This window comes from Canis lupus, chromosome 15, assembly GCF_048164855.1.
Source record: "Canis lupus baileyi chromosome 15, mCanLup2.hap1, whole genome shotgun sequence".
In the NCBI taxonomy this organism is placed as follows: domain Eukaryota; kingdom Metazoa; phylum Chordata; class Mammalia; order Carnivora; family Canidae; genus Canis; species Canis lupus.
The window spans coordinates 39,086,622-39,189,490 of NC_132852.1; the positions used below are offsets into that span (position 1 = coordinate 39,086,622).

General features: G+C 41.8%; 2 protein-coding genes and 1 non-coding gene across 12 annotated transcripts; 1 reads left to right on the plus strand and 2 right to left on the minus strand.

Annotated features, from left to right (window-relative positions):
- Positions 1-8,581: 8,581 nt before the first annotated feature.
- Positions 8,582-51,474, plus strand: HGSNAT (heparan-alpha-glucosaminide N-acetyltransferase). 2 transcript variants are annotated; one of them, XM_072776715.1, is made up of 18 exons: positions 8,582-8,762; positions 23,149-23,264; positions 31,053-31,189; positions 31,710-31,831; positions 34,116-34,185; positions 36,224-36,293; positions 36,958-37,067; positions 38,896-38,972; positions 39,702-39,732; positions 41,405-41,565; positions 42,725-42,840; positions 44,056-44,177; positions 44,549-44,675; positions 45,778-45,864; positions 47,613-47,690; positions 48,287-48,357; positions 48,455-48,567; positions 49,597-51,474. In XM_072776715.1, the coding sequence occupies exons 1-18, from the start codon at positions 8,636-8,638 to the stop codon at positions 49,776-49,778; spliced, it is 1,917 nt and encodes a 638-aa protein (XP_072632816.1). In that variant the 5' UTR covers positions 8,582-8,635; the 3' UTR covers positions 49,779-51,474. The 2 variants fall into 2 exon arrangements, with proteins under 2 accessions (XP_072632816.1, XP_072632817.1); XM_072776716.1 differs by lacking the exons at positions 31,710-31,831; positions 34,116-34,185 and having other exon boundaries at positions 8,611-8,762.
- LOC140605561 (U6 spliceosomal RNA) lies at positions 40,283-40,390 on the minus strand. Its single transcript, XR_012008202.1, has one exon. It is a non-coding gene; the product is annotated as a U6 spliceosomal RNA (small nuclear RNA).
- Positions 51,475-55,881: 4,407 nt separating the features above from the next.
- INTS10 (integrator complex subunit 10) lies at positions 55,882-85,433 on the minus strand. Of its 9 annotated transcripts, none has more exons than XM_072776708.1 (18): positions 85,215-85,432; positions 84,608-84,675; positions 83,326-83,429; positions 82,515-82,654; positions 80,221-80,302; positions 79,578-79,718; positions 78,993-79,164; positions 78,410-78,579; positions 77,351-77,484; positions 73,016-73,172; positions 71,930-72,012; positions 70,540-70,692; positions 67,577-67,685; positions 63,506-63,585; positions 62,268-62,430; positions 61,313-61,406; positions 58,375-58,452; positions 55,882-56,292 (listed from the first exon to the last, which is right to left on the minus strand). In XM_072776708.1, the coding sequence occupies exons 1-18, from the start codon at positions 85,341-85,343 to the stop codon at positions 56,136-56,138; spliced, it is 2,214 nt and encodes a 737-aa protein (XP_072632809.1). In that variant the 5' UTR covers positions 85,344-85,432; the 3' UTR covers positions 55,882-56,135. The 9 variants fall into 9 exon arrangements, 7 of the variants coding, with proteins under 7 accessions (XP_072632809.1, XP_072632810.1, XP_072632813.1 ...); XM_072776709.1 differs by having other exon boundaries at positions 73,016-73,169; positions 85,215-85,431; XM_072776712.1 differs by lacking the exon at positions 85,215-85,432 and adding an exon at positions 84,846-84,909.
- Positions 85,434-102,869: the final 17,436 nt, after the last annotated feature.

Genomic DNA, 102,869 nt, shown 5'->3' on the forward strand with positions numbered 1-102,869 from the left:
TCTTCCAGGATGGTTCACCCCTCCTTTTTTGTAGTAAAATATACATAATATTTATCATTTTAACTTTTTAAAAATGTGTAGTCTTATGGAACTAAATACATTCACATTCCTGTTCAACCATCACCACCATCCATCTTCAGAACTTTTTCATCTTCCTTAACTCTGCCTCAACAAAAACTAAGCCATTCGCCACCATGATTCCATGCACCAACATAATATTATTATAAATATGAGTGTACAGATATTTTTTGAGTCCCTGCTTTTATTTCTTTTGCATTTTATCCAAAAATGAAATTATGGATAGTATAGTAATTCTGTGTTTAGTTTATTTAGGACTGCCATACTATATTCCATAGAGCTATTCCATCTTACATCTCTACTAGCAATACACACAAGGATTTTAATCTCTTCACATTTTCATCAATACTTGTTATTTCCTGGGCTTTTTATTGTTCTTTTTTTAAATTTTTAAAAAAAGATTTTATTTACTTATTCATGAAAGACATAGAGAGAGAGGCAGAGACACAGGCAGAGGGAGAAGCAGGCTCCTCGCAAGGAGCCTGATGCGGGACTCAATCCCGGGACCCCGGGACCACGACTTGAGCCAAAGGCAGACACTCCACCATCGAGCCTCCCAGGTGTCCCTTTTTGTTGTTCTTCTTATTTGTTTTATTAGCCACCATAATGGATATGAAGTGATATCTTGTGGTTTTCATTTGCATTTCCCTAATGATTAGTGATGTTGAAGATCTTTTATGTGCTTATTGGCTATGTGTATGTCTTCTTTGGAGAAGTGCCTATTCGAGTTCTTAGCCCATTTTATTTTATTTTATTTTATTTTTTCCTTTTTTAAAAATTTTTATTTATTTATGATAGTCACAGAGAGAAAGAGAGAGAGGCAGAGATATAGGCAGAGGGAGAAGCAGGCTCCATGCACCAGGAGCCCGACGTGGGATTCGATCCCGGGTCTCCAGGATCACGCCCTGGGCCAAAGGCAGGCACTAAACCGCTGCGCCACCCAGGGATCCCTTAGCCTATTTTAAAATTGGATTGCTTGTTTTGTTGTTGTTGAGTTGTAGGAGTTATTTATATATACTGGGTATCAATCCCTTATCAGACATATGATTTGCAAATATTTTCTTCTATTCCATGGTTGCCTTTTCACTACTGATCATGTCCTTTTGTGCACGAAAGTTTTTGATTTTTGATAAAGTCCAATTTATCTTTTTTTGTCGTTGTCTTTGTTCTTGGTGTCTTATCTAAGAACTCATTGCTAAATTTAATATCATGAAACTATTCCCCTATATTTTCTTCTAAGAATTTTAGTTTTAGCTCTTACATTTAGGTCTTGGATCCATTTTGAGTTAACTTTTGTAGAAAGCGTAAGACAGGTCTAATTGCTAGGTTTTTTTTTGCATGCAGATATCCCATTTTCCCAACATCATTCGTTGAAAATTTTGTTCTTTCTCATGTTGAAAATTATTTGACAATATATGTTAGTTGATTCTGGATTTCCTATTCCATTTGATTGGTCTATATCTCTGTCTTTATGCCAGTACCACACTGCTTTGATTACCACAGCTCTGTAGTTTTGAAATCCAGAAATGTGAAACTGCCAACTTTGTTCTTGTATTCAAGATTATTCTGGCTATTTGATGTCCCTTATGATTCCATCTAAAGTTTAGATGGCCTTTACTATTTCTGCAAAAAAATGCTATTGGGATTTTGATAGATATTGTGTTGAATCTGTAAATGGCTTTGGGTAGCATTGACACCTTAAAAATATTGCCTTCCAATCTATAAACAGGGCTCATTGTGGCTTTGGTTTGCATTTTCCGGATGATTAATGATATTGAGCATTTTTTTTCCTGTGCTTACTGGCTATTTGTGTACCTTTCCAGGAAAGGTGTCTAGTTAGACCCTTTCTCCCATTTTTTTTCTTTGCCCACTTTAAATTCAGGTTGTGTTGTTGTTGAGTTGTAGTTTCTTATATATTTGGACACAAGTCCCTTATCAGATATATTATTTGCAAATATTTTTTCACATTTGATGGGTCATCTTTTTACTTTCTTGAAAGCATCCTTTTTTTTTTTTAAGATTTCATTTTTTTATTTGAGAGAGAGTGCAAGTAAGCATGAGCAGGGGAGGGGAGGGGGAAGAGGGAGAGGAAGAAGCAGACTCCCTGCTGAGGAGGGAGCCTGCCGTGGGGCTGGATCCCAGGATCATGACCTGAGCTGAAGGCAGATGCTTCACTGACTGAGCCACCCAGGTGCCCTGAAAGTGTCTTTTGAAACACAAAAGCTTTAAATTTTGACGAAGTCCAAATTATCTGTATTTTTCTTTTGTTGCTCATGCTTTTGAATCCACTTAAGAATCAATTATCAAATCCAAGTTTATATTATCCTTATGTTTTCTTCTAAAAATTTTATAATATTTGGTCTATCAAGAACCTTGATCCATTTTTGTTTAATTTTTGTATATGGTGTACAGTAAGGATCCAACTCATTCTTTTGCATTTGGTTATCTAGTTGTCCCAGTTCCGTTTTATTGAAATGTCTATACTTTATATTTCTTTGACACCTCTGCTCTTGTGGTCTGATCTTTGCTGCTACTACTCCCCTGATACTGCTTTTACTAGGTCACTAGTGACCTGGTAGCTAAACTGAGTAGATAATTTTCAGTCCTTTCCTTCCTTTTTTTTTTTTTTAAAGATTTATTTATTCATGAGAGACAGAGAGAGAGAGAGAGAGAGAGAGAGAGATGCACAGACACAGGCAGAGGGAGAAGCAGGCCCCATTCCATTCAGGGAGCCTGACGCAAGACTCAATCCTGGGTCTCCAGAACCACACCTTGGGCCAAAGGCAGCCCTAAACTGCTGAGCCACCACGCTGCCCCCCTTGAAATATCTCTTGACTTCTGTGATATCACACCCTCCCAGACTTCTTCCTACCATTCTTCCTTTTTTTTCTTAGTCTCTGCCCATCCCAAGTGATCCCGAAGGCTCTATTCTTAGCCGAACACACATTATCTGGGTGATCTTATCCTCTTCCATGACTTCACTTGCCATCTCTGTACTGATTTTTTCTGAATACTTAATTCTTCTGATCTTTATATCGATTTCATTTGCAAATCATGTATCTGAAAAGGGAAGATTAATCCAGTATATATAAAGAACTCCTATAACTCAACAATAACAATACAACCATCCAATTTAAAAATGAGACATGGATATACATTTCTCCAAAGAACATCTCAAACTCAACATTTCTTAAATAACTTTTTTCTCCAAATCTGCTTCTTCAGTATTTCTTACGTCTATAAATGGCATACTATCCATCTGATTTCCCAAGACAGAAATCTGGTTTATATATAGTAAAATGTAACTCACTGTACATCTCAGTGAGTTTTTAAAAGATTTTATTTATTTATTTGAAAGTGAGCCCTCGCATGTGTGGGGTGGGGGAGAAGAGGGAGAAGGAGAAATAGACTCCCCACTGAGCAGGAAGCCCAATGCGGGGCTCAATCCCAGGACCCTGGGACCATGACCTGAGCCAAAGGCAGACATTTAACTGACTGAGCCACCCAGATGCCCCTTTTGCCCATTTTAAAGTAGTCACTTGCTTATTACAGAATTATAAAAGTTCATTAATTAAGAATCTCTTATTAAATATGTTTTCTAAATCTTTTCTCACAGTGACTTTCCTTTTTATTTTTTAAAAGATTTTATTTATTTATTTGAGAAGCAGAGAGAGACAGCACAAGCAGGGGGGAAGGGCAGAGGGAGAAAGTGAAACAGATTCCCTGCTGAGCAGGGAACCCAATGTGGGACTCGATGCAGGGGCTCCATCCCAGGACTTGAGCTGAAAGCAGACACGTAACCCACTGAACCACCCAGGTGCCCCCAAAGTCTTTAATTTTTAAAAAATGGTTTATGTACTATTTAAGAAATCTTTTTTTAAAGATTTTTAATTTATTTATTCATGAGAGACAGAGAGAGAGAGAGGCAGAGACACAGGCAGAGGGAGAAGCAGGCTCCATTCAGGGAGCCCGATGTGGGACTCGATCCCAGGTCTCTAGGATCACACCCCGGGCTGCAGGCAGCGCTAAACCGCTGTGCCACCGGGGCTGCCCTATTTAAGAAATCTTTTACCCAACACCTAATGGATTTTTTTTTTTTTAATAAACACTATCTAGAGGGGAGAAAAAGAAAAAAAAAAAAGAAATCTTTGCTCAATTCATGGTCATAAATATTTTCTCCTATATTTTCTTTCACAAGTTTTATAGTTTTAGCCTTTTTTAAAACAATCTTTTTAAATTTTATTTTATTTTCTTATTTGGGAGAAAGCATGTGAGAGAGAGATCATGAGGAGAGTGGGGGTAGAGGGAGAAGCAGATTCCCCACTGAGCAGGGAGCAAGATGCAGGACTCGATCCCAGGACTCTGGGTGACCTGCGCTAAAGGCAGACACTTAACTGACTGAGCCACCCAGGCACCCCTATAGTTTCAGATTTTATGTTTAGGTCTTTAATCTATTTTTTTGTCTGTTTGTTTTGTGGTTTTGTTTTGTCTTGTTGGGTATGTGGTATAAGGTAAGGGTCAAATTTCATTTTTTTCCCATGTGAATCATTTAATTGTGGCATCATTTGTTGAAAAGAATATCCTTTCCCCTATTAAATTCCTTTGGCAACATGGTGAAAACCCAGTTGCATGTGTTTATTTCTAAGTTCTCTATGCTACTCCACTGATCTGTATTATTCTTCTACCAAAAACACACTATCCTGATTGCTATAGCTTTATAATAAATCTTGAAATCAGATAATGCAATTCCTGCAACTTTGTTCTTTTTCAGAATAATTCTGGCAATTCTAGGCCCTTTAGAATTCCATATAAATTTTGGAATCATTTGTCAGTTTCTTCACACAGGCAAACAAAAAACAAAAAACAACAAAAAAAAGCAAAACCTGCTGGAATTTTTCACTTGAGAGAGAAAGAGTGAGAGTGAGCACAAGCAGGAGGGAGGAACAGGCTCCCCACTGAGCAGAGCGTCTTATGTGGGGCTCGATCCTGGGATATGACCTGAGACCCTGAGACGAAGGCAGATGCTTAACTGAGCGAGCCACCCAGGCGCCCCACCTGCTGGAATTTTTTTTTTTAAGATTTTATTTATTTATTCATAGAGACACCGGCGGGGGTGGGGGGACAGAGGCACAGGCACAGGCAGAGGGAGAAACAGGCTTCATGCAGGGAGCCCGACATGGGACTCGATCCAGGGTCCCAAGGATCAAACCCCAGGCTTCAGGCGGCACTAAACCGCTGGGCCACCGGGGCTGCCCCCCTGCTGGAATTTTTATTGGGATTGATCAATTTGGGGAGAATTGACATTTTAACAGTTGTGATTCTTTTAATGTATGAAGATGGTATTTCTCTCCAACTAGTTAGATCTTCTTTAACTTTCCTCATCAATGTTTTATAGTTTTCTTTTTTTTTTTTTAAAGATTTTATTTATTTATTCATGAGAGACACACAGAGAGAGAAGCAGAGACACAGGCAGAGAGAGAAGCAGGCTCCCTGAGGGAAGCCCGATGTGGGACTTGATCCCAGGACCTGGGATCACAACCTGAGCTAAAGGCAGACGTTCAGTCACTGAGCCATCCAGAGGTCCCTGTTTTGTAGTTTTTCAGTGTTCAAGTTTTGTTAAACTTATGCTACATGTTCATTTAAAAAACTCTATTGTTAATGCTATTTGAAAATATCAAATTCCAATTGTTTATGTCTCTGATATAAAAATAGTTTTGTATGTTGACCTTGAGTTCTGTGACCTTGCTAAATTCACTTAGGATTTCTAGTAGCTTTTTTTTGGTAGATTCCTTAAGATTTTCCACATATACAATCATGCCACCTCTGAATAAATACAACTTGTAAGCTTTTAATTTCTTTTTCTTGCCTTATTGCACTGATAAGGACCTCCAGTACAATGTCAAGGAGACATGGTGTGGGCAGATAATCTTGCCTTGTTCCTGATCCTAGGAGGAAAGCATTCAGTCCTCCAAGTGTCATGTTAGCTCTAAGTTTTTCAGAGATGCCCTTTATCAGATTGAGGAAATTCCCTTCTATTCCTAGTTGGCTGAGAGTTGAATAGGTATTGAATTTCATCCAGTGTTGTTATTGTTTTTTTTTTCTGTACATGTTCATTATGTGTGACCCTTGACTTGCTTTGGACTGTAAAATGTGAATGCAAGCCACAGGTATCTCTTTAGGGAAGGAGCTTTAAGAGCCAGCGTGGGATTTGCTACGTTATCTTCCCACTGCTACAGTCCTGGTGGAAGCTCCTGTTGGGATGAAGCATTGAGCATAAATGTGAGCAAGAAATGAACTTCTGTTGAGATAAGCCAAGAGATTTGGGGGGCTGTTCACTAGTGCATCATGGTTTAACAGAGAAGGCTCTTGCCCTCAGGACAAACTTATTGACCTCATGGAGCTTACATTCTTACATTTACATTCTTACATTCTAGCTTACATTTAACATTCTAGTGTAAAAGAAACAAATAAATATACATTATAATGTCAAGTAGAGATGAGCACCAGGAAGAAAACAAAGCAGATACAGTGAGATACAGGGATAGAGAAAGTTTTAGCTTTAGATAAGGGTAATGGGGAAGGCCTCCTTGAAAACATAACAGTTGGGCTAAGACCTGAATGACGTGAGGGTGGGAGCCGTGAGGGATCTGGTGGAAGGATGTTCAGGCAGACAGCCATACACTACTCTAGGACAGGAACTCTAGACTCTCCAGGCCATGGAGGATTAGGACAAAGCTGAAAGAGCTGTCCTCAAGGAAAGAAGAGAGAAGAGTACATCTACTCATGGCCTCTGTGGCCCATTCTGGGTCTGCAGGGACCAGAAGCAGCTGCCGGACAACGGAAAGCTTGTTGGCGGTGGTCTCACCAGACTGCTGACACACCACTGTCCCTTGAGTCTTGACATTTTGCCTAGTAGGGTAAAGAAGAAAAAGGGAGTAACTGACCTTTTTCCTGACATTCAGGCAAAGAGGCTTGTTTTATCTGAGAAAAATAAAGTGGGCTTCATGAGACAGTTCATGACCATTATTTTCTTGAAAGTTATTCTCTACTTTGAAACTCATCAACAGCTTGCTACGGTCCTGAGGAAAGAGCCCAAACTCGACTCTATTGACTAGCTGTGTCACAGGATTCTGCTTCAGTCACACTGGGTTCCTGCATCAGGCCCTCCTTTCTGAGCCTTTGCAAAGGCTGTTCCTTCCTTTGGGAACACTCTTCCTCCCTTGTCGGGGCTAACCTCCATCAAACTCGGTTTAAGTGTCAGTGGTCTCACTGGAAGTGTTCCCAGACTAGCTTAGGTTCTTCCATCAAAAGCTATCTTAGCATCTTGTTCTTCTTGTACCAACCTAGCATTCATCATACTGTACTGTAGTCTTAAAGATTTGTCAAGTAATTCAGACATTCAAAGAAGTATAAAAAATAATATAGGGATCACCCATAGGCCTATCACCTCAGTTAAACAATGAAACATTGCAGCTGAAGCCCACTATGATGACATGTTGCTCCCAACCAATACCTGAGTTTGGTGTTCATCTTTCCATATACGTCTGTATACTAATTATTATATACGCATATATACCTAAACAACATATATTCTTGACTTCACATTTTACATCTAAGTTATTACAAAGGTATTTCTGCAACTTGCATTTTGCCCTTATTTTTGTGGTTCATCCATGTTGATACAAGTCACCCTAGATCATTTCTACAGCTGTATATATTATGCCACAATCTACCCCTTTTCTTCACTGATCGACTAAATTTAGAGTTCTGCAAGTTTTTGGAATTTCTAAGCGCTCTGCTCCCTGCATTCTGAACGTGTCGCCTGACACGCAGATGACGGTTTCTCCGGGTGTGCAGCTGGCAGTGCGACCGCGGATTCCTCGTGCCCGCGCGCCTCTGACTTTGCATCCAACACTGACAGAGCTCTTCGGGGTGGTGGTACCCGCCGAGGCCCTGGAGGTGCGTGTCCCCGGCGGACGGTGGCCGCCCTGGGCGCTGGGACCCTGCGTGTCTCGCTCCCCACGGCCTTTGCAGAACTGTGGGCCGAGGACGCGAACACCCGTGTGCAAGGTGAACGACCGGACCCAGGAATGGGGCAGAATGCTGCTCAGGCAGTGGCCGGAGGCCGGGGAGCGGGGGTCGTGGCTGCGGGCGGCGTCTGTCCGCTGGACCGAGAGCTCGGCGGGCTGGGGGTGACGCTCCGCTCCTCTCCGGCCTCCAGCGCGCGGAGCTAGCGCGCGGGCACCCCCGCCCCCGTCCCGCCAGCCGCCCGGCCCCGCCCCCTGCCGCTGGCGGCCCCGCCCCCCGGCTCCGGCCCCGCCCCCCGCCCTTGCGCTAGCGGCCCCGCCCCGCCCCGCCCTTGCGCTAGCGGCCCCGCCCCGCCCCGCCCCGCCCCCGCGGGTGAGTCAGGCTGCGGGGACGCCGCGGGAGGGAGGCGATGACGGGCGCGCGTCCGTGCGGCGCGGAGCAGCGCAGGGGCCGGGAGCGCGGCGGCGGCGGGGACGGGGACGGCGGCGGGGACGGCGGAGGAGGACCGGCGGCGGCGGCGGCGGGCGGCATGAGCGGGGCGCGGGGCGCGGGCCCGGCGCTGGTCGCGCTGCTGCTGGCGGCGTCGGTGCTGAGCGCCGCGCTGCTGGCCCCCGGCGACTCCCCGGAGCGCGGTGCCGAGGCCGCCCCGCCGCGAGGTGAGTGCCGACCGCGCCCCCCGCCCGCTCCGCTGGGCCCGACTGCCCGCCTCTCCCCGCCGCGGTCGCGCCGCCCCGGCCGGCCGGGCCTCGTTCGGGAGAAGCCCGTGTCCGGAACTAGTTGTGCGGGCGCCGCGCCAGAGCGAGCGGCGGCGGGGAGCGGGCGCGGGCGCGGGCGCTGGGCCCGGGGGCTGGGCCCGGGGGCGAGGGCGGCGGCGGGCACGGCCTCTGGCGGCCGGACTCCAGGGTCCCGGGCCACTGTCCGAATGGAAGAACGTCTAGGACGGGAGACCCGTTACTCCCCGCGGACGCGCCAGCTGCACGGGGGGCTGCCCGGCCGAGGAAGGGCCGTGTGTGCCGGCGTCCCGCCCTCGCTGGCCGCCTGTGTGCCGGGGCGAGCGCACGAGGAGTCCGCGCGGCGAGCGGGACGGAGGGTCTGCGCGGGGCCTGCTGCGCGGGGAGGGGTGCGGGCCTGTCCCGGGGAGAAGCCGTCCGTCACTCGGAGCCCACGGCCGACCCGGAATGAACGCTCAGCTGGCGGCGGCGCGGGGAGGGCGCTGGCCGCGGGAGCCGGCGCTCTACGCTCCAAGCCCGTCTCGGCGCCCTTGGGCAGACGGCCCGGCCCGGCCCGGCCCGGCGCGGCGGCGGGAGGTGGGAGGTGGGAGGGCCGGCCGAGGCCTGGGTCAGCCCGGGCCCTGCGCGGGGCGGGGAGGCCGCAGCACCCGGCTCCTGGCCTGGAGGGGCGGGTGCTTTTGCTGGGGGCGAGTCTCCCGCGCGCCTGGCGCTGTCGGCACTCGGCCCTCCAGTGCTTTCCTAAGTCGCCTTGTCTCCGAACTCCCGGGGGAACGGGGACCCCTCCAGACCCCAGAAACGAGAGTCCCAGGGCCCTGGGAGAGGACAGTCCCCAGCTCCTTCCAAGGGACGCTTAGTTCAGGATCCTGGGATCGGTCCTGCTGGGTCAGGGCTTGGGGAAGTCAGCCCACCACCTGCCTCTTCCCCTCCTCCCAGGCCCTTTTCCTGTAGCAGAATAGGGGGGTTTGGAGTCAGTCCGCGTGGTCCAGACTGCCCCTCCTCCACAATCAGAATCCTTTTTTTTTTTTAAGATTTTATTTATTTATTTATTCATGAGAGACACACAGAGAGAGAGAGAGCAAGGCAGAAGAGACACAGGCAGAGGGAGAAGCAGGCTCCATGTAGGGGGCCTGATGTGAGACTCGATCCAGGGTCTCCAGGATCACGCCCTGGGCTGCAAGCGGCGGTAAACCGCTGCGCCACTGGGGCTGCCCCACAATCAGAATCCTATAGGACAAAGACAGTGAATTTTGAAAAGCCATCTTGGCTGATTACATTTTGTACTACTGCCTCCCCCACCTCCTCCCTGACTCTGTGTCCTCCACCCCCCTTTTATTTTGGAGGAAACAGACCCTAAGAGGTTATGTAATCAGGCCAATCATAAATTGTCAGGGACAGATACCCTGCGATGTTATTTCTTTGTACTTTAGCACCAATTAATGGTGATAATTATTTTAGGAAAAAGGTGGTTTGTAAATATTAATACTGGGGGGTGAGGGAGAACATATTAATATTCCTCAGTGATCCACTCCAGAACCTTCATGAAACTGTGTTGAGAGGACACCAAGGCTTTTCGTGTCACCTTGGGTTAAGTTTGGGCTGGACAACTTCCTACTAAACTCCATTTTGTATGGTTAGAGGACTCAAGTTTAGTTAGGAACAAAACATAATAAATAGACTGTATCTTTAAAAATTTGCCTAGCAAAGATACTCATGAACAGAGAGCTAGAACCAGAAATTAAATATTTGGAAACAAAAGTCTAATATACAAACAGCACAGTTCCTTGGGCCCTATTGAGAGGTTTATCTTTATCTGGTTTACGTCCTCACAAAGACGGGGAGGAACTTGTTCTTTTGGCTATCATGCTCCTTGAGTGGTGTCATAGTATTTCTAAGTATTTCAGAAGTTGGCAGCTTTTTCTTGAAACTGAGCGTCCAATTCAACTTAGGTGTCATGGTGGATGGCTTGGGAGTTGAATCCCTATGATGACTATCAAGACTTGAATACATAAGGAAATTGAAGATAAAACAAGAGCCTTGCTCTACCCACTAGTAAAGGCTCAGGAATATGAATAAAAGCATTAGTTTTTCCAACTATGAAGGGATGATGATCTGTAAAACAATTACAAATGAAAAGGCCAATGGATAGTATAATTTTTAAAGTGAAAACTATCAAAACTGAATAAAGGAAACTAAAAACTATTTGAAAATGGTATAACGTTTATTGATGACAGCTATGACAAAGGATTTAACATCTGTACTATGTAAAGAAATGACACAAATCCTAAGAAGAGCTCTAAGATGGAAGGGTGTTAAATAGCAAAAACTCAACTGGGTAAATTTAAAGATCACATTGGCTCTATTCAATAATTCATGAATTGGCCGGTATCCCATCTAGCAAATAGAAAGGAGCTCCTTTGAGCTGCAGAAAAGGAAAGGTTTTTAAAGGCAGAGAGGGAGAGGAGAAAAGGAAATTATTAGCAAATAATGCATTTTAGGCCAGGATGCCCCCCTAGCGGTAATGAAGGGTCTATCAGTAAGTAGATTACCTTCTGGTACTGGCCAGAAAGTCCCAGGTTGGCTGGTTAAAGGTCATTCTGGGACATGAAGGTGCGATTAGGTATTAAGTCTTGGTGGGGTGTAGCATAAGTGACTCAATTTTGGGCCTCCTGTCTCCTTTTTAACCATCTCCACCTTTTGATCAGATTCTCAGTGCAACTGAGAGGTGTGATCAAAGTATGAGGCTCTAACACCACTCTCAGCTCTGCAGTTCTCAGAACTTTGTATGAAATTTTGTTGATCATCTTTTGATCAGATTCTCAGTGCAACTGAGAGGTGTGATCAAAGTATGAGGCTCTAACACCACTCTCAGCTCTGCAGTTCTCAGAACTTTGTATGAAATTTTGTTGATCATCTGTGTGGAATCCATAGGTCATGTTGTTTTAAAGATTTTATTTATTTATTCATGAAAGACACACAGAAGCAGAAGTGTTCCCTGTGGGGACACCGATGCAGGACTCAATCCCAGGACCCCAAGGATCACCACCTGAGGTGAAGGCAGATGCTCAACCACTGAGCCTCCCAGGTGCCCCAGTTTTGTTTTCATCTCTGAGATTCATGGGCTACAATTTCTAGGTTTATGGTCTTCAAGTTGGCCATCTCCTCGTTCCTTTCTGATGTTCCTGTATTAAGGGGATCATCTATGTGGTGGTTAGTGGCTGCAAACTAACCACCTTGAGCTCTTGAGAGACTATAACACACTGGGGAGATTACTATGATTGTTATAAGCAGGATAATTCCTAATGTCTGGAGTGCATTTCAGAGCCACTTTGGCCCTCAAGACCCAAACCAATCAAAATCACTTAAGTCCAAGAATAACCCTGTTGAAGGAATCACCTGTGGAAGCCATGTGGCCTGCTCAAGGATCTCGTGCATGAGTTTCAGCTTCCCCAGAGGTGTTAATTCAGGTGCCACAGGTGGTTTTGGTCATAGTGCAGACATCTCCTTTTTTGGCTAAAATATAACCAGCCTGGGAGATAGATGTGATGGCATTATCTTTCTAGGCTGGTACCAGAGTAAAGGACAGAAGAGGTGGAAGAGAGTTTCATGATTAGTTCAAATATAAAGTTTTGATCTAGCATCTGAAGAAGCACCCTGCTTTGGTGTCAGCCCTTTCTCTTCCTATTGGATTTAGTTTGGAAGTCCCCAGTGCTTGTGTAGGACCGACCGCATGTCAGATGGAGTCTTCTTCAGGATTGAGATGCCTATCCAAGGCTTAAGTCCTGAAGTCCCCCTGCCTTCTGGATGGCGAAGAGGGAGATTCAAGGACAGTCTTTGTTCTTGGTGATTTCCAAATCAGAAGAGTGGGAGAAAATTGGAAACATTAGTTTGGAGAGTTGGAGCCATGTTTTTGAGGAAACTAGAGTAATTCAGGATCCAGTCCAATTTATAACAGAATATCAAAGACAATTAGCAGGATTAGAACCTAATATAGACAATATATCTAATATAGACAAAGATGTACACATTTCTTGTCTCAACAATTACCCTCATTTTTTATAGTAAAACTAATTTGTTGGCATTAACCTTTGCCTGATTATTTTCTTAAGTGCAGTAACAATAGTGATTGACCATATAAACTTTTTTTTTTTAAAGTTGGTTATAGTTTTTTCTTTAAAAAAAAAAACTTATTTTTAAGTAAACACTGTGTCCAACGTGAGTCTTGAGCTCACAACACCAGGATCAAAAGTCCACATGCTCGGCCAGCTGAGCCAGCCAGGTGCTTTCCGTTTTTTTTTTTTTTTTTTTAATGTTTTTTAAAGATTTAGTTATAAGGGGGGGAGGGGCAGAGAGAGTCCCAAGTAGACTCTGTGCTGATTGTGGAGCCCAGCAAGGGGCCTGATGCTCAGAGATCACAATCCAAGCTGAAACCAAGAGTCGGATGCTCAACTGACCGTGCCATCCAGGTACCTCTCCCTCTTTTAAAAAAATTTTATTTTTTGACCATATAGGCTGTTTTATAAAAAAATTAAAAAATTTATTTTTTAAGTAGGTTTCACACCCAGTATGGAGCCCACTGTGGGGCTTGAACTCAGGATCCTGAGATCAAGACCTGAGCTGAGATCATGGGTCCTATGCTTAACTCCCTGAGCCACTCAAGTGCCTCAATATAAGCTCTTTTTAATACTACTGTTCTGGAACCTTGTAAGCAAGGTGTTATGTCAGTTTTTCCAGGAGGCTTTATTGGCTCTGCAAAGTCAACCTTGATGTGGAGAACAAAGGCAAAAGAAATATAGGGAAAAAAATTAGACTTCCTTACCACTTACAGCCCATTGACAAGTACTTGGGGCAGCCAGAGTGACCTTACTCTAGGAACTCAACTGCCTTAATGTTAATACTTGGCTAGAGGCAAAAGGCAACCTTAGCTCCACCTTACCCATCCTACAGGATCCTTAAGTCTTTAACATATAGAAAATCCCTTTGGCAACTTCCTTTATCTCTACCTGTCCACCCGCCCCTAAATGTATGTTACCAATAGTCCTCCACCCATATGGCCCACTGATACAACTGAAGGGTCTCATGATTAAGGGTTTACTAGACAGTAGCAGATGACCTTATCCTACTAATAGCTAGCCTTTGAAGGTCCTGGAAACCTTGCTTCCAAACTCCATAGGGACTTGCATGGTTCCCTAACCCCCCTGAGCTTGAAAGGATATAATCGATCACTCCTCACAACCCCAGTGAAGCTCTTTCTACCCATGGGTCTTGTCCCCATGCTTTAATAAAAACCACTCTTTTTGCATGAAGATGTCTCGAGAATTCTTTCTTGACTGTTTAGTCCTGGATCCCAACATTTCCCATCAATCTTAGTTCTTTAATGCTGATCATATCTGAGTCTATGCATATTTCTCTCAAATAGGACATGCTGGTCAAAGCTTTAGGAGTACAGCCAAGGTTTCCAATGGTGTCTGGTTATAAGGATCAGACTCAATGAATCTCTGCAAATAACTATTGCCATGAAAAGAATACCCAAGAGCTTTCCAATCCTGGAGGAATTAAGTAGGGAGAAAAATTAACATTTCATCTTTGTTCACAAAGGTATATCTTATCAGTTTGTTGATACCTTAAGAGAACAGAAAAGGTTTCTTACAATCTGGAAAAGCAAAATGTTAGAGAACCAGTGGTATTTTAAACCAGAAGTCATAAAAATTATAATTATCCTCCTTGGTTCATTTAGTCCCATGTTATTCATGTCCTACTTGAATATTGTTTTTCTAGTTCTGAAAATTCTTTTTTTAGATTTATTTATTTATTTTAGAGAGAGTGTGCAAGAGTAGGGGGAGGGGCAGAGGGAGAGGGAGGGAATTCCAAATAGGTTCCCCACTGAGCATGGAGCCTGATGCAGGGTTTGATCTCATGACCCTGAGATCTTGAAAACCCTCAGACCTCAGACCCTGAGCCAAAACCAAGAGTTGAATGTTCAACCAACAGCCACCCAGGTGGTCCCCCTTTTTTTATTTTTTAAAGATTTATTGACTTATTCATGAGAAACAGAGGCAAAGACACAGGCAGAGGGAAAAGCAGGCTCTTTGCAGGAGCCCAATGTGGGACTCGATCCTAGATCCCAGGATCATGACCTGAGCCGAAGGTAGCTGCCCAACCGCTGAGCCACCTGGGTGTCCCAAGGCCCTTCCCCCCTTTTTTAAAGATTTATTTATTTTTTATTTTTTTAATTTTTATTTATTTATGATAGTCACACAGAGAGAGAGAGGCAGAGACACAGGCAGAGGGAGAAGCAGGCTCCATGCACCGGGAGCCTGATGTGGGATTTGATCCCGGGTCTCCAGGATCGCGCCCTGGGCCAAAGGCAGGCGCCAAACCGCTGCACCACCCAGGGATCCCAAAGATTTTTTTATATATTTGAGAGAGAGTGAGAGTGCACTCATGTACAGGTGAGTTGGGCGAGGGGCAGAGGGAAGGACTCTCAAGCAGACTCCTTGCTTAGCGCAGAGCCAGAAAAGGGGCTTGCTTAGTCCCATGATCCGTGAAGTCATGACCTGAACTGAGCTGAAACCAAGAGTCTGACGCTCAACTGACTGAGCAACCCAGGTGCCCCATGGTTCTGGAAATTTTTACCCAGTTCAGTTGCATGATCTGAAAGTTATCAGAAACCTGTATTCTAGAGTACTTGTCAGATTCCTTTCCATGAATTTCTCTGAAGATGAAGCACATTTGGGAAGTTTTCATAAAAGCATCTGAATAAAATAACTCTCTGTAAATGACAAAAAATGCCTATTCTTAAAGATGTGATGAAAGGCCATTACAATGGAATTGACAAGGAAATTTGATTATTTTTGTGAGCGCATTCATTTTAAGATAATAACTAGAATTACAGCTGTTAAAAGTGTCAGTACCTATTCGATCTTCAGGAATTTCATACAGTTTCTGGAACACTTATATTAATAACACACATCCATGCAAATATAATCTAAGAAGGCTTAGCATCATCTGTTTGACTAGAGTCCCATGTAATTTAACATACCAGATAAGCCTATTTAGTATAACATCTTCCATTTTATAAAGAGAACAAATCCTTTGAGATGTTCCAGGGACTATCTGGAAAACCCAAAGTTAGTTCAAGGTCAGAAAGACTTCATTTAGAATTTGATTTTGGGCAAGTTTGTTAAAATATCAAAAGGTTTGGATACTTAAATAGGATCATATGTCATTATGAAACAATACTTCTCCATTTCACCAGGTAACAAAAACTTCATAGGCAGGTACAGAAAATCAAATAGTTGTACAGAGCCATAGCTATTTTAATATTGAAAGGACAAATTTTTTTTAACTAATCAAAGACCTGATAGAGATAAAACAATTTTTGTTTTTCTAGGCAGATTACATGAAAGATGAAGAAAAACTTTTGTTTATAATCTATTAAGAGCAGACCAATAACCTGAAAGAACTTTGTCCTTTTAATGGAGAGAAAAACCAAATTCTAATTTTGCACCAGTGTACTTTTGATATTTAAGCTCATTTTTAGGGGCCCCTGGCTGGCTTAGTGGAGCATGTGACTCTTGATATCAGGGTCACGAGCTGGGGCCCTATGTTGGACATAGAGATTACTTTAAAAAAAAAAAAAACCTTTTAAAACAGATTCATTTTAATCTTAGCCACCCTGACTATACATTAAAAGTTCCTTTTCAAAGATTCCTTTTCCACAAATCTTCAACAACTTTCTTTTTTATTGTCAGAATTTGTCCTGTGTATTCCCTCTGTAACTAATCACTCTGATTTTAGGACAGAATTCCTTTTTTTTTTTTCCCCTTAAAGATACATTTCCATTCCTCATACCTTCTTTACCTGCAAGCGCACATCCTACTTTTCTTGCATATGGCGATATTTCCCTTATTATATCTTGTAGCTTTAATCCTGCCTACTAATTAGAATTTTTAACCCTTAGGAATTTTAAGAAGTAAATAATTGTGAACCATCTTTCATATTAGCAGCTGTGAGTTGGTGTATAACTGGGGTATCCCAGAGAGACCTGGCTTGGCCACTCGCTGCCAACAGAATCTGCAGGCAGAGATGAGTGGTGTTGAAACAAGAAAGGGATTTATGTCAGTGAGGCCGATGCTGGTGTCTCAAAGACTGTCTCCAAAGTGCCCAAGATACTTCCAGGTTTATATAAGGAAAATATGGGGGAAAGGTCAGTGGGTGCATGGGCTGTGCAGTGAAGGTCAGGTTGACCCTTGTCTTAGAGTCAGTCAGGGGTGGTGTCTTGCTGTGCCATCCTCACTGTTTGAGGGGGACGTTGCTGAGGATGCTTTGCCCTCAGGGTCTTCCCCCCCTGAGCCAAGAGACAAGCTGGAAAGAAGAACCCAAAAGAAAGTTTGAGGTCAAAATGGAGGCAGCTGAGGTCCTCTTTCAGGCAGACTTACAGAGTTATGACTTCTAGAAATACATGCTTTTTTTATAGAAAATTTCTCAGGGTGGCACAATGCATGTTTACTAATAGACTCATATCTTCAGCTCTTCTGTAAAAGGAAGCAAAAAGTGGTTAAGCCTATTTTCAGCAATGAATGTTCCAGCATTTTATCTTATTTGGAAATAATCTGTATATTCATTGAATTCAAGTTAATTTAGCAAAATTTTAAGGTTTCAGGTTACCAAAAGGATTTAGGGAAACTATTTAAAAAATTCACATAAAAAACTTTTTACCCACTTATATCTATTGAATTTACTTGTTCTTAACAATTATTGGTTAGATTACCCACAAAAACATCATGACTCAAATATGATATTAGACAATCAGCCATTGTCTCTTATTGACAAATAAGTAACCAGTAATAGTAACATGTAATATTTAGTAACCAGTAATATGAACCTATTTGATTAGTAAATCTAGCTAGGATAAGAGCATTATATTTAATGTGACAACTTTAAAGACATATTAATTAAACCAACCAACAAACTATCTTTAATATCGAATGTCTTCCCAGGTCATATGAACCTGAAAAACATTTGAGTTAGTTTGTATTATATTTCTGAGATTTAGAAATGCCTAATTTATAAGCCAATTAAATAGACTTCTTTACAAGTTACTTTTAGCAGCTTAGCAATTTTCCAGAGGTAGAAAATGCCACCCTTCTACACATACACACATAGATAGATGTTAACGAATAAGCAGAAACCTGGTAGTTGTTATTTTAAAATTTTAACCGTAAGATAGATATGATAATACAGAACTCATTGTTTACAAAATAACAGTTGGATTCTAACTATTTCTGGCAGATGAAATAAGTTAAGGTTACCGGCTCAGATGGCTATTTTTTCTACTAAAATTTGTGGAGAAGACACATGAATTTTCATTTATCTAAATTTCAGAAGACTTTTACTCCTTTCATTCTACTCATAAGAATTACCTCACTGAGGTTTGTACTTTTATTTTTTCACCTCAAAGTCACAGGGAAAGAATGTAAGTTCCTTCGAAAAGGACTTTGATTTTTCTAAGGACAATACTTTACAAGCCTTTGGAGATAAACAGGAGAGGTTTAGAGATGGGTGAAAGGGATAGGTTAACTTTGAATTGCCTCTCCACATGCATTTCTAGTTTTGTAAAGATTTTTAAGATAAGGACAGTTGCTTTTAATTCCTCAAAGATTTGGGTTATATCCTAGATGAGCAATGACTGACCTATCCATCCACCTGTGTGGGAATGCTTCTCTGTCCCACATTCAGCTTAGAGAAGGACTTAGCTTCTCTCAGTTTTTTCAAGATCCCATCTGTAGGCTGTGAACTGGGTTTAAAGTAGAGTTCATAGCTCTGAAATTTACTGGAATTTGGGAAGGTTTTCTATTTTGTGGGTTTTTGTTTGTTTGTTTGTTTGTTTTTGAGAGAGTGAGCAAGTGAGTGTGGGTAAGAAAAAAGAGGGAGAGGGAAAGAATCTTAAGCAGCCTCCACACCCACGAATAGCTCCATCCCAGGACCCTGGGGTCATGATCTGAGCCAAAGGCAGATGCTTAACTGACTGAGCCACCCAGGCACTCCTAGGCTTTGGTCTTAGGTACTTGTTCTGTCTTTAATTTTATGTTAGTCTTTTATTTATTTTTTTTTAAGATTTTATTTGTTTATATGACCTGAGCTGAAGACACTGAGCCACCCAGGCCCCTACATTAGTCTTTTATAATAGATATTTCAATGCAGCTATTTTGTAGTTTAGAAACCTCTTGGAGGCTTATGCACACCAATTAAAATCACATATCACATTCTGTTTAATTTGGTAATCCTTCTTTTTAACTGCGCTTCTTAAATGAGCTGATCTAATTGGAACATTACTTATAATGGCCACTGTAATTCTAGCTTGTCTTTGGTAAGATTTTGCCAGTTCTGTAGATATTTATAGCTTTTGAGACCACAGTTCTTAGGCATAAAATAAGCAAATGTGCCAGATGGTGGCACACTTCACTCTTTAGAATTAAGGATCCTATCTTTACTATTATTTATTATTTATTTTGTAGCTTAGTCTGAGTTCCTCAGAGCCAGATTAACACCCAGGAGAGATGTGCTGTGGGGTTGGGGTTGTGTGGTGTTTCATGGTGTGCCTCACTGCACAGAATTTTTCTTGAGGTTGGCAGGTGACCTAGTGACAGTCTAACTGGTTCTGTGCTCCCCCTCCCCCATCTTAACACAGGTGTCTTAGGGCTAAGTGGTGAGCACTGTAACAGCTCTTAATGCTTGACTCATGCTTACCAATTTTTGTGGCTTTTTGGGCCCCCACCACTCCCATTAGCAGTTAACTTTTTTTTTTTTAAGATTTTATTTATTTATTCATGAGAGTCAGAGAGAGAGAGAGAGAGAGAGAGAGAGGCAGAGACACAGGCAGAGGAAGAAGCAAGCTCCATGCAGGGATCCTGATGTGGGACTCGATCCCAGGACTCCAGGATCACGCCCTGGGCTGAAGGCAGGTGCTTAACCGTTGAGCCACCCAGGGATCCCCTAGCAGTTAACTTTCACATCATGTGCACATTCACAGAAACTAGTATCTGAGGAATTAGAGCTATGGACTTCAGCAGTGACTAAAGAACTGGGGAGAGGGGAAAGTGTTGATCCAGCAAACCTCAAAGAACAGAGACTGTGGACTGACTACAAACAAATGGGGAACTGCAGCTGCTCCCCACGTGGAATCTGGAGAAGGGTTCCAAACAAACTGAGAACTGCGGATGGAAATGCCAACAGTTCCCCCTGTGGAATCTGAGAATGGAACCAAAATCTGGGGTTTGGAAGTTTCTGTGGAATGGCCAGTAGAAGGCCCTGTGTGCACACCAGCAATCCTTGTGGAGCCTCGGCCTGGGGAGAGGGTTGGGCCAGCGGGCTGCAACACATGGAATGGCAGACAGGGGCTCCGCATGCTGTGGAACTTTGCATTGCTACCAGCAGTTCCCACGCAGATCTTGGGGCAGGATTAAGGGCTGTGGTTTTCCACTCAAAAAGCCAGTTAAATCAAGAGCTTGATGCAGAGGGCAGAACACAGAACCAAGAGAGAACTCACCTACGGCTCGGATGTGGTGGGAAAGATGGTGAACTCCCATGTGTTTGGGGCTACCATGCCTGTGTTCCTCATTTTCCCTGAAGCCCTCAGAAGTCTCCTTCAGTCCTACCGCTGCCACCAAATCTGCTAAATAACAATAAGACAATGGAGTAAATGTAAATATCAAGTTGGCTTTATTAATGAATTGGGCAGCATCCCATCTAGCAAATAATGTAGAAAGGAACCTCATTGAGCTGCAAAAAAAAAAGGAAAGGGTTTTAAAGGCAGAGAGGGAGAGGAAAGGAAAAATATTCACAAAAAATGCTTTGTTTTAGGCAAAGTGACCCTCCAAAGGGGAATAGAAGGGGTCTATCAGCAGATTATCTCCTGATGCTCACTGGGAAGTTTCACATTGCCTGCTTGGAGGTCACATTTCTGGCAGAAGCTGAAGTTGCGCTGAGGCTAGGTATTAAGTCTGGGTGGGGTTTAACATAAGTGACTCCATTCTGAGCTGCTGCCTCCTTTTTAGCAAGCGTTCATTGGCTAAATAAATGAACATTCCAACAATTCATGTGAAAGGAAAGTACTGATGGTAAATATTTGGAAAATATTTTCAAACTTGCCAATCATTGTTTCAAAACTAAAATAATAAGGAAGTGAAAAAAATAAATAAATAAAATAATAAGGAAGTGCTATTTTCTATACATCAGGCTAAAAACTCAGGGGAAAAGAATGAAAAGACTAAAAACCACTGGCCCAGCTTCTAGGGAACAGATGTGTTTGCCCTCAGGAGACTGGTGACTGAGGTCAGGTGCTGGTCAGGCTGGCCACAGCTTATGTCCTGCTGGCTGGTGGGTGACTTGAGCAGCAGGCCTCCGACCCCCCATCCAGAAACTGGAGACACCAGTAGCTACTTCCCAGGGCTGCTGGGGCCTGTGCGTGGTGAAGGGTATGCTTTGTATCCCCTGGAGCTCACGGTCACCTCAGTTGTCATTATAAATCAGCCCAACTAAATGGGAGAGGAATTTGGTAATCCATATCAAAAGCTATTTAAAAAGCTATAAAACTTCACTCCTAGAAGTGCAGGAACCATGTCAAAAGGAGAACGTGTTCATTTTCAGACGTATTATAGCATCATTCTTATAATAGGAAGAAAGAGGAACTGAGAAGAAATTGGAAATGAAGTTACATGAAAACAGAGGAAACAACTGTGAAAAATACATAACCATATATTCCTAACCCTAAGGAAGCTCTGCTTTTGTTTGATGTGGCCTGGACATTATAATCATCACCAGCTCAATAGTTAACTTCGTTTCAGATTCTGTGCCAGACCCATTACGTGTATTATCAACTCTAGTCTTCCCAACAGTCCTATGAAGTACACACTGTTAAGACTTGTGATAACTGTGATTATATTAAGAAATAGGTATTTGGTCTTCATCCCCATTTCTTGCACAGGATTTACTAACCCCTTGGAATTTCCTCAGTGAGGGTTTTGTCTTTACCTTACTTATAAGGGTAAATTCAGATAAACTTTAAAATGAGGGATTTAGACTGCCTACAGGGAAGAATTTCCTGAATTAATGAACTGACTGTTCACACGGGTTTCCAGGGAGCCCTGAAGCAAGCTTTCATATTGCAAAATAAAAGTTTAGATCATTACCTTTCTCATTGTTTTATTAAATATTTGCTCGCTTGCTCTCTTTTTTGGCCTGGAGGCTAGAGGGCAAATTAATTTCTCATAATAGTATAAATGGGGAGATTGGTCTAAATGAAACATTTTGCTTTCACTTTAGCCAGTAGTAGGTCTCTTTGTCCACCAAATCGGCAGGTGTAAATTTAGAATGGTCGTGGTCATGGTCTTTAGGTCATCCTAAGAGCACTTAGTAACGTGGTGAGCGCTAAGCCTAGGGAATGTGGAGCAGCGGCTCTTTGTCCCTTTGGACTGCTGAGGCTCATCCTCTCTTCTTCACATCTGTTGTGGAAACCAGAAGGAGACTCAGAAGTCAAACCAAAGTGATGGAAGGCAGAGCTGCTCAATTGGAAAGGGTGTGCAGATCCCCACAGCGCCCTGCTGACTGGGCGTCCTGACATCTCCCGAGCTGCATTCAGAGTGAAGTAACACGGTCCAGGAAAATTCAGGCTCTGGTGTCACACAGACTGGGGTTCACACAGGGATTTGGCAGAAGAACTCTGGTCAGGTGCAATTCAAATCCTTGTGAGCCTTAATTTCATCATCTGCAAAATGGAGAAAATACCAGCTCATGACATCAGCATATTGTCAAATGATATGTGAAAAGATATGTGACACTAGTAAATTCAATGCCCGTCACACCTTAGCACGTGATGAATGGAAGGTCCTGCATGGTCTGTTTATACACAGGACGTGAATGGTGGTAACCGAAGCCTTGTTTGTAGTAGAGACATGCGTACAGAAGGGCACCTGTGAGTGTGCAAAGTGAAGCTTGAGAAATCTCAGGGACACATGGGTGGCTCAGTGATAGAGCGTCTGCCTTCAGCTCAGGGTGTGATCCCAGGGTCCTGGGATCCAGTCCCACATTGGGCTCCCTGCATGGAGCCTGCTTCTCCCTCTGCCTGTGTCTCTGCCTATCTCTCTCTCTCTGTATCTCTCATGAATAAATAAATTTAAAAAAAAATCTCAGAGCCCATGAGTGTAGGCATTCGAGAAGCACCCCTCTTTACACAGGTGCACTTTGTCTTTAACATGTCTTTCAGATGCTTTGTTTTTCCGTTTTCTTAACTTCTTTTTCTAATTCTTACCAGACTTAGATAAAAAAAAGCATGTAGAGCTGAAGATGGACCAGGCTTTGCTGCTCATCCATAATGAACTACACGGAACAAACATGACTGTCTACTGGAATTCTGAACGTTGTTATCATGTAGGTATTACATTCAGGCTCACAATTTTGTTTGCTTTGGGGCTGTGTGAGATGGTCCTTAATGCTCTCATACCTGAAGTCCTTCACATGTTCACTTCAGTTTTATAGGTAAGGAATCAGATAGGCTGTAGAAGGAATCAGAAGACATATAATCAGGGAGCATGCCTAGCAGTGAGCCACATCAATCTCTTTATCTTTTCCTCTACCCATCTTTTAAAAACTTATTTCTTGTTGATGAGCAAAAGCGACAGACCACATTTTATTTTACTTCTCTGCCTGCTGCGTAATCCCATTGCTGGACCAGAGAAGGAACGAGTGACACCTGGGTGTTCTCCAAGGGCAAAGGTACTGAGGACAATGGGAGGCTCAGGTTGAGGCATGGCACGTATTCTGGGGATCTGCCCTTCTGATAATAAAGGATTTATTTATTAAGTTTTAAATTTTAATTCCAGTACAGTTAGCATACAGTGTTATTATTAGCTTCAGGTGTACAGTGTGGTGATTTAACAATTCTATATGTTACTCAGGGCTCATTAAGTGTACTCTTAATCCCTATCACCTTTTCCTCCACCCCCATCCACCTCCCTTCTTATAACCAGCAGCGTGTTCTCTATAGTTAAGAGTCTGTTTCTTGGTTTGTCTCTCTCTCCTTCTTTTTTTTTTTCCTTTGCTTGTTGCTGATAAAGGATTTGTTTTATCTGAAGGTGCAACACCTAGATCTTGTTGCTTTTTTTGTTTTTAAGATTTTATTTATTTATTCATGAGAGACACACAGAGAGAGGCAAAGACACAGGCAGAGGAAGAAGCAGGCTCCCTGTGGGGAGCCCGATGTGGGACTCGATCCTAGGACCCCGGGATCACAACTGAGCCGAAGGCAGACACTCAATCACTGAGCCACCCAGGTGCCCCTAGACCTTGTTGCTTTTTAAGTACAAGGCTACTGTTCTGTGTAAAAGAAAATTTTCTCTATTTCCAAATTGAGCATTTAAATGTACTGCTTTCAGAGGAGGAATTTTTTATTTTATTTATTTAAAAATTTTTATTCCTTTAATTTTTTTTTAGTTAGTGGGGAGAGGGGCAGAGAGAGAATCTTAAGCTGATTAAGGAGCCAGAGGCAGGGCTTGACCTCACAACCCTGAGATTATGACCCAAGCCTAAGTCAAGAGTCTGACGTCAAACTGACTGCGCCACCTAGGTGCCCCCAGGGGAGGAATTTTAATATATAGATTTTCCTCCAGTGGGTTGTATCCCACTGTAAGTTGAAAATACTGTGAGATGAAAATGCATTTAATACACCTAACCTACTGAGCATCATAGCTTAGTCTAGCCTACCTTAAATGTGCTCAACATCTACACTAGCCTATGGCCTCTCAGTCATTAACCCTCAGAATTGCATGACTGACTGGGAGCTTTGGCTTACTGCTGCTGCCCACTGTCACGAAAGAGGATCCTACTGTGTATGTCAGCTCAGGAAAAGATGGAAATTCAAAATTCTAAGTATATTTCTACTGAATGCATATTCCTTCCCTACAGTCTAATCTGAAATGCATATCACTTTCATAGGGTCATAATGTTGAAAAACCATAAGCTGAATCCCTGTCAAGGACTCTCTGTATAGGGACCTGTTTACTGTAAATAGCTTTAAAAAGCAAACAAAGAATCCCCAGTATGGGTACCAACCGAAGAGGTGACAATACATGGTCCCTCCTCTATTTGATTGAACCTATTGAGAGCTCTACAAAGTAACATGAAGCAAAGAAAATCTATAATGTTAAGAAGAATAGCAAAGACAAGATTTACCAGCCTATGAGAAGGACCTAAAAGAAACCTGAAAAAAAAAAATCAACAATACCTGAATTTCAAAGCCACAGGTAATTCAGAGAATGAACAAAATGTCTTCTAAAATGACAGTATGGCCTAAAATTTATAGAAAAACAAGTTGAGGGGAAAAAAAAAGTACATTGCCAGGCTATTAGCCAGAAGGCAAGTAAAGCATCTTCAGAATTAAAAAAAGTAGAATCATTGGTACAAAACAGTGATGCTGGTGACAAATCAGAGAATGAAAAAACAGAAGAATTAGCTACATGTGACTAGTACAGGAAAAATATTGCTAATTCATTTTTTAATTTTTAAAAATTTAAAAAAGATTTTACTTATTTATTCATGAGAGAGGTAGAGACACAGGCAGAGTGAGAAGCAGTCTTCCTGCAGGGAGCTTGATGCAGGACTCAATCCCAAGACCCTGGGATCACAACCTGAGCCAAAGGCAGAAGCTCAACCACTGAGCCACCCAGGATTCCCTATTGCTAATTTATTTAAAAGAGCATGTGGGTCCCTGGGTGGCTCTGTTGGGTAAGTGTTGGACTCTTGATTTTGACTCAAGTCATGATCTCAGGGTCATGAAATTGAGCCCCACGTTGGGCTTCCCACGTACTTGAGGCATCTGCTTGAAATTCTTTCCCTCTACCCTTCCCTACTGCATGCATGTACTCTCTCTCAAATTAAATCTTTACAAAAAAGTAAAAGGGCATGGAGATAATTATGTTTTAGGAAAATGTTTGCACTTAAACATAGTTGTAGGAGATGTCCCATAATTGCAGAAAAGACCTTAGCTGAAAATTGGAAAGACACTTGGAGCCTGTAAAGATTTAACAACCAGAAAATGCTATCAAGACATAACCTTTTAAAAATTCTGAACATTGGGACGCCTGGGTGGCTTATCAGTTGAGCATCTGCCTTTGGCTCAGGGCATGATCCCTGGATTCCAGGATCAAGTCCCACATCGGGCTTCCTGCATGGAGCCTGCTTCTCCCTCTGCCAATGTCTCTGTCTCTCTCTCTGTGTCTCTCAAGAATAAATAAATAAAATCTTTTTAAAAAAATTCTGAACATTATTGATATTTTTAAAACCTTTAAGCAAATATAGAGATAGACATTCAAGGGAATGCAAATTATAATAATTTATATTTGTAAACTAGATAATAAATACCTGGGAATGATGGATTTACAGGTGAAGGAAATCAGTTATCTGGTTGAGACTTTCTTTTCCTCTTTGCCTCTCTTCCCTTAAAGTAAAAGCACTTAAGAGACATACACATTGAAAAACAAATAAACATTGAATAAATGTGTACATTTCATAGCTCAAGGACAACTAAAGATACCTATAATGTGTCAGCAGGTGCTTTTGAAAAGAGAACAAAAACTGGAGGAAGGTTAGTGTTGTAATGTTAACTATGAGTTATTAGTATAACTGACTAAATAAAAGTAAGATGTAAATGAGAAAAAAAGAAAAGAAAAAGAAATGCCTTTTTAGTATCCTAAACAATATTCCTCAGGGGAACCTGGAGGCGGTGAGAAGGTTGGAGAAGCAGTGAATGGGAGACAGAAATCCTGGGCTTTAATTGCATTGATGATATCTAAATGATGATCTGTTACTTTTGATTATTATTTTCAGACATAAATTAGAATAAACAAGGCCGTTTCTTTTTTTTAAGTAGACATGTTCTGAGTATAATAAATATAATAGTTAATGTTACTGTATCCTTAAAATATTAAAAAAGAGTATACAATATGGAAAATAGAAATGACAAAAGACAGTAAAAGTAGAGGAAAGAATTCAGGGTGAGCAAGTCTAGACTAATGGCAACAAATACAAATGGATTAACTTGTATAAAAATAACTCATTTATATTAAAATATTGTGAATAATTTCGAAGTTCTTTTGGAAAAAGGGAAGTTATACATAAATACATTGACTAATAACAAAGACTAAAATATAAGAGTGTTGTGTTTAAAAAGAATACATCAAAAACAAAAAGACATTTGCACTGTACTTTCATGAGGTAGATGTGCAAATAAAGGGGGTCAGTCAGGCTTTAGCATTTGCATGAATGATAAAAGAAATGTTAATACTAAAATAGAAGCACACCACATAAAAAGCCTCGGAATTTAGATGGGCCCCCTACAACACATGGAAAATAACAGTAGGGGGTGCCTGCGTGGTGCAGCCCTTTGAGCATCTGACTCTGGGTTTGGACTCACGTCCGGATCTGAGGGTCTGAGATCATGACCTGCATGGGGCTCGCTGCTTAGCTGATGAGTTGGTTATAAGAGTCTCTCTCCCTTTTCCTTTGCCCTTCCCACTTATGCTCTCTCAAATAAATTAATAAAGGGTGACTGGGTGGCTCAGTTAAGTGGCCAGCTCTTGATTTTGGCTCAGGTCATGATCTCAGGGTTCTGAGATTGAGCCTCACATCGGGCTCCCTGCTCGGCTGGGGAGTCTGTTTGTAGATTGTCTCACTCCTCTCCTTCTGTCCCTCCCTGTGCATGCGCTCTCTCTCTCTCTCTGTGCCTAAAATAAATAAATAAATCTTTAAAATAAATCTTTTTTAAAAAAATGGTACAAATTATAGAATAGAACTGTGGTGAGAATTAAGCATTCACTGTTATCAGACTGTGATAGGTCAAGCTCTTAGAGTTTAAGAATTAAACTGGTGAACTTCTGAATCAGACCACAAAGTGGTAGAGTGGAGTAGTTTAGAGCATGGATTCTGCTGCCTGAGTGCCTGGTTTGAATCCTGCCACTGTCACTTACTGACTAAAAATGAGAGAAAAATTAAAATGAGTCAAGAATGATTTTGTTTGGTTTTCTTTTCCGAAGTGGGCTCCATGCCTAGTGTCGAGCCCAGTACAAGGGCTTGAACTCATGACCCTGAGATTAAGACCTGAGCTGAGATTGAGTTAAATACTTAACTGACTGAGCCGCCCACGTGCCCTGAGAGATGATTTTTTTTTTTTTAAGAGAGGGAGAGAGTGCGAGTGGAGAAGCAGCAGAGGGGCAGAGGGAGAGAGAGAATCTTCAGCAGGCTCCACACCCAACACAGAGTCCAGTTCAGGGCTGTCTCACAACCCTAAGATCATGACCTGAGCAGAAATCAAAAAGAGTTGAATGCTTAACTGACTGAGCCACCCAGGCACCCCAAGAGATTTTTTTTTAATATTTTATTTATTTATTCATGAGAGACACAGAGAGAGAAGCAGAGACACAGGCAGAAGGAGAAGCAGGCTCCATTCAGGGAGCTGGATGTGGGACTCAATCCTGGAACTTCAGGATCACACCCTGGGCTGAGGGCAGACACTGTGCTACCCAGGCCCTCAAGAGATGATTAAAAAAAATAATAATAAAAGTTGCACGATTGATAAATTGATTAATAAAATTTAATAAAATTAGAAATTAAGATATGCATAACCCACTGTAATTAAAATAATTATGGTCAAATGAACAGTTTATAAGCTGATAAATTTGAAATTCAAAACTTGATTTCTAGGGTGCCTGGATGGTTCAGTTGGTTGAACATCTGCCTTCTTGTCGGGTCATGATCATGGGTCCTGGGATTGAGCCCCCACATCAGGCTCCCTGCTCAGTGGGGTGCTTGCATCTCCCTTTCTCTCTGCCTGTAGCTCCCCCGCTTGTGCTCTCTCTCTGTGTCAAATAAGGAAATAAAATCCTAAACAAAGTGCAGCCCCGGTGGTGCAGCGGTTTAGTGCTGCCTGCAGCCCAGGGTGTGATCCTGGAGACTCAGGATCGAGTCCCACATTGGGCTCCCTGTGTGGAGCCTGCTTCTCCCTCTGCCTGTGTCTCTGCCTCTTTCTGTATCTGTATATATCTCTCATGCATAAATAAATAAAATCTTTAAAAAAAAACTTAAAAAAAAAGAAAAATTGATTTTCTTTAAAAATATGATATGAAGATTGATTAAAGAAATTGAGAACATAAATAGATCAACAATTAAGAAATCCAGAAAGTTACAGTGAGTTTCTCCTCCTAGAAATATATAATTTTTTCTACATTTTCAAATAATAAAGAATTATCTGTTTATATAAAGTAACCTATATATAAGCTTCCCTCCCACAAAACTGATGGCTTGATATCTGATTTATTCTGCAGTATAGATAGGGTGTTAATCTTAAAATCTGGCAAAGACAAGAAAAGACATTCAGGTCATACTTTTTTAATCAATGTAGGTGCAACAATCTTAAATTCTATCAAGTAGAGTAAGTTAGCATATTGAAAGATTTATTTATGATGACTTATGTTTTTATCCTTGAGGAATCAATAGAGTTCATACATAAAGACGATGATGAAATTTTAGGGTGAAAATACAGGTTAAATGGAGAGATAGCCAATACATTCCGATATGAAGACTAAACATAGAAAAAATGGCGGTATTTCTTAAATTAACACATACTTTTAACACAGTTACTTGTTAATATATCATGGCTCCTTTATAGAATCTATGTAAGTCATTCCCACATTAATAGGAAAAATGAAATGAACAAGAGGATCAAAGGATGGCCCAAGAGAACAGGTAAAATGGAGACGTGCTGTACCAGATAAGATGTATTAGCACGTCACAGCCACTTGTGTAGCTGAAAAGAGGAAGTAAGGCTCGTGGACCAAGTAAATATAAGAAGGAGAATCTAATTTACATGAGAATTTAACATAACATATTACAACTGAAACCATGGGGAAGGTATCTGGACTTATTATATATCATCTGTCAAAGACTCCAGGCAGATTCAAGTTAAAGTAACCTCTCCACAAATGTAAAAAAAATACTAAAAAAGATAATATATTTTTAAACTAATAAATAGAAGAAATGGCAACCCAGATTAGTATGACTGTACAAGGCATTAAAAACTTGTAATTAAAAATTAGAGAATATAACACGATGAAAAGGAAAGCACTAGAATGGGGAGATATTTGAGTTAGTTAAAAGTTTAATATTGCGGTATGTGAAGATGTAGTTCTAAGATGATGTTCAAGGAGATTTTAAGAGATGGTTCATAGCATAAGAAATATAAAAAAAAAAAGAAATATAAACAAAAGAATATTGTTTAATCTGATAATTTAAAATAATTACTCTTAAGATTACTCTTAAAGCTGTGATATCATAAATATTTAGCACATGAACAAAAAGAAGAATGATTTCTAAATCCTAGTAAGGCAAAGGAGAAATAAGTATACTGTAATTTTTCTTATTTGAATACTGTTTGGACATATAACAAGGACCATTAAAATGATTTTTTATAAAAGATTTATTTATTTATTTGGTGAGGGAAGAGACAGAGGGAGAGAGAGCCCCAACAGGGCTCCATCCCACCACCCTGAGATCATGACCTGACCCAAAACCAAGAGTCAGATGCTTCACTGACTGTGCTCCCCAGGCACCCTGAAAATGGTAATTTTTTATCCAGTAACCTCATTTTTGGAAATTTATTTTAGGGAAGAATTTAAAGGAATAAGAATGTCATGTGTAGATCTTTGAAAACCAGATAATTTATGTAAATTAATATAAATTATATATACTATATCTTTAAAAACATAACTTACATAAATTATACACAAAAAGATAAAAGCTTTGAAAGCAGCCTAAATACTAACAACTTTAGTATTTAATGAACTATAATGCAACCATTAAAAAATTTAAATATGCAGATTGTGGGGCATCATGGAAATTTACTTGTATGTGATATGTAAACAACGAAATGCAAAATAATATATGCTGTATTTGTTAATTATGTGAAAATTTTACCTATGAATAAAGATTGTACAGTTCCATGGGCACACATAGTTATATGGACAAATTTTATCTAAGTTTTTGGAATTTAAGTTTTTTTATAAGTATAAAGGAAAAGTCATCTCAGGATTTCAGGTGGATATTCATGTGCACCAAGAACCAGTGGCCTTTCAAATGCCTCTAAGAGTTGCTTGTGTTTCTGTTCTACAGTGCTTGTTTCAGATTCTGGTAAATGTTTCCTGGAGTGGGAAACCCGGGAAGCCTAGCATTGCCGCAGTGGCGTTGAGCACCCAGCATGGATCTCTCCTGCAACTCAATGACACCTTGGAAGAGAAAGAAATTTGTAGGTTTGTACCTGCTTTGATGTGACCTACTGACACCCAGGTTTTTTTTCTTTTCTTTTCTTTTTTTTTTTTAAGATTTTATTCATTTGAGAGGGTGTCTCTCCCTCCTTTCTCTCTCTTTCTTTTTCTCTTTCTCTCTCTCTTTTAAGATTTATTTATTTATTTATTTATTTTTGAGAGAGGGAGAGAGAACATATGAGCAGGAGGGGCAGAGGGAGAGGGAGAAGCAGACTCCCCGCTGAACAGGGAGTCCCAATGTGGAGCTCCATCCCAGGACCCTGAGATCATGACCCAGCTGAAGGCAGACACTTAACAGACAACCACCCAGGCGCCCCTGACACCTGCATTTCCTGTCTATTTTTTTTCACTGCATGGGTTTTAGTTTTTCATTCCTTCAAAAATTTTCTTTTGTCTTTCCTGATCTGTACTCAGGAATGCCTGTCACTCTGCCTTGATGACATTGCAATAATCTAACTCATTTCCTAATCTAACCATTTTTCTTTATTTTACCACATCTTTGTAGGCTGGAATACAAATTTGGAGAATTTGGAAACTATTCACTCTTAGTAAAGCATGTCCATAATGGAGTCAATGAAATTGCTTGTGACATAGTTGTCAACAAGAATCCAATTGATAGTAACCTTCGTACGTATGTGCTCTTTGTTGCTTTTTAAAAATGTGTGTTTTAAGGATTTTAGTTTTTAAGTACCATTTGCAACACTTTGTGTACTTTAAAACCTGGATTACTGGTTATCTAATTTAGTTATGGTATATATATTGATTGTGTCATTGGTGTGTAAATAAGAAAATTATGTGATACATAAGAAAATTATATGATCAACATATCCTCATAGATGTTGTTTAATTATGAAGCATAAATAAGCCAAAAAAAGTTAATGCAATAGCAAGAAACTAGAAATAGGGCAAATGACTGTCAAGTGTCTTTCCTTGATTTAGGGATATGGGCACAGTATTCCCTGTATGTGTCTTACATGGACAGTCCTGAAATTCTTAGATTAAGGAGGGACTGTGCATTCTCTCATAACTCCACTGAAGAAAATTTGTCAGTCCGAGCCCCCATTAGATAATATAATATATCCCTGTGGCATTACTAAGTCCTGTTCACAGTGAAGTTTTTGAAGACCATAGGTTCATGTCAGAAGAATGGAAGAGCCAACATGAAAGGGCCAACATGGGCCAGTTTAAGTATTGAAAAGAATAATGAACATAATTGATGGAAATACACTGAATATACAAAAATCAATGAGATCCTTATGAAACTAAAAGGAACAGAGCCCCTTCCCTAAGCAAAAATAGTACTTTGGCTGCCTTTGGAGGTAACAAGGACACCTGATGTTAACTGGAGTGACTTAGAATTGTCAATTGAAAAGAAGGATCTAAGCATTTTTCTTGCCTTTCCTGTTTTCTTGCCTCAGTAGTCTGAGATGATGAGAGTGAATTCTTTAAGGCTAATCCTGGCTGGTACGTGTGGCAGAATAGTTCGTAGCCCCCAGGGAAGGAGTGGGGATAGGCAGGAGTCAGAGTGGGTGGCCGGGGAGGGGCAGGCTGTCCCCCGCAGGACACGGGCGTTGGGCGCGGGGCCAGTCGCCAGCAGGTGCTCTTGGTCAACGCTGGGAGAGGACACAGCACCGGCTGTGAAGCATTCTTGCCAAAAAAAGCTAACCTTTTTTAGTGAAATCTCTATAGTTAATTGCCCATGTGCCGAACATTTGGAGGATAGGATGAGTTAGGTGCCAACATGAGGAAGCACAGTTACTGCTCTAGAACAGGAGGTGTCCTAATAGACAACTTGTTTTAAACAAGTCAATGGCTGCTTACATCAGAATTGCCTAAAGAGACATGACGAACAAATACAAAATGTGAACCTTGTTTTTATCCTGATCTGAACAAGCTAACTACAAAAAACATTTCTGAGATAACTAGAAAAATTGGAATATGGACTCACTGTTAGCCAGGGGATTGTTAATGACATTGTGATTATTTACATTTTTAAGAAACTTTTAATTTTGAAATAATTTTGGATAATTTTGAAATAAGTTTAGACTTACAAGAAAATTTTGAAATGATTTTAAACTTACAAGAAACGTTGCAAGAAAAAGTTTCCATATACCCTTCTGCCAGCTTCCCCTAAACCCTTAAACTATATAATCATAGTATAGCTACTCCTATATGATGACCAAAACCAGGATGTTAACGTTAGTACGGTGCTGTTAACTGATGTTTAGGCTTTCCGGATTTCTCCTATTGTCCCTTCTAAGGCCTGTTCTTTGGTCCAGGATGCAGTTCCAGAGATCCCATAGCCCATTTAGCTGTCAGGTTTCTGCAGCCTTTCTTTGTCTTTCATGACCTTGATACTTTTGAAGAGAACTGGCCAGTTACTTTATTATTTGCACTTGCTGTCTGTTTTCTCATGGCTAGGTAGAGGGCATGCATTTTTGGTAGATGACATAGAAGCCTTCTCAGTGGGCCACATCAGGGATTACACGATGTCAACACATCTTTTGTGAGGCCTGTGCTTTAGAGATACATAATGAAGGTGGACAGAGGAAATGACATGATGTCTGGGATTTGCTTAAAAATGCTTCAGGCAAAAAAGCAGAGGCAGAGTAGCAATAGGTGAAGCAAGGGTGACACTATCTTGATAATTCTAGAATCTGGGTGATGACTATAAGTGGTTCATTATGCAAATCTCTGTTCTTTTGTGTATGTTTGGTATTTTTCATAATGAAAATTAGCACTCCCCAATGGTGAGTGTTCTCAGTTGTTTATATGGAAGTTAGCAGACGGATATAGGCTTTTCCCTCACTTGTTTTGTTTGCATTTTTCATTTACAGATTACATGTAGTGACATGACAGCTGTGCTGCTTATGACATTTTGGTGATACAGTGTTTTCTTTGATTTTTATAGCTGTGTGTATTGCGTTCCTTGTTGGTGTGGCGCTCATCATTGCAGTATCCCTTCTAAGGTTCTTGTTGAGGTAAGCAGATGTTAGGACACGATTGAGGTGAAGTAGAATATAGAAAAAATATATTCAGGAAGGCTAGTTTGACCCTTTCAATGACTGTTATTCTTTGATTAAATGAATACTTACTGCATCCACCATGCCCAGTCCAGCTTGCAGAATTAGGGATCCATATAGAATAAGAAATGGTCCCTGATTTCAGGGAAATGATAACCTAGTTCAGGTGATCTTTGCCTTCAATCCTCCCAAACCGCTGAAAACAGAGAAGAAGATGCTTGAGATGTCATTATTTCCTGAAAGGATCTCACAGCCTGCTTTTGTGGTGAGCAGGAGTGGCCTGGGCTGATCTCAGGAGGCAGCTGCTGCACTGTACTCCTCTCCCTCCTGTCTGGCTCTGAGCCCTGAGGCCACCCATACAGTCCAGCTTTCCAGGTCCTGCCAGGCGGCCCACCGGCGGCAGGGACAGAGGATGGGGTGTCAGACTTCTGGACCTCAGTGTGGACTTGCTTGTTCCTGGTTGGGACTGGCAGCTTGGCGAGGGGATTCCTTCTCCTCTGTCTGCCTGGGTAACAGCAAGTCTGGTGAGATTGAATGAGTAGATTGGAAAGAAAAAAAAAAAAGTCACAAAGATCCAGGCCTGGCAGATCACCTTTCAAAGGAAAGTTCTTTCATGTTTTTAAAAAAGTAAAACTGATGGATTTTCACATGCTTGGCCTGTTAGGGTTGGGAAGGATCACAAGATTTTGTGAGTGAGCCACATCCAAACTGGAAGGAGTAAAACCTAGTTTTTAAGTCTGCCCCCTTGAGGAAACCTAGCAACTGTGGGGAGTTCTTGCACTCTGACTCCCTCCCTCTGTGCATCTTAAAAATACAAAGGTCTGTAAGGATAAAAAGGATTATTTCTTGTTCAGAAGCAGATTTTTAACCCAACTGTCTTTTAGGGGCAGAGTATAATTTCAGCAGAAGAGTTTGTTTGATTTTTTTTGTTTGTGTATTTATTATTGGAGTTCAATTTGCCAACACCCAGTGCTCATCCCGTCAAGTGCCCCCCTCAGTGCTCGTCACCCAGTCACCCCAACCCCCCGCCCACCTCCCTTTCCACCACCCCTTGTTCACTTCCCAGAGTTTGGAGTCTCATGTTCTGTCACCCTCTCTGATATTTCCCACTCATTTTCTCTCCTTTCCCCTATAATCTCTTTCACTATTTTTTTTTTAGAAGAGTTTGTTTGAATTAAGATATTACCTTGTAATCTTTTGATAAGATGCAAATACTTCTCCAGTTTATTACAGTATTTTCACCTGGTCCTTTGACTGTGAATGGATCTGTGGCATCACTTCTTAAAGTAATTCATAGCTGATCTCCAGCTCTTGCAAAGGGAGGAAGCCCCACCTTATCCACTGGGGAACTGAAGCTCTTCATAACGTGTGGTTCTGCCTCTGTAGCCGTGGAGGCAGGATGCTGGTCCCTTGTCCCTCGCCCCATCACTCTCCAGTGTGCCCCAATGTCCAGGGATGTTCATGTATGTCAGAACCAGGAAAGAACCTGAGGCAGGAGTAAGAATACAGGATCTCTCTCTTTTTGCCAGGAGGACAAGCATATACAAGAAAATTAAAATTCTTTTTAAAATTTAAATTAAAATTCATTTTAAAAACTCTCATTTTTAAGTATCTTACCTTCTCCTTTTGCCCTGCCTTAGATCTTGATTTTAATATTTTTTATATAACGGTCATGTTACCAGTGCTGAATAAAGTAGAAATAGGATTTTTTAAAAAAGGAGATCTTTTATCTTTTAGAGCTACACACTACAGTGTTGATGGATTAAATGATACCATGTCTGGGATTCTTTAAAATAGTCTAACACAGGCAAGGGGTAGTGAGTGCAAGTGTTGGATGAACTAAGACCCACTACACTTAAAGACACTTTAAAATGTTTAACTCTTTGACTCATAGAGAATATGAACTTCAAATTAATTTTCTTTCAATGCAGTATCCAGGCATTTTGAAAATTTTGCCAAATAAAATAAATAAACTGAGCTTTTTATTTATTTACAGTTTGGATGACTTTCATAATTGGATTTCTAAAGCAATAAATTCTCGGGAAACTGATCGCCTCATCAATTCTGTAAGTTATTAAAATGCATCGTGTGGTCTGGGTGGTTTTCTAGATTTGGAATTTATAATTCCCTATTTAATCTTTATTATCTGATATAATTAATCTTATTGTGGAAGGCCAGGTTGGTCATGTGTTCTGTATCCTTAATAAAAAACAAGCAGCCTTGTCTTCAGGTCTGGTGAAGGACACTGTCCCCTTCTCTTTCCTGATGAGGTTGGAACTTTGGGTTGCAATATATGCATGGTGTAGAGACATTTTTCACTCTGCACTCAGCACTAGTTGAATTAATCCAGTTAAGTAGAGGATGTCAAGATAAAAACAAAAGAGTAAGAGCCATCAATATGAAATCTACAGCTCTATGGCTTCCTATGGTGATAAAACGTATTACTTGTGTTAATAAATTCATCATGGATATATGTATGTCCGTTTATGGACATATTTGCTTGTATCCTTGCACCAGATGCACTTATGGACTGCAAGCTCAGCAGATGGCACAAAAATCAAATAATGTGCAAAACTAAACCTTTGAGTGGGATCTTTACAAAAGCCAATTAAAGGATTGTTCAGGACAGCGATATGTAGTTCTCTATTAATTTCTCCCCTAAACCCAGAAAACTGAAATTTACTCATTAGCATTATCAACTGGTATATTTCTCTCCCCATTTTCCTGAAGGAGCTGGGGTCTCCAGGCCGGGCAGGCTCCATTGGTGGCGAGGCTCAACAAGAAGCATGGCATCCACCCAGCGCACTACCACGCCTCCGCTCTATAGACACATTTAGAGGGTATGTGTGGCTCTCTTGGTTCATTGAGGGCACAGGTAGTCTAGGTTTACATGTGTACACATGAACACGCTTTTAACTTAAGGAATTTTACATAGCTTTACTTTTAGTGTAGGCAGGACTTCTTTCTGTAAAAATAAATCAGTGGCCTCTCCTTACTCGAAAACTGTCACAATAGTAGATATAAAGTTGCTAGAGAGGAGTCAAGGGACGAGTTCAGAACCAGTTTCCACTGGTGTGTAGATTCCACTGAGCTGAGGTCATGTGGGCAGACAGCAGCTTGCGGGGCCTCCATGTCCATCCGCACCCCTGTACCGTCAGTAGTTTGACAGATGAAGCGCCAGTGTGGGCCAGCCCTGGCCCTTCCCCACTGGAGCCCTCTAGGAAGCAGGTGCAGAGTCCTACGAGTTGTTATTTTAGAGTTCAGGTGGAAGACAGGGCCAGGACCCAACTCTGAAAATAAAGTATAAAACCACAGAGATGAAAATAAACGTCTAGGTGTTGAGCCTTCCATTTTTGCCCTCAGCGGGGCTTTTAAACTCCAGTGACAATTATAATTCTGTACCAGCCTCCCCAGAAGCCAAGGGTTCCTGGGGTGCGTATTTGAAGCCAGACAAGAATAATAACCATCGTTAATGATTTTTGAATTCTCACCCTGTGGAAGGCACTGTTCTCACTTGTAAGTTTATTCAGTCTCTTCATAATCCTATGAGGCATATACTTTTAATTTGCCTGTTGTACAGATGAAGAGACTGGGCCGCAGAGTAACTAGCCTGAGGTCACTCTGGGACAAAGTGGGATGGACAGCTGGGATTTGATTACAGGCCGTTGGGCTCCGTTTGGCTCCAGATAATTGCAGTGACACACTAAAGTCTTCATTCTTCAGTATCCTGCAGAATTAGTGTCAAATAGTAGCATATTCAGTCTCTTTCATCGTATTTCTCTTCCCCCCCCCTTTTTTTTTTTCCAAGAAATGGAGGTGGGTAGGGATGGCAGGAGACAGTCTTAGGCAGGCTCCATGCTGCCAGTGGAGCCCCATGTGGGGCTCGATCCCACGACCCTGAGATCATGACCTGAGCCGAAATCAAGAGTCAGTTGCATAACTGACTGAGCCACCCAGGCACCCCATTCCTTTCTTTTTGATTCTCATTGCCACTTTTGGAGATTTGATGCTTGTAGGTAGAAAGGAACTAACATTTACCAAGTGCCTGAAGTGTGCCCAGGGCTGGTTGGGCACTATGATAGATAATCTGTTCCTCAGTGGTCCCAGGGGTCTCTGTGGGTGTGTCTGATTGTTTTACAGAGAAGCACACTGAGGTCACTGATGAGAGTTCTTCCCTAATAAGATCTGAGGGTCCATGATATGAGCCCTCAGCTCTTATGAATTTGTGCCTTCTACTCTAGTTATAAAGAACTATAACCCAAGACATCTAAGTAATTAGCACAGAACTGAGTGATGGGAAGTGTTTTGCTTTGTTTTCAAGTTAAACAGTTTATGTCAGTGTAAATTTCTCTTAATAAATCATGTTAGAGGGGCCCCTGGGTGGCTCTGTTGGGTGAATGTCTGACTCTTGATCTCCGCTCAAGTCTTGATCTCTGGGTGGTGAGTTCAAGCCCTACATGGGGCTCCTCATTGGGTTGGGGGGTCTACTTAAACAAAAAGAAATCATGTTGGAAATGTTGGCAACAGAAGGGCTTTGTGTAGGGCCCTGATTGTAGTGATTAGAGACGATCGTTTCCTGCTCTGTAAGTGACTGCTCTTGTGAGTGTAAGTGGGCCATCCCTCATCACATGTGCAAGTCCTGGAAGTGTGCTCTTTGCTACTTTACAGGCTAGCGCTCATCCTCATGGTCTTCGTAAATTATGGAGGAGGAAAATATTGGTACTTCAAACACTCAAGTTGGAATGGTAAGAGGTTTCCTAAAAACAGTATGGCTTGTGTAGGACCCCTCAGAGAAGTGTGGACCGGAGAGCCTCTCAGCATCCCCTCAGGAGCTCAGAGATGAGGCCCCACCAGCCTCCTTGGAGCGCTGAGTTCCTGTCCCCACAGAATGACCTCTACTAACCCTTTTGCTATGTTCTTGTTTTTGTGTGCTGTGGCCTTGTAATGCTTCACTGTGATAACACATAGTAGATGCCCAGGTCTCTGTTGTGGGACTGTGGGACTCTGCAGAAGCTGTTAGGAATTTAGTTGTAAGTGACTCTTGCCGTATTCTAGATATGCCTTTTATTACAGCCACTTGGGGCTTCTGCCTTCTGAGACTCATGGTCCTCCTTGGGGTGCCATTGAGCTCAGATTGGTCTGAGTGGTGCTGAATCGTGGCCGTGAATCTGGCTCAGTAGTTGGTATAGGAATGGGGTTTGAATCATGCTGCTTGAAGACAACAGACTTGTCCACAGACTTCTACTTTGGCTCTCCCGTGCCCAGTTACATTCTTAGGAAAGGCCCCAGGCCTACCGACTGGTTGCAGAGTCCCCAGAGAGTGTCTGTGTGTATTACTTCAGAGTTTTCCCGAGAATTCTCTGTGTGAGTTAACTTTCTATATATATCAGTATATAATGGAGCCATTCTAGATTTAGGAAGTGTTTGTATTCTAGAGTCATTTACCTGACTCTTGTGTCTGTGTTATTCTCCAGGACTGACGGTGGCTGACCTCGTATTCCCATGGTGAGTTGCACTCTACCACCAGTATTGCCCTACAATCATCTATGGTTTTTTTTTAGCTGCTGCTGGAGCCTTTCTCCAAGACCATCCTTGACTTCTGAGCCACAGGCCTGTGTTGCTGACAGGTCTCTGGCTTTATGAGCTCCTTCTAAAAATTGTGATACTGCATAGTTCTTATACTTGGTATGGGACTTATCTAAGACCTGAATATAAAAGATAAGTGATTGCACAGAGAACCTTTTGTTCATTTGTAGATATGGGATACAAGGTCCTGGGATCTTGTAGGAAATCATAAATTCGGATTATGTAGTTAAATCCCACTAATGCTGAAAATAAGTATAAAAGTCATTTCCTAAAAGAAATGTAGTATATTGGCATCAGGAAATTCCGATAAGTATGTAACAGGGTAATACACTAAAATTTAATGTAACAGAGGAGCAAACCACTCTGTCTCTGATCATCTGTGGGTTGTTCACCTTGTTACAGGACCCCAACTTCCTCTACAGTGTGGACCTTTTGTCTTTGCTGATGATGTGCTGAGTGACTTTGTCCCATCTTCAGGAGGTAGCATTAAGCTATTGGGTGTCATCCTTGCGCAGGGGCCATGCTAATCTTCTCTGTATCATTCCAGTTTTAGTATATGTACTGCTGAAGTGAGCACAGCACTAGCTATAGGTTTACTGCCCTGGTCCCTTGTGTTTCATCACTAGTATGAACTCAGGGTTTCTTGCAGGAGAGCTGGGGTTCTTTTTTGAGATGGTTTGGGTAGGAGGAAGTTTTATATGCCTGAAGACCTAGTAAGCCAGGTCTTCATGTACATGTACATGTACATTCTTTTTGAAAAAAATGATTTTATTTATTTGACAGAACACAAGCAGAATGAGTGGCAGGCAGAGGGAGAAGCAGGCTCCCCACAGAGCAGGGAGCCCCACGTGGGGCTCAATCCCAGGACCCTGGGATTATGACCTGAGCCAAAGGCAGATGCTTAACTAACTGAGCCAGCTAGGCATCCCATTTATGTACATTCTCTAGGAGGTTCCCTACAGGAAATGTGTTCCCATTTTTGTTACTGGACACTTTTATCCAATTAGATGACCCCAAGAAAGGAAGCCAGGGGACACCAAGTAATGCAGTAAGAGCAAACTCTCATCTCTGATAACCTCACGCTCAATAACTGGAAAGATTGCTATTCTGACTTTTTTTCTTAAGGGTTAATTTAGTGTAGTAAAAGCAAAGGAAAGAGGTGTGTGGTTCAGACAAAATTAGAAAAAGAAATAAAGCTTTCATTTTTCTTTCTGGAGAAAGAGTGAATTTAGAAATGATTGACATCTGTTTGTTTCTCAAGGACTTTGAGGATGTGCTCATGAATGTCCTGTTGTTTTGATTGTAGCATCTTTATCATTGTTTCACTTTGATAATGAATGGGGAGACTTGTCCTTGGAAATTTCGCTCAGCCCTGAAGAATTTTCCTTCTGGGATGGGACTTGAAGTTGCACAAACCTTAGAGTCCACCAGCGCTACATTCTGATTCTTCCTCCGGTGTTATTTCACTAATTGGCTATATTAGAAAATCATGTGTTGCTTCTTTCATGTAGTAGATTATAAAATATTGATGATACACAGACAAAACGCCACCCTAGAAATGGCCACCTCTTAATAGCAGTCCTTTTTTTAGGTTTGTATTTATTATGGGATCTTCGATTTTTCTGTCGATGACTTCCATGCTGCAGCGAGGATGTTCAAAATTCAGATTGCTGGGGAAAATTGCATGGAGGAGTTTCCTGTTATTCTGTATAGGCGTGGTCATTGTGAATCCCAATTATTGCCTTGGCCCCTGTAAGTATTTTTCCCCTCTGTGAGTGTATATTCCGGTTGAAATATGGAAGCTACATGTCATAATTTAAAAGAAATATAATGTCTCCATCACAGGTGCCTGCAAAAAGAACAGATATTAGAAAAGCATATACATGTTTGTATAACTTGGGGCATTATTACTACTATCTTGGGACTTCAGACCTGGGAGGGGCTTCTAAGACCACTCAGACCCTCCTGCTGTTCAAAGGAAGACTGAGTCCTGGAGAGATGAAGTGCTTTCTGTGGCTCTTCTAAGTGTAAGGGACAGAGAAGGGCCAGATCAGGTCACCTGGTTCTTGGCCCTGCCCCCTGCCACTTTGTATTCATCCACTTGCATAATAAGGTGATTGTATGATAGTTCAGGAATCAATCCACCTTTGTCAGCACCTGTATGCCCACTGGTTTGTGGGCAAGGAGTATCTTCATTGTTGTTTTTGTGGTGTGAGCAGGACAGGGAGGCCAAGGGAAGGACACACACCCATGCCTGGGACCTGCATTGGAGTCGAGGAAGGCAGTAGTTGCTGTACTTGAGGGGCTTCCAGTGTCATTAGCAAAACAGGACACAGTTATCTGGACAAGAGCCACAGGGTTCCCTCAGACAGGCTGACTGAGAGTCAGCATCAGGAGGAGGTACAGGTCACCTTCCAGATGGCATCAGGAGGAAAGGTGTCACATAGGGTTGATTGATGGATCTCCAAAAAGTGGGCCTCTCCTCCCAGGAGAATACACCATAGGGTTCATCACATGGTCACACTCTTCCAGGGGTGGTCATGCAGCCTGTAGGACTGGGAGAGTCTGTTGGTGGCCTGTGCTAGCTCTGCAGGTTGGTGGTGGATTGAGAGCTGATTGAAACTGTACCCAGAAAGACAAAGTGCTGGGCGGGAGCCTCAGGGCCCAGGCAGCCCTTGCTTTGCCTCACACCCAGGGGACCCGTGTTCTTACCTCTGTGTCCCAGGCCAATTACTGTTGCGGGTTTGAGGCAAGTCCTATATGTGTCTCTATCTCCAAGAGCAGAGAAAGCCTACTTAAGGGCAGGAGAGGTTTATTCCCCCACTCTTCCCCCACCGAGAGAACAGTAACATTGTCTTGGGCAGGAGGAGGGATGCTGGCTAACGCTTCACCTAACCTGTGCCTTCTGCAGTGTCTTGGGATAAGGTGCGGATCCCTGGTGTGCTCCAGAGGCTGGGGGTCACCTACTTTGTGGTTGCTGTGTTAGAGCTCATCTTTGCCAAACCTGTGCCCGAAAGTTGTGCCTCGGTGAGAAATCCTGCTCTTAAACACGGGAGTGGGGGAGGTGGGGAGGGGGGGTCACTGTATGTTGTTTTTTTTAAAAGATTTTATTTATTCATGAGAGGCAAAGAGAGAGGCAGAGACACAGGCACAGGGAGAAGCAGGCTTCATGCAGGGAGCCCGATGTGGGACTCAATCCCAGAACTCCGGGATCATAACCTCAGCCAAAGGCAAATGCTCAACCACTGAGCCCCCTTGGTGCCCTGACTCTGGGTTTTCTTGAAGTGAAGTGAGACTAGACCTGAACGTGGGCTTGGTCAGTCACGTGAGACCCAAGGTCCGTGGAGGCTCGTCCAGGGCCTCCATGATGGAGTGAGGGGGCTGGGTGGGACACCAAGCACTAGGTGGGTTCTACTCCTTCTTTCAATCAGGACAGCTCCAAAATATAAATTTTGTTTTCCTTTCTTAAAAATGTATTTTTAAAATTGCCTTTTCAATGCAGCTTTATAGAGATGTATTTCACATACCATAAAACTCACAAGCTGGAAGCCTGCCATTCAGTGATAGTTTATTCACAGAGTTGTGCAGTCATCACCACTACCTAACTCTAGAACATTTTCATCACCCCACAGGAGACCCTATACTCCTCACCAGCCACTTACTATTGTCCATTAACCCCCAGCACCAGGCAACCCCCTCATCTACTTCTATCTCTGTAGATTTCCCTGTTTGGGACATTTCGTATAAATGGAATGATACAGTATGTGTCCCTTTTTCTTAGTTTCTTTCACTTAGCATATTTTTCAAGGTTCATATGTGTTGTGCCATGTATTGGTGCTTCATCCCTTTTTACTGCTGAATAATATACTCCATTTTATGACTGCCATTTTTTTTGGATACATTCATCAGTTGATGGGCATTTGACTTATTTCCATTCTTTGGGTGGTATGAATAAAGATTCTATGTATATATGTGCACAAGTTTTTGTGTGAACATCTGTTTTTAATTCCTGTGAGTATCAGAGTAGAATTGTCCAGTAATTTCTTTTTAACTAATATTTTACTATGATATTTCATGGAGAGGGGCAGCTAGACCTCATAATACATATAAAACAAAACAAGCATCTGTTTTTGTATTAGTATCATAAATCACCAGGAATTTCCCAAATACATTTACTGCCTATTTTTTCTTCTTCTGCTCACATGCAGTTTGTACATGTTTTTTTCTAATAACCTCACTCAGGAGAGAAGATGCTTTTCCCTTCGAGACATCATCCTCAGCTGGCCCCAGTGGCTCTTCATTCTGCTGCTGGAAAGCATCTGGCTGGGCTTGACATTCTTCTTGCCTGTTCCTGGATGTCCGACGTAAGTGAGCCCATGTAGGTAATCCATATTTGCCAAGTCAGAGCTTCTGGGGTGATAGCTTGCAAGTTTCCTGAGTGAGAGGAATTCTCTTTCGTTTTGTCTTCTCCTTGGAGGCATAGTGTGTATTGGGAGAGGAGCTTGCTTTACGTCCAGAGGAATGTCTCCGTGAGGCTTTTTCAGGGTCTGTGTGCAGGGCAGTTGGGCTGCCCACCTTCACATGTGGGGAGCAGTTAAGTCAAAAGGGCATCGGTGAAGAGTGCATAGCACCCCGGTGTCTCCGTGTGTGAGACACCTTGTTGGGCTGCAGCAATTGCCAGTGTAACCCTTAGTCCCACTGAAGTCCTATGAAGTACGTATTTTCACTTTTCCAGTGGTTATCTCGGCCCTGGCGGCATTGGAGATTTGGGGAAGTATCCAAATTGCACCGGAGGAGCTGCTGGCTACATTGACCGCCTGCTGCTGGGAGATGACCACATTTACCAGCATCCCTCTTCGGCCGTGAGTGAGCCTAGCTTGTACTTACAGCAGGGCACTTGGGAGCTCTGACGTGAAGGAAAACAGAAGGGGCTGGCTAACTGGAAACTCTGTCCATTTAACAAATTATGACAAGAACTAGTTTTTTTTGAGAAGTTGGCTGATTTAGGAAATTTAATGTTTAGTATGGGGCTGTGTGTATCCATTACTTTGAATTTGAAAGTGCAGATGCACGGAATCAAGCTGTGGCAGCATGCTGTCCTCTGGCTCAGGTCAGACTTCCTGGCAGCAAACTCTGAGGCTGAGACTCCTTATCCAGCCGTCCTTTGGGGATCAGCAGATGCTGATCCTGGGGGGATCCAAGGAAGCAGCAACAGGCAGAAGGGGTAGTTGGACTGCTTGGTAGTCACACAGGGCCTCACCTAATCCCCTGGGGGGCTGGACTGGTGTGTTGGAGTGAGGGGGTTGACCATTGGATGCAGGCTACCCCCAGCAGGGAAGTGTGACTCCTTCAGTCAAGGACCCATCCAGAAAAGGGACTTGGCTGAGAGCTTCTGGCCATTGGTGCTTCTACCTATTTGGGGGATGAAGGCTTTAGTCTGGAGAGGGCGGTGGGGGGGGGGTGCAATATCTGGGTGTTGTGCTGTGGCATCCACTATGCTCTGTGTTTCCAAATTTCTGCAGTTTCGACAATTACATTTGTTTTATAATTAGATAACAGATAGAGCTTTACATGTGATTCACCATAAAAGAAGTTAGGAAGGGGCATCTTTCTGATGTTACAATAGGGTTGACAGAGGGAATAAACCTGACAATTATGACGGTATTATGCGCAGTGTTGGAAGCAGTCAAGGATGCAGCCTGTGCCTAGGTCCCCAAGGTTGAAGTGGCTGCTCTGGACCATGGCTCATCTCTGGGCTCTGTGCTCCCTTCTGCGATCACACCCCCACACTTTGTTGATCAGAAGTATTCTGTCTATAATCCCAGCAAGTTGGCTGTGAATTTCTGCGGCAAAAACAAAACACATTGAATTCTGGAGTGTATTCAGATTTGTATTTGATCTCTGAAGTTGTTTGTGTGCATTTCACGGTCAGTGAGTCTTGCCGCCTTTTTCTGTTTTGTTTAGGTGCTTTATCACACCAAGGTGCCCTACGATCCAGAGGGAATTTTAGGGACCATCAGCTCCATTGTGATGGCATTTTTAGGAATTCAGGTATTCGTTCATTTCATTAGGGTACATTTTTCTGACAGTTCGTGATTATTGATTCAACACTAATTCAAAAACTATTTCATTAAAACAAGTAACTGGAAACATATCTTCTATGGTCTAATAAGTTCTGTTTATATGTGACAGATTGTCAAAACTAGAAGTCGTTAAAATGCAGCACAATGAAATAATTCCTCTATATAAGGTATAATTCCTGTGTCCCCCCCCCCCGTCCCCCCATCATTTATGTTTTATCTTAGCAGCGGAGGCACAGAGTTTCTGGGTAGTGGGTAGTTTCAGAAGTGTGCAGAATGTTTGGTGTTGGCAGTGTGGGGAAGCCCCTGTGTCACTTGTCACATTTTGTGTACACTCTGTATGGTTTCAGTTTATGCATATTTTATGCCAGAACCAATACAGGTTGTTCTTGGTTTATCTCACATGCAAAGTTTGTTAAAATTCTGAACAGTCTAGATTTTTTTCCCCCTTAAATTCTCCTTATTGGCGTTTGAAACTATTATTTGAGCAGAGAGAGCTAACTGGGGGAGGGCAAAGCATGTAAAGCAGCACTAATGGGATGCTCTGCGGTGATGAAAATATTCGTGTCCATATGGCTGTTGAGTACTAGAAATGTGGCTGGTATCACTGAAGAACTGAATTTTGAATTTCATTTCATTTTAATTAATTCAAATTTAATTTCAAATAGTCTCCTGTGGCTACTGGCTGCCATATTGGATAGTGCAGGTCTTCATGTTTTGATGATTTCATGTTTAGCAATACTGCTCTGTACTCACCTCTGTAGCACTTTATAGTTCACTGTGGGTGCTTTCACATATGTTCATTTAACCCCTGCATCTGCAGGGGTGAATCTGCACCTCAGGAGCAGCCTAGGGTAGGGTTAAGAGCATGGACCTGGTGCCACAGTGGGATTGAACGCTGCCCTACCACTCTCTAGCCAGGTAGACTCAGGCATGTTCACCCTCTGTGCTCCAGCAGCACCTACTTCATGAAGGTGTTGAAAGGACTGAGGAAATTAATTCATGTAAAATTCTAAGAACTGAGACCTAGAGAGCATTCATGAATTTTAACTTTAATTACAAATTATTATGAACATTTTCTTATCCCTTGCTATTTTCAGAAATCAAGTCCTAATTTCAGGGGATATTTAGTCAAAGTCCAGACTGTACTGTTTCTAAAACATTTCTCTACCTTTATGCCCACCTGCCCCTGTCCCTCTGTACTGCAGGCCAGTCTGAGCTGGCTCCTTGTTACTGGTTTTTGGGGTGGGGGAGACAGGACTTTGATCAGCTCCCCATCACATACGGGAGAAAAAAGCCCTGCGTCCCCAATGAGACTCGCAAGCCTACCTGCCTTCCACCTTCCCGCAACTTCCCAGCCCCCTGGCCTTTCTCTGTTACCCACAGTGGCTCAGGGCTGCAGGTTCTTTCATCATTTGATGAGCTCCTGTGCGGCTGTTCCAGCCCACACGCACTTCCTGCTCTGCACATGTAGCCTCAGCTGGACAGCATTTCCTCTCTGGCATCTCTCTCATCCTCCAGACAGTGATCCCTCCCCCTGCAGAGCCTCAGTGCCCAGTCAAGGGCAGAGTGACATCCCTTCCTCTTCTCTGTGATCCCCACTGCTAGCAGCGTGCCTGGCAGATGAGTCTGTGTGTTGAGTGATTAGGACGCTGGATGAACATGAAACACGATGGTATCTCAAGGAGTTTGCTAGGTCACCTGTGTTTTCTTCTCCAGGCAGGAAAAATACTCTTGTATTACAAGGATCAGACCAAAGACATTCTGATCAGATTCACTGCCTGGTGCTGTTTTCTGGTAAGTAGCTGACATTGCTCACTACAGTCCTGTCCATACATGTTTCAAAGAACTGGAATGTTCAGCCCTGGAAAGCAGCTGTCCCCACATCACAGGAGTTGCATTCTTCTCTAGAACAGCAGAGAGGAACACATCTTTACACCTGAACTCTCAGGTTTACTTTCTTAGGCAAATGTCTTTATAAATGAGAGTGTTTGCTGTGGAACAGCCAACAGGAGTCTCGTGAAGAAATAGTGTGGGTCCCGGTCGGAGCCAGGCCGGGAAGAGCAGGGCAGCGGCTGCCAGAGGTCGGCTCCCAGATCTCCAGGTGACGGAGAGTTGAAAGTCGGGTTGTTCATTTTATCTCTCATGCTTCCTTTTATAATTTAGTTATTAGTTTACCGTCAACTCAGAACAATGCTCTAGAGATTTTGATTTTGGTTTTGAGAATATTTTTAGCTATGCATCCTGAAAATAGTTTTCTAGTTAAAAGAATAAAATAGAAGACATAATTTGCAACCCTTACTAAGTAATGAAGTAACATATTTTCCAGTTTTGAAACACAGTCGTTTTTTGAGATAACATAAAAAAACTAACATCTTTCTCCCCTATTGTAGGGGCTTATTTCTGTTGCTTTGACGAAAATTTCTGAAAATGAAGGCTTTATCCCAATAAACAAAAATCTGTGGTAGGTATAGAAAACAATGTCATTTTAATGCTGGGCTGATCTTGCTGATGCTGGATGTGCTCCACAGGAGCCCTGAAACACCTCATTTGCCTTGTAGGTCCATTTCATATGTCACCACACTGAGCTCCTTTGCCTTCTTCATCCTGCTTATTCTGTACCCCATTGTGGATGTGAAAGGACTGTGGACGGGAACCCCATTCTTCTACCCAGGTAAACCTCTAAGCCTGGAGTCGCTGGTGGTGACCAAGTGGGCCAGCCCAGAGACAGCTGAGCAGGCCTAGTACTGCGACCTCGGGCCATGCCCTGGTGGCAGGTTTCTAAGACGCTGGCTGAGGGAGAAAGCAGCTGGAACCACGCTGTCCCAGGCCACGTGCAGGACATGCCTGGCCTCTTCCAAAACAGTGCACCCATTTTGTCTGTTTAGATTGTGAGGTCACAACCAAGCTCTACTTTTTTCTTTAGGCAATCTTGAGTTGTGGAGCATCAGAAACGATCCAGGGCCTGGTATCTAGCCATATGGGGCCATGTCTTCTTTCTGAATATAAATGTCTGAATATAAATGTATAAACTGCCTTATAGATTATGTATAAGAAATATCAAGAGACAGTACCAAGAGATCAATGTAATGGTTTCAGCACAATTCTACCCAAAGACTGAGAGATAGACCTAATCCCTGGTCTTTTTTTTTTTTTTTTTTTTCTAAGATTTATGTATTTATTTTAGAGAAGGAAAGAGCATACATGCACAGGGTTGGGAGGGGCAGAGGGAGAGAGAGAGAGACTCAAGTAGAGTCCATGCTGAGCGCAGATCCTGCCGCGGGGCTCAGTCCTGGGACCCCGAGATCATGATCTTGGTTGAAACCAAGAGTCAAACACTTAACCGACTGAGCCACCCTGGTGCCCCAGACCTTATCATTTCCATGACTCACTTCAACCCTACGATTCTAATGACAGTTAATTTTCTGATCTCAAGTTTTCAATGTAAAAAATGTAAGTTCATGGTTTTGGCAACTCTTGCAGATTTAGTATTCAAGAATTATATTGTTACAGATATTATCTAATTTTTGTTCTAGCTTGCACTTAAGTATTTAAGATATGCATTACTTATTTTTGGCAGTAGCCAATAATATAAATGTGTGCTTTATTTTTTTTTCATTGAACTGAAATCAAATTTCACGAACTAAATAGATGATCAGATGTGACTCAGGTTTTCCTATTATTTTCTGTATCTCTCCTCCAGGAATGAATTCCATTCTGGTGTATGTTGGCCACGAGGTGTTTGAGAACTATTTCCCCTTTCAGTGGAAGCTGGAGGACAACCAGTCCCACAAGGAGCATCTAACTCAGAACATAGTCGCCACTGCTCTTTGGGTGCTCATTGCCTACATTCTCTATAAAAAGAAGGTTTTTTGGAAAATCTGACAGCTCCAACTGGGTCTGGGGGGAGTCTGGAAGCAGCCTTTATTAAAGGGAACCATTACTTATAAAACTGCTGGGATGTGTCTTTCCAGATGATTGGGGAAGATGCTGATGTGCTCTGGCTGGTTTACTGGGACATGGCTGTTCATCAGAACTCTGTATATTTGAGACTTGTATGTTTGGAATATAATTGTCTTTTTTCTCCATCTTCTATGTAAATGGATGTATTTAGAACTTCATTTTAAGGATTTCTCATTTAACTTTTCAAAAGGAAATTGCCAGGGCCATTTTGCTTCTGTGACGGATAAAACAATCTGAAGTCTACTTTTTATTGATGTTTTCCTGCAGTTGTGCACACGTGCCAGCCAGGAACACCATCATTTCTATTGCGGCTGACTATGAGACTTATGAACGTGATGTGTAGTACTACAGCCCCATATTTTTTGGTTAAGTGCAGTTTAATACTTCAAGAAAAAGTAATTTCCTTTTCAGATCTGCAGGGCGTTGGTAGGTCCAGAAAATGCCTTCTAGTAGGTGTTCCCTCCTTTTTCCTCGCTTGAAAAAGACAGTAATACAGGTGTGCCGTTCCCAGCCACTCCTGCTCATAGTTGTGATACTTACATACCTATTTGCTTCTCTGTCCACCCGCCTGTCTGTTGTTCTCACTGTGCGCTGGCGTGCTGGATGGCAGCTGGCGCCCAGGGCTGTCCTGTGGCAGAGAGGAAAGCACACTGTCCTCTCTGTGGTGCCAGCTCTGCCATTCTGGCCATATGAGATGCCAGCAGGTCCCTTGGCCTCCCTGGGCTTTGGTTCCCTCATCTGGGAAGTGTGGGAGACCGTGATGTTCCTTCCAGCTCTTAGGCTCCCTGAAGTGGGATACATGAGTGACTTCTCTGAAATCCTTAGGAAGATAATTTTATTACAGAAAACTCTTCAGCATAAATGATAATGAAAAGGTTAAAAAAAAACTCTCATTGGAGTTAAATCTTTTTGGAACGACCCTCCACAGTGGAGGCGCCTTTTCTGTGTGGGATCCCAAAACCGAAGAGTTTCCTAGGAATGAAGTCAGGAGAACACGTGAGGAGAAACTGCGCTTTTCATATGATGCATCATCATGCTTACGAATTTTCTGTGAGAATTCCATGCAGAAGAAAGTCGCTCTCCACCCTCCTGTGGTGGTGCACGGCCACCTCCGCAATGCTGCTGCTGTCACCACAGCACGGACGAGCTGGCCTGCGCCTGCTCCGAACTGCCCGCCGGACCCCTGCCTTCCCGCCCTCCTTCCCTGGTCAGACCCTCCCCGTGGGGCAGCCCAGGCCCGTGAAGGCCTCCTGTGCCTCCAGCCGCCCCCCAGCCGCCTGCCAGGTGCTGCCCTGGCAGGGCCCACACCTTGGCTTCCGACTCTGCCTGGGGCCTCCTGGTTTAATATTCTCCTGTGTACACCTGACCTTTGGAGCCCCTGCTTCTGAGGCACCTTCTTTGACCTCACGTTCTCCTCCCAAAGCCCTGTGTTCTTCCCCTGGTGACGCCGTGCTGGGGTCGGCCTGCTGTGACAGGTCCTGTGTCCACGCCTCATTCCACACACTAGCCGTGGGCTGGCCACGGGCAAGGATTATGCCTCTTCACCTGTACGTTACTCACCATGCAAACCTAGAGCCTCGTACTCAGCAGGTGTTAAATAAATGCATAGCAGAGCGAAGCAGTGGTGGCTTCTGTTTTCAGTACTGAAGTGCTGATGAGATGAGTATGTCTGGAGCACTCCACAGAGACGTCCCTGTCGCTAACATGTGCGGGCCACGCAGCACGGAGACTGCCGCCACCCTCCCCTTGCAGGGAGTGCTCGAGTGGTGGCGCCATGTCATCCCCTGAGTTGGGCGTCCCTGGAGGAGTTATCCAGAAGCATTTCTTGACCTGGGAAGTAAATGTGTATATCAGGTAGGTAGGGTGTACCGAACCCTAGGGACCAGGGCATCCTGATTCAGCTGCGTTTTAAGGAAAACGTGGCTTGTGTAAGAAGGCCCAAGGTGGGCCGACAGCCATGCACAGGGACCGTGGTACCCCCCCAGAAGGAGAGGCACCCCCTCTGTGCATCTCATGACTTAATGAGGCCGATCACCCTCCCAGAAACCTCTCAGCAGCCTTTGTCATGTGTCTCATGAGTGACCAGCCTCTTGTCCGACTCATGAAACCAGCAGTGATGGGCCCTGGTGCTACACAGAGGGCCTGCTTCTGGAGGGGACCAGTGTGTCCAACTGAGTGTCCCAGGCCGGAGAGGGGTTCCTAGAGTGACCAGGCCCAAAGTACTGTTCTATAGTGGGGATGTAATGGTTGCACATTTATTTTTTGTGCTTATATCACTCATTCCTATTTATAATTATGTGAATAAATTGTTGCTCTGACACTTTTTTTACTCAGGCGACTATAAAACAATCACTGGGTGTCAGCGTAAATGAAATTGCAACATAATAGTTTTTATGTTTCCTTTAATGTGATTCTATTTTCCAAATAAATGGGGAGACAGGTGGACTTTTGAGAAGTTCCATCAAACTGCCTTTCAGATAGGGATCTCTGTCAGCTGTAGACCCTGACTGGGGGTTGGTCTTTAAAAAACAGTAAGCAACACACGGTAGGATCCATGACCCTATTAAGGCTTGAGATTTTTTTTTTTAAGATTTTATTTATTTATGAGAGACACAGAGAGAGGCAGAGACACCGGCAGAGGGAGAGAAGCAGGCTCCCTGATGTGCATGCAGGGAGTCTGATGTGAGACTCGATCCCAGGACCCCGGGATCACGCCCTGGGCTGAAGGCAGGCACTAAACAGCCGAGTCACCCAGGCCAGGGATCCCTAGTGTTCAAGATTTTTAATACTCCTTTTGTTTGAACTTTGAACTGATGTGGGAAAACACATTGCAGCGTTTGTCTTGTTGCCTACTTGTATAATCTGTTTTCACCAGGGTGTACTGAGCCAACATTTTTCTCTTGGTAATCAGTATTTGTTGGGCTTTAGGTTGAAAACATTGTGTTTTCATGCTACGTACATTGCCAGAGTTGCTGGAAATGCTAGATGCTTGCCTTAAGTCAAAAGGACTCATAAACCCTTCATCCACTTGTGTATATGTCAAAAGACAGCTATTGACAAAAGATGCCATCATCTCGCTGGCTTTCCTTTGCCCGATTCCATCCGAAGTGCCAGCGGTGAGGACAGCTAGGCCTTGCTGCCTGCAGGGCTGAGCACGTGACTTCCCCCATGTCTGTTACCATTTTGGGCTCTGGTGCAATTCTGTCCTGATGACTGCAGCTTTCTGCACAGAAAATCAGGTTTTTTGTGGCGGTTTGTTCTTGTATTTGATAGTTCATAGTCCCGTTCTTCTACTTCAATCCAGGGTAGTTTTCCCGCTAATGTTATACTCCAAGGGGGTTTAGGTTGTAAACTGGTACCTCCGTATAGCCAAATCCTGCCTGTGATGGCCTGCCCCGGAGACAGCTTGTGTAACATCTTAGGTGACGCCTGTCCCATGTCAAAGAAACAAAGCCACACTGATGGCGTGCTGAGGGCAGACCTGACTGCACTAAGGGGTCCAATGTGAACTAAACCAGTTTCCTGGAAAAGAAGGCTGGAGACTTTAATTTTTTAAAAAATTTTGAGAGAGAACCTGAGCAGAAATGGGGGGGCAGAGGGAGAGGGAGCAGACTCCCTACTGAGCAGGGAGCCTAATGTGGGGGCTCAATCCTAGGACCCCGGGTCCATGACCTGAGCCGAAGGCAGACACTTAACCGACTGAGCCACCCAGGTGCCCCAGCTGGAGACTTTATTTAAAGGCTGGGTGTGATGGGATTGGTCTGTGTGACAGGCCCTGGATTTGAGTTGGCGCTTCTCCTATCTTTATGTCGGGAGGTCGTGGGGCAGGTTGAAGCAACCTAAATTAGGCCCTTACCCTCCTGGATATTTACATTTCAGAGGCAGCTCTGGTTCTTAGGTTCTGGTGGTAGTGTTACATCTCAAAGGGCAGTGGGAGGACTTGTAATTGCCAGCTTTCTAAAAATAACTGCTCTAAGGGGGTTCAGTGACCTACCTACTCATGCCCATGTTCTTGTTGGATTGAATAAATTTGTGTTCATGTAGCTTTCTCTGATGGGTATTTTAAAGGGGTCCAGGGTCATCCTGGGTACACGGCCTTAAGCTGCTGGAAGCGGTGCTGGAGTTTGGTCACATCGCTGCAAGAGGTGAGGAGGGGGCCCTCCTGTGCCAGTCTGCAGGCCCTGCCCTGCCTCACCCTGTCCATGGACTTGGTTTGATTTCCCACTTTATTCTATGGCCTTTCCCCTGCAATTCTGCACACACAAGTGACACCACTCAGCTACAAAAAAATTAAAAAGAGGGACACCTGGGTGGCTTAGCCGTTGGGCATCTGTCTTCAGCTCAGGGCGATTCTGGAGGGATCGAGTCCCGTGTCAGGCTCCCTGCATGGAGCCTGCTTCTCCCTCTGCCTGTGTCTCTGCCTCTGTCTCTCATGAGTAAATAAATAAATAACATCTTTAAGAAAAAAATTAAAACAATGATTGGTTCTTTTTCATCTGGTGCCTACACATTTGGGTATCCAAATGTCTTGTTTTGAGGTATGCTGCCCCCACACACTGATCTGAAGAAGGTATAAAACCAAAAGGTGTTTAATTTGAAAGCGGTTAGGGACTAGCATGCTCCTCAGTCAAAACAATAGGATGGTTTATTTGGAATCAACTCATACTAAACATAGAAAATTGATAAAACACTAAAATGAACTAAGGTGGAATATTTTCTGACATGTCTATTACTTAAAGCACTTTATTGATTTTAATACCCTTGAACACCCTTGAACAGATTTGAAAGGAACGGGTCCATTTATACAGATTTTTCACAGTATGGTACTATATATGCATTTTTCTTAAGATTTTAACATTTTCTTTTCTCTAGCTTACTTTATATAGGGGCACCTGGGTGACTCAGTGGTTGAGTGTCTGCCTTCAGCTCAGGTCGTGATCCTGGAGCCCTGGGATCGAGTTCCACATTGGGCTCCCTGCGTGGAGCTGCTTCTCCCTCTGCCTGTGTCTCTGCCTGTGTGTCTCTCATGGATAAACAAATCTTAAAAAAAAAAAAAATTGTATATAAATCCTATAATATACAAAATACATGTTAAGGCTTCCATTTAACAGTAGGCTGTATTAGGTAAGATTTTGGGGAATCAAGTTATGTGGATTTTCAACTGTGCATTTGGTAGACTGGTGGGGGGCATGCTGGTGCCCCCCAGGAACCCCCACGTTCAAGGGTTGACTAGATCTGAAACTTTTCATGCAAAATGACTAACTTCTTAGCCTCATTTAAATTTTTTTTTTTTAATTTGAGAGGGAGAAAATGAGAGAGAAAGAGCATAAGCCGGGGGAGGAGGAGGCAGAGGGAGAAGCAAGCCCTCCGATGAGCAAGGAGTCCATGGAGTTCAATCCCAGGACCCTTGGGTCAGGATCTGAGCTGAAGGCAGACGACTTCACCCACTGAGCCACCCAGGCGCCCCAGCCGTCTTATTCTTAAGTAGCCCCTAGAAACAAATATTTGATGTTTACCTGATGTATTTCGGGACAAGAAAAGAAGAAAATAAACCTGAGAAAACAAACCAGCTAACACTGACCCAGCTGGACCCGCGAGGCATTTTTCCACAGACCTCAGGTGAGGGAACACTTAAGTCTTCACAGCCTGCAAGGGGAGTGCTGACGTCTCTGTGTTTCAAGGCCAAACCTGAGGCACTGGGAGCTAACCTGTCCCAGTCCAAGGCACTGAGGGGCCAGGCAGGCTGCGGCTGGAGCCAGGCCACAGGGCTGGGCAGGAGGGAGCGGGTGCCGGCTTCCCGCCCCTTCTACAGCCTCCCACCCACAGCTCCTTCCCTGCAGGTTCACGTCAGTTCATTTGCGTAAAGGTCTGTGCTATTAAAATTTCCTGAATGAAAAGGTCTGTAAGTATGTTGATATGTGATACCTAGCAAAGCCTAAGTATGGAAAATAACACCTTGAAATCATGAATAAGACTCCTGTTAAGTGAAAGCACACTCTTGTTCAGAAACTCACAAGAACTGAAATACATTTTAAAAAGACCCAAACTTAGGATGATTTTTATTTACAAAAGAGATTGTTTTGTTTTACAAAAATTACAAAAAACAACTCTTAAAAATAGAAATAGCTTCTCAGACTCTTGGGAACTACTCTGAAGCCACTAAGGAATTAGAACTCAGAGGTTTTCTTCTAAGCATCATAAGGGCATCTATGGATGCTGTATGTCTTCATAAAGAGGTGCCAGGGCCCTGGGCCTTTCCTCTGGTGGCAAGGGCTCCGGTCAGGCCAGCGTCTGCAGGAGCAGGATCTTCTCGTTGATGCAGAACCTGTGCAGGACCACCATCAAGTTCTCACCACAGCGGGACACCTGGCGCTCCATGGCCAGGCGGAAGTCCTCCTTCACGCCTTTGGTGATGCCCCGAGTGACTGTGTGGTGCCTGAGGGCAGCGACAGGGAAAGAGACGCATACCACACTGAGTGCCAGCATCACCGTTCGGTGTTTCTGGGGCAGAAGTAGTAACATGTGTCTGAGCATTAAGCACAAGTAAAAAAATTCAAAAAGGAAGAAAAGCCCTAGCCAAACAATCCCCCTGCTCATTCCTTCTCAGAGAGACATAGAACTAGAGCGACATTTCCCCTACTCAATAAAAGGCCAAACATCTAAACATCCGGTAAATGCCAGCCGCTCTGCTTCTGAACTCCTGCAGCCCTGACACCAGGCAGCCCTGTGCTGACCTGTGCACAGCTCTGTTCACTGTGGGCCAGCGGGGTCCAGGCCACAGGGCCACACAGGTCATGTCCAGACAGGCCAGCCGAGTGCAGAGGTGGGAGCAGGGAGGGGAACCAGGAGCCACCACACTGAGCTGGGGCCTGGGGCCTATGTGCAGCCTCTGGGGTTGCAAGTGCATCTGTCTCCTGGCAATACCAAGAACAGGACAGCTCTGCCAAGTGCTGAGCCCATCCAGACTCACGTCTGTTGGGGAAGCAGCAGGAGGAGTTGGCCGTCCCAAGACAAGAGCCTGGCAGGGGGGGGGGAGAGAAGCAGACTCGCTGAAAAGCAGCCAGTGCCCTGCAAGAGCCTGCTAGAGACCAGATCTGGTTCACGTGATCAGGAGACGTGCACGTCTGTGGGAGGGTCAATGGGAGCCCAAGAAGAGGCTCTAGCTACACCTGAAAGCTGTGAAGAGGAGACCACAAAAGAAATCCCAGAAAACCAAAGACATCAAAATGAAGAAAAGAAAAATATAGCGAAACTCAGTGGGTCGTTAAAAGGAAAGGAGCTCTAACTACCAGGTCAGTACTTTAGATCAGTAGTAGACACCTCCATTCCCCATTTTGATTGCCTAACTTCCCTCAGACGCGGTAACAGAGATTTAAAATTAGATATTTACATGTTAGCCAAAACAAAACTGTTGAAACCACTCTAAAACGTTCCTGGTGTTGTTGTTTTAAACTTGTGTATCATCATATAAAACAAATACAACAGAAGTAAAAAAGTTGCAATGCAACAGAAGGAAAAACAAAAGGCTGTGTGAGGGTAGTAGAGATTACGGGACAGCCTAATGATGCCCACGGGCATTTGAAAGAACTGCGCGACCAAACAGCAGCAGACCTGCGCAGAAACACAGTTCCTTGTCAACATTCCGGTGTCAGTGAGGCTGAGGCCATGACTCCGTCCCACTGGCAATAGGCACAGACCTATTAAGCTGTCCTGAGACTCTGTTCTTCTGGGTCCTGGACGGCAACCCCATGGGAGCCAACCCTCAAGCACCCGAAAGTTACTATTTGCAGGCAGCGAGCTAACAGGCTTTGAAAAGTCAAAGCAAACTCTCCCCTTTGTGCTAGTAAACCTAGAATACAATGTCTGTCCTATTGATCATGGTTCAATGGTACTGCTTCTATACATTAAGGCAGTACAATTCCACTGTACTTGTCTCATTCCTATCCAGTCTCTATGCCTCTGGGGAGTCTGGATGAAGAAGACTATTAATTATTCTGTCGTTCACAGGCAGGAGACATTGGCTGGCACATGCAAGATACCAAATATTTTCAGTTTCAGAAAACTCAGTGTCAGTGGTAGGAAAATGCTGTGCTAAGGCCTGGTTAGACCACAACATCAACACTGGTCCCTAATTAAAAAATCCATGATGAAAATTTACTTCAGATGGGCTTCGGCATTCTTCAGTCTGTAAGACTGAATGCCTTGTGTTTTACCAAATAAATCGAAGTCTAGGGGCCTGACCCTAATGGGCACTTCACCTAGCACAGTTTTAGATCTTTGTTTTCCAGATCCATAATGATTTTTAAATCGAACACAAAAAACACTGGCAACTTATGGAAAAAAAATAAGAAATGTGACAATATTACAACCAGATGGTTTTGCCAAGGAATGCAGAACAAATTAAAGAAATAAAAAAAGCATGAAAAAGAGCGCTGAGGAACGAAGAGCTGAAGACCATGGGCGGCACAACATGTTGACAAAACGGCACACTATGAGCAGGTGTGTTTCCACTTGGTACCTGTCAGCAGTCTGTATGCTGGGCTGAAGCACAGGTAAGAATTCCTGCTGCAGTAACCCCATGGGAGGGCTAGAAGGCCTTTAAAAAACAGCAAACAGCAGCATTCAAACACCCACACCGACTCACCCTGCACTGCAAAAACAACACGCCAGAGAAAATGCACAAGACCAAACAGACTATACAGAGAGTCCCTCGAACCTCCACGCCCCCGCCCCCCTGCCTCCCAGGCTACGGCAGAGTCTTTGCGGGGGGGGGGGGGGGGGGGGGTTGAGGGTGGGTGGCTGAGGGAGAAGCCAGCGGCCCTCTCCCTGCACCTGCCACTGGGGAACATCCAGAGCATCTTGATCCTGGGCCCTGAGCTCAGCCCACTTGAGATCTGGTGTGAAAACAATCAGCTGTGCCCCTGCCAGTCCCAGAGATAAACCTGGGGACTTCTGGCATCCATCTCTGCCATGATGGAAGCCCCAAATTGAAGAGGCCCTTCTGAGAGGACTCAGAGGGGCTTGGCAATATTTTTGATAAAGAATGGTTGAGTTGGAAGTTCAAAAAGTATTGAGAAAAGGAGCAGATGGGGAAAAAAAGAGTCTGGGGCCCACAGCTTTGCAGAATTTGTAACAATGATTTAGTGCACAGGACACGGTTTTTCCATTTTCATCCAGCCTAATGCAACTCAGGTACCGCAAATACCAGCAGAGAAATAGTTCTCTATTTTAAAACGTATGAGAAAACATCTCTGTTTCAGGGTCAGTCGGCGGGTGCGCTAGTAGTTGGTACTGACCCGCCAGCATCCGAACAGACCAGGACGCACTCACAAGCTGACCCAAGAGGAGGGCTGTACACTGCTCACAACACCCTGGCCTCTCAGCTGGAGGCACCACCCACAAGGGCTTCGATGGCTTCAAAGAATTTGTTTCGAGCCCAAAGGGAAAAGGAATATAGTTTTACTCAAGATTTGGATCCTAGCCCCCTCAGGAAAAGCTCTGTGGCTTATGCAGCTTGCTTCTCCTGCTGGTTTAGGCCTAAGTAATTTGAAATGCAGGTGTCAAAGGAACTTTGAGACTCGCATAGGGAAGAATGGGCAAATGTCTACAAGGCTAGCTCACTCACTAACTATCCCTATTATTGCTTCCAAATGGATGGGTTAGCAGGTTTCCCAAGGTGCCTACTGGTCTTCTACAGGCAGTCAGAAGCAATTAAAGTTTATATTGCCCAGGGTGGGAGAGCATGGAATTCTCCTTCGAAGCCCAGAAATGCATGCTACGCATCCTCACCTCGCCCTAAACAACCCTTCAGAGTGACACTATCTGCGTGTCCAGGACAGTGCCTGCTTTCATTCCTTATCCTTGGGGTTGTCTGCATTGCATGTAACCAGGTCGTTGTTCAGCCCAGTACAAACTGGCTACACCTCTAGAGGAAAGGTTCCATATGATGAAGCCTGAGATGCAACTGTTGATTTTCTAACAGTCCACTCACTCACATTTTCACAGTTAAGCACTATCTGAAGTGAAGTATCATCTATAAGTTTAAAATGTGGTTGATTTTAAGGCTGTTCCTATGTTATGATAATTTGTAAAGTGAGTGTTAATGTGAATTAACTGAAAAGCTATTAATATTAGGTGTGTTTTATATATCCAGCCTCAAAACCTAGAAATCTTATTTTTAAGCCCACAAAAGGGGATACCTAAGCTCCCATATCAACAAGTCATCATTGTTCTCGAACACTGTCAGGAATATTTTAACCATGCAATTCTTCTCCCCAGAGTTCACTTGCAGTCTTAGGGAAGGGAATGGAGATGGGAGGATGAGCATGGCCACCCCATCTTGCCTAAGCAGCCTAATGCATAAGTCTCTCATGTTTCCAAAAAAGAGCATTTGCTCTTTTATTTTAGATGTTTAGAATATTTATAATATTTACAAGATGAAGAACTAAAAGCCCACTTAATCTCCCCATTCCTTAGAATAGATTCCATAAGACCCTCTTCTCAATAGCAGTAATGTTCGCTTTGCCCCAAATTACTATGATTATAAATATCGAGAACGCACATCTCATACTTCCTTCTCAACATTTCTAAGGCTCTACAAAGACAGAAAAAGATGTGGATTTTTGCTCTCCACAATTGAAAACTCGTTCATTTCACAATTGAGAGAAAAAGGACAAGGTTTTCAGCTTTCACAACACTCCCTTCTCACTTGGGGCTCAGTCTCTTGCAGTGACTAACACTGACTCATAGCCATGCTGAGTCTGCAGGACGCAAAGGAGAAAGTATGAAAATAAAGCTACACGTGGCATTTACAGCACAGAGGATCTATTGCCCAAACTACAATGAGTATTGAAGGATAGAAGCAAGATTTATGAGCTATTTAAAAATCATAAATGGTCACTAACTTTGTCTAGGGTGTGGGAGGGCCTGCCTGAGACCAGGCACCCCACCACTATTTCTTGGGGCAGGCGTGTTTTTCTCAAGAGGCACCAGACCCTGCCAGTTTCCCGGGCGCTATGCAAGCAGTGACGACTGCTTGGGAAGGCTTCATATAAATACTGAAATCCAAGTACAGTTTATAAATAAATAAAGTCTGCAGTTTTTCCTAATCTACTACAACTCTAAGCATGGCTCTTCTTAATTAAAAACATTCTGTCTAACCGGAAATGTATAGGATTAGCCTGTAAATTTTGGAAAGGAAAAGATACTCTGAATGAGACTTCTGTTTAGTGAAAGGGTTTTAAAAGTGACAGAAGTACCCCAATTTAAAAAATGTTTTATCAGAAATGTAGTTAAGGAACCATCAGGTTTCAGAAGGACCTAGACTCCAATCTACTCAAAAACAGAGACCAGGTTTGGATTCCTTTCTAGGAAACTTTTCAAAGCTACAAAACTTACAGATATTTCTGACAAGCACATGAAAGGTGAGCACTGGAAGAGCAAGACAACATGCTTACTTGATCAGCATTCCTTGATTGGGTAGCAATTCCAGATGAATTTTCCCACCTTCCTGAGTTCTTAAGTAGGCGAATTCCTCCAGCATATCGATATCTGCAGGTCAGATTCAGGTTAACCACGTGCAGAGACCAGGTGCCCCCTCTCTTGGAGGGCCAGGCTGGCAGTGACTGACTTGCCCATGGCCACCCCACCAACTGGGTCCGTACCAGAACCCAGGTCGGTCTAAGCCCCAAACTAAAGATTCTTATACCAACTATAACACCTCATAAAGAAAAATAGGTTTCCATACAGATTCTAAATAAACAGATTCTATATGGTCCTAACAGCAAAATCTTTTGATTTCTGAATGCAAAATGAAAAAGGAAGTGGGGGTGCTGTATCCCCAGAAACCGTTTAAGAACTACCGCCCTAAAGCACATGGAAAGGATAGCATGCTCCTCACTGTTCAAATGTGGTCTTTCCCTACAAGGGTATGAAACACAATGCTCCCAGTTGTCCAAAGCAATGGCTGGGCTGGGCAGCATGCGTGGTGGGTTCTCAGTGGCAGCTGTTAACAGCTGGACATGGTGCTCTACCAGCTGACCCCAGGGGACAGTCAGTGCCCCCGGGGAGGCCCGGGGAGGCCACTCTGGGCCTCTTAGGAACCGGAAGCCTTTAATGTAGGCATCTCAGTATCTTCCTAGAAGTTGCTAGAGGTGGAAAGTGGAACTGAGTTACCGGCTTTTCTGATTGCTTTTGTCACCGCTATGAGGCCTTTTACAACTCTCATAGACCAACTGCCACAGGCCCATTTTTAATGGTCATTCTTTCTCTCTTCCCCCCAAATAGTGAAAACCATTATTTCTACCTGGAATGATTGTTTCACTTTTGTACCATGCATTTATTCTAAAAAAAGAAAAAGAAAAGAAAAGAAAAAAGTCAGGATTTCTTATGCTTAAACAGGAAAAAGGATACTTGTAACATAATTGAAAAAATTCTCATATTGAAAATTTCCTTGTTGGCAAATCTTATTGACGGCTTTCAAGAAAAGATTCTCTCCCCGCGGCCACTCTTGCTGAAGCAAGACAATCACATGCCCCAGGGCCATGTCGTCCCTGCTGTCTGTGAAAGCTCGGAGCTGCAAGATAAGGATTGGCACAGACAAGAAAAGGAAGAGGAAATACAGGTTGCTCTTAAACATACCAAATGTTATTTCTTAAAACAAATGCTGCTCTAAGAAACTGTGAGACACGGAACAAAGTAGAACATATACCTGCTAGGCAAATATCACACTGCCTTCTGAAGGGTGGGTCCTATCCAAAGAGGCTGGAGTTCCCTCTGTGCTACAGACACGGGCCCTGGCAGCGGGTTCAGTGAGTGCCCTGACGGGAGTGGGGCGTGCACCCTGTGCCTGAAGCTCTGCCTTTGGGGCAAGGGCGAGAGAAGCTGAGGGGCTCTGCACGCCAGAGAGAGGAAGTCGGGGATTTCTGTGAAGGGGGCAGTTGTGGGGAGAGGGTGGGCAAGAAGGCTGGGAAGGGAGAGAACATGGCCTGGGGAGAAGGCAGCAAGCCACAAGGAAGGAAGCAAGCGGCCCACAGAGTACAGAGGTGGCCCAAGTCCCTCAAGCTCTACATGAGCTGCTAGGTCTCAAACCACACTTTGAATTGTTTGTTGCCTCCAGGGATTCTGAGGATGCATAAAGGCTGGGAGTTCTGGCCCTAAAGCAGAAACCCAATACTGCTGTTCTCTGGCTCACAAACCCGGTGCTCAGGTCCGCTGGCAGCCAGGGGCCTGGTATTCTTCCAACAGCCTGGAAACCTTCCCAGCAATGCTGCGCCTTTGCTGGTGTTTGTCCAAAGGCCTGGAACCTTTCACCTAACCCCATCTTTATGATCATAAACTCATCATCCTTCTAGGAACCCAATAGCAGGTGTATTCTCTTCTCCTAGCTAATAGATCCCAACATACATTAATTCATAAAATATTTACTGACCATCACGATGGGCCAGGTCATTTGCATAACTGTCCCACAACTACCTGTAAACTGCTCGAGAATGGGGATCATTTCCTACTCATTTGTGCCCAGTGCCATCCACAGTTAGTATTTGTTCACTCCTAGCCCATGTGCTCTCCCCACAACACCAAGACACTCCAATTCGTCAGAAGAGGGTTTCAGATGGCATTTTGTGCATGTCAATCAACTTTCAGCTTACCTTAAAACAAGCCAGCATTAAGTGCAGGCAGTACGGCATGATAGCCTTGCTGGTACAAGGCAGCAGCTTCAGATCTGAACCTGGGGACAAAAGTCCACAATACATCTGTTATCAAAGAAAACAGCTTTGTGAAGCGTATGTTTAAGAGGCTTTCCAGAAAAAAAGGTAAGCGACAGTCACCTGATTGCAAATACAGTTAAACCACGGTTATATTTAGTGATGGCGAAACTGGTTTTTGAGTGATCTCTGGATTTCATTTATCAATCCTCTTTTCTAACCTTTCTTAAATACTTTTTATGAAAAGACATTTCAAATGTAGAGAAAATTATATAGAGTGTTAGAAACACCACTGTGCTCCACACTTAGTGGTTTAAAATGTTAATTTTTTGATTTCAAGATTTTAACCTAAGGTCTCACAAATTTAGTGGAAACCTCTTGAGCCCCTTTTCAGATCACAGAAGCTTCCCTTCTCCCTAGAGTACCTATTTTTCTGAATGCTTCATATTCCTTTGCAACACCACTGAGGGAAGTTTTGCACGTTTTCAGTCTACTACATACCTGGTGTCATATTGTACACATCCTCCTGCAAACTGTTTTCCATACTAATACCTATAGATACCTATTTGATTTAGTTCATTGGCTTTCAATGTTTATTCAGTATTCTGCTATTTACATGTGGTGCAATTCATTCAGTCATTCTTTAACGGTGGACAGTGGATTTTCCAACTTTTCACTATTACGAACAGTGCTGAAATAAACATTCTCACGTATATTTTCTTGTGCACTTACAGGGAAAAAAACTTTAGGCAATAGTTTTCAAACCAAAACCTTAATCCTTTCCTTTATGGCATGTGCTCTTTATATCCTAAATCCTTTGCTACCCTGAGCACAAAAGTAGCAAGAAGCAATGGAGATCCTGTATATATATATTTACAAATGTTTATGTACCTAAAACAAAAGGTTCATGAAATACAATTTAAATTTGCCCTTTTTACAGGAGATCCATTTTGATCACAGTAACTTATGTTGGTATTTTAACTTTAATGTGACTTAAATTTATTCACCTTTTCCTTTCTGCTATGTGCTTTTTGTGGCCTAAATCCTTTTCTACCTAAAGGCACAAATAATTTTTTCTGTATTTTCCTCAGAAAGCTTGAAAGTTTTACTTTTCGTTTTTATTTAAGATTTTTATTTTATCTTATTTTATTAGAGACAGAGAGAGAGGCAGAAACACAGGCAGAGGGAGAAGCAGGCTCCATGCACGGAGCCTGACGCAGGACTCGATCCTGGGACTCCAGGATCATGGCACAGGCTGAAGGTGGCTCTAAACTGCTAAGCCACCGGGGCTGCCCTACTTTTCATTTTTAAATCTTGAAATTTAAATAATTTTTGTGTAGTGTGAAGGAGGGACCACATTTTTGTTGTTTTTACATTTGGATCAATTGTCCTAGCACCACTTATTGGATAAAATCATTCTTCACCCACTGAACTGAACTATCATCTGTTTCTTGGTTCTCTGTTGTCTCATCTGCCAGTCTCTATGCCAACACTATACTATCTTTATTACTATAGCTTTAAAATCAGCTTTGAAGTCAGCTAGGCCCAGTCTTAACCCAGCTGATCTGTTTCTGTTTCACAGAGACACATACTTTTTGAAGGGGTCAGGGCTATCCTTTTTTTTTTTTTTTTTTTTTAACCTTCCATATAACCTTAAAGAACGTCAATAGTGATCAAGACTCATGCTCTTGGGCACCTGAGTGGCTCAGCGGTTGAGCATCTGTCTTCGGCCCAGGGTGTGATCCTGGGGTCTTGGGATCGAGTCCCACATCAGGCTCCCCACAGGGAGCTTGCTTCTCCCTCTACCTTCGTCTGTGCTTCTATCTCTCTGTCTCTCATGAATAAATAAATAAAATCTTAAAAAAAAAGAAAAAAGACTGTCATGTTTTCATCTTCTAGGAAATTTTATGTCCTTATGAATCTACCTACTAGTCACAAAGACCTTTTCTTCTAAAATATGTTATCACTTTAGCTTTTCCATTTAGTCTTGGCTCCATTTCAAATTAGTTTTTGTGAATAATATGACATACAGCTTCTTTTTATTTCTACACCTTAGGCCCTTTGTTCCAGTACCACCTGGTCGAGGATGCCTTCCTTTTTCCAAAGAATTACTCTGGTGCCTTCACTGAAAACATCTGACCTTATTTGCGTGGGTCCTGGATTTTCCACTCTTATGCCAATATTGTCTGGATAACTGTAGCTTTATATTTAAACTCTTGTCATTAAGTAAGGTAAGTTGCCCAGTTTTTGTTATCTTTTTCAAAACTGTTTCAGCTAGTCTGGATTACACTTCCCTATAGATTTTAGAATCAAATCTGTCAATTTCTACCAAAGTCTGCTAGGATTTTCACTGGAGCTACAGATATATTTGGGGAGAAGTAGAACCCTAACAAACATGATCTATGAAAATGATTTTGCACTTTTCAATAAATTTATCCTGAAGTATTTTATGTTTATGTTATCCTATTTGGAGATTCCTAAGGCTTTTCTAATGTAGCCACACACATAGCTGCAAACAAAGGCAGTCATATCTGTGAATGAAGACAACTGTTTTCAACCTTCATGCCTTCCTTTTTCTTGCCTATTGTGTTTGCTACAGTTTCCAGAATGCTAAATTGAAGTGGTAAGAACAGACACTTTTGTACTGTGGCTGATCTTGGGGAAAGCTTTTGCTATTTCATAGTTAAGGATGATGCTGAGGAACAACTATGTCTAGTTTGCTAAGTTTTTTTTTTAAAAATCATGAATGATAAATGCAAACATAACGGAATCTTATCTGCATTAAAAGATTCATATGAATTTTCTCCTTTACTGTGTTAAAGTGGTGATATTACAGTGATTGATTTTCCTATGTTAAACCACCTTTGCATTCCCAGTATATTTGGTCATATGTGTTATCCTTATTCAGTTTGCTTTAAGATTTTTTGAGGATTTTGGAATCTATGTTTATGATGGATATTGGCCTTTTAACGTTCTTTTCTGGTAATGCTCTTATTTCATTTTGCTATTAGGGTGATGCGGGCCTTAAAAACTGAATTCGGAAGTGTTCCCTCTTTCTCTCTTTTCTCAAAGACCATGTGTAGGATTGGTGTTATTTCTTCCTAAGTGCTTGACAGAATTCACCAGTGAAGCCATTTAGATCTGGAGTTCTGTGGGAAAATTTTTAAAAACAAATTTAGTATCTTTGAGAGATCTGTATCTATATGAAACATTCATATTTTCTATTGCATTTTGTGTCAATTTGCACAAGTTGTGTTTCTCAAGGAATTTTTTCCATTTCATCTAAATTGTGAATTTACTGGCATAAAGTTATTAATAATTTATTCTCTTAATGGCCTTTTGGTTTCAGTAGGATCTGTTGTGACATTCACCCTTTCATTTCTGCTCTCAGTAACTCATGTTCACTTGCTTCCTGGGTAATCCTGTTAAGAGCTTATCAATTTATTTTTTTCAAAAAAGCAACTTTTAGCTTTGTTAATTTCCTCTATTTCATTTTCTATTGCACAGATTTCTGCTCTTATTATTTCTTGTCTTCTACTTTTCTTGGGTTTCACTTGCTTATCTTTTTCTAACTTCTAATGTGGAAACTTAGAACTCTGATAGTGAATCTCTCTTCCTTTCTTATATAAGCATTACAACTTACTGTATATAGTTTATTAAGCAATGTGCTACTTGAGGTGAAGCTCAAAATAGTCTGAGAGAGAAATGTCAGGAGACACTTCTTAACTAACCGTCTGCAAGTCTTCCGAAAATTGGTAAAGATAGGATAAGTAATTCACGGATATTATTCAGAGATAACAAACTTGGGAAGTGAAGAGAATCTTGGAAGAAAGACAAATTTACAGCTGCTTATGAAATCAATGCCAAGGACAAGCTTGGCAGGGATTAACTTTTTATATAATTTGTCAAACCCTGCAGATCATATAGTATTATTTCATCAAGAATCATAAAAAATTTCCCAGTCTTGGGTCCTAAAGCCGTATTTACAAGTAAGAATAAAACTTGTCATGGTACCTTTTCTAAATTTGGGCTTTATTTTTGAGGGTTCTTCTTGTGATTTGCTTCCATCTTGAATGGGGAGTACCATGTAGCACATCAAATCAAGGACTTTTTCACATGTCATCTAAAGAAGATCAGGTGAGAAGGTACCAATTTGAAATTTTCTGATTGAAAGCAAATCAACATAACACTAACATACATGTAGCATACAACTGGGCAACCTGTGCACATGGAGGTTCGTAGCACTGCCTCAAGACTCTTTGTAAGATCATTTCTGTTTGCTCAACAGCAAACAGAAAAAGTAACTGAGATCGAATTTAGGTACTAGACCTTTGAGGTAATAACAACTCATTCTTTCCTGTTAAAACAAAAGAACAGAAATTAAAAATTAATGAAATATTAACTAAACTACCAACATGTTTAACAATAGAGTGGCATCCAAAGGAAGTATATCCATCTTAAAGACATTTACTAACTCTCTGAAAAGAAAAATCAACAAAATGGGACATAAAGTAGAACTAAATGGAATGATATAGAATGTAATTTAAAATGAAGGAGAAATATACGCAGGCTAAACTAGCTGGAAACAGTTCAGGTCGGAAGGTTACCCTTATCTAAGCCTTAAGGGAAAAGATTTGGAATGTAGAAAAGAGAAAAAAGGGTTTTCAGAAGAAAGGATGATGTGAAAAAGGGCTGGGTATTTGTTAGGTGATTACGTGAGGGGAAGGAATGCATGGTTTAGGAAATAAACAGATAAAGTGGTCCACAGCAGTGGTGGAGGCTGAGGAAGGCCTCAAGTGCCACACAACACAAAGGTTGCTTTCGATCCACAGAGTGGATCACCTACGAGTCCACCTGTTCATATTCTAGTGAGAGCTAGATTTCATTTGGGAAGCATGTTCTATGGGTCACACAACCTTCTTATTATCCTCATTTTACAGATAAGAAAGTGCAGTCTTAAACTCATGCTTCCCAGTCTTAGCACACCCAGAAAATGTTTGTAAGGCTGCTCAGAGCCAGTAGCACTGACCTGGGGGCTCTAGCTGCCCCAAGCCACAGCCAGCTGAGAGCATCGGTATCTTGGTACATCTAGAACCCAGCTAAGGCCACAGGGTGGTGAGGCTCTAGCTTTAAAAGCCTGAAGGTTTGGTAGTTCAGGACTTGAACACTGGAGTTTGACAGCTCGGTGTGATAACTTGCCCCAGGTCACAGAGCTAGGAAGTGGTAGGGACACAATGTGTCCCCCAGAGTCACACACCACCATCCTTCAATGTACACCTCCAGCCAATCCTTTCCTTAGATCCTTCCTTGACTACACGGACTCTGGTGAAAATGCTCTTCCCTGAATGCCTACTATGCCTATATCACGGACATACTGCTTAAGTATGTCATTTTTAACGTTCTCCTATAAATACTTGTACTTTTCTCTGTAACTCACATTATATGTTCTGATGCAGGGATCCCACATGCCCCAAACCCTGCTTATACCTCCACCCCCAGCACACAGTTCAACTCTAGGCACCTAGGTAGTCAGTATTTCGATTAAGTGGAATAATGATAGCAATCTCATAGAAAGCAATGACTGTAACTTAAGAGATGGAAAAAGATTATACACAGAGCAACTCCATTTAGAGCCAGGGATTAGGGTCCTGGCAGAGGAAATAAAAGGCACTACACCAAAGATACTAAGCTTCATGCTGGAAGACTCAAAAAGATTAGCCAGAGTAAGAGTTAAGAGTCAACCCACGACTCTACAGTTTTACATCCAAGGGCCAGAGAACGAAGGAAATTCTCATCTGGACATGCTGGGTCGGAGCTGGAGACAGCTGCAGAAGCTGAGAGTCAGGAAGCAGGTTAAGGCAGACACTAAAGATGCAGGCCTAACACCGATCAGCTTTAACACTAAGGATGCAGGCCTAACACCGATCAGCTTTAACCCCAAAGAGAATAAGTTCATCCAGCTTATTTAAATCTATTTATTTTATATTCCCCAATATGATGCTGAACAGCAGTGCCTTGTGTAGTCTTTAATTCTACGTGATATATGGGTATCTGGGTAGGTAATTATGTGTTCTCCTTCAAGTTCTCAGGAGGAATTCACTGGAATGAAGATTTAGGTACCTGATAATTACATAAAGAATGGCAGAAAAGTATTTTCAATGCCATACTTTATATACTGTTTCCTCCTAAATATCATCATGGCAAATTATAAAACATATTTCAAAATTTAAGTTTAAAAACTTAATTCAGGGTGACTAATCACAAAATAATCAACTTATCATATAGAAAGATGAAGAAATCAGAGTTTGAGTGTTAAGTTGTGGCCTTGAATTTATGCTGTATAAAGAATACAGAATGTGCTTTTTAATTAATTTAATGTACATTTTAATTGAATTCAAACCTTAATATTAAGTATCAAAGCTGTGCAAACTTTGTGGTTTGTGGTAGGTGCTAAGAGAGATTCAAAGGTAGAGACATGGTCCCCACCCTGTGGTAGGAGGGGCTCATGACTGCCGGAAATAGACTTGTTTACATGTCTGCTCTAGCAACACCCAGTAGCAGGTGTCCTCATCATGTAAAAAGAGAATCTGAGGCTCAGATAAACTAATGGAAATCCTCCATTCCCACCTAGTAAATGTCTTTTCTGTCCAAGTACAATAGGATTGGTTTCTCTCTAAATGGTTCCAGATAAGAAAGTAAAGAAAAAAGAAACCCTCCTCCAACAAAATGGAATGAGAACAGAAAATCTGAAAAGTACTGAAGCCTAATTTCAGGGAAGACATAAGTAAAGAGAAAACAAAGTAAAACAAAATCATCAACATTTTTACCAAAAGATTAAGTGATAAAATCCAGGCAGCAAAATCCTCTTTCAAATAAACATGCAGAATTAAAAAGGCCCTTCCAGGGTAAAGAGGAGGCCCCAAGGTAGCTGAGCACATCTGAGGGCCCTCCCCACTTGCAAGGCACACATTACTCACTCTGTACTCCCCTAGAGCAAAGTGGCAAGTTGCTAGCTGGATGAGTGCCCTCTGATGCTCCAGTGTTCCCTGTCCTGTGATCTGTGGCTGAGGAAGTGATCCCTGGAGAGCTGCTAAATGATGCAGGCTGGCTATTGCTTTTTTATATTGACCCTAAGAAAGACATACCAGCAAAGAGGTGAAAACCACCACCATCTAAAAAAATCTCCAGAGTTGGGGTCCCTGGGTGGCTCCGTAATAAGTTAAGTGTCTGACTCTTGGTTTCGACTCAGGTTGTGATCTCAGGGTTGTGAGATCAAGCCGAGCAGGGCTCTGCACTCAGCATAGAGTCTATTTAAGACTCTCTCTCTCTCTCTCTCTTTCCCTCTGCCTCCTCTCTGGGCTTATTCTCTCCCAAATATATTTTTAAAAATCTCCAGTTAATTATGCAACTAGCAAGCAACTACAAATAAGGTAGCTCTGTTTGATCATCTGAGGAGGAAAAAGGAGATTTAGCAATAATTAAACCAACTTACTTCAAGCTAGATGGAGGGTTCTCTATGGAGGTACTTGATATGGACAAAGATTTTTTTCTCTCTGGTCTTAATTTTTTTTTTAAGTTTGTTTGTTTACTTATTTATTTATTATTTATTTATTCATGAGAGACACACACACAGAGAGGCAGAGACACAGCCAGAGAGAGAAGCAGGCTCCATGCAGGGAGCCTGATGTGGGACTCAATCCCGGGACTCCAGGATCACGCCCTGGGCCGAAGGCAGGCACTAAACCGCTGAGCCACCCAGGGATCCCTATTTATTTATTTTTTAATAATCTCTATTTCCAACATGGGGCTTGAACTCATGACCCCAAGATGAAGAGTCACATGCTCTACCGACTGAGCCAGCCAGGCTCCCTTGGTCTTAATCCTTAAGACTAAATAAAATTAACACAAACTTTTAGGTAAAATATGTCTTGGATATGCCATTTCTTAGAAATATTTTACTACTAATGCCATTTCTCTTTATGTAGAATGAAGACAATTTCAACAACACAGGTTGGAAGCTCTGCATTTTCTTGGGGAATTATTAGCTCTCTCCATTCCAGGCATATGTAGCCCACAGGAGAGCAAGGCAGAAGGACTCCATCAGAGTAGAGAGGAGGCGTGAGAAGTATTCATCTTTTATTGAAAAGTAAAAACCTTACTTTTACAGAGAGGTGTAGCTGGACATAGCAAAAATAACACAGAAGATATGGGCTTGTCATTTTGGAGTTATTTTGAGATGAAAGTGGACCATAATCGCTCAGAGCATGACTAGTCTACAGAAGGAACATTCGCACCTTACATGTTACAGTTGCGTCCCAATAATAATCATCCTGTACAGACACAGGAACTTAAAATACATGACTCTACCTGATAGATGATCATATCGGTGAGGAAGATTCTTAACCAAAGCCAAGTATCTGTCTTCCATGCCAAACAAATTCTTGTAAATTCTGAGAATTCAAAAGCAAATTTACCAAAAGCATGTTAACACAGAAGCCGAAAACAAAACAAACGCACCACAACCACAAAATTCCAAAACATGGATTGTAACTATCAACTCTGATTTCTAAAACAATGGTCTAGAATCTCAATTAGTAAAGTTAGAATGTAATACCTACCAGTAATGCGCAGGCACTATTGTTATCAGGCCTCAATATTTACTAAGCACACACCATGGTCCCAAGGGCTGTTCAAAATGTTTTTCACATATTACCTCATTCATCTTGTAAATTACTTTGTTTTCCTTAGAACAAAAGTATCATTTTCCTTTCACCCAGCTTAGATAATAAAGATACAACGCTAAGAGTTTTACTCATTTTTTAAAAAGTCAAGTTATAAGTAAAGGAAAAATCCCCCAAAGGTCACATACATGTTTGCAATTCTAGATGTGACTGGGAGAGATGGAGGGGTGCTGTATTTACCTAGAAAAAATGACACAACACATCTGACCAAGGGTTCTGTAGAGGTATGTGACAGCAGGTCAAGGGATGAAGGGCCACTGGCCAGAAGAAAAGGAAAAATACACTGCTGAATTCCAAAGTATGGCAAAAATCCACTACTTTTCTTAGTCAGTTGAAATAGTCAATAGTTATAAAACTCCCCATAGTTTTAAGTCTATTCTCAAAGGAAAATGGGCTTTCTGTAGGGTGAGTTTTTCAGGCAGATTAAAACAGCATTACCTTTTGTATGCTTAGCTACATGTGACTAAGGAAGATACTAAGTCGAACAACTAAAAACACAGAATAAACCCAGCAAGAAAAAGAAGAGGCCAGCAATACAAATGTTAAAAGACCAAAATCTCTCCCTCAAACTCCACCCTAATCCTAATTATAATAAACGTTCAGAATAGAAGCTAAGATGTAAATGGTTATTTGAATATTAATAATTATATAATACACACTGGTAACACTGATAACAAATTAAACAGCACCAATATGACAGGCATGTTCTTACCCTTGTCAAGGAATTCCAGGGAGTAGAGCAACTCCCAGCTCTCCCTGGCTAGCTTAAAGCTATCCAGCACTTCGATGGAGTTAGCAAGCTCAGCTTTATTGACTATGATGTGACGATTCCTGCCTTTTGCCGAACAGTCTTCGTCGTCTGAACTCTGCTTAGAGAGGGTGAAAGAAGCGGAATTACAGTCATACATGGATGACCTTTCAACAACACAGGTTTGAACTACACAGATCTGTTTGCACATGGATTTTTTACAGTCCAGCACTGTAAATGTATTTTCTCTTCTTTATAATTTTCTTAATAACATTTTCTTTTTCCAGCTTTATTATAAGAATATAGTATATAATACATAGAACATACAAAATATATGATGATCAACTATTAATGTTATAGATAAGGCTTCTGGTCACCTATAGGCTACTAGTAGTTAAATTCTGGGGGAGTCAGAAGTTATACAGATACATGACTGTGCAGGGCAGGGGCCGGTTGGCACCCCTCACCCCCATGTTATTTAAGGGTCAACCATCCTCAGACACTGTTATGTTTATTACCTCCAATTCTGATTACTATATGGATTTTATATCAAAGGATACTATAATGAGTATCATTTTTTGAACTTAACAATTTGGCTTTAAAATTAATATAAATTTTTCATCTTTTCACTCTCACACATTTAATTTTTTACCTTAAAAACTAAGCTTATATTTTTCTGATAAATTCTAAGCTGATGTTGACTTCTAAGTAAAGCTATGGGGTTAAAATTTGCAATAGTTTAAGAACATATCGATGTTATTAAAGCCCCAAATAAAGAGTTTTACATTCAGAGATACAGGTAAAGTAGCATATGTTTTATAGTTTATTTTTCCATGTGTGAAATCATTTAATTTGCTTCGAAAGAAGTTTATCACGTAGAGGAATAAAATTAATGCCCAAATGCCCTAAGAATCAGAGAAATGACTTTTACTTGTCTTTTGTTCCCTATACATAGCTTCTCTCACGGCCAGTCCTCTCTAGCTCTGCTCTCCCAATGCAAAGTGTCGGCCGGGAAGTAGGTTTGCCAGTACTCATCTATTAATGCTTTCTGTATTTTACAATAAAGAGTCCTACTTTCCTTGCTCTTCATCTCAAGAAATATAAAATCAAAGAAAAGAGAGCTCTCAGAGAATTACACCTATTATAAGCACCAGTAAGCATGGTCAGACAGCTTGCCAAAAAATAGTAAAGGTAAAACAGCTCCACTTAATTTTATTTTGCTGAGAAATTCTTGACTCTTATTCCATCTAGATTATTTTACTAACTTAATGACCCAAATTAAATTCTCCATCATATTTTTACACCACTATGCTCATTTAAATCTATGTACAAACATTTCAGCTGAAAGCTCCATTCCTCAAGCTAATCTCAGAAAAAATAAGCACCTCCCTCCCACTACCCACCTTTCTCCCCCACTTTCAGAGCCTGGTATTATCCTGCTTATCCTTGATGCTTGGGGACCCTCCCTACCCACTCTATTTAGCGCCATATTCTTATCCTCCCTCAGTAATGACACATACTCAAAACCTGTTAGGTATCCTGCTTCATCAGGGTCTAGTTCCTTGCCACATGTTGCCAAACTGAGAGAATATACTAATATGGATGTGCAATTCATTGTTCCAACTTACAGAAAATATTCCTGCCTCAAAACAAGATTGGAAGTTTATGGAAGGGACCTCAGATATGGTGGGAATTGTTTCCAGTTTCTGAAATGGATTCTGAAGTGCAAACATACACTCTGAAGTTTTGGCCAGATGCTGTAAGCAAGAACCCTGACTATAGGGAACATACATAAGTATGTATGGGTAGAGAACACACAGTCCACAGGAGAGGCCAGCGCCCCCACCCTCCCAGCCACCTGACATGTCACACAAGCCAGGGACTTAGGCTGGGTGGAGAGTGTATACCTGTCTGAAGAGGGCAGCCTCCATCTGGCCCAGTGTATCAGACATTCCAATTACTAAGGAGAAGTCAGACGTCTCAACTATTGTGGGAAATCTCCCAATTTTTACATGCTACATAATGGAAAGAAACAAAACACTATGTGTAAGACAAGACAAGTCTATAGGCTGAGCTTTATGTCCTCTGCTGTGATGGCACACATAGACATGACTGGACTTGTGGCAGGTCAGGGGCAGACTGTAGGATAGAGTGAAAACCAGGAAAGATCAGTTAAAAGAGTAAAAACAAAAACAGATGGAAACCCAAGTTGGTTGGAGGAGTAGAGTATGAGAGCAGGGCCTCCTAGATGACCCAGGAGAGGTAAAAACAGAAGGAACCAGAGGGCCAGAGGGTTTAAACAGCTATTCCATGGCTGGACGCTGAGTCAGAGAAGAAAGACTGGGAATCTCTCATTCACTAGCTGCAGCTCAAGCACTATCCTGATGTCCAGAATAGAAGATGGACAACGTCCTTGGCCCCACAGAACTTGTACAGAGCTTATGAGGAGACACAGACAGTAAACCAGCAAATGACTAAACCAGAAAGTAGGCAGCAATAGGGGGTATGCAGAATTGAAATAAGAGTAATAGAGAAAACTGGTTGGGCATCTCTAGGCCTCAGAGGGAGAAATGCCTGGGCTGACAACTCAGTGACAAGGACACAGGCTGGTAGAGAGCACAGCTCGGAGGCAGACATCCAGGGGCAGGAAGGGGCTCAGAGCACTACAGCTGCTCAGAGAGGCCAGTGTGTCTGCAGCATGCAAAGGCCTGCTCAATAACTGCTCTGGAGCCAAAGTGGAGAGTTTGAGTTTATTCTGAGCATGATGGGAAGCCACTAGAGGTGGTAAAGCAGGGGAATGATGTCTGACTTGTCTTTAAAAAAACATCACTAGAGCTGTTGGGACAAGAAGAGACTGTAAGGAGCTAGAGTGCAAGCAGGGAGACAAGATGACAGCTCTTGTGACATATGGATGGCTTGGACAGGGAGCAAGAGGTGGTGATGGAGAGAACAAACTGATGGAGTTGTGTTACTTATACTGATTTGTATAGGGCATGTCATTGCTTTCAGACAAAACTAGTACTAGACAACCTATCATCCACCTGGCAGGAAGGGTGTCTATGGTCTTAACATGAGGTGCCTGGACAGACTACACATTCACGGAAACCAGAGGGAGAGCTGACGGCATCTGGAAAAGCCTAGTTAAGCAGAGTTCTCAACCTGGGGCTCGTGGCTGGAATTCAAAGCATCTCTGAACTTCTGAAATTACTGGTGAAATTGTGCATGTGTGCATTTTCTGTGGGAGGAAACAAATGAGTTTATCAGGTTTAATAACCTCACAAGCCTTCAGAAAGGCTTCACCTTCTCTGCTCCATTCTGTACTACACAGCCAACTAGGACCTACAGGCCAGATGGTGTTTTTAGCAATAAAGTTTTCCTAGAACATAGCCACCTCATCTGTTTCCTATTGTCTATGGCTATTTTTCGTACTGTCACAGCAGAGCTGAGCAGCTGCAACAGAGACAGTGGGGCCTGTAAACCCTAAACTGTTTGTTACCTGGCCCTTCGCAGAAGTTGTCTGCGGACTCCTGACCTCCACTATCCTCTTACACACTGCACCTCCACTAAGCTTTCATTGAAAGCATCACTCTGCTGTAAAATAAGCTGAAAGATCACTGTTCTGCCCAGCCTGCTGCCTGGCCCCATCATAAGATCAATGGCTCCTCACATTCTCTGGCGTCCCACATGTCTGTGCAAACTGTCTTATCTTCACAAAACCCACCTCCCCAATTCCAAATGACAAAACCCTCTATATCCTTCAAGGCTGATTTCAAATGCTGACTTCCTTCATGAAACCTTTCCAACACATCTCCTTAGGTTGTAATGACTTTCTAGCCAGAACACCTCGGCCCTTTCCATTCTGAGACCAGGACTCAGCACAGCACCCTGTCTACGTGTTCAAAGCAGCTCATTTGGCTTTGCTTTTTACCTTTAATTGATGCCATACAGTCATGACAGGTAGAACTAACTTATACCAGGGTTTCTTTACATCGGCCTTTTGGGCTGGACAAATTTTTGCTGTGGGGCTGTCCTGTGCACTGTGGCACAGTTAGCAGCAAGGGATGCCAGGGAGGCCTCTACAAAGTAGATACTAATAGCAATTCCGTCCCACCAAGCCATGGAAATCAAATGTCCTCAGATACTGCCAAATGTCTCACCTCCAGTTAAGAACCACTGATTTACATAGTAATTATAATTAAAAGACCCAAGCTTTATCAATTTAGCTCCAAAGCTGTATTTTACATTCATTTTCAACAAACCATAAACATATAATCTGTTAATCATATCTGAAAGGATTACCATGGTTTTCTCTCTTCCCTCAGCTAGTTTCCTCTTTTTATGTATATGTTTGTTACGATCAATTTCTACATCACCATACACATTTGACACATCCTCAAGAAGAACCAGTGGCACTTGGCTTGGGGCATTAGGACCTACGGATAGGGGGAAAACACCAATACTTAAAAATGCAGCGAAGAAAAGAAAACTTAGTATTAAGTGGAAGTTTACTCAGCAGTCATTTAAAATAAAGGTCATGAAAAAGTATGTTCAGTTTGATCTCAGGTAGACAAACATGAATACGAAAAAAGACTGTACAGATATACACCAAATTATTAATAAAGGTTCTCTCTCAATGACAGACTACAGGTCAAAGTTCCCTCTCTGTATTTGTTCTTATGTATATACAAATTTTTTAGAGTGATCACGAATCAGAAAATTAGTGAGACACTTAAGACTGTGAAGTTATATGTTAATACCTTATAGCTACAAACTCCAAACAAAACCTAAATATGTGAAAGACTAAGGTCATACACAAAAATGAGAGCTGTGTTATAGTGGATGGGTAGGTGATTTCACTCTTACCTTTCTATTTTCACATTTTTAAGAATTTATATGCAAAAATATTATTTAAAAAAATCTTCGTCTATTGCAAAATCTTTGTAAAATCTACTTCAGTACTCTGCTACATCTGTTGCTTTTTCAAAATAGAGGCACTAAATATCTGTATATTTATTCATAGTACCACTACATCCTCTGATATAGAAATTTTATTACTTAATTAGTTACTTAATCAAGTGGGCTCCATGCGTGGCATTGAGCATGTGAGGCTCGAACTCACAAACCATGAAATCAAGACCTGAGCCGAGATCAAGACTTAGACACTTAACCGAGTCACCCAAATACTCCAATACAGAAATTTTAAATGAAAATACATAGAAACTACCAACAACTTAAAAAAAGCACTAGTGTCGCCCCACAATTATTTGGATTCAAGAACAATGTTAAGGTAAACATTTTTATCTTCATCATTCCAGCTGAAGCCAGTATTTTGGGAGACTCTAAAGTTCTTCGACCAACCTTGGAATAGAGATGGTTGTATGCTGTTGACATACTGGAATGCATTCTTAAAGAAGACCAACATAGTGGAATAAACCACTTGGTTTTTATACTTTGCATGAGCTTCGTTATCAAAATTGTTCATGTATCTGCAGAGATCCTTCATTCTGTGTAAAATATCACCATAGCTTCTGAAAGATGAAGGATGAGAAAGATTATTTAATTACCCTGGGCTTTTTGGCAAACGGTCTAGAGAAAAGCCCCAATAGAAGCATGACATTTAGCAAATGTAGCTGGAGGTATGTGTAATTCCCCTTCCAAATTAGAGGAGTGATCAGACCATGATAAAGTAGCTACTCTTTGCTCTGAATGCCAAGGAGTGCTTCCAGCTCTTGAGAGTTCATATTTCCGTTGGGAAATATTTTAATAAAGTGCACCCTCTTTGCATAAATACCAAGGTTACAGAAGTAACCTTGACAATAACCAAGAAAAGCGTATCTACTTATTATATGCTTTTTAAGAGAGCGTTTTTGCCTTTAAAGATCCTGGGACTACGATATCAGAAGGCTAGCTAAGCAATTCTGGAAATGAACAATTTTCTTACCGTCTTCCTTTGTCCATCTGCCATTCACATCGCATTCCAACAACATTTAAAATCTTAAACAACCTCTCCCAAGGGTCCACAATCTGGGACGATTTTTCAGTCAGCCCTTCTATTATATACTTCTGAGAGCTCCGTTTGCTAGGTGACATTAAATCAGATGCTTCCTGGGTACCTGGGAAATGAGAACAAAGTAGCCTACAATTATTCTTACCACTTACTATGTATGTGGTACTTGACAGAAAATGACAAAGTCTGAATCCCTATTCCAAAGGCAAGAGCACAGAATCACAACACATTATGTGTTTTAAAGACCCACAATTGGCCATGAGTATAGCAAGAAATGCATTTTGAGCTGTGGTATGTGGAGGAAGCTCAGTACACTAACATTATGGTTCAGCAAGTTGACTGTTCCAAAGGGTAAAACTGGCTCCAAAAGTCTCATTTCTTACTTGTAGTATTTTTTCTAGGAAATCACCTTTAGAACACTATCAAACTAGTATGAGAAAAACCAGAACGATGAGGGATTTCTGAGTTTGTAATTTACTAGAGTCTGTAAAAATAAAATCACAGGATATTCTCACTTACCTTGATGCTGACTCTCTATTTGAGTAGACCTAGTGACATAATTGATATAAAATTCAGCTGCTTTGTTTAAGTACTTATATAATAAATTGGCAGGCAATCGAACATCATGGTTGTTAATTATTAGAGGAAGGACATCACAAACTGTTGAAGAGGAAAGATAAGGAAAAAAAATTTAAGTTGTCTGTCTGCCCTACAATTCTGATAGAAGAAACAAAATTTATTTTAGAGTTCATTTACTGTGGTATCTAAAATATATAGAAAAAAAACCCTTTATGGCATATTTATTTAAAAACTGCAGTGCACAGGGATACCAGTGGATGGAGTTAGCATGGAAATCCATAGGCAGATTTTTTTACATTATGGAAAAGGGCCTAGTTCTTACACTGGGCAACAATTCAGATGTTTATTATTATTTTTCATACTTACATCTATGACTATACATATTCTTTCGGATACCAAATATTACATAATAAAAATCCAGAAGTTGTTTAAATGTTTTTCGGACTAAAATAAACAAGGACTTAAATTTCCTAATATGAAAAGTTCCTTTCCTTTCCACAAATGACCTCATCCCTTAAATGATATTTATTCCAGCATATTCTACTCACCACAAGGAACTAAAACAAAATAAAAATTTTCTTACCAAATAATTTTCTAAAGCAGTTAACAGGAGATTCTTGTTCTTCAATAGTTTCAGCCTCTAATAATGCTTCCCCAAGGCCCACCTGTTTCAAAATATAATCACTTAAATGTGTTACAGTTTAAGATGTCGGAATTACATACAGAAATGGCTTTTTATTTTTTTTATTTTTATTTTTTTCAGAAATGGCTTTTTAAATTTACCAGTTTGTGTATGCCAACTTCCCCAAGAAACAAATACTCTCATTTTAAAGATTAGGAAACAAAGAAATACATCAGCCACAAGGCCCAGAAGGAAACCCCAAATTCATCTGACCACTGACTGCTTTGTCTTGCTTATTATCTTCTGAACTAGCAATATTAAAATGCTAACAAAATGTTTACAGAAACTAAGAGGAAGCACTAGAACTAGTTAGAATGATAAAAGAGATATAGAGATTTTCTACAGAATGTAGAAACTGTGCTCTCTAGATCAAGATGTATTATGTCAACAAACCTTATCACTTTCAAGAGTTGTCAGGAGTAGCCAGTCACTCAGCCTGGGTTAGGCTGGACATACTTTTTGACTTTTAAGGCCACCTTTCCATTACTTTCTGCTATGCATTCCCTAGCAGAGTAGATAGGCTTATCAAAATCCACCCAGACATCTGCACTATCTTCCTTGGGATCACTTGGCAATACACGGGTAGGGGTAAAACAATGGAAAAGATAATATAACACAAAAAGCTAAAGGTTGAGTAATGATCAAGGAACATATTGGGTTGAATAGCATCCTCTCAAAATTCATGTCCACTCAAAGTCTCAGAATGTAACCTTACATATATTTTATCTTATAAAAAAAGGAAGGTCTTTGTAGATGCAATTACTTAAGATGAGGGCATACTGGGTTGGGGCAGGCCCTAAATCCAATGATTACAATCCTTACAGTCATGTAAAGACACAGGAACACAGACTCACAGGGAAGAAAGCCATATGATAACAGAGGCAGAAATCAGAATGATATAGGTGCAAAACAAAAAATGATAAAGATTGCTGGTGACCACCAGAAGCTAGGGAGAGGCAGGAAGGATTTCTCCCTAGAGCCTTTAGAGGGAGCATGGCTCTGCCCACACCTTGCTTTTGGACTTTTAACTTCCAGAATGGAGGGAGAATAAATTTCAGTTGTTTTAAGCCACTCGTTTTTCTGGGACTTTGTTATAGCAGCCCTAGAAGCTAATATAGGGAGGTATAGAAAAGGTTAACTAGGGCCAGAAACTTGAAAGATAGTGTGGGAAAGAATAAACAATAGAGTATGAATTTATAGAGTTCATTACTTGAACCCTGAATCTTCCACCAACTAGCTATGGGAACTAACATATTTAAGATTTAGTTTCCTCATCAGTAAAGTGGGATACTGCCTACCTCAAGGGGTTCAGAGAGTATGGAAGGAGATACCGAACACCAATGCCTGCCACTAGCACTCAATTATTATTACATATACAAGGAACAGAGGGAAAAGCACATGAAAAACATGCCTATGAAGACAACAGACTACGGCTCTCAGTTAAATTCAAACACACTGTTGACTACAATGGAAGAGGATTTTTTAAAAAATATTTTATTTATTTATTCATGAGAGACACAGAGAGAGAGGCAGACGGAGAAGCAGGCTCCATGCAGGGAGCCCGATATGGGACTTGATCCTGGGACTCCAGGATCACACCCTGAGCTGAAGGCAGACGCTTAACCGCTGAGCCACCCAGGCACCGTGGAATAGGATTTTTTAAAAAAGACTTATTTTTGAGAGAGAGAACATGCAACAGCAAGTGTACACGGGGTGGGGGTGGGGCAGAGAGAGGGAGAGAGACTCTTAAGCAGACTCCATGCTGAGCTGGAGCTGACTTAGGGCTCAACCTCACAACCCTAAGATCAGGACCTGAGCTGAAACCAAGAGCTGTATGCTCAACTGACTATGCCACCAGGCATCCCTGGAATAGGATTTTTAAAAAAACTTTACTACACAGATTGCAAATAAACAGCAGTGTCAAAGCTTGGTGACTTTTTCCTTACACTGATTGCAATAAGGCAAATCAATCAGTGTAAGTGTTCCTTACACTTCTACTGGAAATTTATAAAGTTTGAAAACAGTGAAATCCCTTTAGCTTTACTGACAGATTCCTTGATTTAAGTTCAATCTTGCTTAGTGCTCTTTAGAATCTCTGCTTTAGAAGAATATACACTATAGCTTTTGACCCAACTAATGAATGTATTGATCGATTTCATTTTCTCTTAAGAAAGAGGAAAGGATCAAAATCATACCCCATGCTGCACCACTGTTTCAGGGAAGCGTCTCAAAAGTAGAAGCAACATTTCTGATCGTTCCAATGTGTTGAAGCATTGTTCCGTAACCTTTAGTAACATTTCGCACTGGACTCGACCAGGGAGAGTTTCAAATAAACCTGTACATAACACATTTAACTTTAAAAAATTTCTTTAAGAAAGAAGATCCTGAAGCTAAAGAGGAAATAAGGTATTTTCACGTACAAAACAGTAAATACTACATTTAGGATCATTGTTTGGTTTTATCTACAACCTAGAAGGCTTTTGGGTCAGATGGTATTGGACACAGGTTTGCTGCAAGACCCTAAAACATCTGGAAGCCTTATTGGATCCAGAAGACAAGAATGGTGCTTGTGAAGGGTCACAACAGTGCTTGCTGTTGGCTGAGACAAAGAGGATGTGCTTTGGTTCCTCAAAGAGGAAATCTTTGATTGGCTAAAGCAACCAACACAGAGTGAAGGTTAACAAGAAAGGTCATAAATCACTAAAAGTCTCCTCCTGTTTTGTGGACATCTGCCTCATCTACAGATGCTTTCTGATCATTGCAAAACCTGTTAAAAACATCTTTAATTCCCTGGGCTGATACAACCACACACTTTAAGGAAGGTTAGAGGTTTCGAAGCAAATGCTCAAGGGACTAAATGACACCATTTGTAGACCTGAGTTGTCAAGAACAAAACACACATTTGTGTACCAATACCACAGATGTGAGTTTTTTTGCAATTATGGTATATAACTTAGTATTCTAGAAACAGAAATTTTACATCATTAAGTGTCACTCTGCTCTTACTTCTTAAAAATTGGGTTTGTTTATCCTGTGAATCGTTCCTCAGTGCTGATGTAATAATGCTGATTTCTCTCCATACCACTGGCTGGTCAGGGAAATTCACAAACCTATTTTAAAATGAATGTGTTAAATTAAAACGTCAGAATCTACATAGTATTAGAAGAAGAAAAGAACATTGGCACTAGAAGAGATAAACATTTTTCTTTATTCCAAGTAAATATGTGGATATACCAAATCAAATCAAAAAGCATATAAAAATAGAAACTAATTAAGGAAAATGAAGTTAATCCAAAAGTCTTTGGAGGTTCTTAGAAGTGAAAAAAGACAAATGTCCATAATACATAAAGCACTTCTCAATATCAACAAGAGAAAAGAACCCAAAGAAAAAAAACCAAAAAGTGGGCAAAGACAAATCACAGAAAGAATACAGACAGCCAAGAGAGAACACTTGAGAAGATACTCAGTCTTATTAGTAATACAATGAACAGAAATTTTTAAAAATAACAAGATATAAAAATAAATAAATAAATAAATAAATAAATAAATAAAAAGATACCACTTTCTATCACATTGGCAAAAATTAAAATCTGATAAGAAAGACTGATAATATCCATGAAAATGGGCACTCTTATACATTGTTAGTAGAAAGGTAAACTGGAATAGCGTTTTTTTGGAGAGTAATTCGATAGTGTGTCAACATATAAAACGTGTACATACTTGACTGTGAAAATCAATGTTTAAGAATGGACTCTATAGAAAAACACCAAAATATGCATACAAAATTGCTTATTGACATGCAAATATGAAAAAGATATAATCCATATATCAAATACAGTATGCATACTGAAAAATAAAGGCGTCCCTCCATTCCACTGGGTGAAGAGAGTACGCTGCAGCAGATGATGAGTAGTTTTGTTGTGACCCTTCCCCACAAAACCCCACCTGTCTGTATGGTCCTGTGTCTACATGTGTATACAGACACACAGAACTTTGGTTGAGTCAGAGGGACCTTCATGTGTCACTCTCTATCCTTCAGCAGTGTTTGAACTGCAAAGAGCTTGTATTATTTCCAAAATAAAACGGATTATTGGAAAGAAAAATTTTGACAAGAATAAAACAGAGGAAGACTTCTTGCAGAGTAGGAATGCCGGCAGTTAACTGAAGGCCTGGCCTCAAGACCAGGGTTCAGAGCAGGGAGGTGATCTTAAAGATCTCCTCTCACTCACACACACAGCCTCCTGAGAGGTTCAGGGCAGGGCCGGCTGAGGTCACCACATACACTCACATGTCGTAGAGCAATCTCCCGGCGGTGGCAGTCCTCTCGGCGTTCCGCTCGATGGTGTACATCTCGTACTGCAATAGACAGACATCAGACCCACGGGTCACAGAGAGAACGGCCGACACGGGGGGGGGGGGAGGGGGGCGGGTCACGACTCCGCCCGGGGCTGGTCCTGGCTCCGCGGTCCCAACCTGCACCCAGCACCCCGCACCCCCAGCCCGGGGGCCTGACCCCTGAGCATCACCTGGTTACGCAGGGCCCCGGGGCCTAGCATGCGACCCTCGGGCTCCCTCACCACCCTTCGGTCCCCAAGGCCGGCGGGATGACGTGCCCAAAGCAGCAAGCGCTGCACAAATGGCCGCCGCGCTGACAAACGAGGAGCGAGCGCCGTTCCCGGGGCGCCGCGGTGCCATCCGGCCACCGAGCCGGCAGCAGGGCACCCCTGCCTGCAGTCCCCCGCCCGGCCGGCCTCCAGCGGGGTCACGGTGCGGGTCTCGCGGGGGGAGGGCGGGCGCGGGGGGTCGGGGAGCGGGCAGGGGTGAGAGGAGAGGGACCCGAGGCTGGGGGCCTGCGAAGCGCCCGCCCCTCCACCGCGCGGCCGCCCGGACCTCACCTGGATGTTGAAGTCGGCGGGGTAGAGGCTGCGGGCCGTGATGAGCCACGCTTTGGCTGCCCACAGGTCCTGCTGCACCAGCTCCCGGGCTCGCTGCACCAGGAACTCGCAGTCACCCTGGGCCGACATGACCCCGGAGGCGCCCGGCCGCCGGCAGCACAGGCCGTTTACCTTCCGGCTCTAGAGACGCCGCCGCCGCCGCCGCCGCCGCCGCGGGGGTACCTTCTGCGCATGTCGGGCTGGCCGATCCGGAACAGCTCTCCGGGTTTTGCGAGGAACCGCCCAGCCCCCGCCGCCTCCGGGGACCAGGATTTCTGTGCGGTCTTTTCCCGGTCACCTCCAAAATGTGGAGAAGGGAATCGCACTCTCGCGGGCTCCAGCGTGACTGTTCCAGCCAGGGAGCCTGCGCGCGAGCCTGTAGTCGCCGAGCTCCCTCCGCAGGCTCTCGTAGCCTAGGGGCGGTCCCGGGGGTCCCCGAGGGTCCCGGGCGGCCTAGAGAGCGGCGGGGGCGGGGCGCGGAGCTCCCTCGGCCCGGGAGGAGTGGAGGAACCTAACCTGGCCCGGGTCCTTGCCCGGGATTAGGTTTACGAGCCGACAGTCTGGGGCCGGCTGAGGGTGCAAGGCACAGAGGGCAGGGTCGTTCTTAGCGCTTGTTCTGGCACATTTTGTCTTTCCTGAATATGTCCACAATCTGTTCTCGCGTCTTTATTCGCTGACTTTTGCCACAGGCACTGAGCTGTTGCAGTACCGAGCACTTGGGAAGTGCTCTGCTGCATGCAGTGGGAGCTGCAAAGATGATTCCTGTCCCAGCAGAGGGTTGACGATGAGGTGGCCTAAGGAAAAACAGGCCATTTTAATGATCTCTTTCCCATCAGATCAGTGTCATTTTCACCCAAACGCCAGATTTGTTTTCCATCTCAGAGGAGGAAAACAAAATCGTCTCCCTGCTCTGGTGAAGGAGAGGCCGCATTTAAGAGCTAGAGAAGCAATACTTACCTGTCTACTAGGAAAAATGTACCAAGATGCGGATTCATTTGTTTTCAATCCAAGTTCTATATGCAAAAAGTTTTAGCAAGTTCTATTTACGACTGATATCTTTGATTTATTTGATTTAAAGCCAAGAGATTAAGGATTCAAAGCTGGTATGTTTTAAAGATAGAAATTACTGGGTATTTATATACATGACAAATTATATTTTAAATACATTATGAATATATACATTACTATTCATGGGTATATATAAGGTCTAATACATTCTTATAAATTGTGATAATTTATAAATAAATGATCTTAGGGACGCCTGGGTGGCTCAGTGGTTGAGTGTCTGCCTTCTGCTCAGGTTGTGATCTGGAAAACTAGGGATGGAATCCTTCATCTGGCTCCTCTCAAGGACCCTGCTTCTCCCTCTGTCTGTGTCTCTGCCTCTCTCTCTCTCTCTCTCTCTCTCTCTCTCTCTCTCTCGTGTCTCTCATGAATAAGTAAATAAAATCTTAAAAATAAATAAATAAACAATCTTAAAGTGAGTGGTGAGTTAGTATGCTAATTTTAGAGAGAAGTACCAGAAAGGGTAGGCACAAAGCAGCAGTATTAAAAAAAAAAAAGTGCTATCAAATTTATTAAAGTCACAGCTCTTTTATTTTGCTATTTTGCTTATGATACCATTGTAAAAACAGCACTTTTAAATATCTTCTCCTTTACTCAAAATGGTCAGGTGACAATCTTGCTTCCAATTCAGTGGAATCCTGAACACATTCCCTGGTGGTTACCCTCTTCTCTTCAGAATTAGGACTTCCAAATTTGCAGGGCACAAGATTTAATAGAGACAGAAAAAATTCCATTAGTGGGTTATTGGGCATATTTTGAGGAGCCACTGTCTCCTCCCACCCCTGCTTGGTTTAAAGCATATCCTGTGTTGGAGAGAACAGTGCCCCGACCTCATGGGATGTGATTTAGTTGACACCTTTATTAAGCTTCTAGTAGACCATACTCTACCATTTTATCAGGCCACCTGCTTCTGGGTGTTGGGAACAGAGTAAGACCAGTGAATGTGTTGTGCCTGTTCCCTCTGCCACATTTCTTTTGCCATAAAAATGAGTTCTTGGGCCTTGAAGTGATATTGTATGGGATACGATGGTGATGAATAAGGTGTCTGTAAGTGCATGAATGGTGGAACACGCAGAATGTTATGGGGGCAAATCTGAGTAGTATGAATTCCCGTAAAGACAAATCACTCCCTTCTCCCTGAAGAACAGGTCCAGTGTAAAGTAATCAGCTTTTCACTACCTAGCTGACTGCTCCCTACTGAGGAAATGGTGCCATTTTGGGGGTCTGGTTTTGGCTCCTGCCATTGGCCTTTTGGACACTCAGTGGTAGCTCCAGTCATACCATCCTTGGTGAGGGGAAGTTCATGTTGAGCTCACACATAGCATCCCTGCTGTACACATAGCATTTCTGCTGTCATGCCACTTTTTCCATGGATCCACTGAGCAAACACTGGCTGAGGAAAGAGATAGACTGACATCCACGGGATGAGTCATCTTATTACCACCTGATTAGTGAGCATCTTCTTTGCTGTGGATGTCCTCTGGGAAGCAATTATGTAAAATACAACTGCCTTTTACATTTTGTACCCATTCTGAGAGTCCATATTAGTCCCAAGTCTCTTTTTCACCAATCTTCCAATTTTGCTCTAAGTCCTTGATCTGTCAGACAATCTGCCAGTGACTTCTCATGTCAGTAGAGATTAATACCTCAGACTGTCTTTCCAGAGTGGATCATTGGATGAGCTACCCAAAGTTCTACCTGCTGGAGATATTTCCTTTTTTAAAAAAAATTTTACTTATTCATGAGAGACACAGAGAGAGGCAGAGACATAGGCAGAGGGAGAAACAGGCTCCATGCAGGGAGCCCGACATGGGACTCGATCCCGGGTCTCCAGGATCATGCCCTGGGCTGAAGGTGCGCTAAACTGCTGAGCCACCTGGGTTGCCCGAGATATTTTCTTTTATTGTGTTTTTAGGGCTAACTCTGAGTGTGGCTGCCATTTGGTGGTCACCCACTTCCAGATGCAAGCACACTGTACACACCCTTGTGTATACCAGGTACTCTCATGAGGCCACAATGTGAGCTCATGGAGAGGTGGTAAAGCAATAGACGTATCTACATGGGACTCTGAGCCATGCTTATGAACATTTCTTGTGATTTTCAGACCTGCTCAGGCTCTCTCTTATTTACTGTATTTCCACTAAATAGTAGAATGATAGTATACACTCCCATCTTTATTATGGGACTATAAATAATATTTTAGATAATAGCAAGTTCATGATGGGCACCTCAGATCACAGGTCAGTTGATATCCCTTAGGTCAGGGGTCAATGTTGACCAGGATCCAGTAGCAATCTAGGAGCTGCTTTTCTTTTCTTTTCTTTTCTTTTCTTTTCTTTTCTTTTCTTTTCTTTTCTTTTCTTTTCTTTTCTTTTTTCTTTTCTTTTCTTTTTTTAAGATTTTATTTATTTATTCATGAGAGAGAGACAGAGAGAGAGAGAGGCAGAGGCACAGGCAGAGGGAGAAGCAGGCTCCATGCAGGGAGCCCAACGTGAGACTTGATCCCGGGTCTCCAGGATCACACCCTGGGCTGAAGGCAGCGCTAAACCACCCGGGCTGCCTAAGGAGCCGCTTCTCAAATGGGCTTCCTTTGGGCTTGCACTGTAGTTCTCCTTTTGGCCCCTGTCAGAAGCTCCACACAATATACCTATGTCACAGGCATAGGATTCTATGGACCCCATACAACTTATCATTTGCTTACCACATATCGGAAGTGTGCTAATTTGCTTTACTACAAAGTAAAGATATACATCTGGAACAGTACCTGCAGTTAACACGAATACCTCGTTAAGTTCATGATAACTCATAGTCATTCTCCAAGATCCATCTGCTTTTTCAAGGAAGAACCAGCAGTTGAATTAAGTGGGATGTAATGGGAATCACCTACCATGCATCTTTCAATAACAGAGACTTTTTTTTAAAGACTTTATTTATTTATTTATTAATGAGAGACATACACAGAGAGAGAGATGCACAGACACAGGCAGAGGGAGAAGCAGGCCCCATGCAGGGAGCCCGATATGGGACTTGATCCCAGGTCTCCAGGATCATACCCCCAGCCAAAGGCGGCGCTAAACCTCTGAGCCACCCAGGCTGCCCAATAACAGAGACTTTCTTATTCTACCCTCCCTACACAATGGGTCTTACTTTGTTAGGAAAAGAATCAGAGGATTCTTTCTTTAGTTGCTAAGTATGTTTGTGGAGAAATAATTATAGGATCATTTTCTGTGAGATTTGTTGGACATACTGTGAGATAGCCATGGACCAAGACACCACTTATGACCTGACTGGTAGGCCAAGATAGTGCTGTGGGCCCTTGGCAGCCTCTGAATGATATTCAGACTTAATTAACTAACTCAGAATTAATCCACATTAATTCATTATCTAATTACCTTGAGGAACCCAGGTTTTCTCTTCCTCAGTGCCTATCACCCCAATTAATGGTTGCACATCCTCTGTGGAAGGCTTTAAGGAAGATTCATGATATGAAATTCTGGCAAAGTTGCAAAGTCTTTTTCTTTCTCTTTGTTTTTAAAGATTTATTTATTTATTTGAGAGAGAGAGAGAGAGAGAGTGTGTGTGTGTGTGTGTGTATGCATTCGTGTGCATGCACATGTGGCAGGGGAGGAGCACAGGGAGAGTCCTAAGCAGATTCCATGCTGGGCGTGGAGCCTGACTCACGGTTAAATCCCATGACCCTGAGCCAAAATCCAAGAATTGGATGCTTAATTGACTGTACCATCCAGATGTCTTTTGCAAAGTGCTTGCCCTTCCTTCGTTCTTTCCTTCGTTCCTTCCTTCGTTCCTTCTTTTTTTTTTTTTTTTTTAAGATTTTATTTATTTATTCATGAGAGACACACAGGGAGAGGCAGGGACACAGGAAGAGGGAGAGGCAGGCTCCCTGTGGGGAGCCTGGCGTGAGACTCAATCCCAGGACTCTGGGATCATGACCTGAGCCAAAAGCAGACGCTCAACCAACTGAGCCACTCAGGTGTCCACAAAGTGCTTTTTCAAAGGGATGTAGCCTCTACCTTGGGTACAGAACCCTGAATCTGAACTGACTTGAGTCTAGGAATTGGGTACTTTACATAAACAGTCACTAAAGTCAAATTGCTGCTCACTTGGTTTAGAGTTTCTCTGATTTTATGAATCAGTAGGCTGCCCATCTATCTTATTCTGAGGAACTTCATGATCAATTAACCACTGCCACACACCTCTGAGGGCCATAATGCTCTGATTGCCACTGTGTCCCTGAAGCTTATTATGGTCATTGTCTCCACTTTCTCTCTAATGGTCAAGTGTTGCCACCTGATCTCTACTACACAGGGATCCCATTATTCCTATTGGAATCAGGAAACCCAATTCTTGCATTATTTTTTTTCCCTGAGGTATAATTGACATATAACATTATGTTAGTTTTAGGTATACAACATAGTGTTTGAACATTTGTATGTATTGTGAAATGATCACCACAATAAGTCTAGTTAACATCCATCCATATAGTTACCATTCACTGTTAACAAAAAACATTTTTTCTTGTGGTAAAGCCTTTTAAAATTACTGTCTTGGCAACTTTCAGATATTCAAAACAGTATTATTAACTATGGTCACCACGCTGTATATTATATCCCCATGGTTTACTTATTCAGTAACTAAAATTTTGTACCTTTTGACCCTCTCCCCCATTTTGCATCCCCCTCACCATCCTCCCCTCTGGCAACCACCAGTCTGTTCTCTGTATCTACAAGCTTGACTTTTTTGGTTTTAGGTTTTTGTTTGTTTTGGTTTTTAGATTCCACACATAAGTAAGATCATATGGTATTTGTCTTTTTCTGACATATTTCACTTAGCATAATGCTCTCAAGGTCAATCCATGTTGTCACAAATGTCAAAATTCCATTCTTTTTTATGGCTGAGTAGTATTCCATTGTATATTCATACTACATCTTTTTTATCCATTCATCTATCAATGATTAGGTGGTTTCCACATCTTTGCTATTGTAAATAATGCCTCTGTGAATAATGTTCGCTGTGAACATGGGGGTGCATATATATTTTTAGAAATAGTGCTTTCATTTTCTTTAGATAAATACCTAGAAGTGAAATTGCTGGATCATATGGTAGTCCTACAAATGATTTTTTGAGGAATCTCCATACTGTTTCCTATAGTGGCTGCACCAATTTGCATTCCCACTGACAGTGCACAAGGGTCCCCTTTTTTCCACATATTCACCAACACATGTTATTTCTTACCTTTTTGGTGTTAGCCATTTTAAACAGGGATAAGGTGGTATCTCATTGTGGTTTTGATTTGCATTTCTCTGATGATTAATGATGTTAAGTATCTTTTTATGTGCCTGTTGGTCATCTGTATGTTTTCTTTGGAAAAATTCTATTCAGATCATCTGCCCCTTTTTAAATAAAATTGTTTGTTTGCTAATAAGATATGTGTTCTTTGTATATTTTGGATATTAGCCCTTGTCAGATATATGATTGCAAATATTTTCTTCCATTCAGTAAGGTGCCCTTTCATTTTGTTGATAATTTCCTTTGCTGTGCAGGAAACACAATTCTATGACAACATCTCCCACCAGCATCTCTGGCCTACAGAGAACAGTTAACATAAAGATTTTTATGGCTGAGGGTACTCTCTTCATTAATGCATTTCTGGACCATCCTGGGTTGTATGGTAGGGGTTGGCTAAGCAGGCTGCACATTATGAATTAACTCTAATATTCCCATTTCATTAAATCATCAGACTCCTTTCTCTAAAGTATGCTAGGAAAATTGCAGCATCTCAATCTAGGCCGCCTCTGAACCAGACTGAACAAGCAAACTCTTAGAACCATTGGTACTCTCACAGCCACTTCAGGACCAAGGTGGAAGACAGATCTGAAACTACTGGAACAAATCCAATAGGATTAAAAATGTGATAGATAGCGATGCTGTATGGATCCTCTGGCAAGGCCCTATTGGGGCAAAAACATGCACATTTGAGTAGCAGCTCCTAGATTTTTGTTGCTGGTCATATGGAATCTAGAGTTCTTGGCGCGCACACGCATATGGATACATTTGGCCCTACCTAATTTTACAACTTGTCCTTTCTGGACAATGCCCTTATTACCCATTCCAAAGGTCTTACGAATGCACACTGGTTGAATCTAATGATTCCTTTGGGACATAGTCCTTTATTTATTCCTGGAATAGGTTTTGTAATTCACTCTCTGGGTCAAACAGAAATATCTCTTCCTTTTTTCTTCTTTCTTTAAGATTTTATTTATTTATTTGAGAGAGTGAGCATGAGTGGGGGAGAGGCAGAGGAAGAGGGAGAAGCAGACTCCCTGCGCAGCAGGGAGCCTGACGTGGGGCTTGGTCCCAGGACTTCAACATCATCACTTGAGTTGAAAGCTGCTGCTTAACTGCCTGAGCCACTCAGGCACCCCAGGAATTTCTTTTCCTTAAAAAAAATTTTTTTTTTTTTACTTGGGAATAATTTCAAACCTACAGAAAAGTTACAAAATAAAAATACTATAAAAATTATTTGTATATCTGTAACAGGTTGAATTATGTCCCCCCAAAATGGATATGTGGAAGTCCAAGCCCCTAGTACTGTAGAAGGTAATCTTATTTAGAAACAAGGTCTTGGGTCGCCCCAGTGGCTCAGCGGTTTAGCGCCGCCTTCAGCCCAGGGTGTGATCCTGGAGACCCGGAATCCAGTCCCGCGTCAGGCTCCTTGCATGGAGTCTGCTTCTCCCTTTGCCTGTGTCTCTGCCTCTCTCTCTCTGTGTCTCTCACGAATAAATGGATAAAATCTTTAAATAGAATGAATAAAGCAGAATTAAGAAAAGAAAAGAAACAAGGTTTTTACAGAAGTCATCGAGCTTTAAACTTGAGGTCATTGCATTGGTGTAGGCCCTAATCCAGTAAGACTGGTGTCCTTATACAAAAAGGGGAAATATAGACATAGAGACATATGTGCATACAGGGAGAATGCCACGTGAACATGAAGCCAGAGATCAAAGTGTTGTAAGTATAAGCCAGGGAATGCCAAAGATTGTGAGCAAACCTCCAGAAGTCAGGAGACAGGCCTGAAGCAATTTATCACTCTTAGCCCTTAGAAGGAACCAACACCAGCTGACACGTTGTTCTTGGACTGCTAGCCTCCAGAACTGTAAGACAATATATTCTGTCATTTAAGCCAATGGTAATACTACTAGTGTGTAGTGTTTTTTTTTTTTTTTTTTTAAGATTTTATTTGTTTCTTTGAGAGAGAACACAAGCAGGAAGAGGGGCAAAGGGAGAAGCAGACCCCCTGCTTAGGAAACTCAACACAGGGCTCGATCCCAGGATCCTGAGATCATGACCTGTGCTGAAGGCAGACTCTTAACCAACTGAGCCACCCAGGCTCCCCTGTATGGCAGCTCTAGCAAACTAATATGTACCCTTCATCCAGTTTCACTTACTGTTCATATTTTACTTCATTTGCTGTGTCATATGCATGATATTCTCTTTCTTTGCTCACTCTCTGCATATATATGTATGTATACATAATATATATTTTTACCAAACAATTTGAAACTAGATTGCATTGTCATGGTCCTTTATTCCTAAATATTTCAGTATGTGTTTTCTAAGAATATGGATATTCTCTTACATTAGCCACAGTAAATTTGTTTTATCCAAACTACCATCTCTATGCCAATTTTCATAGCATTTCCCCCCTTGAGTGAAGAATCCAGTCATGGCTCAGATATCGCATTTACTTTTCACTTAGTGTTCTTCAGTCTAAAATATTTCTACAGTCTGTCTTTGTTTTTTATGGCTTTGATATTTTTGAAGAATATATCTCCCCTCTATTTTCTTTTAAATGGAAAGTTCCTCATTCTGTGCTCATCTGATCCTTCTTTAGATTCAGGTATGCATTCCCAGGTTAATGAATATTACATACGTGGTTTTTATCCTTCTCAAGGATCACATCTGGAAGCATACGATGCAGGTCTGCCCCTCACTGGTGATGACACATTCAAGGTGTTGTCTGATTTCTTCATTGTTATTGTTTTTCCCCCTGGCAGCAATGAGTAAACTATAGAGAGACACTTCAAGGCCATGCAAATACTCTGTCATTTTGAAATTTAACTCTTTCTGTCCCTGGAGACAATGAGAGATAATGGGGTGACTCTTGCAGAATAGGCACCCCATACCCAGTCATTGCAGCCCAGCAGGAAAGAGATAACAAACTCCTTGGAGGTCATTACAAGCCATCTCATTTCAACCCATGCCTTGAATTGAAAGTTCAAGATACCAAGCTTCCCTTTTTCAAAGCTGCCAACCTGCTTATCATCACCACAGCAATCCAGCGATGTTCCAAGTCTTTTCTCCTCCCTGCATGCCATCCCGTGCCCACAGCACCATAATTTGTATAAGTGTAATGCCACAACGTGCCATTGTTTTTCCAGTATTCCATATCCCTGTGTGCACTTAATGAAGGAGTCATTTACGGCAGCGTGCATGGAGTTAAGAGAAACAACGGGGGATGTTGTGTGACCAGGAACTAGTGGTAACAGGATTGCAAACTTTCTATCTGAAGGATGAATGCTGAGGTCATGGAGGAGGGGCATCCTAGCAGAAGCTGCTATTATAGAGGGATATAGCCACTGCCAAACTCCTTGTGCTCATACAGGAAGAGAGAGTGGACAAGCAATACTCTACTTCTCTTTCTTTCTGCCCTCCAAGATCCCATGCTACTCTAGTGGATGAACCTAACAAGAAGATAGAGGGAACTCAGCTAACAGTTTCTAGGTTTCCGCCATTTGGAGACTAGAGGGCAGAAGAGAGTATAGAATAGGAAAAAAGCAGCCCTCAGCCCTTCACTATACGCTGTGCAGAACTGACAATCCTTTGTTTTGCTCCTGCTTCATGCAAATCCATTCTCATGCTTCTCTTGTCACTGCATTTTCTTCTTTGTTTTACCAGTTCTTGAAGAAGAACAAAACAGCAAGATCCATTTACCCCTCTCCTACCCTTTGTGCTGTTATTGTCACATATATTATACTTCTGTGCATATTATAAATGGTAAAATGTAAACAATTGTTAATTAATTGTAGACTATATGATACTCTCCCACAGGTCATTCTGTTTAAATGATTTTTCTATAACTGTTTGACCTTTAAAAAATTTAAGGAACTAAGAAACTGCTTTTGTCTTTACCAATATCTTTAATATTTCCAGTGCTCCTTTTTCCTTCATATAAATCGAATTTCTATCATATTCCTGCAGCCTAAAGAAGTTTCCTTCATATTTCTTGCAGTATAGATTTGTAGGCAACAAATTATTTAAATGTTCATTTACATGACTATGTCTCTATTTTGCATTTATTTTTGCAGGATATTTTCATTCAATGTAGAATTTTAGATTGACAGTGGACAGTTTTGATTCTGTTTGACGCTTGAAGATGCTCTTTCTTTGTCTTCTGCCCTTTGCTTGTTCTAATGAGAAGTTAGCTTCATTTTTTAATCACTTTTCCTTTGTATTTAATATCACATTTTTGTTCTCTTTTCTGAATTTTTCAAAAAATTTTGCTGTAAAATATCCATAACATAGCATTTACCATTTTAACAACTTTTAAGTGGACAGTTCATTAGTGTTAAGTATATTCACATTGTGTATAAATAGACTCCAAAACTTTAATCTTGCAAAATTACGCTATTAAACAATTCCCCATCTCTTATCCCCCAGCCTTTGACAACCAGCATGCTACTTTTTGTTGTTATGAATTTGACTACTCTAGATAACTTTTATAAGTGGAATCATATAGTATTTATTTTTTCATGACTGGATTATTTCACTTAGTGTAATGTCCTCAAGGTTCATCCATGTTGTAGCATATGTCATAATGTTCTTCCTGAATAGTACATTCCATTGTGTAAATATACATATTTACAAATGATGGACACTTGTGTTGTTTCCACCTTTTGGTTATTGTAAATAATGCTGCTATGAACATGGGTGTGCAAATACCTCCTCAAAATTCTGTATCTACTTGCTTTTAAGATTTTATCTTTATCTTTGGTTTCCAGCAATTTGACTATGATGGGCTTAGATGTAATTTTTTTTTCTAGGTGGATTTCTTTCTAGTGTAATTTCTTTTCTGGCTGGGGTTCAATGCTTTTTCCTGTCTGTGGGTTTCTTTTTTGATCAAATTTGGAATTTTGACAAAAATTCCTTTGAATATTATTCTTGCTTTATTTCTGTCTCATTTACACTTATGTTAGATCATACGATATTTTCCACAGGTTATTGAGGCTTCATTCTTTTTTCTGATCTAATATTGTACTCTTTGTGTTTCAGTTTAAATGATTTGAGCTATCTTCAAATTCACTAATCCTTTCTTTTCTGTGTCTAATTTTTAGTTAATCCCATCCAATGAATTTGATTCCAAATATTGTTTTTTCTTTTTCAGTTTTGGTGTTTCCATTTAGTTCTTTTTCCAGATATCCAGATTTTTTAGACTGATCCTAAAATTCCTTATCTCTTTACCCATTATATTTAACTTTGCCTCTGGATTCTTTTACATATTTTTATAGTTTTTTTTTTCAAGAGATTTATTTATTTCTTTATTTTGTAGAGAGGAAAGGGCAGACGGAGTGGGGAGAGAGAATCTCAAGCAAACTTCTTGCTGAATGTGGGGCCCAATGCGGGCTCAATCTCACAACCCCAAGATCGTGAACTGAGCTGAAATTGAGAGTTGGAGGCTTAAATGATTGAGCCACCCAGGCATCCCTATAGTTCTTTTGATGTCTTCATTCCTGCAATTTTCAACATCTGAGGTTATCTGTATGTCTATTTCTTTTTTCTTTTAAGATTTAATTTATTTATTCATGACAGACACAGGGAGAGAGAGGCAGAGACACAGGCAGAGAGAAGCAAGCTCCATGCAGGGAGTCTGACGTGGGACTTGATCCCGGATCTCCAGGATCACACCCTAGGCTGAAGGCAGCACTAAACCGCTGGGCTACCGGGGCTGCCCTGTATGTCTATTTCTGTGACTGATTTTCCTTTTACTCTTGATCACACTTTCTTTCTTTGACTTTCTAGTAATTTCTGACTATACTAGACAGTTGATGACTTATTTTAGAGGCTCTGGACTATTTTGTTTTCTATAAAAGAGTGTTGAACTTTATTTTTATAGGTAGCTAACCTAATGTGGACCACCTTGATCTTATTAAGGCTTTGTTTTAGGCTTTTAAATGTTGGTTATTTGAATTTTGCCCTCAAGTCTAGGGCATGATCTTTTCTTCTAAGAAATGAGCATTCTGATGTCAAAACTGAATTGCAAAGATATTGACCAATGCATCTCCTTTCTTTCTGGGTCAGTGTCTCCCTGACACTGTGAAATTCCTGATATTTCTCTGCAGTTTTCAATCCCTTAATAGCTTTTCTCTGGTAGGCTTTTCAGAACCTCATCCTTCACATACATATCTTAGGATCTGTAAAAACAAAACAAAACAAAAACTTCCAGGGGAAATCCTAGGCAGATTTTGGAGATTCTTTCTCTGCAGCTCCTTCCTTTCTGATAACCTGGCCCTCAAATTTCACGTGCCTTAGCAACTCTGAATTCCAACTTCTGTTTCTTTGCTCAGAGATGGTTCTCTGCTTGGATTCCATTTTCCTATACTGTTTTTGGAAAATGCCTTCACTAAGTCCAGGTGGATTTGAAGCTCACCCACTGTGCCTCCTTTCTTGCAGGATTGTAGCCCTATGCTGAATATTGCCCCATGGTTGAACACAGTTGTTATACGTTTTCTAGTTTTTTTAGTTGTTTATAGAAGGAATATAAGTGCGCTTTAAACTAATCCTTCAAGGCCAGAACCAGAACTTACTCTAGAAAATTGCTATGACTCTTTTGTCATTATAACTTTTTTTTCGGTTAGAAATAAATCCCACCTCTTATATCAGGTTTTCTTCAGGGATAGTTTCTGTTTATTTTTATTATTTTTTAATGTGCCACACTTTCCTGTTTCTTTGTATTCCTTGTGATCTTTTTTTAAGATTTTTTATTTATTTATTCATGAGAGACACACAGAGAGAGGCAGAGATATAGGCAGAGGGAGACGTAGGCTCCCCTCAGGGAGCTTGATGTGCGACTGAATCCGTGAACCCCAGGATCACGCCCTGAGACAAAAGCAGAGCTTAACTGCTGAGCTACCCTGGCTGCCCTCCTTGTGATTTTTAATTGAAAATGGACATTTAAATCTTATCATATGGTACTTCTGGAAGTCAGATTTTCCTCTTTCCCCAGGGTTTGCTGTTTTGTTTTTTCTTTCTTTCTTTCTTTCTTTCTTTCTTTCTTTCTTTCTTTCTTTCTTTCTTTCTTTCTTTCTTCTTTTTCTTTCTTTCTTCCTTCCTTCCTTCCTTCCTTCCTTCCTTTTTCTTTCTTTCTTTCTTTCTTTCTTTCTTTCTTTCTTTCTTTCTTTCTTTCTTTCTTTCTTTTTTTTTTTGTGTGTGTGTGTGTCTATGTCAGGATCTGCCTGAGGTGTAACTTAAGGTCTTACCAGATCTCTTCTGAGCCTGCTTCTTGGTCTTTTATGGTGACTTTCTACCTTTTCCTGTGTATGTAACTAATCTTTAAATGTCTGGCTTCCAAAAGGGGCAAAAGAGAAAAAGGAAGAAAATAAGATAACCATTGTCCCTTTAAATTTCCTGGAAGCTGCTTCAGTTGGAGGAACATGAAATGATGGTGGGGGGAGTTGCCAACAGTGGCTGCATACCTCTGTGTCTATGTTTTCATGATCAGGTGCAGCAACTGGTGATCAGAACATAGATCTCTGTTTTTTTGGTGGACAATGTCTTTTTGCTCACTGTGGCTCCTGCAAGCTACTCCTGAATGGATGGAAGTGGGAGGATGTGCAGCTATTGCTGTATTGGGTGAAATTGATCAGAACTAACCACAATTTACCCTGCCTGTTGTCCCCTAGAAGCTGCAAGTCTTTAAATAGACTATAGAATTCTTTTTTTTTTTAAGACTTTATTTATTTATTTATGAGAGAGAGAGAGAGAGAGGCAGAGACACAGGCAGAGAGAGACGGCAGGCTCCCCACAGGGAGCTGGATGTGGAATTCAATCCTGGCACTCCAGGATCACGTCCTGAGCCAAACCGCTGAGTCACTCAGGCATCCCATAGACTACAGAATTCTAAAATGATTACACAAGACAGATTTTGTCAAAACAATGTTGTCCAGCTCAAGAGACAAATTTCTGGAACTTCTTCCATTACCATCTTCCTTGCCAGCCCAGGCTTATTTAGTCTTACATTCTGGAACAGTTCATTTTAAATTCTCAGTGTCAAAATTCCACTTTAACAGTTATGAAAACTGAAAATTTCTGTGTGGAATTTAGAATTATTGAAAATAATAGCTGGAAATTAATTTTTAAAACAATTTTATTTCCTTTTAGAGAGAGAGTGAGCATGTGCAAGTGGGAGGGAAGAGGGAGAAGGAGAAGCAGACTCCCCTCTGAGCAAGGAGCCCGACATGGAGCTCAATCTCTGGAACCCGAGATCATAATCTGAGCCAAAGTTATATGCTAAACCAACTGAGCCACCCAGTGCCCCTGGAAACTAATTTTTAATAACATTTTAAGGATTGTATCAAATTATATTCCAGGTTATGCAAGGGCACACTTGATACCTTGGCTAAAAGAAAGCACATTTGCTTATATAAATAAGATGTAGACCATAACAAATCAACAGAGATAGGCTTGGGATCCTGGGGAGTTGTAGCTTAGAGACCATCATAAAACCATGGATTTGCCACAATAATAACGGTAAGAAGGTAGCATAAATTTAAATAAAAATTCTTATGTTGTTACGTGGTAGTATCTATTGTGAGACAAAGTGCTCAGATAGAGTCCTAATAATAAGGAAAGAATACTTACTCAAAGCTGATATTCTTCTTGTATTAGGCATTCTCTTAAGGCTTTGTCCTACCTTTAAATCTGTTTTCCTTGACTCCCTATATCATTCATATATTATCATGCATTTTGTTACTTTCATAAGGGCTTGATTTATTTCTCCAATGAAATGGCAAGCTTTTTGAGGTTATGCATCATGTTTTAATTCTTTTTTTATATTTCACACTATTGGGAACAGTATTCTTTTAAAGATTTTATTTTTAAGTGCTCTCTATACCCAATGTGGGGCTTGAACTCACAACCCCGAGACTAAGAGTCTCCACCACATTAGCGAGCCAGTTGCTCAGGGAATAGTTTTATTCAATCAGTATTTGCTACTTAATTTTACAAAGTATGAGAAACCTAAAACCTTTTAATTTGTGATTTGTCAGGATGAAAATATTTTTATTTTATTTTATTTTTTAAATTTTATTATTTTTTATTTATTCATGATAGACATAGAGAGAGAGAGAGAGAGAGAGAGAGGCAGAGACACAGGCAGAAGGAGAAGCAGGCTCCATGCCGGGAGCCCGACGCAGGACTCGATCCAGGGACTCCAGGATCGCGCCCTGGGCCAAAGGCAGACTCCAAACCACTGAGCCACCCAGGGATCCCCGAAAATATTTTTATTTTAGAAGCTGCTGCATTAATAGAGTTTTGATGGGAGTGAAAGCAGAAATTCTTCTTGATATAGGAATATGATTGTCCTAACTATGGTTCATACTCCCATAATTTTTTGTCTCTGCTGAATCCTATTTGACATTTTAATAACTCACTGATGTATGTATAGTTTGGAAACTTAATGTATTAAATTTGGTTCTAAGGCATTAAACAACATAAAAGAAACCACTGAAAACTGGAAAAGGGCACTATTATTCAATTTTAGCTATAGAACATTTTGGAATCATTTGAAAATCACTACCATAAATCATCCAAATATCTCATAAATTTACCAGTTCAGCATTCAATCTTTATTCCCTAGATGGTAACTTTTGCAAATTCCCATTGTTTTTATTCATTAAAATGGTACAACACTTAATGTTCTGAAAATAATACATAATCAGTATAGGAAATTAGAAAAGTGCAGAAAAGCACAAGGAAGAAAATATAAATCACTCAAAATGCCATCACTCAGAAATAACTATTATTACCATGATTGAATACCTATGCAGTTGTTTTTTTAAAAAATATTTTACCCTCTTGTATTCTATACTTTTAAAGAAAAAGAGAAGCAATCCAACAGAAAAAAAGTAGGCAAGAGATTAGAATAGGCTTATGTCTAAATGACCAATAAAAGATTATGTCTAGGGATCCCTGGGTGGCGCAGCGGTTTGGCGCCTGCCTTTGGCCCAGGGCGTGATCCTGGAGACCTGGGATCCAATCCCACATCGGGCTCCCGGTGCATGGAGCCTGCTTCTCCCTCTGCCTGTGTCTCTGCCTCTCTCTCTCTCTCTCTGTGACTATCATAAATAAATAAAAATTTTAAAAAAAGATTATGTCTAAATGACCAATAAATCCATCAGAAATAAGGAAGATACAAATTATAATTATAAGATACTGCTACATAACCACATGACTATTAAAATTATGAAAGACTGACAATAACCAGCATTATGAAGGATGTGGGTACTCTGCTCATGAGAGTATCATTTGGTTATAGGCAATTTGGAAAACTGACATATCTACTAAAACTGAAGATCCATGTATCATTTTATCTAGCAATTCCACTCCTAAATATTTACTCAACACAATATGTTCTTCTATGCAATAAAGACATATAGAAGAATGTTCATAGTAGCATTATCCATAATAGCTCCAAGTGTCCTTCAAGAGCAGAATAAATAAATAAGTCACGGTATATACATGCAACCATTTAGAAAGGCTTTCCCCACTTTGATATTTAACAAGGAAGAATGACTGCTATGTGCAACAAGAAGGAGTGGAAGAGGCCAAGTATAACAAAACCAGACATATAGATCAAGGGAACAGAATAGAAAATCTGTAAATACACCCACAAGTATATGGGCAAAGTATCTTTGAAAAAGCAGGAAAGAATATCCAATGGAAAAAAGTCTCTTAAACAAATGGTGTTGGGAAAACTGGACAGTAGCATGCAGAAGAATGGAACTCCACCATTTTCTTATGCCATACATTTAAAAAAATTCAAAATGAATGAAAGACCTAAATGTGAGACAGGAATCCATCAAAATCCTAGAGAAGAACACAGATAGCAACCTCTGTAACCTTGGCACAGCAGCTTCTTGCTGGACACATCTCCAAAGGCAAGGGAGACAAAAGCAAATATGAACTATTGGGACTTTATCAGGATAAAAAGCTTCTGCACAGCAGAGGAAACAGTCAACAAAATTAAAAGGTACCCTACAGAATGGGAGAAGATATTTGCCAATGTCTCATCAGGTAAAGGGCTAGTATCCAAAATCTATAAAGAACTCATCAAACTTCACACCTGTAAAACAAAACAAAACAAAAGTCAAGAAATGGGCAGATGTGAACAGACATTCCTCCAAAGAAGACCTACACATGGCCAACAGACACATGAAAAAATGCTCCACATCACTCAGCATCAGGGAAATACAAATCAAA

Coding starts and splice junctions, on each gene's coding strand:
- HGSNAT (XM_072776715.1), top strand. CDS start 8,636: ATGAGCGGGGCGCGGGGCGCGGGCCCGGCGCTGGTCGCGCTGCTGCTG. Junction 36,294..36,957: donor CTGATCGCCTCATCAATTCT/GTAAGTTATTAA, acceptor ATTTTCCTGAAG/GAGCTGGGGTCTCCAGGCCG. Junction 41,566..42,724: donor CAATTATTGCCTTGGCCCCT/GTAAGTATTTTT, acceptor TGCCTTCTGCAG/TGTCTTGGGATAAGGTGCGG.
- INTS10 (XM_072776708.1), bottom strand. CDS start 85,343: ATGTCGGCCCAGGGTGACTGCGAGTTCCTGGTGCAGCGAGCCCGGGAG. Junction 79,165..79,577: donor AATAGAGAGTCAGCATCAAG/GTAAGTGAGAAT, acceptor CTCATTTCCCAG/GTACCCAGGAAGCATCTGAT. Junction 62,431..63,505: donor TAATGCTGGCTTGTTTTAAG/GTAAGCTGAAAG, acceptor CTTATCTTGCAG/CTCCGAGCTTTCACAGACAG.